Source organism: Phyllostomus discolor, chromosome 4, assembly GCF_004126475.2.
Source record: "Phyllostomus discolor isolate MPI-MPIP mPhyDis1 chromosome 4, mPhyDis1.pri.v3, whole genome shotgun sequence".
In the NCBI taxonomy this organism is placed as follows: domain Eukaryota; kingdom Metazoa; phylum Chordata; class Mammalia; order Chiroptera; family Phyllostomidae; genus Phyllostomus; species Phyllostomus discolor.
This window is the reverse complement of record NC_040906.2, coordinates 172,611,659-172,745,950: the sequence shown is the minus strand read 5'-3', so window position 1 is coordinate 172,745,950 and position 134,292 is coordinate 172,611,659. Positions and strand designations below refer to the sequence as shown.

General features: G+C 39.2%; 5 protein-coding genes and 1 long non-coding RNA gene across 6 annotated transcripts in view; 3 read left to right on the top strand and 3 right to left on the bottom strand.

Moving 5' to 3' along the window:
• Nucleotides 1-18,618: 18,618 nt before the first annotated feature.
• Nucleotides 18,619-36,358, bottom strand: RWDD1 (RWD domain containing 1). The gene is made up of 7 exons (XM_028509153.2): nucleotides 36,091-36,358; nucleotides 28,312-28,377; nucleotides 26,048-26,178; nucleotides 23,456-23,599; nucleotides 21,743-21,875; nucleotides 21,185-21,247; nucleotides 18,619-18,915 (listed from the first exon to the last, which is right to left on the bottom strand). Exons 1-7 carry the CDS (start codon nucleotides 36,161-36,163, stop codon nucleotides 18,794-18,796), a joined length of 732 nt encoding a protein of 243 aa, XP_028364954.1. The 5' UTR covers nucleotides 36,164-36,358; the 3' UTR covers nucleotides 18,619-18,793.
• Nucleotides 36,359-44,384: 8,026 nt separating this feature from the next.
• On the bottom strand, nucleotides 44,385-48,987 carry CALHM4 (calcium homeostasis modulator family member 4). Its single transcript, XM_028509627.2, has 2 exons — nucleotides 48,331-48,987; nucleotides 44,385-45,177 (listed from the first exon to the last, which is right to left on the bottom strand). Exons 1-2 carry the CDS (start codon nucleotides 48,886-48,888, stop codon nucleotides 44,785-44,787), a joined length of 951 nt encoding a protein of 316 aa, XP_028365428.1. The 5' UTR covers nucleotides 48,889-48,987; the 3' UTR covers nucleotides 44,385-44,784.
• Nucleotides 48,988-58,077: 9,090 nt separating this feature from the next.
• On the top strand, nucleotides 58,078-102,129 carry TRAPPC3L (trafficking protein particle complex 3 like). The gene is made up of 5 exons (XM_028509629.2): nucleotides 58,078-58,420; nucleotides 61,239-61,336; nucleotides 65,308-65,407; nucleotides 91,559-91,744; nucleotides 97,192-102,129. Exons 1-5 carry the CDS (start codon nucleotides 58,379-58,381, stop codon nucleotides 97,309-97,311), a joined length of 546 nt encoding a protein of 181 aa, XP_028365430.1. The 5' UTR covers nucleotides 58,078-58,378; the 3' UTR covers nucleotides 97,312-102,129.
• On the bottom strand, nucleotides 85,138-89,381 carry CALHM5 (calcium homeostasis modulator family member 5). The gene is made up of 2 exons (XM_028509628.2): nucleotides 88,731-89,381; nucleotides 85,138-86,213 (listed from the first exon to the last, which is right to left on the bottom strand). The coding sequence occupies exons 1-2, from the start codon at nucleotides 89,268-89,270 to the stop codon at nucleotides 85,824-85,826; spliced, it is 930 nt and encodes a 309-aa protein (XP_028365429.1). The 5' UTR covers nucleotides 89,271-89,381; the 3' UTR covers nucleotides 85,138-85,823.
• Nucleotides 102,130-108,400: 6,271 nt separating the features above from the next.
• Nucleotides 108,401-124,384, top strand: LOC118500312. The gene is made up of 3 exons (XR_004902877.1): nucleotides 108,401-108,514; nucleotides 110,152-110,153; nucleotides 124,372-124,384. It is a non-coding gene; the product is annotated as an uncharacterized LOC118500312 (long non-coding RNA).
• A 2,715-nt stretch (nucleotides 124,385-127,099) lies between these two features.
• The window catches only part of LOC114495078 (amine sulfotransferase-like), a 12,308-nt gene continuing 5,115 nt past the window's right edge, over nucleotides 127,100-134,292 (top strand). The window contains exons 1-3 of the mRNA XM_028510236.2: nucleotides 127,100-127,263; nucleotides 129,086-129,294; nucleotides 133,659-133,785. Of these exons, the coding sequence (XP_028366037.1) occupies nucleotides 127,119-127,263; nucleotides 129,086-129,294; nucleotides 133,659-133,785 (481 nt within the window). The 5' untranslated portion in view covers nucleotides 127,100-127,118. The remainder of the gene's footprint in view (nucleotides 127,264-129,085; nucleotides 129,295-133,658; nucleotides 133,786-134,292) is intronic.

Sequence of the window (134,292 nt, the reverse complement as noted above, 5' to 3'; positions counted from 1 at the left end):
TCGCACTGCCAGGACCCCCCCTCCTCCCAGCCCCGAGCCAGCATCATCACCCCACTCCTTCCAGTACTGGCTTCTTGCAGTGGGACCCTGCTCCTGCCTCCTGTGACCCCAATCCACTGCTGTCCACACCTCCCCCCACAGTGAGCCAGGTAAGCTACATTTAGAGTATAAGACACACACCTTTTCCTCCCAAATTTGGAGGGAAGTGTGTCTTATAGTCCAACAAACATGGCACCCAGGAATAATATTAATTTTGGAAACAATAAAACAAAAAGAAAGGTGCATAATATTTGAAAGCTATAGCAACATCTTCCTTGGGCATGAAGGATGGTTAGTAAAATATATTAGACCAATCTCAGAAAGCCAGTGTTCTTTTTTCGGGATTTCATTTGAACCATCCTATGTAAAGCTGGCTATGGCTACGGGATGTTCAAAGAACCTTATGAATTCACAGACTATTTAAATTCATTCTCTAAAATATCCAGGGTTGGCCTTCCTAAGTCATGTCCTTCCACTCCTGTAAACATTCCAGAATACTCAGCCTATCTTCTTCTGCATTCAGTACCAATAATTGAAATATACCTCAGGCCTGTCCTAACAGCTCCACAGGAGGTTTCTCCCATTCATCAGTCATTTGTTACCTATATAAACTATTCTTTTTCTTTTATGACTTTCCACCACCTTTTATGCCCTCTACACCCTTTTCCACCTCCACCCTCCACCTTTTGCCCACATCACACCACTCTTTGATAATGATTCTCAAGTGTCCACAAACAACAGAATTTGATCCCAGAGGAGGTTTTTAATCCTTCCAATGCACAAGACTGTGGGGGAGCTTTGTCTGCAGAGCCCCCTGTCTACCATGGATGAGAATAAGTCTACCAAGACATGATCTGCTTGGGGAGGAAAGGTGGCTGATCTCTCAAAGGAGAAGAACCAAGAGCCTTTTCCTCAATGGCTTTTATTGGGTTCATTTACACAGGAATTCAGGTAAAGCTCATTACTCATTGCTAGGAAGTAAGGATCAAATAACAAGGAACTCTGAGGGCCTATTTTGAGTCAGGGTCAGATAGCTAAAGAGCTGTAAAAAACTTTACAAACTTACTTCTTCCTTGGACCCTTATCATTCAATTGAGAGCATTATAAACAAGGTGGGTTTCACAGGATTTTACATATTCTTTCTTAGGCCTGATCACCTGGGGAACCCGCCCTTTCTAGCACAGGGCTGCACCACCCTCTGTCATTGTTTCAGACTTAGGTGGAGCAAGGGAAATAAGGCAGCCAAGATATTAGGAGATTTTCTCATAGACAATGAGTATTCAGGCTATGTCAAAGCCAAGGGGCGAGGGTCCATGACCCCTTTTGCTGTAGCCCCCAAAGTCCTTCCTTGGGGGCCTCCCACGTGATCATGCCTGTCTTAGATTGTTCCCCTCTTGGAGAATCTTACACCTCATTGGCTAACCGACCAAACATTGGGGGCCAAGCAGGGTGAAGTAAAAGGAGCAGAAGCGGTGCTCCTGCCAGGGAGATAAGCTTGTCTCCTTGGTGTCTTACGGCCTAAGGTCGTTCCCTCAGCCTTAGCCTTGGCGGGGGGCGGAGGAGGTGGTTACAGCTTCTGATACCAGGCAGGGCGGTTCCCAACACAAGACTTCATTGGGAAGACACACAATTTAAGATGGAGGTAATTTAAGTTTATAAATGTTCAGCCTTCTTTTGTTTTACATCATGTTTATACATTAAGGAAATAGTCACATCTGTGTGAGTGGCATAGCCTAAAAGGAAATCAGTGGGAGTAAATTGCTTATGAAAATGAATAGCTTAGCCAAGAATTTCTAATTTTATAACATGAATTCTTATTGAACTAAACGTTTTAGGGGCCTTTTGAAATTCTCGAGGCATTTCCCCTTTATCCACCTCTAGGCCAGGCTGCCATTCACACCAGTGGAGGATTTATAGCGCTGCATCTGTGACCAAAGGGGTTGTTTCAGCTTCCTCATATCCATACCATATGATGATATGGTACATACAGCAATTAAAAATATCACTAACCTTTATGTTTGCATGGAACTTTCCACAGTTTGGTGAAATCTTAGTTTTCTAAGATTTTGGAAGATGTGCCTTATTCCAGTAATGGTCTGTCTAAACTACTAACTAAAGACAAGGTAGATGAAAGCCTGTCTAATTATAACACAATAACTTGTTCTTCTTCCTCAATTTACACAATTGATTCATCTTGCTTGTCCTTGTATATCTTTTAAGAACTTGAAGAATTAAGCTAATTAGGAGCATATGACAGTATATCACATCAAATTATAGCATATTATATTTCCTAGCTCTGTCTGCTGATGCATGTAAAAGCAAAGAGAAATCAGACAAATGAGCACACTTAAGGCAAAGTCTTGGTTACTAAAAACCTTTTCCTATTTAGAAGAATAAAGAGAGATGACAGATTGTGTAAGTGAGACGAGGTTGGTACATACGGGCCTCAGGCATCTTATTATCCCACAGAGTAAAGAAATACCAGGAGAGTACTGAACACATATCAGAAGGACACCAGAGCCAGCTTGGACTCTGAAGGAAATAAAAGAGTATGGTTAGGACCCTTTGACTAAACTAACAGCTCATAAGCTATACTTGGGGTAGCTGAACTTCGGTAAAGGGTCAGACAGCACATGCTTTAGTTTTGCAGGCTGAGTGGCAAGATCCAATAAATTAGGTGGTTGTTTATATAACAAAAAAGAAAAAATTCCACAATTTTATGGCAAAATGAAAACTATAATAACAATTTTAAACATTTTTTGCGATACACATGTCCTGAAGACAAGATAGACAGACTCATAGAGGACAGTTTACAGTCATAGGCAAGTTTCTTTTTTCTGTAAACACTTTTTAAAAATTTAATCTTTACTGTATTTTTTCTATTACCATTTCTTCCCATGTCACTGATCACGACTCTCTTATGCCCATAAATCATCAGTACAATGAACTGAGTTGCCTCTACTTTTTTATTTTTACTATAGCTTTCCATTACCATTTCATCCCCTTGTGCCTCCTTCCCTCCAGGAATCACCACACTGTGGTCCATGAGTCCTTTTTCCCGTTTGCTCAGTCCGTCTACCCCTAACTTCCCTGGCCAGCTGTCATCCTGCATTGCAAAGCTAATTTAATCAAACAATGTGATCAACTGAACATCAGTAACTAGCTTACTTTGTTTGGCTAACGAATAATTGTTAACAAATTCATTTTTATTGCTGCCTCATTTTGATGTTTTGTTTTTGTGAAGCAATTCTACTATGATGAAATATTTTATTTGAAATTTCTAGATTTTTCTAGCCACTCCTTTCCTGTTAGTTTGGATTGTTGTGATAACTGCTTAATCTGGTAATATCAGTGTATTCTGCATTCTTTTAACCCAGCTCTAGTGTCATTGTATTAAAATACAATGCTTCACTAACTTCTTCAACAACATTAATCCACACACCACTGTACCTTAAAAGAATGACATTCAAAGTTTGTTATTTTCTTGTCTTTTCCATATGAGTATGTGCTGGTAATAAAAACATAAAATTATAAAATCGTGACTACACCCATGGCACAGAAAACACAGAGAGTTATAATGACGTCATTATCACATGTCACAGGACAAGCAACAGGCCAAAGCCACGAGTGTGTGGGGTGCCGCCAGTGGTGTCTGTCACCGTTACTGGACTGGGCCATCGCAGGACAAAAGCAGCCATGGACACATGTACGTGAATGAGAATGTGTGCCAGTGAAACTTCATTCGTTTACACTGAAATCCGAGTTTTATATACTTTCTTTCATGTAATTTCTGTGTGTCTCAAATATTATTTTTCTTTTGATTATTTTCCAATCACTGAAAATTGTAAAACCATTAATGTACAGATCATACGAAACAGGTAAACAGGTGCTGAGCTGCATTTGGCCCACAGCTGTAGTACGACACTGCTGATCTAGGATGACACCAGTCTGTAGATTCATCAAATGATGTGGGGCCCGGCCCCTGGCGTCCGTGTGTTGTGGCTGCCACAAAAATATTCACACGGACTACAGGAGTCCTGTGGAGAAAATGGGATGGCATGGCCACTCTCTGAGTGAGAGAGGTCCCTGACCCCTTCCTGGACAAGCTTTTATTGCTTTTCTGGGCACATTACAGTGAGGATGGTCCTCATTTACTATGCACAGGTTATCTTTTACAGATAACAAAGGAGAGGAAGTTGCTAATTACCACAAAGAAGAAGGATATTTGCAAATGCAAAGGAAAAAGTGGTTGAACTGGTTGCACTCCATCCTTGGAAGGTTTAGCATAGATTTTATGAAGTTACTTTGAAGATATGCAGTAAACATTTGCTGCCTCAATTCAGGGTGAGGGAGTTTTAGTGAAAGCAAGCCTCAAAGCAGCCTAGGTATAACTTAGGCCTGGTTCCCCCCCGGGAAAACCGATCTGTGGACTCAAGTCCTGTGTGCTGCCTCACTCCCCAGTTTTCTGAGTCAGGGGCTGGGTTACATTCCCCACTGTTACGTGGGACAGTTCCCCATAGTCAAATATCCAGTATTCAAATTTTTCATTTGTGTATAGATGACATAAACACATGCTATTGTTCTTTTTCAGATTTCTTGTTTGAACTAGGTTGCAAGTGAGTGCATGCATTATAATCGGTTGATATGTCCCTTATGTTAGAAGAGATTTTTAGTAGCTACTGGGTCCGTTTTTATTAACTGCTTTTTCTCCTACATATGTGTCACATTTTCCTGTTTTATGGTGACAAAATTAAGGTCTACTCTCAGCAAATTTTGAGTATTACCATATTAAATATTGTAACCATGCTGTGTATTAGATCCTCTAAACTTACTCATTTTACCACTGAAAATTTGTGTCCTTTTACTGACATCTCCCCATTCTCCACCTCCCACAGTCCCCAGAAAACTATCATTTAAGTCTATGTTTCCATGATTGTGACTTAAAAGTTTTTTTCACTTACATGTGATACCATACAGCACAGGTGGCAAACACAAGGCCCATGGGCTGAATCTGGCCCTCTACCTTGTTTTATCTGGCCTGGCACCTTGTTTCTGCCCAGCAGCAGTGCCAAGTTCTCACTTAACTGTTAAGGAACAATTACATTTATATAAAAATGACATTTGGCCCTTTGAAGGCAACTGAGAGGCTGATGTGGCCCCTGGTGAAAATGAGTCTGACATCCCTGCCATACAGTATTTGTGTTTCTCTGACTAGCTTATTTCACCTAGCATAATGACCTCCAGGTTCATCTGTGTTGTTTAAAATGGCCAGATTTTCTTCTTTTTCATGGCTGAATGATATTCTATTACATATCACATTTTCTATACTCATTCACCTGTCAACAGACCCCTAGGTTGTGTCCAATGACATGTTCCTCATTTCCTTGTGAGCCCACACTCCAAATGGTGAAGTCCCATTAGCCTCCCTTCCTGTCCTGATCTTCTTCTCTTTCTATAGCATCTTAGGAGGGATGGGCAAATGAAGGTGAATGGTTACTTTCTTGAATGGCCAAGTCTTTAAGGGTCTGTGACTTCCAGGTGATGGATGTTAAGTCTGCTGTGATCTGGATAAAGGAAGAATGATAATAAGACATTGTCTATGAGGTAGGAAAGGTGTATTGACAGAGATACTGCTAGGTATTCAGAAAAAGGGGAGATAACATGTTATAACCCATAGATTTAACAAAGGAGACTATAAACAAATTCACAAGAGCCTTTTCACTCATCTTGTTCAGCCCATTGTTCCTCTGATTATAAACCCAAGGGAGCTGAGTGAAGTATTTACTGGCTGCTCATTCTGTGCTGGACCCTGAGGTTAAAAATGGAAGAAACATAAAGCTAGTTCCTGCCCTCAAGGAAATTAAAACCTATACTCCAACCAAATAATTTTGCAACTATTGAAAGAAATATAAATTAGACAAGGTAGAGAAAGTGAACAAGGGAAAAATATAAGCCAAGTGATAAATAAGCACCAAATTATAAAGTTGTTCCAATTTATTTTAGTAAACTTTGAACATATGGATTTAGGGTAGTACTAGAAACAGATTCTAGTTTCAGAAAAGAGTAACTATGTTTAGAATTGTGTGCCTGGTGCTAAAACATGTTTTAATTCCCAGTGTTTCACAGTTGTGGAAACTGAGATTTAGATAGGTTAAATAACCAGCCATATAGTTAGTAATTTATAGAACTCATTTTAGGTACCAGAATTGTTTCTTTTTCATTTGTTTGTAGTGTGTGTGTTTTGTGGCTTTAAACAACTATTATTTATTATTTCACAGCTTTGGAGGCTAAAAGTGCAAGATCAAAGTGTTAGCAGATTGGTTCTTTCTGAGTGCTGTAAGCAAGAACCTCTTCCAGGCCTCTTTCCCTTAGCTTCTGATGAAGTCTGGAAAGCCTTGGTGTTCTTTGGCTTGTAGACCCATCATCCCCATCTCCAGGTTCGCATGGACTTCTCCCTGTGTGTCACCAGAGCTGCTTTTTACATGAAGCTAAAGTGCTTCTTATCTACTAATAATTCCTAGTCCCGAACATACACATGGTAGTCAGGGAGAATGTTCTCCCCAGTGACCCCAAGTTCTCACCTCTTCCTTTGTCTCATACCCATTTCCTCCCCCTCAGGTAATGGATAGGAGTCCGGTAATTCCTCCAAACTCTCAAATAATATTCTTTGCATGTATTATGCTTTTATATAAAAACAAAGTAGCTATTAAAAGACATCCTATTACATGTCACTAGAAGATCTTCAACAACAAGTACTATCCAGGAAAAAAGACTCAGGGAATATAAAGCTGGTTCAATAGAGATTATCCAATATGAGAACGGAGAGACAAAAAAGTTTAAAAATTAACCAGATCTGTAAAGACCTGTGGAAAACAGCAAGCATACTAATAATAAGAGAGATGATAAAGAGATAGACAAATTTTTAAAAAAAATTACAGCCAAATACTTTCTAAATTTGATAAAATCCATGGATGTAACAGCATGAAGCTCAATAAATAAGCAGGATAAACATGAGTAGATCTACATCTACACATATTACCGTCTACTGGAACATGAATTTTAAGATTGTTTCTTCAATTTTGTGAATAAAGCCTTTGGCATTCTGATGGGGATTGTGTTGAATTGGTATGTGATGTTGGGTAATATGAGCATTTTAATGGTATTATGTCATCTGATCCACAAATATGGGATATCTTCTCATTTCCCGTTTGTATCTTTGATTTCTCATAAAGTCTGATAGTTTTCATTTTACTGATCTTTCATGTCCCAGGTTAAATTGATTCCTAAGTATTTTATTATTTTTGATGCTATTATGAATGGCATAGTTTTATTTCTTTTTCAGATATTTCATCATTCATGTAAAGCAATGCAACTCATTTCTGCATATTGATTTTGTATCATGCAACTTTACCAAGATCATTAATTAGTTCCAACAGTTTTATGCTTGATGCTGTGATAGTTTATACACAAAATCATACCATCTGCAAATAGCAACAATATTATTTCTTCCTTTCCTACTTAGATGCATTTTATGTTATGTAATCATTCTATTCTATTCTATTCTATTCTATTCTATTCTATCTATATTGCCTAAATGCTCTAAGACTTCCAGCACTATATTGGATAGAAGTGGTGAAAATGGGCATTTTTGTCTTTTCCTGATCTTAATGGAAAAGCTTCTGACCATTCACAACTGAGTATGATGTTAGCTGTGGGTTTTTCTAATATCACCTTTATTATTTGATGTGTGTTTCTTTGAAACCCAATCTATTAAGGGTTTTTATCATGAAAAGATATTATATTTTGTCCACTTTTTGCATCTACTGAGATGATCACATGTAAATTTTATCTTTCATTTTATTGGTGTGGTATGTTACATTTACTTACCTGTGTATGTTGAACCATCATTGCATCCCAGGGATAAATCCCACTCGGTCACAGAGTACAACCCTTTTTAATGTGTTCTTGAATTTGGTTTGCAAATCAGGGTAATGCTGGCATGTAGAATGAGTTTAGGAGTGTTTCCTCCTCCTTTTTTTTTTTTTTAAATTTGAAGAGCATTGTTGTTCATTTTTTTTTTTTAAATTTTGGTAGAATTCACCACTCGAAGCAATCTGGACTTGGGTTTTTCTGTGTTCGTAGGTTTTTGTTATTGATTCACTCTCTTTATTTAACACCAGTCTGTTCAGATTTTCTATTTCCTTCTGATCCATTCTTGATTGGTTGTGCATTTTGAGATGTACTGATTTCTTCTAGGTTATATAATTCACTGGCATATGATTATTCTTAGTGGTCTCTCATGCTTGTGTGTATTTCTGTAGTAGCATTTGTAATGTCTCCTCTTTCATTTCTCTTCGCTACTGCTGTTGTTGTTTGACCACTCTCTGTTTCTCAGTCTGATTAAACATTTGTCAGTTTTGTTAATCTTTCTGAAGGACCAACTCTTAGTTTTGTTAATCTGCTTTACTGTTTTTCTGGTTTCTATTTCATTTATTTCTGCTCTGATCTTTAGGATTTCCTTTCTTCTGTTAACTTTGTACTTTAGCTGTTCTTCTTTTACTAGTTCCTTGTGGTGTAAAGATTTTTTAACTTGAGATTTTTCTGATTTCTTAATATATGTGTTTATTGCTATAAAATTTCCTCTACAACTGCTTTTGCTGCATCACATATGATATGATATATTGTATTTCCATTTTAACTTGTTTTGAGATAAGTTTTTCTTCATTTGTCTCTGGATTTCTTTTCGTCCCATTGGATATTCAGAAGTATTGTTAGTTTCCACATATTTGTAGATCTCACTTTCCTCTTCTTGTTTATCTCTAGTTTCATGCCATTGCTACTAGAAAGTTGGTATGATTTCAACCTTAAATTTGCTATAATTTGTTTTGTGTCCCATCATAGGCTCTATCCTGGAGAATATTTTGTGTGCCCCCTGTCCCTGGGCACACAAAACAGCAGAATTCATTCTGCTGCTGTCAAATGAAATGTTGTATACTTGTCTGTTAAGTTTCTTTGTGTTCCGGTATGGTTGAATTCTGATGTTTCCTTGTGGATATTCGGTCTGGATGACCAATCCATTGTTGATAGTGAGGTGGTGAAGTACCCTGATGTTACTGTATAATTTTTATTTTTTCCATAAATTCCATTAGTATTTGCTTCATGTAATTTGGTGCTCAAGTGTTGGGAGTGTACAGAATTACAATTGTTATGTCTTCCTGATGTATTCATCCCTTTATCTTTATACAGTGGCCTTCATCTTTGCTACCCTCTTTGGTTTAAAGTGTATTTTGTCTGCAAGTTTTTTTTAAAAAGCTGTCTATGCTTGCCTTCTTTTGGTTTCTGCTTGCTTGAAATATCTTTTTTTATCCCTTTACTGTGAGCCGATGTGTGTGTTTAGAGTGGAAATGAGTCTCCTGTAGGCAGTATATAGTTAGGATCCTTTTTGAACCCATTCAGCCACTCTCTGCATTTGGATTGGTGCATTCAATTCAATACATTTAGAGTGATTATTGCTTTGTAACAACTTAGTACTGTCATCTTTTGCCTTCTTGTTATTTTGTATTTCCATTGTTTCTCTTTCTTCTGTCTACTTTTTAAATGAATGCTTTCCCCACGGTGACTTGCTCAGTCTCTCTTCCTTGTTTCATGTCTCTGCTCTAGACTTTTTGCTTTGTGGCTGTCCTTCTTCTGCTCTAACACCCAATGTTCACTCCCCTACAATGATTTCACCCTTTTACTCCTCCCACGTCATATTTTTGTTGTCACAATTTATATCTTATTACACTGTGAATTTGTTAACCAATTGCAGTGACTACTTATTTTTTAATACTCTCTTCCTTTAACCATCATACGATAATTGTTTAACACTCTAAAATAAGAGCTACATTTTCTAATTCTGAATGTTTATCACCCTTGTCAGAGTTCTGTGTGCGTGTGTGTGTGTGTGTGTGTGTGATTAATCAGTATCTTTCCATTTCAGCACGAAGAGCTCCTTTCAGCATTTCTTGCAAGGTAGGTCTAGTGGTAGTGAACTCCCTCAGCTTTTGTTTGTGTAGGAAAGCTTTTATTTTTCTTTTATATCTGAAGGATAACTTTGCTGGATAGAATATTTTTGGATGGCAATTTCTATCTTTCAATACTTTTGAATATGTCATTCCATTATTTCTGGGCTTCCAGAGTTTCTGCTGAAAATTCCACTGATAGCCTAATGGGGATTCCTTTATAAGTCACTTAATTTTTTTCCTTGGCCACCTTTAAAATTCTTTATTATTGATTTTAACCACTTCATTACAGTGGGTCTTGGAAAAGAAGTCCTTGCATTGAGGTAATAAGGTGTTCTATTAGTTCTGTGAACTTACATGTCCAGTTCCTCGCCTAAGTTTGGTAATTTCTCAGCCATTCACTTTAAATAAACTCTCTACCCCCTCTTCCCTCTTTTCTTATTCTGGTATACCCAGTATTCTCATATTGGCATTCTTTTTTTTTTCATGTAATTTTTTCTTTTTTTTTTTTTAATTTATTCTTAGGGAGAGGGGAAGAGAGGGAGAAAGAGAGGGAGAGAAACATCAATGTTTGGTTTCCTCTCATGTGGCCCACACTGGGGACCTGGCCTGCAACCCAGGCATGTGCCCTGACTGGGTATCAGACCAGCGACCCTTCGGTAGGCAGCCCACACTCAATCCACTGAGCTACACCGGCCATGGCATTCATATTGGCATTCTTAATAGTCTGAATAGTCTGATAACTCTTGTAGGGTTTCCTCACTTTTTAAAACTCTTAGTTCTCCTTCCCCTTCCACTGGAATCATTTCTAAATTCCTACTTCCAGATCATTTATTCTCTTTCACTTTGTCTCCTCTCTTTCCAATGTTTTCTAATGTACCCTTCATCTCACTTAGTTTCTTAGCTCCAGGATTTGTTTGGTTCTTCATTATCGTTTCAATCTCTTTGGTAAAGTACTTTTATTCATTAATTTAATCACTAAATTCACTGAATTGTCTTTCTGAGTTTATTTGTAACTTGTTGGATTTCTTCCTAAGTTATTTTGTATTCTTTACCATGTATATCAGCAATATTCATCGTCTTTGAGCTCTGTTGCGAGAGGACTGTCCCTTTCCTTTTGGGCTACTGTGTTGCCATGATTTTCCACACTGAGAAAATGTGCCTCTGCCATCTTATCTGAAGTGAACACCTTTCTATTTAGGGAAGGCTGTTTGCTTTTATTCTAACAGTTCACAGGTTCACCAGTTTGTAATTTATTTTGTTTTTCACTAGGTGGCACAAGGTTTTGGTTACTCTTACTGGACCTGACCTGCTGCTAAGGATGGAAGCACACCTGAAAAGCCCAGCATGAGAGAAAAACTGGCGGGAGGTGTGGGCTCCCATCTGGGGCTTCGGTGTGCCCACAGGCCACTAGGGGGAATTCTTACGTGAGGTCAGTGGATGGGCTTCTTGCTGAAATTCCAAGGCAGACAGCAGGGAACATGTTCCTTCACTTCTCTGCTTTCTTTCCTTTCCTTTCCCTGCCCCCAGCTGTGGAGTTGCTGCCCCATAAATCCAGGTGTTGCTGAAGAGCGACAGGTCTCTCCAGGTGCAGCCGCAGCAACTCCACAGACTTTCATTTACCTCTTTTACTTCCCAACTCCTCTACTAGAGAAGCTGCTTCCGCTGCCTCCACTGCCACCAGGACTCCCTTGGCTCTGTCGTAGCCTCCTCCAACATCCTGCCGACTCACTTTCAGATGCACAGATTGATCTCTCAGGTGTCCTGGTGGTGTGCTGTGCAGAGACACTTGTTTGTTGATGGCTGCCCAATTAGTTATAAATCAATGAAGGGCAGAGGAACAACTTACACCACCAAGACGCTGAGGTCACTCTCAAGTTCTCTCATCTCAGTGGGGGTAATTGAGAAACTGAAAAATAAGGAATCCCTTTTCTCTGGCATTCTGTCTCCAAGGGGACTGAGATACAGTTTAAACTCAGTACAGTTGTTTCCTGGAAAAACCAGGGATGCAAGAAAAGTTAGGCAGGGAACTTAAGGTTCTCCTAGGTTCTAAGGAACAACAAGAAGTGCCTGTTTTTCTGTACAAAAATACTACTTATACTAGAAGACAGAGAGAATCCTACCTGGGAGGTCAGGAATTTTGTCTGGATCCATTCGGTCTAGAAGAGCTTATCGAGCCTCGTGTTGTCCAAAGCTCCCATAAAACCCCACAATGAAAACTCGGTCTCTGAGATTCTGGGCCCAGCAAGCAGTGTAAGCCCCCTTCAGCCCCTTTTTTGAAATATAGAGTGTGGATAAACACCAAAAAACTAAATAAACCCACAGAAACAAACCCCACAACTGATACCAAGAGTAGAACAAGGCAGGTATTTTGTGAAGGGGAGACAAAAGTTGAGGAAGTGGCCAAAATGGGGCACAGGGTAAGTTTTTCTGTTTTTTGTTTTTGTTTTGTTGTTGTTGTTGTTGTTGTTGTCGTCGTTGTTTTGCCCCTTTGTCCCTGGAACCAGGCTCCACTGCAGAATAGTACTGGCCGCTAAAAAATGCAATAAATTCTTTAACCACTAGATGGCACTTGTGAACACAGCATTTTCAAGATGGTACTGGCGTCCTTTTGGTGATTAAAGAGGTATGGACCGTTTAATACTGTTTACATATTCATTAGAAAAAGCAGTCTGAGAAACACACCCTGTCCTGGGCAAAAGGGACTCACTCTATATAAACCAAAAAGAAATCTTATTAAATGGGAAAAATGTATTTGTATCATGTGATATTTCAGAATAAAATTCACATAAATCTCATTTCTCCTATTCACAACCACAACACAAACTTGGACGTGTGGTTATTTTTGCTTATTTTCCATCCAAAAGGATGGAACAATAAAAAAAAACACATCCTACTTGCTCCAACACAACGCTATCTTTTTTGACATAACTGTCACTCAGCATTCTTGAAGCCCAGCTGCAGGACCTACAGGATTTCTTTCTTTCTTTTTTAAATATATTTTATTGATTATGCTATTACAGTTGTCCCATTACCCCCCTCTATTCCCCTCCACCCTGCTCACCCTCTCCCACCCACATTTCCCACCTTTAATTCATGTCCATGTGCCATAAGTTCTTTAGCTTCTACATTTCCCATACTATTCTTACCCTCCCTCTGTCTATTTTCTACCTACCATCTATGCTACTTATTCTCTGTACCTTTTCCCCTTTTCTCCTCCTCCCACTCCCCTGTTGCTAACCCTCCATGTGATCTCCGTTTCTCTGGTTCTGTTCCTGTTCTAGCTGTTTGCTTAGTTTCTTTTTGTTTTTGTTTTAGGTGTGGTTGTTAATGATTGAGTTTGCTGTCATTTTACTATACAGGTTTTTTTTAATCTTTTTTTTCTTAGATAAGTCCCTTTAACATTTCATAAAATAAGGGCTTGGTGATGATGATGAACTCCTTTAACTTGACCTTATCTGAGAAGCACTTTATCTGCCCTTCCATTCTAAATGAAAGCTTTGCTGGATAGTGCAATCTGGGATGTAGGTCCTTGCCTTTCATGACTTGGAATGCTTCTTTCCAGCCCCTCTCTTTTGAGAAATCAGCTGCCAGTCTGATGGGAACTCCTTTGTACATTAATGTGAACAAATGAAAGTACCAGAACAAGTACTTTTAAGCAGCCGAGAGATAGCCAACCTATCACATGCACAGTTCAAAGCACTGGTGATCAGGATGCTCACAGAATTAGTTGATTTTGGTCACAAGTTAGATGAAAAAATGAAGGCTACAATAAATGAAATGAAGAAAAATGCACAGGGAACCAATAGTGATGGAATGAAAGTTGGGTCTCACATCAATGAAGTGAACCAGAAGAAAGAAAAAAATATACAATCAGAAAAGAATGAAGAAATAAGAATTCGAAAAAATGAGGAGAGACTTAGGAACCTCCAGGACATCTTTAAATGTTCTAACATCCGAATTATAGGGGTACTAGAAGGAGAAAAGGAAGAGTGACAAGCGGAAAGCTTATTTGAACAAATAATAAAGGAGAACTTCCTCATTCTGGTAAAGGAAATAGACTTTCGGGAAGTCCAGGAAGCTCAGAGAGTCCCAAAGAAGTTGGACCCAAGGAGGAACACACCAAAGCACATCATAATTACATTAGCCAAGGAAAAATGAAAGAGAGAATCCAAAAAAAGGACCTACAGGATTTCATCACAGGTGCTTTCATCAAGTATCCTGTATGCTTCCCCATTAGATAAAAGTTTGTTCCCTAGATGCCTCCTCCTAGCACTGATTCCAATTCAAACTAAGGTTTTAATTATATTGCCTTAATTCTCCTACAACCCAGGAAAAGTGTTACATTCTTTGGCTCAGCAGTTTGGGGGGGGGGATTATTTTCTATTTTCTATAACCAATCTCATCTTATTCTCAAATCCTCCTTCCCACTATAACAAAAAAATCTACAGATTAGAGATCATGTATCTCTTTCAGTGTTATACAGTGACTTGAGTAAATTTAATGATTTAAGCAGATCTCCCCTCCTATTCCTCCTTCGCGGAAGGGCATATGACAGGGAAGAAGCTTCGTGTGCACATACCGGTGGAGGTAGGCTCTTGTGGACTGCCTGATGCTCTCTATTCTCGAGCTTTGCAGACTTCCACTGAGATGTCTCACATTCCACCTGGACACCCAGCCCAGGGGTCTGTGGCATGAAACTGGCAACTACTGCCGGTGACATGGGCCTTGCTTCCCTAATGTCTCAAGCTCTTCCTGCTCAGGGCCCTCCTTGCCCCTACCCCAGGTCTCTTCTCAACAGATCTGAACACTTCACCTGTTACTTAAAGGGATCGCTTCAGAGTCTAGAAAAGCAGTCCTAAAACTTGTCATACCCCTCTTTTTTTCCATTTGCTGAAGGAGTTACATGGGTTTTTCATAGCCACAAATGTCCAGAGGAACATTAGAAATGTATGCAGAATTCAGAAGTTTTTCATGTTGTGGAACTGTCCTCACACCAGAAAAGGCCTAGCGTCTCTGGCTTCTACCCACCCTGACATATTGTGACAACCAAAAATGGCCCCACACATTTGCAACCAGCACCCAGAACCACTTCCCTAGCACCACTTGGACTCTGGGGGAGCCAGGGGCACCAGTAAAGACCTGTCCCACCAAACTCTGCCCTCAGCTGGTTCTGTACCATTGCTGTTCTGCCATTCGGTCGTCATACTGCTTCAATTTAAATCATTTTGTGAGACATTTTAGGTTAGGTTCTCCCAGGAAACAGACTGAAGTTTGTATGCAGGCATGGGCAGTGCTCTCAGGAGCAATACCTGTGATGGAGTGAAGCATGACTGGGCAGAGGAAAGTTAGACTGTGCAACCAAAACCACAGCTGAGGAGCCGAGCTGAAGCAGGTTTGCTGCTACAGACCCAAGTGCAGGGCAACACTGGTTCAACTGTAGCTGAAGGATGTGCTTTCTTCACTGCTAAGTCATCTTTTGTTTTTTCAATTAGACTTAATGGAATAATGGCAGGAGGAAGATGGAGTATTTGTCCTGATCTATTCAGGCTGCTGTAACAAAATACCACGGATTGGGTAGCTTATGAACATTCATTTCTCACCATTCTGAAGGCTGGGACATCTAAGATTATGACACCAGCGGACCCATGTCAGATGAGAACCTGCTGCCTTTGCTGTCTTCTCACCATAACCTTACATGGCAGAGGGGCAGGTGAGCTTTCAAGGCCTCTTTGATAAGGACTGATCTTATTCATCACCTCCCGAAGGCCCCACTGCCTAATAGCACCACCTTGGAGGTAAGGCTTTCAACATATGAATTATGGAAGGACACAAATATTAGTCCATAACAATATAAAACTTCACCATAATTTGATTGTGTAGGGCAGGTGCAAAACGGTGAACCACGGAAGGTGTGAGATTCGTGGACGAAGCCCTGTGAAGAACTTGGCTGGTGTAAGTGACCAATTTTGAATGTTTATTAATTTTCCCTTTTAAATATTTTGCATAATTAAGGATTATAATCATCACCTTACAGGGGAAATTGAGGACCAGAGATTAAGCATTTTGCAAGCTCCCACAGTTAATAGAACACCCTATTATTCCAATTGTCACTATTTTTTTTAACCAGAACCATCTATATTTTCATACTAAGCAACGTGTTAAATTCAGTAGTGAACTCAAATATTATTAAATATTAATCTTCACTTTTTCTCCTTGTGCTCAAGCTCCCTGGGTGGGGCAGGACCAACCAATGTGTACTAACTAGTTCATCATCAGCTGAGCACCAATATTAGAAACAGAAATCCCAACCTTCCCAGGTAACAATGCATATTCAGAGACATCTCCTATCCCAAATGTATGGAATCCTGTAAGATTAGTTGGTAACAGCAAGGAAAAAGACATTCAAATGCTACTTTTGAGAATGTCCCTCTCTTTCAATGTCATTTTCAAGGGCCTTAGCACGAATGTTTACCTTTTAAAACAAACATTTTTAGCAACAGATCCTAATGTCTTAAGGATCTTTAGATATCTAGCGATCAATGTGCTATTTAAAAAAAAATTAAATGTCTTAAGATACATCCAAATTAATAAAGGAATTTCTTAAAAAAAACTAAAAGTATAGGTGAAAAATGTTCTGATTCATATTTTCAAAAGTTTTAAGTTTCTCAAGAATCAATCTATTTTTAACAGCAAATCTAGAGTATAATTTAACTTAATTATATATCCCATTTAGATGTTTGAACTGATATGGTCAAAACCTACTTTTACATCTCAACTTCTGTAGCAGTAGCCCACACCCCAGTATTTTCAGGTCCTTGATTGCTTTAGCTTAAGTGTCTGCTTGGGGTTGACAATAATAAGGCTTCACTTTGCTCGTCCACTGAGCACTTTTGTGCAAAGAAGAACCTCTTACCTTCAAGTTCCACGTGGTTCTACCTCCAGATCTTTCTACCTAATGGTCTTGGGGATGGAGGCCAGGGAACCCAGATGCCTTTCTCGACTGCCAGGGACTAGGCTAAGGAGAGTGAGGCACTTACTTTGGGAAAGATGTATGCTCCAGTCTGAGAACCAGAGTCTTTGGTTAATTCGCAGAATATAAACCCAACAGTCAAGTTATTATTTAGTCTGGATGAAAATACCTGGAACTACCATTAGAACTAACCAGACTGTCTTCATTTCCATATTAGGTTCTGCCTAATTCTGAAAATAACATTCTGTAATGACAAATGTGGTAATCCACTTCAATACCTATGGAAAATGTATAAAACTTAGACTTAAAAAAATTATGGGTGAGGTGGACGGGTGGAATCATTCTTGACACTTGAAAGTCTTCATTGACCTCATTGCTTTTCTTAAATTAAATTGTTCTTTTCGATTCTTAAGTATGTGCTTATCAGCTTCAAAAAAGATCTTCCCTTAGGAAAAGCAAAATCTTGCGTAACACAAACTTTTGGACTTTCCCCTGCACAGAAATGCTGAACATGACTACCATTCCCTGTATTGGTCAGGATTTGGGCTGGGGAAAAGTTTTCCTTAACGATAGCTGTCTTATTTGATTCTAATCATGACGTCTAACTCCCAATACAAACGTGGGGTTGACCCTGTTGTGCTCATGGGCATGTGGTGTCTGCACTTTTGAATGGAGGCAGCTATTCGCAACAGCTGAGTGATTTCTCTCAGTGGCTTAGATTCAATACTTTAAATCAGCAGTGGCCGGACAACCTGCAGGAAGCCTGACTCTCCTACCCCAAGTCAACCATTCCAAGTTGTTCCGAAGCTCTCACACGTCCACGATGTGGAGTGTGGTTCTCTTGCTGTGTGCCACCCCAAGAACTCAGACCCTTCAGACGGATTAATTAGGAACGTAGGGAATGGGACAGCACGAAGACTTCACAACTGCAGGACATGGTTCTGATCAGTGTGCACCACACTCACCTGAGTCACTGGCATGAGGCTTTGCTGTTTGTTTTTTTTTTAAAGATTTATTTATTTTTTAGAGAGGGAAGGGAGGGAGAGAGAGAAACATCAATGTGTGGTTGCTGGGTGCAACCCAGGCATGTACCTTGACTAGGAATTGAACCTGTGATGCTTTGGTTCGCAGCCCACGCTAAATCCACTGAGCTATGCCAGCCAGGGCGAGGCTTTTCTGTTTTAATATCCAGACTGAGGCTTGGTGTTTATTAACCCAAACTGAGAAGAGCCAAGCACATACTTTAATAACTCCCACGGACTGTTCTGATTCAAATACTACTATAGGAGTCAAGTCCATTTTATTTCTATTACATGAACTTCTGGTTTTATTAAGACTTAGATTTATAAGAGGCTAGAATTCGGAAGGTTTAATGTTCTATTCACCCCCATCTTGTAATATTTTATATGAATGACAACACTTAGAATCCAAAAGCCACCACTGTCTCCAGCAGAGAAATTCCGAGTCGTTCCAATTCCTCGCACACACCGCACCGGGGCACAGCAGCCGTCTGCCTCCCAGTCTGAAGTTACAGGCAGCTCTCTCTCCAACACTAAATCATTTTAAATATGTGACCTTCTTCCCACCAATAAGAGGAATGGAACATTTTGTATTTGAAATTTTAAGGTCAGTTTTATTAAGTTCATTGACGAAAGCTTTCAGAAGAATATTCTCCTGAAAATTATTTTTTCTTAGAAAAAAAGAAAGGAAAATCAAAACCCTCTCAGCATAGCCACAGATGCTGTGGCAGCCAAGCCTCTCTGCAGACGGGGACGGTCCGTCAGTCGGTCAGGTCGCTCTCCGGGTCAGCGGGATTGTAGTCTGGATCATCCTCATCATCCTCCAGCTCCAAGTCATCCATTTCCTGGAACAGAGACTCATCTACCTCCACGTTGTTTCCAGCTGAAAAAGACCAAAGATTTCACCTTCAGTCTTATGCTCAGGAATAAAAAATACAGTTCACTGGCAGTAGCAAACAGAAATTTCTCCACGTGCATGGGAGGTGATGAAATCCTAAACTGATTCTGCAAATCAAACCAACAATGGTCTGTAGCGGTCAGCAGAGATGGACACGTTTTAAGAAAAATGTCATGCTTCCAGTCGTATAAAAGGCTTTCTCAAATGAATTACTGATGATGTGGCACATGACAAGCTGAAGACGACAGTCGGTCCTGGTTCTAGAAAGTTGACGATCTCTGACTGTGGGCCTTGAACTAGGAGTTTATATCTTCCAACAGTGGAAGACATGCATATCATTATGGTTCGACTAGCTATTTAATTGATAGCTTTAACCTGATCTTCACTGTTACCCAGTTCCCCTTGAAACCAATGGCATGCCTTTCCAAGATTCCAAATATCTAAGCCCTCTTGAATGGAAGGTTTGCATTAAATATCTACACTCTTCAGTTTGTCTGAAGTACATAAGGATCGGATATTATAGTACTCTTAAATCACCCCAAATTGTTCATCTTCCTCCCCCCTCAGATTCTACAGCCCACTGAATTCAACTCCATAAAAGTAAGTCTTGCTTCAAGCAGATGAGCAGGTCAGTAGTCAAATACAATTTGCTAAGTCCAGGACAAAAAATGACTGACTGACTGACTGAGGGGAGCAATAAAGGCTTCACAGAGCAGATGACCCCTTAAAATATCTTCATGATAAATTTGAATCCTCCAAGAAGAAAAGGGGCCAAAATGAAGCAATTCTAGGCAGTAGTATATGTAAAGGCAGAGAAAAAAGCTAAGACCCTGAATGCTTCTAACTAGAGCATAAGATTCTTGAGGAAAAACATCTGGCGGTAACAGATAAAGAAAGACTAGACTGAAGAATTGTACAGGTACCTTCTCCTCTAAGCAGCAGAGAGCCATCAGATGATTTTAAGGAGAGAAATATCATGTGGTCTTAGAAATACCACCTCAGAGGCGGTGACAGCAGGATAGGTAAGGTCACTAGGAGGGAGGAGGAAGGGACTAGTGCGGGGAGATAATTTAAGAAGCTACCACAAAAGTCCTGGTAAAAAAAATGATAAACCTCCAATGTCAAAACAAAAGAGAGAAGACATCTTAGTGGTAGAATCAACAGACAATCTTTACTAAGTTACTGGATATGAGGAGATACTTGATCCACTGGACAGGGAAAAAAGTCAAGAATGAGTGAAGATAGTAATACTTCTAACGTGCAAGGGAGAATGCGACGAAGCTTTTTGGATCTAGAATTTCTCAACAAAATAGAAAGTACAATGAGCCCTTCAAGTAAAAAAGAGGATGAGGACATCCTTGCACTTTAGTTTTGAGACTATAAACATCTTGAAGAATATATAAAATATAGCTTTAAAGTGTGAAATGTTAGTAAGGGCGCAGAGCTCAGGTTAAGAAGCACGACTTAACAGTGAACCACATCAATACCGCTTCTCAACCTTCTGCAGCAGATAGTCCAGGAACAAGGCCGGAAGGCCAGATGACAGAGGACTCCCAACTGGCAAGGTGGGCGCGACAGAAGGCCAATGAAGTGCAGAACGGTCCAGGGTGCCATCGCAGGTAAGGCCGCATGCAGCACAGCTTAAGAAACACAGGTAGGCCACAAGCTCCATGAGGACAGGGAGGACAATTTTTCTATGCTGTCTCCTTAGCACCGGGACAGTGCTCAGCTTATAGGTGGGGAAAAATAAATACTTGTGGATGGATGGATAATGGATAGACAGAAGACTGAAAGAGGGTAGGAATTAGGATAAAAAGAAGGAAAGAATAAGGGGCCAGATGCTCCAAAGACAGTAAGAGTGGTATGAAATGTGAGATTTTTGGTTAGAGGAGTTCCAGATTTGAGGTTTTTATAAAGCTCCAGGACAGACCATGGAATACAGTTTCCATACATTTATGATGCTAGAAATCTGAGGAAAACAGGTTGCCTAAGTCACAGTGGCCGGGTTTACACGCTATTAGAGGCACAATGGTGAAAATTGTTCACCTACTGCTATCTTTGATTTTGCTTAAGTTATCAGAAAACTTTAAAGAATACACTGTTTTTAATATATAAACTTATCAAACATTACTATTTGTTCTTCAAAGTGTATTTCTTTATACCCTTAGAATTATATTGTTGTCACTGTGATTTTATTAATAATTAATATAAAAACAATACAACATGTACATGTGGGATTCTATTATCATCTTACCATCCTCCAAGAACTGGATATCAGATGTGTCGAGATTATGATCTGTTTCAAATAGCTGTTTCCCTAAAAGAAATAATGTGTTTAATCTGAACAGCAAAGTTTCCCTTCATCTTCTCTACAACCCTTTAAAGAATGTAATAACCCAAGAAAACAAGTCTAAGAACCTGTTGTTCTGTGAACTTCAATAAATTTATGAACTTAGTTAGGAGACATAGGAACTGTATTTGCATTAAAATGAACAAGTGATAGCCCTCGTCTGCAGCGGAGTCCTGGAAAAACCAAGGGGCCTGCCTCCACCACCGCTGAGGCTTGTGCTCCTGAGAGTCATGGCAGCTGTTTTTCAAAATCCACCCACTGCAGTGTTCCTACCAAAGACAGGCCATAAATATTAAATATAATTACATGTGAAGATACATCACCATGCAGAGAAAATGCTCTTTTTGTCCCAGATGCCTAAGTATAATAATTTCTTACAGAAATCTGGCCAAATGATCCTCTTGCTAAATCAGAAGCAATGCAGGACGGTTGGTGGGGAATAGAAATAGGGATGAGTCATACCACTTAATTTATTTTTTCCTGCTTGTTCTTCTTCTTTCATTCGTTTCTTTTTAAGTTCCAAGAGTTCTGCATCAAACTTGGCTTTCCAATTTAAGAAATTCTCAATTGTAACAGGAGTGCCATGAAACAATTGCTTGGGGGAAAAAAAAGACAAACATTCATTAGATTAGTGAAACAACAGTTTTAAAAATAAAGCCTAATGATCTTCTAGGCAAATGAATATAGTCACTTACAGGAAAAACAGAAAAACTGTTTCAAGTTTTGAAGTACTTAATCTGATTTCTGCCTACAATGGCTACTTTCATTGGTTTTGGTGATTTATTCTGGAAAAGTCTATGTATAGTTTTTATTACAAAAAAACAAAGATAATATGCAATGTATCTCCACGCTGATATTCACTGTTCAGAAAAAGGTTGTTGTTGTCAGTACTAATGTTTTGAATACACATCAATTTACAAATTAGCATCACAGCTTATCTTTTTACTTCATTCCATTTACTTCATGTGAAGTTATCTTCTGTAAACATAGTCATGCCATGAAACAATTTTTAGTCAATGACAGACCACCTATATGACAATGGTCCTACTAAGATAACAGAGGAGAAAAATTCCTCTCGCCTAGTGACATCAAAGCTGCTCAAATATCATAGGGCAATGCATTATTTGTTTGTGGCGACGCTGATGTACACAAACCTACTGTGCTACTAGTTGTATAACAATAAAGCACGTACAATTATATACATTTATTACTTGATAACGATAATAGGCAAATGTTATACTGGTTTATATATTTACTGTATTATATTTTCTATTGTTAGTGCACTCTTTCTGCTTACATAAGAAGTTTGCTGTAAAATGGTATGCCTTGTTATGCCAGCAGCAGCCTCCTACATCTTGTGTTTACCAAGTGTCTGGATTGCATTATTTCCCCTTGTGTTTGATTCAACTCATGATGTTTTATAAATTTAGTGTAGCCTATGTGTACAGTGTTTATGAATTCTACAGGAGTGCACGGTATTGTCCTAGATCTTCATAGCACTTGCCATGCACTCGATGACACACAGCGCAACTTCCAGTCCTGCAAGCTCCATTAATGGTGTACTATGTTTTATCTTTCACACCACATTTTTATTGTACCTTTTCTATGTTTAGATACACAAATACCTATTGTATACACAAACTGTGTTACAGCTGCCTACAATATTCAGTACAGTGACATGCTGTACAGGTTTGTAGCCTAGGAGCTGTAGATTGTACCTATAGCTTAGATGTGTAACAGGCTACACCATCTAGGTTTGTGTAGGTGCACTCTATGATGTTCACACAATGAAGAAACTGCCGAACAATGCATTTCTCAAAACATATATCTGTGTTAAGCAGTGCATGACTAGATTTAAAACACTCTGGTGGTGGCTTTATCAATTCTCAACTCAATACTGTAAGTGAAATTAATTTCTATTTTTTAATCTTATCTGCAAGAGCTTTACTGAACTTTACTGATTATTAATCGTGTTACACCACCAACTAAATGAGTGACTTCTATGATTTTATTTTACTTAGTCAAGTTTTACTACACTTTACTTTCATTTATTTTTGTGATTTCCAAAAACAATTATTCAAATTTCCAAAAACAAAAATAAAACAAAAATCCCAAACAACTCAAAAGAGAAAAAAAAGACAGACTTAGAGAAAGAAAACATGGCTTTTAATATACCTTTTCAGCTTCTTCTGCTTCTTTTTCTTTTTGTTTCTTTTCTTCTTCTCTTCTAGTTTTTATTTGATCCACAATTTCATTTAATTTTTCTTGCACAGCTGTCACTAAAGTAAAGATCATCACCATACCAAGGTTTTCTTCTGCCTACATAACCAAAAAAACCAAACCAAAACAAAACAAACAACAAAAAAATCCAACAACAAAAAAACTGAGATTGTAGTGAAAGGCATACTTCGCAGACAAATAAGAACAATTCATCAATAAAAAAGAGTTTCGGCATAGTAACTAAATTTCATACATTCATAATAGGATTACTAATTCAGTTACACATCAGTTCAGACACCTGAATAAATGATTATTTAAAAATCGAACATATATGTCAATAACAATATCTTAAATTTTAGGAAATCATGTAATTTGCTATATCCAACCTAAAGCAGGTACGTCAGTAAATTCTGTTTAATAGTCATAAATGTAGGTAGAATTCAGAAAATCTTTCCTACAGTAGCTAGTAACATCAATTCTCAAGCATGTTTTCATTATTTTAGTTCCTTTCAGGAATTTTAAGAGCTATGACAATGACCTGAACTTTGAGGCCAGAGCAATTTTCTAACATAATACAATAATAATGAACACAGGGACTTCTGTGATTTACCTTTTGCTACCTTTTTTTTTTTCTTTTGATTTGAAATGATTCAAAGCCAGACAGAAAAGCATCTCTGACTCATGGAACAGTTATAACTCAAGAGCTATTTGGAAGTTGGTCATCTGAAGGCAGAATAAAATAAAACATCTTATCTATCCATAGATATAAGATGGGTTCAAACCTATCTTATTTCTGTGAAGAAACAAGACAAAAAAATAAAAATAAAAATCCAAAATTTACAAGCCAGAATCTCCGTCCTAGAAGCTGAAGAGATTTCGAAGCATTCCTCGGACCGGACTGGCCTCAGACACATTTGAATAGGTGTTTCATCTCCTGTGCCCTCGGTGAGGACTAGCACCTATAACCCTCCACAGCGGAGCTTCTCTGTGTTTCCACGCTAACCATCCCAAATCTGATGCTCAAAAACCTCTCCCCTGCATGCCACACCTGTAGAGAAACTGACCACTGTCAGCGACTTGGATGTCCCACAGGCATCTCAACATGGAAACTATCATCTCCACAAAACCCATTTCTAAGTTCTCCATCTCAGAGAATCATACAACCATCTACCCAGCCTGAACACTCCCATCCCATCCTAAGCTCTATCACTGTCTCTTACCTATTCGTATATACTACTTAAATTCACCTGCTGTTCTCTATCAACTTTTTTTTAAAGGAAGGAGTATGAATACTGTATAAAATGAAAGAAAATAAATCACTCAGATCAAATAATTTATATTAATACATGACTGCCTGAATACAGCATATTGTCTTGGGTTCTCTACAATGTTTTAAAATGAAGTGTGCTATACCGAATAGTATTAGAATTAGTATAATTTCATACTGGGTAACAGGGCTCAGGATCAGTATAAATTCCTGTTTAATATATGTTCTTTCACTCTTCATTCGCTAGTAGCCCAATATATAAGTATTTTTTAAAATATCAGCATTAAACCCTGGCCAGTGTGGCTCAGTTGGTTGGAGCTTCATCCCATGACCGAAAGTTGGAGGTTCAATTTTTGGTCAGGGCACATGCCTCAGGTTGAGGGTTCAATCCCCTGTCCAGGTGCATATGATCCCAGTCTAGGCATGCAGGAGGCAACCAATCGACGTTTCTCTTTCACATCAAGTTTTCTTTCCAACCCTCCTTTCTTTATAAAAGCAATAAAAAAAATCCTCAGGTGAAGATAAAGTATAAAATATTAGCATTAAGAAGACCAACAGACCTTGAAATATGCAAGTCACATTTAAGATGGAGACATGTTTTCTGCTAATTCTTCTTAGAAAAAACAAATAACTAGAACTTCTGATTTTAAGATGGTAAAGATTTTGCTTGCCTTCTCTATTCCCTACTCTGAAGAGCACATGAAAACTCTCTATCCAAGCAACAGACAGCTTTAAATACATGCCACGATCAGTATCCCATCCCACCACAGACTAGCCAAATAAAAGCTTTCCAATAGCCATTTTTTTCTTCCCCTCTTAGAGGAGCCATAAACCCCTGTTGCTGTTTATAAGTTTTTATAAAGGAGAGCTTTTTTAAAGAGAGAAGGAGATGTAAGAAAAAAACCAATCACCAGTCGTCTTCCCATAATATAGGGAACTAGCCTGCAACAAATCAGAAGGGTTGGACGTTTTAACTCTTTGCAGCTGGATTTTTAACTGCACAAGGGACTGTGTATACTGAGAATGAAACTGAATCTGTGTTTATACCTATCAGACTTTTCATTATCTAAAAGTCACAGGTGATGACAGAGTTTTAAATAGGGGCAGAAGGACAACTACTCTTACCCAAAGTTTAAAGGTATTTGTTTGTATACACACACACACTGAATTCTGCATGTTCAATGTACTAATTATACATATTTAGCATTTTTCACTTGCAATTGATATATAATACCTAAGGTCAAAAATCCCCACCTTTATAAAACCCATTATTTCCTTACCTGTAATGCTAACAATTTTAAAATACTTGAAACATCATTATCTTCTAGATTTTCCTGGGAGAATATTTCATAAAGAGGGGCTTCATCTGGGTATTTCTCACTGTATGTAAACTTGAGGGTAGTCTGGACAGCTAGAGACATAAAAGTTTGATAAGAATATCTTAAAATGTAGAGAAGTCAACATCTTTGTTAAATCAGTAATTACCATATTTTGCCATGTATAACGTGCACTTTTTTGGCCCAAATTTTTGAGGGAAAAATTAGGATATGCATTATACATGGGTATGATTACATACCCTGGATATAATAATATTGTGCATACTGTACACAAAACATAGATGAGCATTATACATATGAGCACATCATACATGGCAAAATACGGAAATTTACGATGTGTAAATTAAAAAAAAAAAAGGAGCACAACAGATTTTCCTGCAAAGAAAAACAAGGTTATAAAAAAAAAAAACAAGTTAGACTCTTTAAAATCCTCCATTAGAAGAATAAAAGGCACTAAATATAACACATAAGAAAGTACTATCTTAGGCTCATTTTCAGATCTCTACTAAAGTCAGTTTCCAGTGCAGAATATCTGGTTTTGGGGTGGGGCAGGAGGTGTGGACAACGACTATATTTCTATCTGCACAGTGCCAGCAAAGGATTGCTGAGGGGTTACTAGATGACGTGTTCCGAAGTAGACAGTCTGAGAAGTTGCGTGAGAAACTTTTAACCTGAGTCATCTATACATTCCCACTCACTCTTTTGGCTTGTGCCAGTTCACAGATCTCCCACTTGTATGGGAATAAGACTCTTACATGTATCATTGCAAAGTATCTATCTCTTGGCAGCCCAGCCTGGTGAATTCTCAAGCAATTTGCAATAAAGCAGATGTACTAAACATTTTCTGTCAAAACTTATTAGCCATAATAATCCTTTGTCTAGAGTTTGCCTTTCTTGTAACTCACATTTTAATTATTAAAACCTCCTGATTTTAATGATTTTAATTCAAATCTAAATATCTCTCTGGGAGGACACCTTAAAATATGTTGGTTTGATATTTTGTTTCAATGTCTGTGTATGGATGTCAACAAAGAATTTTATGAGTCAATGGATATAAAAAATTACGGTGTTTTTTTGCATTTTTCATTGCTTTTTATTAGCCTTTCTAATCTGATTGCTAAAAAAATTTCTTTAAAAAATGATTGATTCTACTATGTGATGTAACAGACATTCATTATAAAAAATTTATGAATACACTAGGATAAAAATAAAGTCAATAATCATCCCATCATCAGTAAGAGATCATTACTACCATTTTGGTATATTTAATGATCATAAGAGTATTTTAAAAATGATACTTTAAAGTATATTTCTATGAATATATTTAAATTTTAAACAAAATATAAAAATTGCTCATGTTGTATGTGAGACTTCATACATGTAAGTATGTGAATAATAAATACCCAACATCATTTACAATTGCACAAAACAGATTTGGAGTTATCAAGTATTACCAGTAAGATCAGTATTGCACGGCTGAATTTTAGTTGAATAGTTTAACAGAAAAAAAATAATCCCTGCAGTTAACATCAATTTACGTCATATTTTTATCAAACTGAACTTGACTAAAGTTAGAAATGAACTTCAGATACCTCCTGTGCCCCCCAATATCTGCCCAAATTTAAATTACTTTATTTAATTTTAATGTATTAGTTTTATAACTGCTTTATTTCAATTTGTGCATCTGTCTTATTTCTATAGTCATATAACAGTGGTTTTACCTGGTTTTATAAATATATATTTAACTAACAGAATATCCACCCTAAACAGAGGGAGAAAAACATGCAGATAGGTGTTTATACAGACTAATTTATAACAGCAAAATCCAGTAATCTGAATTTCTGAAGATGAAAAACAGTCATAGAAAAATAATAATCACTCAATGAAATATACAACCACTGTAATATGTATGTGTAGAAAGTCTTGCTTTGGCTAAAAAAAATCTCTTCTCCTTCTGCCGTAACATCTCTGTTTGGCTTTTAAAAGCTAAGCTTATTGTGTCAGAATATATCTCATTGACTTTCTATTTTTCTAGAAGTCGTATTTATATAGTATACCAACTAGAAACATACAACGCTCACATCAGATTCTTAACAGCACCTTAGCACCTCTGTACCTGCAATGCCCAGCACAGAATTACTGTAGGATAAGTAAAAATCCTGAGGGAGAGGCTTAGAAAAACCACAAGTATTTTTTACTAGACTTACTTTCATCATTTTCTCCAGCCTCAGATGTCACAGTAATGGTGAAGCTGGGAGGATTTTCTGATAATACTGCAAGAAAATATACACATAAGTTAAGTTGTTAAGATGTTTTCTAAGGCAGATGTTTTCCTCATCACCCAACTATTACTATCCAGTCCAGGAAACTGATCCCTAGGCCTGAATTTCCATGGCCACAAATATAGACTAAATATGGCATTCAAATAATAAAACACATCCATGAATTATTTATTTATTTATTTATTTATTTAATTTATTTGTTTTTAGAGAGAGAAGGGAGGGAGAAAGAGAGAGAGAGAGATAAACATCAATGTGCAGTTGCTGGGGGCCTTGGCCTGCAACCCAGGCAAGCACCCTGGCTGGGAATCGAACCTGCGACACTTTGGTTGACAGCCTGCGCTCAATCCACTGAGCTATGCCAGCCAGGGCGAATTTTCTATTTAAATCTCAAATTGTCTTAAATATGTCAAGAATTAGCCGTAGTAGATATCCTCCAGGATTTTTACCAAATCAGTTAAAATAAGTACATAAGTTAATTTTAATTCAAAATGTCCACCCATATATGGAAAATTACAGTCTAAAAAATGCCCAAATGGAACAAGTTTGATGTTTCTTATTAAAAACTATCCACTGATAAATATTCAGTATTAGCACTAATGTTTATACTCAAGTATTCTGAAATACAATTCAGAATCTCCATGGCAAACAGTTAATATTAACTTGTTAGCATTTGTGTCTTCTAGCTATCTCTTTCTCACACAGCACCTCTGGAACCAAACTTTATTCTTTTTACAAATTATTGAGCCTCTGCCATCTTTCATGGAATTATAAAATTGGCCATAACTCTTAACATCAAATTGCTTACAATCTGTTAATAAGCAAGACATGTCACCTGAAACCTATATAATTTTATTAACCAATGTCACCTCAATAAATACAATAAAATTTTTAAAAGACATGTAAATCCGTATTTACATAAATAAGGAAGCTTTACATACCATTTTACACCCTGATGTCTGATATTTTATATTTTATATGTCTGATATGTCTGTTTATATCAATTTCCCCATAACCACACTGTAAAGACTGTGAGAGCTCCCAGATCAGTGCCTAGCAGTATCTAGAAACTCAATAAATTGTGGCTCAACAAAGAGTCAAACTAATGGGATGAAAGAAGACAAAAACAAAGAAAACTTGCATTGAGAACCCTTAGAAGAATAAACAAGGAAAATTCAAGCCACCCACAAGAGCTGCTGAGCCCAGGAGGCAAGCCTGAGGCTCGCTGCAGGCCTGGCAGGCAACACCCACCCCCCACCCCAAGGGTGGCAGCAGCCTGTTCCCAAAATGAAAGAGCATGGGGATCCCTGAAGAAGCTGCTACGGAAACTACTCAGCTTTTCCTACTTCGGAACTTCTGAGGCCTTCATAAATACTCATCATCAATAAGAGTTTCCAGACATATGACTTCATTTTAATTGAGGTGTAAAAGTACTTGAAACAACGATGAACACCTGTGAGCACTTGAAAGGCGTTTGTCTGAAAGATAAAAGACTCACTGGACTCCTATTTTAATAGGCCCCAGGCAGGCCAGCCTCTGCTGAAAAAGTCCCTGAAAGAAAATTGTAATAAAGCTTTTATGATTGGCCCTACTTTTTAAAAAATAAATGTGTGTAAAATATATTTGATGTATTTCATTCCTATTTCTTTTCATGATCAATAGCATTTACATGCCATTAAATATAAACATTGCAACTGTAGAAGTAAGGGTTCAACCCAATGACATTCCAACTTATTACCATTTTCTATTACTAGGACTTCCTGAGGCTATAAGTTAGCGATCACTTGACAGCCAATAAGGACAGCTAACATTCACTGAGCACTGCTTTGTGCCTGTGCAGTGCTACGTACTTACAAAAGATCTGTTAGTTCTCACACCAAGACCATGATTTTATACTGCTACCATATTTAATCAGACTTAAAAGGCCATCAAGTATGAGATGCACCCTCCTTAATGGCCACTGAGAAAAAAAAAAGCTTCAACTAAACTGTGAAATGTAGTTGGTTTTAAGACAAATTCACATTGCACAGATGTTAAAATGTAAAAATGTCTTAGAAGCAATATAATATTGTACCATGCCAATTATATAGATGTGAAAACTGAGAAAAAAGAGCTTTTAAATAATTTTCTCAAGGCTACGCAAGCAGTAACTAGCAGAACTGACTAATCTGTAAAGAGTTTCATTAAAAAATAAAATTTTCCCAGCTGAGAAATTGCAGGGAAAGCATTTGAGCTCGAGCTAGTCTGTAAATTAAGGCATACTGGTAAGTACAGATGGAGAAAAGAAATGTAGGAGAGTAACACAGCAGCCAGGGTATGATAGTTTTGCTTTGTTTTTTAAAGCAGCAGTAACACAGTTAGAACTATATTCTAAACATAGGAAGATAAATCTAGCAAGAGTGCACAGAATGGGACAGAAACGAGACTAGAGACAGACTGAACTAGATAGCTACTGAAATTGCCCAGCCAAGATAATGAGGTTCTGAACTAGGTTGGCAGCAATGGGAATAACAGGGTATACACGGTGATGAATGACATTTTAAAGGTGCAGGGAGAGAGGATGGTGGAGCCAGTAACAAAAACAAGAAATAAAAAAGAAAAATCAAATATGATATATTTATATGACACAGGGCAGTTTCAGTCGTATGCATGGAGTATGCAATCAGAAAGTAGGAAATGGAGCTAAGGAGAGATGGGCTTGACTTTAGTTTTGGGGTCATCCAAAGAGAGGCGATGGCTAGAGCTGTTAGAGTAGATGAGATCCCTTAGAGAAAACGGAGAGAGAAATAAAGATCGACACTAGCTTTGTAAGGAATCCTAAATTTAGGGGGAAAAGTACAAGAGGAGGAAAAAATGCCAGAGATTAAAAGAAAAGAAGAGGCCATGAGATATGAAAACATACGCAAGGAAAGGCTACCTTATTTGTGAACAGCCCCAACCACCGAGATCCAAGTCCAACATGGCAGTGTTTACAAGCAAGGGTGTCCAACCCTCGGACCACACGCCACATGTGGCCAAGATGGCTATGAATGCAGCCCAACACAACATCATAAATTCACTTAAAAGCTTTTTTGTGCTCATCAGTTTTTGTTAGTGTTTGTGTACTTAATGTGTGGCCCAAGACAACTCTTCTTCTTTCAGTGTGGCCCAGAGACACCAAAAGGTTGGGCACCCCTGGTACAGTGTATGTGTCTGCAGCTATGCAGGGGGCAGAGAACCCTTGGCCTATAAGATCAGTCTAAAGTCATAACAAGGCCCGTTGTGATCTGGACCCTGCTTACTTGTCAGCTCTCATTTTCCACAACTCACTTCTCACTTTATACTCCAGCAATACTAAGCCACTTGCCCACTGGTCACATTTTGCTCCCTCACAGTCATGCATTTTGCACATGCTGTGCTCCACTCCCCCAACGCACCCCCCCCCATTCATTTGTTAACCGCTCAGCACCTTTTGGTTCTCAAAAACAACTCAGACCCTCACCTTTCCCTATACTCCAGCTTCACCCAATACATACTTCCACGGAAGAGTCACGACACTGCTGTAAATGACTCATCCCATGTCTTTTCCCAATAGACTGGAAAACAATCACATTTGGTAAATAAGAACATGGGGACGGTAGCAAGAACACCTTTAACTGCCTGACCAGAAAGAATAAGGAGGCAAGATGAACAAGAAAGAAGCTGACAAGCCATTAATCCACAAGAAATCATGATGAAAGGCATGTTCTGAAAAAGCATGAGAATGAAAGAACTGTAGGGCTACAAAGTTTATGGACACAAAGAGGAATTTCAGAGACCAAAATTTTGAAGATGGCATCTCCAAGGTATGGCTATGCAACCATCAGTTGAAGAAAATGAAATCAAAACTGCTCGTTGATAAAGACAAGGAATTATTAAGCCATGTTAGAAGAATCAGAAACTAATATAGTAAATTTCTGTGAAAGAGTATGCTACATATAACAGCTATCAAGTATTTATATTATTCTTCATTAAACAGACATGGAAACTGAGGGTTGGAGAAGTTTTATGATTTGTGTAAGGGTGCAGGGCTAATAATACCCTTCACCAAGCAGCCATTACAGAGGAAAAATTGTGAACTGGGAACAACAGAAAAAGGATGCTGGAGAACACTGCTAATACCTCCCCAAAACCACTCTTCTTTTATTCCAGTAACACCATTTTTAACTGCGCACACTGACCACCAGAGTAAAACTACATTTCCCAGCCCCGCTTCCAGTTATGTCTCACCAAATAATAGGTTGGAAGCAAGTAAGTCCTTTGACAGCTTCCAGGAAATTTCCTTAATAAACTGCTGTCTTTTACTTTTTTCCCCTTTAACTATTCCAGTCTGAAAAAGGAGCACCACCATCTTGACCATGAGGGTGAGACTAAAGCTTGGGGGTGATTGAGACGTCTGGGTCCCTGAGGAATTCTTGGACAAGAGTTACACAACTATCCTTTACGTACAAGAGCAATAAACTTTTACTTTTTCAAAACCACTATTATTTGAGGTTTTCTGTCACAGCTGAACTTAATTTTAAAACAGGTATTTAAGAAACCATGGAAAAGGATAATATTCCCAAGCTTGGAGGTGACTAAACTAGGGATGGGAATGCTACCTAACTAGACACGCAAAGATGAATGATGACCGAGTAACCCCAGTTCCAATGCATTACTGTTGGGGTAAGTAGAGGAAAGATTAGCCTTCCTAACAATACCAGACTCCCACCATTGTAAGTGGATCAAATGCTTCTGAGAAAAAGCAAAAGGTTGCTGGGCACAGTGGAATGAGCCAGCGGAGGGGGAGAAGTGTTAGGTGAAGAGGGCAGACGGGCAGAATTAAGGATTTTGTCAAGAATGGAGATTATGGAGGCAGTAGATGAAAGGTACACTAAAGGGACACACAAATGACACTAAGACATTCATAAAGAACCAGACAGCCCATAAAATAGTCCACTTGCTTCTTAGGAAGTGTCTGTCTTAGGAAAACTGCTTTCACAAGATGACTTCTGCCCATGTGTAAGATGCAATTATAAATGTTTAAAGCTCATGGTTGCTACTTAGAGGTACTGACACAGCAAAAACAATATTATGTACCCCTGTTTACCAAACAGAATTAAGGGAACTTGACTTTTGGTTAGCGCAAAGCCAACCAATTTGTTCCAACAAAATTCCCCATAGCTAGAGACTTGGACACAGAAATGGCTACTACCTTAGGAGCACTACTGAAGGAGCATGCGCTATCAGGAGAGTCTGTTTGTACTTTGGAAAACTAGTTCTTAGAAGGATTAGATCAATATGCAGTCAAGCTATAGAATAAGCAAAAAGATGAAAATGTATTATGATTTGCTGTAATTCATATCAAATGCAACACTGGACCAAAAGTTGTTAGCAGTTAAGCAAACAATTCTGAAGTTAAGCCAGGTCTGTGTGGCTAGGGCTGTGGGCTGGCCGAACTGTGCCTCTTCAGCATCCACAAGGGGCTCGTGATGTGCTCAACACAGCTTTACTGTCAAGCACTCAGCCATCTATTAAAAAAAAAAAAGTATATCTACTTCCTTCATCAACAGCACTGAGCATTTACCAAATCTAATATTAAAAAACTACTATTAAGTGTCATTCAAAATGCAGTTAGAAAACTATAAATTCATGTTCCTTGGAAAACTGACACAGGCAATCTCGTTCTTAAATGTGGCAGAAAACATAGAAGTAGAAAATCATCAATACAAAAGAAGGCTATAAAATAGTAAACCTTGCAAATCCTGAAAATTTCAGAAGACTAAACACAGAAACACTTTATTTCAAAGTCCTCTGCCTTTCCCCTGAGAGATTTCATAAAGAACGTGATTAACGAGGCGGCCGAGTTCTTGATGAAGTATAAATCAAGACATCTCAATTGAATTTATTTATTGCAAAGCCTGTAGGAATGCTGACAGGAATCAGAGACTAAGCAGCTCAGCTGATACCACAGAATACTTGCATGCATCAAAACTTCATAAATTCTCTTTTATTATCCCGACTCAAGAATCCTCAAGCACTTTTGCTTCTGATGAGAATTGCATACACTGAATTATATCAGGACCTAGTACAAAAGAACCACCAGACTGTTGCAGGGTTAAAAAGGTACAGCTTTTACATATGTTTATTACATGGGCAGTGTTTAATGAGGGATACTTTATGTGCAAAGAAATGAAAAGAATAGCACATCTTATGCTTTCTTAACTCTGCCTACAGTGTTCATACCTGTGACATTTCCAATAAACTAGGAATGACCGTATCTTACAATTAAGAATATATCCAACAACTAACCCTATATTCTATTTTATTTAGACATTGACATATAAGCAAGAATAGAGGAGGGAGCCAGACTCCATACACACTCACCCAGTTAACGACACTCTCAAACCCCTCTTCACTCATTCCCTTAACAGCCTCACAGCACAGCTGTACTGCTGGTGAGAGAGAACATGAACAGGACTGCAGCTATACAGGGGTAGCTGAGAGACATCTGCCTGTTGGCAAAGCAGAACAAAATTTGCTACCATTGCAAACAGTGGTCAAAGGTGGAGCTAAGAAAACTACGCTAAACAACGAAAGGGACAGGGACTGGAGTTTATGAGTTAAAATAACATACCTTACACTCTGAATTCTCACAGTGACAGACAGTACTCAAAGAAAGGTATGGGGTACAGAAACCCCACAAACCTAGGCTCTACTCGCTCTTACTGGTTGGTTGTATTCGATCACTTCTCAAACACAAAGTGTCATGTGGGAGTGGCCACATTGACACAGCTATCTTGCTACATTTTAAGAATCATCTGAAGTAGTCTTCCTTTACGTATTGAACTTCTCAATACTTTACATTAGCCGAACCTGCCAAGCAATCTCCACCTCATCCCAGCTGGAGCTATATCCCACGTCCCAAGTGTCTGGAGATGAAGGAACAGGAAAGGAGTTTCAGACCTATCTAACTCTTAGTACCAGTCCTGCCGCTAACTTGCTGGCTGACCCCAAGCAAGCCACCTCTTTCCTGAGCCTTCATTACCTTGCCTGCAGCAAGAGGAGTCCAGGCCGGATGACAACTAATATACGTTCCTACCTGACAACCTGTGAATTTACCGTGGAACTGAACTCTGGGCCACATCATTCACTGGGCATTATGCAGAATGCCAGAGAATAAAAAATAAATTAAAAAAAAAGAAAAACGACAAACTTCAGGGACGATGCTATCCTCTGATTCTGGGTAAACACTATTCTGAATCCCATAACTTTAAAACACCATCATAGGAAAAACAGCTTCTACTCGAATAAAGTGGGAATAAAGTGGGAACTTATTCTACTTGAATAAGGTTCTGGAATGGTTACCCCCCCGTGGAATATGTTTTCGTGTTATCTCACTCAACCTCCGGTTGCTGTAAATTACACAGAAACCAAAGTGCCCCCGACTCAATTCCAGGCCTGACACTCTCCAGGGACCTCGCCAGCTTCGCTCGGATTTTTAGATTTCAAGAGGCGGAACAACAGCCTTGGAGTGGTTCACAAATGTCTGAACACTTGGGGAGAGAACTTGAGGAGAGTGGCGGGCCGGGTGGCCACGCGACCTCACTGTCCCCTTCTCCATCGAGGCTCGGGAGGCCGAGGGCAACGGCAGCTCCGGCCCATCCCACTCCATCCCGGGACGGCTGCAGGGCTGCCTGCGGAAGTCACCTGTGAAGGAGTCGGGGTAGATAGACTCCAGAGCCTCCAGCTCGTTGCGCTGCTCCTCGCTGTAATCTGTCATCGTGGCCCTCGCTGCTGCCCATGGATCGCCCAGACACCCAGGCAGCGCGTGGCAGCCGGGACCACAGCCGCGCCGGAGGAGCGAGCAGCTGCCCGGCGGGCGCAGGCGCAGAGGCCCCGGCTGGGAGGCCAGGGACCCAGAGCCAGGACGGGCCAGTCGAGCAACAGCCGGCCTCCGCCAGCTCCTTGGTTCCGCGTTCGACTGGTTGGGCCTGGCCAGCGAGGCTCTGAGAAGCCGCCTGTCCCACGCCCGCACAAGATTTGCAGGGATGGTGAACGGTCGCGGTCTGGCATTCGTCACAGACACCTAGGACCGGTCGCTGGGCTTTGCAGGGCTGAGCGTGAGAAGCCCCTCAGCGCGGCATCCGCGCTCGACGCGTCAGGGCTGAAAGTCGGCTTTGCGTTCCCGGAGCCGGGGCTGGGAGTTGCGGGTGGTGGCCAGAGGGGGCGAGGCGAGCGTGTGAGAAATCAGTCCTTTCGGGTTTCTGAGTTGAGACCCGCTGGCCCGGTCGGGGGTACCGATGCTCGTTGTGGTGTGGGTTAATGGTGCGGGCCAGGTGATTTCTACGGTTCTCCAACCTGTAAGGTCCTTGGCGTCCCGCGGGAGTTGGGCGAGAGGCCGAGAGCTGTGTAAAGCCCGGCGAACAGAGTGGCAGAAGCTCTGTTGGTGGGTCCCGTGGGTACGGAAGGTTGGGCCCAACTCCTGAATGGTCACTCCCTAAGGGAATCGGGGGAGAAAGCGACTGCAAGTCTGGGGATCTGGGTTCTACATTCGGATCCCTAGGCTTCCCTTTTAAATTTGTAAAATGAATGCAGCTGGATATAGATTTAAAGATGTCTGTGATTGCGTATTTCTATGAATTAATGAAGGGGTTGTGTAGATTTCCATAACAGTTTTGATAAGCAAGGTAAAAGTATCTGTACTCTGAAAAATGTTCAGAACCTTTGACTTGGGAGAATAAAACTGAGGATTGTATTTAAAATATATACTTCTGTTATCTTCATGTTCATCTCATCAGTTACAAAGAAAATTTTTGAACTGTAATGGCAAAATCTAAGCAAATGGCTAAATAAACATACTCTTATGAGGAAATTCTTAAAGAATTATTTATGTGTATAATGTGTTTGACTTAATATGGTTAAGTAAAAATAAACGGGAAATGTAGGAAAATACTCCATTAGGAGATTTTTTTACACTTACAATATTTTTCTTTGTTTTGTTTTCTGTATTAAAGCTGGTTTCACCTGTGTAGTGGGGGAAACAGTTTTTAATAAGAAGGTCCCTAATGGTGCTCTCAAGTGTTTCTGTCATCATTCTAAAATGGTGATGTCCCATGGACCAGAAAGCATCTTGACCCTGTATTAGGAAGTATTACTCACTTATAACAGGAATATGTTAAAACATAATCAGGTGCCTTTCTACACCCTAATGTGTGGTGGATACTGGCCAGCAGTATCCATTTCGGCTGTGGATGTTCATGGAAACATGCTAAAAACATACACAGAGACAACCAGGTCCTCTGGGGAAGTAGGAACAAAATGGCCAGCCCCCCCCCCCCCCCCACCATGGGGAGAGTGCCCCGTTTCCCCCTCCAGAGAGGCGTTTTATTGGTTTCGTTTGCATAGGAATTCAGGTAAAAGCTCATTACTCATTGTTAGGAAGTAAGGATCAAACAATAGGTAGCAAGGAAGTCTGAGGGCCTATTTTGAGTCAGGGTCAAAGAGCTGTAAAACTGGGGAACAAACTCACTTCTTGCTTGGACCCTTATCATTTAATTGGGAGCATTTTAAACAAAGCAGGTTTCACAGGATTTTACATATTCTTTCTCAGGTTTGATCACCCTAGGGAACCCGCCCTTTCCAGCACAGGGCTGCACCACCCTCTGTCATTGTTTCAGGCTTAGGTGGAGCAAGGGAACTAAAGCAACCAAGAGATTAAGAGATTTTCTTGCAGAGCAGGAGGACTCGGGCTTTGTCGAGCCAAAGGTCAAGAGTCCGTCACCCCCTTTTGCCATAGCCCCCAAAATCCTTCCTTGGGGGCCTCCCACGTGATCGTGCCTGTCTTAGATCGTTCCCCCCTTGGGGAATCTTAGCCATCATTGGCTAACCGACCAAGCATTGGGGTTCAGTTATGAGTGAAGCAGCACAAGCAGCATTCCTGCCAGGAAGATAAGCTTTTGTCTCCTTGCTGGCTTAGGGTCCCAGGCCACTCCCTCAGCCTTAGCCTTGGTGGGGGGGGGGGGGGGCAGGGGTATAGCTTCTGGTATCAGGCAGGGCAGTTCCCAACACTAATGTATTAAGGGTTGATTGGGGCATTCTTTTAAACTTTGAGGAAAGAAGCAGAGATTCTGAAGATAGAATCAAATAAAATACATGAAGTAACTTACTTGCAAATACAAGGGGTTTATTTTCCTGGATATCCTTAGATCAGAGTTGTTACTGGGTAAAGGGCTTTTGGGCAGAGGGAACAACGTGAAGTTCCAAAACTGAGAGGCCACTCGATATTTTGGAAGCCGGTATGGCTGGTGCACAGTGAACTGGTTGCAGGTCATTGGAGGGTTTAGCTGGAAGAATGACAGTCTGCCTACATTACTTTAGCTACTAAGTGTAAAGTATATGTAATGGGGACAAAGCCTGAAAGTAAGAAGACCAATTAGGAGTCTATGGTAATAATCCAAGCAAAAGATGATGGCTTGGACCAGAGCTTTATGAGTCAAGGTGGTGAGATACTGACCAAGTACTGGATATACTTGGAAAATAGAGGTGTGTCAGGGTTCGATGTGGGTTGTAAGAAAGAGAGGAGTCAAAGATGGTTTGAGGCCAAAATGACAGGTGAGGATAATAGAATGAGCAAGAAAGTTGGTAACATCTTTAAATAAAATTTTTTAAAGATTTTATTTATTTTTAGAGAGGGAAGGGAGGGAGAAAGAGAGAGAGAAACATCAATGTGCAGTTGCTGGGGGCCATGGCCTGCAACCCAGGCATGTGTCCTGACTGGGAATTGAACCTGGGATGCTTTGGTTCGCAGCCCACGCTCAATCCACTGAGCTACACTGGTCAGGGCTCTTTAAATAAATTTTTAAAAATAAAAATTTAAAAAATTTTCCTAACCGATAAAAATGACCTATCAAAATGGATGCACTGTAAGTCAGGTCACATCACTCCTTTGCTCCTAACTGCTCCACCTATCTCAGATTAAAATCACATCTTTACAATATAGGTTCCATAGCATCTGGCTCCCTGACACTCACCCAGCTCTTGTTCCCTCTCTGACCTTACCTCCTATTGCCCTGCCACCTATTCTTTGCTCTACCGCACTAGCTTCCTTGCTGTTGCTCCAACATACAAAACAGGTTCTCCTAAGGCCTTTGCACTTTCTGTTCCCTCTGCAGTGCTCTTCCTCTCATACCCAAATTGCTTCCCCTCCCCTCCTTCAGGTCTTTCCTCAAATGTAACTGTTGATGAGGCTACCCCGATATTCTACTTAACCACCTTTTCTCACTAGTATGCACCCCTTTACTTTCCTTTGGAACCTACAATTGCACTATAATTATTTATGTTTATTCCCATTCATATTCTCTCTCTCTCCTCTCTCCTCTCTCCCTCTCTCCCTCCCTTCTTCTTGCCCTCCACCCCTTTCTTACTGGGTGTTTCTTGTGGAGGTTGCAGGGGAGAATCCATTTCCTTGGTTTGGCCTGTGACCTGCTCCATCTTCACAGCCATTACTAATTTTCCAGGCATCACTCTCACAGTCCTTGACACTCCTCTTCTGTTGCCACTTTGCCTTCTCTCTGACACTGATTTCTCCCTCGACCCACCTATAAGGATTCTTGTGATTATATCGGGCCGACCAGGATAGTCCAGGGTAATGTTCCCATCTCAAGAACCTTAACTTCATGTCTGCAATGCCTCTGCCATATAAAATAAAAGGTAATGTTCACAAGTTCCAGGGACTGGAACATGAACATCTTCAGGAAAGCCAGTATTTAGTCCACCACAGCATGCAAATTCTGAGGTGCATGGGCCTATGTCTGTGTGTGCGCAGTTTTTCTGGGTATTTCCTCAGAAGAGCTTTCTCCAGATTGGCTCTTCAAAGGAGTTCATGACTCGGTACACCCAGTCCCACAACTTAATCGCCCTCCCCTGTCTCTTCTAAGGGGTAATTAAAGTCCCAGAGGTATTGACTTGTATAAGACCATATGGCTGATGACAGAGTGTAATTTCCTGATCTTCTTTTGACCCTTCATAACTATGCGCTACTGGAAACAAGTGGATGGATTATTGTGGTGTTCTGCCATGCCCTGAATAAGAAAGAGAAGACCAAGCTTCCTGGTCACACCTGTCTGTGGCCGATAGAATCAGTGCCACTGGCTGTTGTGTAGCCCTGATCCAAGGCTGTACCTCAGTGAGCATGGAAAAGTCACTTTGCTAGGAATCACAGTACCTCAAAGGGAAGCCCTTATATGTGCAGTAATAGTGGAAGTGGAAAAAGAGGGATTCAGATGCGATATGGCATCTTATTGTTGGAACTCAAGACGTTTTAGCTATTCATTGACAGGAGTAGGAGGAGAATTTTCCCAATACCTACAAGGCCCTGGAACTTTTATAATCTGCCTCCTGTCACTGTATTGCAGTGGAGTACCGGGTCAGACATCACACTACAGGGATTGGATTCTGGCTCCATCACCTATAGGTATGTGACCTTTGGCGAACTGATGGACTTCTCTATACCTCAGTGACCTCCTCAGTGAAATGGGGGAACTTATTTTATTGGGGTCAGGTAGGCCTGGATTCCATGATTTACTAGTTATGTAATGAAACATCTCAATAGGAAAGCATTTCATTTGTCTAAGACTTTACACAAAGTTCCTTCACATTTTCTGTTATTATCTAATGTTATTTCAGGAAATTCATTTTACAATATGTGAATCTGCATACTAGTTTCTTATAAGTAGTAAGTGGAATAATTTGGTTCAAGTAACTGGCATATGATAATAAACACCATATTATTTTTACTGCTACTTCCATCACTGCTACAGGTGGGTGCGGCCACCTGTTTGGACCTTTCGGGAACAGCAGAGGACACAATACATGAAACCCATTTCTTACTGGTGTTCTGGTGTACTGAGATTAGAGAACTGTACTTGGTGTTTAGTACAGAAAAGTAATTCGAGTCAAGACTAATGTGGTTTGTCTCTCTGGAAATATAACATCCACTGTTCTTTGGTCCATGGATCACAGTTATAGATTTATGTCCCATAGAGCAAGGAGCCAGTTGTGTAGCTATTCTGAAGACAGTCTGCTCTTTTGGGACCAGTGCTAAATTCTGATAGGCTTACTTAGAAGCTAAAATTATATATCCATACTTTATATTTTGAGGTAACTAGTAGCTATTTAGTCTTGCAGTTGGAAGGCTTTTGGTTGGCCACGACATTTCAAAGTTTTAAGGTAAATGGGATATCCCTCTGTGCTAAAAACAGAATGCAAGAAAACATTTGTAAAGTCATATTGCTGTTCCTTACTATAATAGTGCTTTAGAAATTTTTAAAAATGGAATTGGCAATCGAGCACAGAGAAAGGAGAAAAAGAAGATGATGAGTATAAATATAATTCTACAATACAAAAAACAAAACAAAACAAAAACAAAGAAAGCCAAGTAAAACACATCTAAACAGTGGAGTTGTATTTGTCTCCTGGAAAGGAGGTAACTTAAAAATTAAATTGTGGGGGGTCAGGGAATGGAAAAAGTTGTAGTAAAAAATGAGCAAGTCTGTGTGATACCAGGCCACAGCATTTGATGTAGTAATCAAAGTTTGGTAACAACGTATAAGGGAGCATTAGTGCTTAATTGATTCAATTATGTTTTAAAGTTACATAAATCCATTAAACATAAAGAGGAAAAAGTACAGTATTACTAATGGAAAAAATTTTGTCTAGATGATTATCAAACAAAAGAATACTCTGGACAAAAAACATTTGTGAATTTATTATTTTTTTCAATTACAATTTACATTCAATATTATTTTATGTTAGTTCTGGGTGTACAGCATTGTGGGTAGACAACCATATACTTCACAAAGTGGTCCCCCTGATATTTCCAGTACCCACCTGCCACTACACATAGTTATTAAAATATTATTGACTATATTCCCTATGCTGAACTATATATCCCTGTGACTATTTTGTGACCATAAATCTGTACTACTTAGTCCCTTCACCTTTTTCACCCAGCTCTTCAACACCCCCACCCAGCCAGCCCCCACTCCTTTTGGTAACCAGACTCTGATTTCATGTCTATGAGTCTGTTAGGGAACTTAACTTATTTAATTTAAAATGGATACATACAATTAAATCTCAAGAATGTGTACCATTTAATATTCACTGATGGTATAAAAACCTATGAAGCCACGTGGAGAGGTCAAAGAATACTTAGCAATTCTGTGCTACAAAGCTATGGCAGAAGATCGTGATTAAGTGGCTCAAAATATAAGTTGTGTATTTCATACTCTGAAAGAGTTTCTTATAGAAAGGGCTCCCAGAAGCTAGTGGAAGGAAAGTTTCCTGGTGTTAGTATATAAACAACTGCTACCTTCTTTTTGATAATATAACACTTGAATTTCAAACACTTTCATTTTGCTGTAACCTGAAAATCTTACTGAAGAGTATTTACTTTGGTACAGTCCTTGAAAACTATTAAAATGATTCTGAGCATGATGTAAAGTGTTGCTTTAAGTAGTGTGTCTCAATATAGAGGAATTTCAAAATTTTTCAGAGAAATGGAGCCATAGAATTTCAGAGTTGGAGGACAGCGTAGTGAACAAAGTGGATGTGATCATTTACATGGCTCATTTATACCAGAGCCAAACAAGGACCTACTTACCTTCCACACTTACTTCTACTTTTTAAAGATCCCTCTTGTAATGTCACATAAGTACTGTACATAGAGTTAGGTGACAAAGTGGAGTGACTTTCCTTGGCCACTTGTAAAAAGTGGAATGCCAGCAAATGTCTTTAGAGAAAACTAAGAATCAAATCAAGGATGTTTTTCTTCCAGTAGAAACAACCTGGCCTACTACTATTCCAGAAATTGTATACATATTGACCTGTATACATATAAACATAAACATAAAAATCTTATTAGATATAGAAAGGACCTCAAGAATTCATCTGCTCATTTCTTTGCCTTCCAGCAGGTAAGGTCTCATTATCCCTATTTTATAGACGAAGAAACTGAGCCTCAGAAAGACTGAGCTGCCCATTAAGAGATGGGGAGGAGGGACCAGTCTCCTGTCCTAGCAGTTCACTATACTGTGCATCTCTTGTTGGTTAAAACAAAAATTGGTTCCCTCAAAATTTATTTTCTATTTGCTTCTATTAAGTTTGAGGGACCTATAATTTCACACAAAATATACTCTTATTTTCATGATTATGTAAAATTAGATTACCAAGTAATTGATTTTCAGATAGTTAAGTTGCCAGGTGTTCCTGAAAGTGAATCTTGAAAGTCAGCTTGACTTTTGGCAATTGGTCCATTGCCCAGTAAGCAGTCATTGTTTTGGTTTAAAAAAAAAATAAAAGCTCTCATTTTGTTTATTTTGTCCAATGAACCAGTTGCTTACTTTAATGTGGCAAAAATCAGGCACAAAACACTACATATATCAGAAATAATCAATATAAACTAGAAAGCTGTCAAACCTTAGAAGTGCAAAGTCATGCAGAGAAAAGTCAGGCAGGTCTCCCCTTCTGGAGTTCTAGACAGTGAATATACAAATATAGTTTGCAGCCTTGTCTCCCCAAATAGACCTTTAGTGCAAAGGTGCAATTTGATCATGAAAAAACACAGATGGTGTCTCTGTAGTGGAGCACAGAGGGGAAGCTTTATGTGTCATTGCTATAAAAGTGCTCCCACTATGGAGGTGCTACAAAGAACACTTATGACACTAATGATGATACAATAATGCATCATCTTTCCCTGGTTATAGCAGCATGACTCAAGACCTTCAATGGGCTTCTCCCATACATGTCGCCAGCCTTGAAAGGGCTTTTTATCCTGGTATCCAGAAGGTCAGAGAGGTAAGCTTGGAGAGAGAAGTAGTGAAGTTTCTGAATATAGAGGTAGGAAAAAAAAAAAAGAAAACCAGAAATTACAGGCAGGGAAAATAGCGATACAAGACACAGAGTGCAACAAGGAAGGAAAGGGTAACTGTTAGCACTTATTTCATGGAAGGCCCTCTGGAGAGCACTTTGTTTCTATTGCCATGTTTGATCCTCACAGCAGCGCCATGAAGTAGCTACTATGTGCAGACAACAAAATGGCACTCAAAAATATTAATCTTTGCACAACTAGTAAGTAACAGAACCAAGATTTAAATGTTGATAGGACTCCAAATTCCATATTGTTTTAGTAAGACCAATATAGGCATTACCAGAACATCAATGAAATTTCAAAGAGGGAGCTTGGCGCAATTATCGGACAAACTGATTTTGGAAGTAGCATTTTGAATGGACTTATGCAAACAAATATTAGAAGAGAGAGAAAAAGATGAAGAAATTACATTGAAACTCAATTATCGGAAGAACAGAGTATGTGTCAAGCAACCTGAATTGTGGAAGCTGCTATAATCAAGGTTTTAATTCAATACCTCTTGATTTGCTTTCTTCATTAACCTCATCTTCATGTTCCTGGTCCCCAAGGAAGCTATAGTGACCTTGCAAGTCTTTACCCAAACAGAGAAGACTGGGTGCTGAAATATCTTTCCAGTCCTGACACGAAGGAATACGTACGTGCTTCACATCTTCACTCCCAGGAACAAAGCCAAATAGTTTCTTGATGCGCTGCAGGATGAGGAGGCGCGAGTGCTGCTCAGCAGCTTGTTCGAAGAGCTCCCTCTCGTGGTGCAGGTGGTTGGTCCAGTAGCAGTGCTGCAGAGAGGTGAGGGGCGAGCAGCACCTGACCACACAGCAGGAGACCAGGGCAGTGATGCTTGCCAAGGTGATCAAAATCCAGCCCAGCATCTTAATATAATTATTTCAAAGGAAAACAGAAAACATCCATGCATCGATTATTCAAAAAACAGCCATGGTCAGAAGGATTCCTTCAAAATTGAGAACTAAATTGTGGACAAGATATATGTTTTTGTAGTTTTTAACACATTAACAAGGTGCTGACCATTTGATACGGATATGAGTGTGATGCAGGTATAGGCCCAATCATTTAAACTTCATTTTTGGATTACAAGGGACTTTGCTCAGTTAACGTTGAATGGATTCTAAGTATTGTCCTTGAAGTAGCAGACGCTATAGCCCACAAATTACCCACGCATAAAGGGACACAAAGTATGTGCTTTGCTTTTAGGCCATTCTTAGTTTTCAACCATCATGTACAGGCCCATGCATTGTCTGAGGACTTACTAAGTATTTGATAATGATGGTGATGAAAATGATGATATGATAGATAATAATGGTAGCCTCCTAAGGCACCTTCAATGATATGCCAACAAGTACTCATTAATATTTCTTCCTGAGTTGCTCTTTCCTTTTATTTTTTATGACCAAAGAAGGAAGTCAGTGGGCAGACTCTTATTTCTCTAAATATATAACACCTTATTGTTTTCCTTTTCATTTCCTTCCCCTTCAAATAGTCATTTGCTGACTGTTTTATGGCTTTTTTGAAATGTACTTTGAAAGGAAAATGAACTAGATTTTATTTGCAAGTGTTTAGTTTCCACCATTAAAGACTGATGTGAATGGATGTTTTCTACTCTTACAATCCTTTGATTTCCTTTTAATTTTCCTTCTTTTTTCCCAATATTCAGCAGTCATTATATAAAGTGAGAGACACAAGTTTCACACATTTAGGGAAGCCAGCAGTAGGCAGCCACAGTCCGGGAGGTGGACATCTCTTCCACAGTTTGTGGTTCACTGACAGGCCTGGAATTGCCAGTGTGTGCACTGGGGCATAGCAGCACTCTGTAGAGGCTAAATCCTACAAGGTGATACACATCACAATTAAACTAAATGGAGGCTGGCAAGGTGGAGGAAGGCCATCTTAGATGCCCATAAATTCATCAACTATCATTTATGGAGCCCCAGGTTGATGGCTACCATGTGCTGTGCATGGTGCTTGGTTGTGGAGACTCAGATGTGCATAATTTAAGATACATGCATTCTTTCCACAGTCTTTAAACCTTAAGAGGAAAACAAAAGAGCAAGCCAGGAAATATGGTAAAATATGGTAATTTTTGATACATGTAAATTCAGGCCTGAGGGAGCACAGTGGAAGAGAAATGAACTTGTTTAAAGGAGAAGAGTATCAGGGAATACTTCTCAGAGCAAATAACACTCACACTAAAATTACTAAAGAGGAATTCAACAGAATGCAAAAAGTTGAGGAGAGTTCCAAAGAGACAGAAAACTAAGAACATAAAGAGTTTGGAAAACCTCAAGAAATTTGGATTCACAGGGTCCTAGGAGTCATGTGGAAAAGTAGTCAGGGGCCAGATATTGAAGGTCTAGTATGTCATGCCAAGAATTTGGATTTGTACTTGGGCTGGTAGGAAATCATTGAAGGACATTGTGTGGAGTGTGTGAGGGAAGGCTCATCACAATTTGCATTTAGAAAAATAATTTTAGCCTCGGGGTAGAAAGCAGATAAAAATGAAGTGAAACAAAGATCAGGAAGATATTTGAGAATGAGGTGTGGGTAGAGAAGGAATTTGAATTTGATCTTGTGGTCAACCCAGAGGAGTTCTACTGAAAGACAGTGTGTGTTTCTCAAGTGAGACTGATGTTTAAGGTAACTACAGAAGGCCCTGATGAAATGGAAACAGCATGATGTTTTCAAGGGGCCCTTTATTAGCTCTGTGAACTTAAGAAAGTTACATAAACTCTTTGAGCTTTTTGTTTCCTCATCTCTAAAATAGGACTGCTTATATCTGTCCCATAAGATTATGAGGACTGGAGTTAAGATATGAAATATATGCTATATGATGAGCAACTAAATAAATATTAGTTTTGTTGTCACCAAAACAAAATTCCACTTGCAGAGAGCAATCAAAACTGCAAAAACATCCTTTCATGGAAGTCTGTGTATCATCAAATAAGGCATTTTATTTTAACCTTAAGAAAATGTTACCATTGCATATTACCTCTTAGTTTTTCTTAAGCAAGGATATTTTTAAAGTTAAAATCTCTCCATTGACTACTTAACTTTTCCCCTACATTCACAGAGCTCCTCTGCCTGAATTTTAGGGCTAGTATAAAAAGGTTGAGACAAAGCCTACCTTAATGGGATTTCTCATTTTGCTTAAACTGGGCCATAGGCAACGCTGCAGTATTCTGTGAGCTGACAGTATTTTTTCAGCTAAATATTATTAGCACTTCTAAATTTTAATAACTGAAAAGTAATGGGTCAAAAATGTTTTTATAATAAGTGGCTTAAAAATAACATTTTTACTCTATGGCAGTGGTTTGAAAATTTGTTTTTTTTTCCCTACATCTTTTGGAGAAACTGAGGAAAGCCAATGACCCCCTATTGAACTCGTAAGTGTATTGGGTTCAGGCCTCCCCCAGCCTCCCTCAGTCAGCCCACTCCTCACACAAACCTGTCTAAGGACACAATTTAAAACCACCATTGGAGTTTATTTCTAATTATATTTAAGCTTACTGTAATTTTGTATATTTTAATTTATAAAAATTCATTTTAAGAATATGTATGTGGCAAGGTGAAATTTAGTAATATGGTAATATTAAGTTTAATAACATAATCCAAAATTCATTATTTTTATATACATAACTTCTGGACACAGTGCTGAGTACTCTCGATATATTAGCTCATTTACTCCTCACAGCAGCCCTATGTGGTAGAGCCCATTAATATTCCCATTTTACAGCTGAGAAAACTGAAACATGGGTTAGTTACATAAGTTGCTGAAGGTTTTGCAGGTTAATAAAGAGCAAAGAAAGACTTAAACCTCGGTCTGTGATTCCAAAGCCCAATGTCCTAACTATATTGATATAGCTGCTCAGTAGAAATCATTTTGATGAACGGCATCTAGTTTGTGTTCTATAATCAGACAATATGACAAGCAGCAGGAATGTGAAATGATTCCAGGGAGTGCAGACTGTAGTTAATATGGGGAAGGACAGAAAAAGAAATCAAGAACTTACTTGTGACTGGTATCTGTGCAGAAGAGATACCTCATCTCTTACCAGGTTCATGTCAGGTGGAGCTGATGTGCAACATGGAAACCCAGCTAAGATCTCTTCCCGTTTGCTGGCATTGATGTTGTCAAACACTGGGTAATGGTCCACAGATACAAATTCACTTGCTGCACATTCATAGTACGTGCCTGTCATCAGGGTCGTCACCAGCCACGTCAATGGAGCAATGAGTGCCCTCCCGGTGATGTTGCAGAACCTAAGGCATGCCAGCTTGCGCTCCAGGAGGCTGATTCTTCGGTGTGGAGGGGCACATTTGCAGCAGTATTCGTTGGAAATTGTCCACATTTGGCTTCTCAGAGCATAGCCAGCAACCAGAAGGATCAGGGCAGGGATGACTAGGAAAGCAGAACCATAATAGAAGTTTTTCCCAACCTGACAGGGACATCTGAATGTGAAAGAGGAGAACAGCTGTTGCCCACCAATAGTCAAAGCAGCAATTAAAGAGTTGATCAATGTTCCACTTTTCTGCAGAGAAGATACAATACGGTTGAGAGCTGCACCCATCGTTGGGAAGCTCTTCCACAGATCAGCTGGTATCCCTTTCTGATCATTAGACTCCTCCAGCTATAACCATTTTATGGGATCTTACTGGTTCAACTGGTTGTGTCAGTCAACCCAACACCCTTACATGTTGAAAGGGTTCTAGCATGTTTCCTTGTGCACCTTGGGAGTCCTGACCTAATAAATGCACTTCAGATTACATTAATAGCTGGAAGAAATTGAGAGAAGGGTTTGTCTGGTGTGAGTGATGGGGAAAACTTCTTCAGTGTGTCTTTCCACTAAAGAGGGCATGGCTTGTGTTCAGAGCAGACTACTGACAGAGTTCCAGGTGCCGCTCCGTGTGACACAGAATGCTCAGCACCAGCAAACAGAGCACTGGGAGCAAAGCAGAGAACGTTCTCACATTTGGACTAGTCCAGGATTTTCTCACCATAAAATTACAACATAAAGAATAATGAAAGATATAAAAAAATAAACTGATCCAATATTTAGAGCTCTCTGAAATGTCCATAACCCAAGAGTTCTGCCAGAAGATCCCAAATGCTTTCCCAAAAAGAGGAAAACAAGACTTGGGTACCCTTAAAACTGAATCACCAGAAAAGAGCATTCTAACATTATATAAAAGTCTTTTTGCATTGACAGGATATAATATAATAATGTGCTACTTTATGCAAATTTTTAATGTGACATATTTTTGTTCTATGGAAATGTGATATTTATATATTAATAAAGTTATATATCTATACAGAAGAAATAATATGTAAGATGTTTTCTATATTTGCTTAATCAGCAAATACTTTTTTGTATACTTTCTATATAAAAGCCACTGGACTAGGCCTGTTTGGGCTTATAAAAACTGAATAAGATATAACTTTCTGTTTTCAAAAACTCACTCAACTGGACATGGTTAAATACATAATTAGTGAATGCTAATGTTGAAGAATTTACCCAAAGTGCAATACAAAAAGACAAATAATTAAAATATGTTAAAAACAAATTAAAGGACTCTACTCCAGGAAGACAAACAACCCAATTACAAATTGGGCAAAGGACCTGAACAGACACTTCTCCAAGGAGGACATACAGAGGGCCCAGAGACATACGAAAGGATACTAAGCATCACTAGCCATCAGAGAGTTGCCAATTAAAACCACAATGAGATAGAACTTCACACTGGTTAGAATGGCCATCATAAATAAACCAACAAACACGTGTTGGAGAAGTTGTGGAGAAAAGGGAACCCTACTGCACTGTTGGTGGGAATGCAGACTGGTGCAGCCACTGTGGAAAACAGTATGTTTCCTCAGAAAACTAAAAATGGAACTGCCTTTTGACCCAGCAATTCCACTGCTGGGATTATGCCCTAAGAATTCTGAATCACCAATTCAAAAGAACCTATATACCTCAATGTTCATAGCACAATTTATAATAGCCAAGTGCTGGAAGTAACCTAAGTGCCTGTCAGTAAATGAGTGGATAAAAAAACTGTGGTACATTTACACAATGAAATACTGTGCCGCAGAAAGAAAGAAGGAACTCCTACCCTTCAAGACAGCATGGATGGAACTGGAAAAACCATTTCATTATGGTAAATGAAATAAGCCAGGTGGTGAAAGACAAATACCACAGGATCTCACCTATAAGTGGAACCTAATCAACAAAACAAGCAAACAAAGTAGAACCAGAAACATTGAAACAAAGAACAAACTGACAGTAACTAGAGAGGAGGGGGAGAGAGATAATGGGGGAAAATAGGGGAAGGGTCATCAAGGAACCCATATAAAAGAAAAGATACATGGACAAAGCCAAAGGGGGTAGGTTTGAGAGTGGGAGGTGGGGGTGGGCGGGGCAGGGGGTGTGGTGGGGTGAAAATGGAGACAACTGTACCTAAATAACAATAAAAAAAAAGAAAAAAGAAAGAAATAGAAGACAAATTAAGCAACTCCATAATCTGTTTAATAGGAGTTCCAGAAGAAAAAAATATTGAAGGAATAGTTAGAGAAGCAATATCTGAAGAAAAATAAGTGAGGATTTTGCAGAATCAAAGAGAATTCTCATATCAGAAAAGCGTTAGATGTCAGGAGCAGTGTAAAGATACATGAACATACAGACACATCACAGTGAAGCTGCAGAGTGTGAGAAATAGAAAGATAATCTTAAAAGCTACCAGAAAGAAGAGACACATTCTCCTGTAAAAGAATGACCGTAGACCAACAGGAGACTTCTTATCAGTAACAATAGAGGCCAGAAGGCAGTATCTTCAGAGTAACTTAGTACCAGCTACACTATCATTCTAGACAGAATAAGATAAAGATACATAAGACTAAGGGAATTTACCACTCATTTCCTGGATTTTCCTCCAGGAAAAACGTGGAGGAAAAAATAATGAGTACAAATATGATATTCTCAAGGTGTTCCTTTAATTATAAGCTGTAGAAATAACTACTTTTTAATTTAATAGCTATAACTAAGGCAATACATAGTTATAGTAAGACATCAATACGGAAATGGCTAAAATTAAAAACACTGACCAGACCAGGTATTGGTGAGGATTGCAGAGTAACCGGAACCCTCGTACATTGAAGGTGGTAAGGTAAAATGGAACAATCCCTTTGGAAAATTGTCGTTTCTTTGAAAGTTAACTCTACATCCACTATGTAACACATTTATTTATCTCCTAGGTATTTGCTCAAGAAAATGAAGGTATATTTCCATGTGAAAACTTGTACATGAATGTCCATAGCAGTTTTATTTATAATAGCTGCAAACTGGAAATGACACAATGACAAGAATAAATTCAAAACCATTTCCTGAATCAAAGAATTCAAGTGAAGGAATACTACACAAAATTCTAAAAAATTAAGTTAATTTATATTGGCAGAAAATAGATCAGTGCTTGCCTAGGGAATGGGGGAGGAGAAATGAAAAGAGAGAGATTACCAGGAAACATGAGAACATTTTTAGGCATTTTATCAATTCATACCAGCAGGATTTTAATTTATGGAATGACTGCGTGATAACACAGACAGGCCAATGCCACTGAAAGAAGAATTTATTACATTTATCAAGAGAAAAGGGCATGCCAGGCCACACAGGGCCATGTGGAGAATCACCAGGTTTGGTCAGGAGGCAGGAGGAGGAGCAGAAAGCCTAGGCCAGACCTTTTACTGGTGTTTTCATGGAAAAGGCAAGACAGGGCAGAGAAACCAACTGAGGACCGACTAGTTTAAATAATTCTGACGGGGTTGGGGGTATAGGGGGTATAGACAGACAGACTGTCGCTGTCTGTCTGGGACCTGGGCTGACCTAGAGTAGGGGAACATTGGCTCGGTGTATGAGAGATAAGAAGGTGGTTCAGAGTATGGGCTCTGCACTGCACGGGAGGTGTAAATCACTTTGGCTGCTAGTGAAGCCCTGTAATTAACGGATGCCAAAGAGACCAAGAATCTGAAATACTGCACTTAAAACAAGGTGATGGGAATGTCAAACATATTGACTAATTTGATGGCTTCAGGGGTGTATACATAGGTCAAAACTCATCAAATTATACATCAATATATCTCAAGAAGGCAGTAAAATTTTAAGAATAATTATTAACTATTAGAAATACAGTATATAGGTCACTCAAATACAGAGAAAATAAAAAACGAATATTGATAGGAAAAGAGATAATAAAGGGAAAAAGATAGTACAAAGAACACACAAAATAATGGTAGAAATGAGACCAAACACACCAATTTCACACACACACAAAATTAAATAGCTAACAATTCCTGGGTACTCACTACATGTCAGGCCTTATTCTAAAAACTTCATTCTATTCAATCCCCACAATCACCCTATGATGAGGTGCTAATATTATTTTCAGCTTTCTGACAGATGAGAAAAAGGAAGTATACAGAGATTAGGGAAATTGCACAGGGCCAGAGATGAATGGGAAAAGCAGGATTAGGACCCAGGTGGTCTGGAACATGCGCCTAAACAGCACACCAGAGATGGACTGAACTTACCCGTAGAGTGATTCAAAAACAGTCACCCTACTTACAAGTGACATACCTAAAACCAGGCCACACACAAAGCTTGAAAAATAAAGGTATTGAAATACATATTACTGAGAATATGAGGCAAAAGTGAACTAAAGGCAACAAGTGTCCAGCTAATTTTAAATGCTCTATCATAATAAAAGGAACAATCCATCATGAGATATGATGCTTTTCAATTTGTATGTTTGTGACTGCATAACCTTGAAATACATAAAGCAAACACTGATATAATTATAGACTGAAATCCTTAAAATCATAGAATTTTAATACATATTCTTATCAGAAATGATCAAGCAAACATCAGAAATGATATAAAAGATATGGTGAACAATACTAACAAACTCTAACATAAATATAGTATCCCATACGCTAAAACTAGAGAATAAACATTTTTATAAGTTCCCAATAAATTATTTGCCAAAACATATTGATCATGTACAAAATCACATGAGAAATTTCAGCATTAATATCTAATAACAAGGAAACCAATTTAAAAACCATGGTAACAGAACGATATAGATTAGGGGGTGGCAATCTATGGTTCAGGGACCAAACTGATTTGCTGCCTATTTTACTTGACTTTTGAGCTAAGCTTGGGTTTTACATTTTAAAATGACATGTGAAAATTACATGAAATTCAAATCTCAGAGTTGATAAACACCATTCTATTGGCACATAGCCATGCTGGCTCCTGAATATCTACAGCTGCTTTCCTGCCACAGCCGCAGAGGTGAGCAGCTGTGATGGAGTGTATGGCCATAAAGCCTAAAATATTGACTGTCCAGCCCTTCACAAAGTTTTCTGATGTTTGCTATAGAGCTGTGAAAATAAATAAGTTGACTAGACTGACAGCTATAGATATGTATAAATCTTAACAAATAACTTTATAAAATTATATTTTGTTGATTATGCTATTACAGTTGTCCAGATTGCCCCCCTTTTGCTCCCTTCACCCAGCACCCCCCACTTCTTCGGGCAATCCCTCCCACCCCGTTGTTCAGGTTCATGGTCATGCATGTAAGTTCTTAGGCTACTCCATTTCTTATACTATACTTTACATCCCCGTGGCCACTCTGCAACGACCTATTTGTACTTCTTAATCCCCTCACTTGTTCACCTTTTCTCCCCCTCTGGCAACCATTGAAATACTCTCTGTATCCATGATTCTGTTTTTATTCTTCTTGTTTGCTTAGTTTGTTTTTTATATTCAATTGTTGGTAGATTTGTATTTTTTGCCATTTTATTGTTCATAGTTTTGTTCTTCTGTTTCTTAAATAAGTCCCTTGAACATTTCATATAATAATGGTTTGGTGATGATGAACTCCTTTAGTTTTTTCTCAACGGGGAAGCACTTTATCTGCCCTTCCATTATAAATGATAGCTTTGCCGATTAGAGAAATCTTGACCATAGTTCCCTGCTTTTCATGACTTTGAATATTTATGGCCAATCCCTTGCAGCCTGCAAAGTTTCTTTTGAGAAATCAGTTGACAGTCTTATGGGAACTAACTTCTGTAGGTAACTAACTTCTTTTCTCTTGCTGCTTTTAAGATTCTCTCTTTGTCTTTAACCTTTGGCATTTTAATTACGATGTGTCTTGGAGTGGGCCTCTTTACATCCATCTTGTTTGTGACTCTCTGTGCTTCCTGGACTTGCATGTCTATTTCCTTCACCAAATTAGAGATGTATTCTTTCATTATTTCTTTCAAATAGATTTCCAATTTCTTGCTTTTTCTCTTCTCCTCTGACACACCTATGATATGAATGTTGGACCTCTTGAAGTTGTCCCAGTGGCTGTTTATACTATCCTCATTTGGGGGAGTAATTTTTCCTTCTTATTGTTCTGATTGGCTGTTTTTTATTCCTTTATGTTCCAAATCATTGATTTGACTCTTGGCTTCATCCACTCTACTGTTTCCCTGTGAACTGTTCTTTATTTCAGTTAATATACCTTTTGTTTCTGACTGGATCTTTTAATTCTGTTAAAGTCTTTACTAAGTTCCTTGAGCATCCTTATAACCAGTATTTTGAACTCTGCATCTGATAGATTGCTCATCTCCATTTCATTCAGCTCTTTTTCTGGAGTTTTGATCTGTTCTTTCATTTGGACCATGTTTCTTTGTCTCCTCATTTTGGCAGCTTCCCTGTGTTTGTTTCTATGTACTAGGTAGAACTGTTATGACTCTTTGTCTTGGTGGTGTGGCCTGATGTAGTAAGTGTCCTGTTGGGCCCTATCACCCAAGCTGGGTACTTGAGGTGTGCCCTTTGTTTGGGCTGAGTACTTAGCAAATAACTTTGAAGGAAAAATTCAAGCTGTAAGGTTTGTGCAGTATGATACATTACATAAAGTTTTAAAACAAAATAATTTATGCTAATAATTTCATATTTAAAAATCAATTTAATAGAGTCTATAGGGAATGAGTAGAGAAGGAAATTGTAGACCATTCTTTCAAGGAACTATGTAGAAATGATGGGAGCATTGATTGATTAGAAGTCACTGTTAAGGTTTCAAAGTCTTGCTGTAAAGGAGTTTTTTGATGACAAATTCTTAATTTCTTATTGTTGTTTACTGTTGGAAGAAATAATAACTTCATTTGCAGTACCTTTGTGTAACTTGTAAAGGATTGTGAATGATTATATCTATGAGTAAACAATGTTCTATTGGGCTTTATAGCCTAATGGTCTCCATGTTGAAGAGAGCTTGCTGTGGCCTATCCAACATATAACATGTCTGTTTCTCAGTAGGTACCTGGATGTGGCTTTACCTTGTCTGAAGGTTTGTGGATGATCTCAGATGCTGATTATCTGGCTGACGGGTTAGTAGGTGTTCTACTTTCTTAGCATCTCCTCAAGTCACTACTCAGCTGCCCAGGTACCTCCCAAAGTATGAGTATGGAGGGCAGCCCAGCTCACTATTTACTTGGGTTGATAAACATTGCAGTGCAGTTATGACAAGACTGAAGAACATATCATACTTCCAACCCCAGCTCTGAACTCAGTGCTAGGATGCTGAAAGAACTCTATATAAGAGAAGAAAAACTTTTCCTCTGCATTACTTTAAAATGACTCCTCTTTCTAGTTTGCTGCCAGAGCAGACACTATTGATTTTCAATCAGTGTGCCACAAGAATTTTAAAACACGTGATACCTGACTATTTTCAGGGGCACTGACCTCTTTTCCTTTCAATTGTCAAACAAAAAAAATGGCAACAGCCTACATAACAATAGCCATCTATTGTAAATGAATAAAAAATATACATTTTTTTCAGATCAGCAAAAAATATGATTTTTGGCGTGCCTCAGAAATTTAGTAATTAGTTTATGTGTGCCATGAGATATAAAAGGTTGAAAATCTCTGATCTACATGCTTGAGGCAATCTCCATGCCTTCTTCCATTTAAGTGAAGGGTGGTTTTACATGAATAGAAGGAGGCTGGGGAACACAGGTCTAAATGTGATCATAAGAGCTGCTGAAGGCAACTGGGTTTCTCAGCCCGAAAACCAGCAAACCACTGCCCCAGAGTCAGCACCTACTGCTGTGCTTGTGCAGACTGTGCTTTTGCACAGTAGTCCTGGCGACGACTCCTTCCTGAAGCCCGGTAGTCCTGGCTGCAGGGCTGGGGGTCGGGGGAGGGGGACCCGACATCAGTCTGGAGGAAGAGCTGGCTTTGTCTGATGTGCCCGTGATGCCCTGAGTTCTCAGGGTGGCCCTGTTGTCACCATACCACAGTCTTTTGAGTTTGGTAAAATTGATTCCTATATCATCTCTTCCTCCCAGGACTTTTCTATGCCTTTTTTTTTTTTCAGGGATTTCCCATGCAGAACTCAGAGTTGCCCCAAACTAGGCCTTGGTAGCTTTTGTGAATCTACCCCCCAAATATTTTTTGTGACATATAGTGTATGTGGTAAAAACATTTTTTTTCTTTACTTGGAGTTAGCCTAAATCTCTCTCTGTTGCCTATTGTCTAGTTAACATTGAAAAAATTTCTTAACCTCTCGGACTTTTAGATTCCTATCCTATGACATGGTAATGATTACAGTACTGAGTACTTCACAAACTGTAGATGAATTAAAATGAGATAAAGAAAATGAAATCATGTTGTAACGTGTAAAATTTATATAAATATGAGGTGCTGTTAGACTACTACTGAAAAGCCCCCCCAAACCTACAACTCAGCAAACTGCTTTTCCTGAGAATGGGGTCATAGAACATAGGTACTAATAGAAATCCCATATATGCTGTAGAATCCCATCCAATATATTCAACTTCAAGAATAATCTATGGTAATTATTATTTATGTAGTATATTATAATGTGCTTTATAGCACACACAATCTCTTTGATATTCACAATTATTCTGTGAGGTGGGTATTATTATTGCCATTTCGCAGATGTGGAAACTGAGCCAGAGAGCAATAAAATGGCTTGCCCAAGTCACACAGCCAGTAAATGGTAGAGCTGCAGCTTAGCCCGAGCCTCCCATATCCTCCCAGGCTCTTTCAACTACGTCATGCTCTTCTTCAAAGTCGTCAGTAGTCTGTCACTTTATAGCAACAGATTTTCAGAGCACACAGAGCTAATTGACTCTAGCCGTACGTAAGAAGCAGGAAACTACTTTCTTAAACAGTTCAAGCTTCTATTTCTAGAAATGTTTTGATCCTCCACACCCTGCAGTTGTCAAGATGAGAGGGATTCTTGTTTCAACTTTAAATATCTGTACTTCTGCATAAATAAAGGGAGCTTTCAATAGCCAGCATCTCAAGGGCTCTCAAAAGAAAGCTAAGGGCTTGCTTTCTCTCCCAGAATCATCATACATTATTAAACTAGAGAACACCCATTCTGAGCAACAGTTTTATAAGAAAAATATCAGCACCAAATGCTATCACTCCTTCAAATTGCTAGTTATGGGTAAAAACTTACCAGAATATTTGAATTTTTTAATCACACAAGAAGGGCTCTGTGATGCCCATTATAGTCAATTAGGTCTGCACCCAGGATTTAGTGCCGACAGATTGCTGATCCGGTCTTGCGTTCCCACAACAATCAATATGAAGGCTGAATAATGGTAACATTTAGATCTGTCTTGGAATGTGAAGGTTTCTGTTTGTGATTTTAAAACAATGCTTTGGCATGAGAGCAAAACACCACTCTCATACTCCCTTGGGCTAAAGAATTTTCAGTAGATGGTGCTTCTGATCTGATTTCCCACTCTTAGTTTTTATGCCTCTAGATTACAACGCAGCCTCACAAGTGAAGCAGTACTTACTTGATCAATAGCAAGGTACGTGGCCACCTCACAGTTCTGTTTGTGATTGTCCTCTTCCGTTCAGCAAAGAGCAAAAGCAAGAGAGCACAGAAGTAGCGCTGGTATCTCAGAGTGAGGAGGAACTGGCGAACAGAAAACAAAGCCGAAGGAAAGAAATCGAAGGTCCCATTCCTCATCTGTCAAGTGCGATGTCTCGCCCTGCACACAGAAGACCAGAATACCATAAAATAGTAAGATCTTTTTATGATTGTGTTCTCCAAGATATCTTATTCTACTTCAGAAAAAATGTTATAAATGATTTCTGATTCATTTTGAGAGGCAAGGAGAATGTTTCAGTGGAACAAGGGAGTGCAGAGTGGAGTGAATCATAAATGACACCTCTGGGAATTGTTGCAACAATCTCCTACATACTGTAACAGAATAATTGATTCTTTATCTATATTCCAGGGTCTTATTTTCTGACTGGTTTATATCTACAAAAGTGTCAAAGTTTTCATAGTTTGTGAGGTAGAAAGTGAAATGCACAGAAAATAGTTGATTATATATTAAATTAACTAGAAATAGATCTTAAAAAACTTGGTATGAAAAGATTGCCTTTAAAAATATATCCCCTAGCCTGAAATGTTAGGCGTTATTATTGTAATTTGATATGTGCTATTGTTTTTTCTATATATTCCCAGTTCAGAGTTCTTTTTAAAACTTAATGAGTGCAGATCAGATTTGGATATCCTTTCTTGTTATAGGGTTGGACATCCAGAAGTTATGTAAGTTAAAGGTCATCATCAAGTTTAAAGCTCTGCTAATTATTTCAGGAGACCCGTGGACATTGCATAAAATTAAATAATTTCAGCCATGAGTACTCAAAATTGTATGATGAACTCATGTGCACCCCAGTTGGAAATGCCTACAGATGCCCCTTCTGCCATTCCAGGATCTTGATTTATTTTATGTGGAGCTCTCATATGCTAAAAAATACTGAATGTAGTTCACACTATACCTAAATCACTTGATACTTATCCTGATATATCCAAAATCTCAAGAAAGAGTTAGTGTCTGTTTTTCATATATGAAAATGATTATTTTAAATTTGATAGAGTTATATTGACATTCTTGTGATAAGTTGTATGGATTTGAGACCCTACTGGACATGCAGTTCAAGGCACAACCTTTGGCCATGAAGCAGAATGGAGAAAACTGACTTTGATGGGTATTAAACTTGAAACTCAGCTGGAAGTAAAACACACTTGATACCCACCCATGAGAGAGAGAGAGAGAGAGAGAGAGAGAAACACTATTTTTTTCAGCTTGGCCTTAATTGTAAGTGGGCACAATGCTGAGGCTATAGCATGTAGGTAGGTATCATTTTATCTCCTCTTCAAATCCTTTTGTTTTATTGCAAGTGACAACAACCATGTTATCTCTCTCCCTTTTCCCCCTTCACTTTTGCTTATTTCGGTAATTTATTTTCTGCTGTGGCTCCTTATATACTCAGAAGATATTTCATGTATAGGTATTTCTTGTGGCTTATAATTAGGTTCTTGGAAAATTTAAATAAAAACAAAATTAAAATTAAATATATGATGACTCTTCAATAATTTGTTCAACAAATATTTTTGTTCAAATTTCTTGCTTTGCTTTACAGCCTTTGTTTCCTGGTAGAAATATTAATGTATTTATTACTTTCTTATGCCTTAATTATATATATTCATATTCTTAATGTAATGCCAATTAATATATAATATATATTCTACATACATTTATGACATTTTGACTTATATTTTCAACATAAATTATGTCTATTTGTGCTGTGTAATACTTAGATGCTATCCATTTAAAACTTATTTAGTGATAATAAAAATTTTATCTTATTTTTAGAAACTTGTCATAATATAAGCCCATAGGTAAGAGAATGGACACAGGTGGTATTGGGCCCAGTTTGGAGTATGTGGATCAAAATTTTATAACACTTTGTGTAATGAAGGCCCTTTGTTGAATAAAAAATTTTATTGATTTGTTGAACCATTTCTGCCCATGATAAACAGAAGTTAAATACATAATACCAGGCCTTATTTACCCCTGCACATTTGGCTATCCAAGAGACCTGGGCCTAGAGGTAAGCCATCCCTTCTAACCTGGAATCCACATTAGACCTCTCATGAAAATATAGACTATGCACAGAAACAAGATTATTTTCAACAGCAGTGATTCTTCCTACCCCCTCTCCCTCCCACCTCTGTTCAACCATGCCTTCTTTTGTGCACCTCGCAGATGTCTGCCACCAGAGCAATCTCAGGCTCCATCCTGCCTCTGCCGACTGCTGGCTGGTTGGGCAAGTCACCCACTCCTCCTGAAGCCTCACTCTCCCTCCTGTAGGACTGAGAGCATTGGAACAAATTGTCTTCAATAGCCCCTTTCCTTTCCTATATAGTATCCAGTTGTAGATGCGAAACAGAGACTTATATAAATGGATTGGTTGTGCTTTGTTTTCTGTTCCCCGTATTTTCAGCCTATTATTCCTCAGTTTTAGTTTTAATTTTTAATTCACGCTGAAATTAAGACATATTTTGGAGATCTATAAGGAATGTGAAAGTTTTCCTGTTTTTTTTTTTTGAGGTATAAAGGAAAAATCATAAATTTGCTGCTACAGTTGGAGTCATCTTCATGTTCTCCCTGGCAGATCTGGAACCCGTTAGGGAGTTCCAGATCTCACGAGAAGTCTCACCCAGTTATTCCTTCCCACTACAAACATGGGCAGCAGGTACCAAAGGCTATTCTGGAACAACAGCAGTTTATATTAGCAATAGTATTTCTGTAGAAACTTCCTCCATGGAAATATGTTGCAAGTTATATAATACAAGCAAATACATAGAAAGATGTTCTCCTGTTAAGAAATTAATTTTATTTCACAGCTCTTTCTCCTTCCAAGCAATGTATCCAAATAAGGGTACAACAGAGGGTGGAAGATCTGGAATGCTGTGTCCGACCAGAAGATAGAACAGAATATTGTTTGTAACTTCCTATAACGCGAAACCATCCATTTCTCTCTAGAACAAGGATCTCTTTGTCCTCACCTATGGAGCTCTGGTTGCCCAACTGTGCAAGGATTATGAAAAAGATGAAGATGTGAATAAATATTTAGATAAAATGTAAGTAGAAGTCTTTAATTCAGGTGGCATGTGCATTGTTTCTCAACATCCTCTGTATCTTGTCCACCTCTGATGACACCTCTCGCTCCATTCCACCAGCTCTCCTTCTACTTCCACAAATGACATCTTAAAGCTAGACATAACTCCTGCCAGCTGCCATTTAGGTTGTTATAAAGTATGAAGTACTACGAAGAGACTTTTTTCCATGAATATTCGGCATGGAATGTTTTCTTTTTAATTGGAAATTATTTATTTGTTAGTTGCTTATAAGCAAAGCAGTGATAAAACTGAATTTTTTTCTTTTAACGTGACAGATCACCTAATATGATTATTTTCAGAAGTCTTTTGTTCTAACATAACTCCTTCCAGTATGCTTCCATAACTCCTTACATAAACACAGACCACCTATGGAAGGATACGTGAAAGGCTACGAATGGCAGTTGCCTGAGAGAACTGGGAGATGGGGGATTAGAGAGGTAAAAGGCAGATTAATATTTTCCTGTTTATTGTTTGAATACTTTTACCATTACTATGCTTTACTTAAAAAATGTGTGAGAGAAACACACTTCTTCCTTTTAAGAGAAAGCCCATTCTACTTATCTTTATTAATGGGGATTCCTTCTGCACATATTCAGCCTTTAAATTTCTCAGCATAATTATATGAACATCAGATTATTGCCCAATAATAAAATATCTGTCAATATTTTTTAACCTCTTAACCATGGATCCTGAAAAGGACTCTAACAGGGTGATGGCTGACAAATCTGTACTAGTTAGAATATTTAGGTTGAATGGAAAATTTAGCCTAATTGAGTTGAGCATTTTAGCTTTTTAAAAGGCTTCACTGTATTTTTTGTTGGAATACAGAAATAAAAACATAAAAGAAGTATTAAAGATTTTTTTCTTGAGCACTTGGTCTTCCTTTTTACATGTTTATTCTTTTTCCATTGATAAGTTGTTTTTTCACTGTCCTGCATTTATTCTGATTCACGTACCTTTATTTTTTCATTTCTTCTGAATTAGTCAGAAGCACTTCCTCAGGTAAACTCACTGTAAAAGTGGGAGCTGCATAAGAACTTTTACACTTAGGCCATACTTAAACCTGTCATACAGCATTTCCAGAAGGTACAGCAAGTCAATAAGATGTAGCAATTCACTTATTTGACTAAAAAATATCGCTGGTTAGGTACTACTTGAGTGCACATTTTAATGAATCTGAATAAAATATTAGTTAAAGAATAAATTTTGAGAGGCTGCTGAAAGGACTTGCCTTCAGAAAAATAATTCACATTTGAATATCCTTAACTTCTGCTGAGAGCATCTTACATTTTTTTTAAAAGATTTTATTTATTTATTTTTAGAGATGGAAGGGAGGGAGAAAGAGAGAGAGAGAAACATCAATGTGCAGTTGCTGGGGGTCATGGCCTGCAACCCAGGCATGTACCCTGACTGGGAATTGAACCTGCGACACTTGGTTCGCAGCCCGCGCTCAATCCACTGAGCTACCCCAGCCAGGGGTGCATCTTACATTTTTATTTAAAAATTTTTTAAATATATTTTATTGATTATGCTATTGTCCCATTTCCCTCCTTTATTCCCCTCTGCCCTGCACCCCTCACCTCCATTACCCCCCTTATTTTATGTGCACCAGTCATACATATAAGTTCTTTGGCTTCTCCATTTCCCATACTACTCTTAACCTCCCCCTGTCTATTTTGGACCTACCATTTATGCTTCTTATTACCTGTACCTTTTCCCTCATTCTCTCCCCTTCTGCTACCCACTGATAACCCTCCATGTGATCTCCATTTCTGTGATTCTGTTCCTGTTCTAGTTGTTTGCTTAGTTTGTTTGTTGTATTTTTTTTTAGGTTCAGTTGCTGACAGTTGTTCGTTTTCATTGTACTATTCATATTTTTGATCATCTTGTTTTTTTAGATAAGTCCCTTTAACATTTCATATAATAAGGGCTGGGTGATGATGAACTCCTTTAACTTTACCTTGTCTGGGAAGCACTTTATCTGCCCTTCCATTCTAAATGATAGCTTTGCTGGATAGAGTAATCTTGGATGTAGGTCCTTGCCTTTCATGACTTGGAATACTCCTTTCCAGCCCCTTCTTGCCTGCAAGGTTTCTTTTGAGAAATCAGCTGACAGTCTTACGGAAACTCCTCTGTAGGTTAGGTAATTTCTTTTCTCTTGCTGCTTTTATGATTCTCTCCTTTATCTGTAATCTTGGGTAATGTAATTATGATGTGCCTTGCTGTGTTCCTCCTTGGGTCCAAATTCTTTAGGACTCTCTGAGCTTCCAGGTCTTCCTGGAAGTCTATTTCCTTTACCAGAATGGGGAAGTTCTCCTTCATTATTTTTCCAAATAAGTTTTCAGTGTCTTGCTCTTCCTCTTCTCCTTCTGGCATTCCTATGCCAGATTTGAATGCTGGAACGTTGAAGAGAGGCTTAGGAACCTCTAGGACAACTTTAAATGTTCCAATATCTGAATCTGAGAGCATCTTATATTTTTAATTCAATACATAAATATACAAAATATATACTTTGCAGAAGCATACCCTTTGACCAAAACTCACTCTCTCTCTCTCTCTCTCTCTCTCTCTCTCTCTCTCTCTATATATATATATATATATATATATATATATATATATATGCATATATGTGGCACTGACTATAATATTCTGGCCTCTAATCACTGTTCCCAGGGGCCAACCCCGTGTATATGCATAAATATTAGAAAACACTGGAAACATGTTTTAAATCCTAATACAACTATTTCTGTAAAGTATACGTTCTGTTTTTTAAAAGTCTATTTATTCTGTGTGATCCTCCTGACAAGAATCAGAAAACATTTTTCTTGAAAGGCAAGTAAACTAATCTGAATGTTGCTATCCACTCAGAAATATAAATATCTCATAGAGTTAGTGAATGGGTGAGCACTCTGACATTAAATCGATCCATCCCCAACTGCCCAGTCACCAAATATCTCCCCTCTTTTTAGACCCTATGGAGTCAATGTTGCCTCTACAAACCTCGGTGTCTTTATCTTGCTGAGTCTTCTGTTGCTCTATTCAAATCATTTCACTTGTATATGTACATGTTGGCGTGAAATTCAATTAATTTTGTGTCAGTTGTTTGGAAACGGCAGACTTATTCTTTTTATTTCTACCATTGAGGTTATATTTCCTCAACTAGGCTGACAGTTCTCAGGTCGATCTTATTGAGGGTGAGTGCTCAGTCACCTTAGCCACATACTCAGGTCGCACCTCAAAAAATGTTTTTACAATTGTATTTCAAGTTCTCCACCTCTTTGTTGTGACGTGGAGCTAATAGAAATACTTTCTCCCAAGTCTCACAGATTCAGTTTCCCTGAAATGAAAAATGAAGTCTCTGGACTTAGCTCTTTTTTCTTTTCACTGAAATTCAGAGTCTAACTGTTGACATCTACACTGGCAACAAAAATTGATTTCTCTATTCCCCTCATCCCCTCCTTTCAGGGCCATGGCGGGCATGCCTGCCCTCCTGCCATGATAAAGCTGCCAGGAAAAGAATGAGCACCCAGGGACCACACCTGTAGCAGACAACAAGTTAACTAGACCCTCATTCTGTTTCCAGCAACAGCTGATGATGAGAAAGTCAGCTGCTAATGAGAAACACTGGGTCACAAACACCAACCAACCTTCTTTACCTTTCGTGTACATGGTCAAGTTTTGGCTGGCCTTGAATCCTCCAAGTCCCCTGCTTGTAGATGAGTTACTATTCCCTGGGTGTGTTGCTCACTGTTTCTGTGGCCTGTGGGACAAATAGGGAGCCCACTGCCAAATAGTCATTTGAATGGTCACATTGGTTTAGTTTGTTATCCAGTTGGGCATGTGCTAACAAGATGAATCCATTCTTAAACATTGATACATTTCACTAAGGCTCAAACATTATTTCCAGACCACACTCTTCCCTTCATTCACAGGGGACATGGCATTGGCACACGGCTGGTGGAAGACTTTTTGGCTCGATCTTGTGTGAGACGATGCCACAGTTATTCAGAAATTATAGACATAATCGCCCAGGTAAGGACATTTTTAGTTCTGTCAATATGTTTTGAAAATCTTTGTTCCATCCTGAGTTTGGTGGGTCTCTGCTCTGATTGAACACGTTCCATCTGTATCCATTATTAGGTACTAAGAGAGAGGATTCTGATCAAAAAGCATTTAATTTCAGTACAGAGATAAAGCTATTGTGAGCAGAGACAAATGCTTCTAGGCATCTAAACATCTATTGATTTTCCTGATCAAATGGTATGTGTGGAGTATATATCCCACTCCGGGGAGAGTGCTCTGTGAAGGTAAACAGCAGGGAGGTCCAATAAGGCAGACTTATAACATACATGCCCCAAACCAACCTCTTCATGTAATCATTTTCAGCCGTCTCTGAGAATATTGTTGTAGCCATTTCATTCCAGACACAGTGTTTTCCCAAGAGAAATAATAAGACTTCCTAGGAGTGTGTATGCACTGAGAACTTTCACAGCCCGAATATATGAAGGGCAACTTGGAGGTATCTGGAATGAGCACACATTTCTGATATGAGATTGGGAAATGCGCTCTTAGCCAGAATTCCTTTAATCTACAGGCCTATTCACATTAGTGGCAATAATAGTTCCATATAGCAGTTTCTGACTCATTTTGATTTTGTATCCTGCAACTCATCTGAAATCATGCGTTAATTTAACCGTTTTGTGTGTGTGTGTGGTGTGTTTGTGTGTGTGTGTAGTCTTTAGGGTTTTCTGCATATAAGATCATATCATCTGCAAAAAGATATAATTTTACATCTTTTTTTCTAGTATGGGTACCTTTTATTTATTTTTCTTGCCTAATTGATGTGGCTAGGACTCCCAGTACTATGTTGAGTAGAAGTGAAACTCAACATTTTTCACCATTGAATGTGGCAGAGGGGAAAGGATGATCTTGCTCACAAATGGTTCTGGGAAACGACACCCACACACATGTAATGGAGCTGGACCCTTGTCTTACAGCACACACGCAAATCAACTCGAAATGGGTCCGAAACACCCACCCCTATGCAAGATGCCTTCTACCAATGAGGAGAATCTCTTGTCGCCCTCACCCTTCTTTTGTGAAGGGGTTGTCCCTGGTCTTTCCACTTTCCTTCAAGGGGCCGATTTCCTCACTTGTAATAATTTTCACTTCTCCATCAAAATGTTCTCTGACATGTGGGAATGATGCCACCCAATTCAGGAGCTTTTTAACTCAGAGGAAGAGTCAGATTTTAGTTGTGTATTCACCCACGGATGCTTGGCTTATAATTAGCGGCTATCATCTAAAGTTCTGGCCTTTGGCAGCATTATCTCATTAATCCCTGGAGACTCTCAGAGGAGGCAGGTGTTAAATGTTAGTGTCAGTATTATGGAGAAGTGGGCAAGGTCAGAGGAAGTTTACTGTGGTCACATGCTGCGTGTGGAGCATAGCAGGGTCAGGAACAGAACCCACTGGCTGTGATTTGTTTGGCTGCCCTCTGAGACCCTGCACTTAGACCGAATACTGTCATCATCCCTCTCGGGGGTTTTGCACCTGCGTACCGTGGCTCCCACAGAACCCACGATCTCTGTCCTGGTTCCAGGGAAGTAGAGAAAGAAAGGAAGAAGAGCGAAGTGAGTCATCTAAGAGCTAGTTGGTGAAAGACAACACACAGGAATGGGTCTCCTGACCTCATTCTCTGTTCTGTACTTCTTTGCCTCCGGGAGGACAATTAGGTGACCTCAGATAATAACAACATTCCCGCCTCTCTTGTTTTCCTCACTGTGCCTTTTCCACAGGGAAGCTATCTCTGTCACTAAGCTTCTGATAATTTACTCCACAGGCTTTAGACCTCAAATTGCACCACCTAGTGGTACAAGAAGAAATCCCGTGACAGAGGCCAAACATTGATCAAAACCATCTTTCGTCAGCCTTATGTTTTATGTAGAGATAGATGGCAGGCTATTTCGAAGTCATCTTCCTGCAACATTAAAATGTATCGATTTTTATTTCTTTAATTTTTCAATTACAGCTTACATTCAATATTATTTTCTTTTAGTTGCGCATGTACAGCATAGCGGTTAGACTGTCATATACTTTACAAAGCCAGCTCCCCCGACATTGCTAGTACTAACCTGGAAAAAATGTATTCACTTTTAAATTCTTTTCTACCACCTACAAGTTTACCTTTTGTGGTGGTTGCCTCAAGGCACAACAACAAATTTTAATTGTTAACAAATTGCTTAACAATTTTAATTGTTAGTATTACAACATGATCTTTAACAACTTTAGTAATACAGAGATTTTCTGAAGAAAAGCTCCAAGTAACTTTGCCTGTCATCTGTTCTTCCCTGACAAGAGCTTTGTGAAGTCGAGACTCTATTTTCAGCCCCATTTTAGTGATGATGTAATGAGACTTAGATGACATCACCAAGGATGCTTAGAAAAGCCAGCTTACAATTTATTTCTTGTGACCTGATTCCAGTATTTTTTAAAATAATTGTTACTTTACAATATACCTTTGAAGATATTCCCATATTATGGTCCATTGTTTTGAGAAAAAAGGAAAATGTGGAATTTGCAGTAGAGTTACTTTGGCTGATTTTAGTTGTAATAATGAAATATTAGAGAATTTAACTGTGATTTAATGGGAATAAATCTCTTTAAGTTTGTTATAAGGGCAAATAGAATATGCAATTGTACCTCTCTCTAGTGAAGGTCTAAAAATACCTCCTTAGTTAGGCAAAAATATATTTCATGGTTTTCAAACATATTGATGATAAAGTTTCAATATTAGGGGAAGTTAATTAGAGATGAATTGGTCGTTCAAATCAAAAAATTAAGATCGACAAGAACTATTATAATGTTGTCTTTAATATGTTTTTAGAGAGGGAAGGGATAGAGGGAGAGAAATATTAATCAGTTGCCTCTCACACATACCCTCACTGGGGATTAAGCCGGCAACCTTGTGGTTTGTGGGACAAAGCCTGACCAACCAAGCCACACCAGTCAGGGCTGTTTGTTGACTTTTAAAAGTAATTTATACACAAGGAACTCTGGTCTTCATGAGATGCAGAGCAATGGTCTAACCAAATCCAGGAGTCCTCACCCTGCTCAGCCACCTCCCCACTGTGTGACCCTGACAAAGTCTCTGAGCCTGACTGCACCTCAGTTTCCGTATCTGTCAGGTGAGGCCTCTTTCAGCTGAAGTTCTCCTGAGTTTCGAGTATTGCTTTCTCTAGCTAAAATCTGGGCATTGAACTATAGTTGTAAATAGCCAGGTGTCCTGGTGGGAGCTCCCAAAGTCTCCTTCAAAGCATTCGCACTTTCTAGCTACTGACCATGTGAACAACTGATTGGCCTAGCACGGGGCTGTTCATCAAAGCTGGGAAACTTCTTACTGTCAGGCCAATGTCACGATGATGGCTGTTCTGAGGGTATAGGGGAACTTTATAATTTGTCAGTATAAACATCCCATCATTGTTATTGTCACAGTAGGATGAAATGTTAAAATAGTGAAAAAGATGGTCTAAAATATGTTTAAAATATAAAAATACTTTAAAAAATTGAAATATTTACCTTTAGGTTAAAAAATTGGAACCCAATATTGTCCATATAGGAAATTCTGCAAAGCAAAAATGAGGTATTTTCCTTTTGATAGTGAAGATTGAAATTTACCTTAAATACTATAAGCAATGATTTTTTTCCGGTGAGTGATGTAAAATCAATGAAATAATTGAAAGGCAATGTTCACAGGAGGCAAAGAAGAGAAAGTGCCTAAAGCAGGGAAGGAAATCTAAACGGTGGCTGTCGTGAGCATGAACTCACGTCTCAGTCCTAGAGCAAACACTTAGGAATACAATGCAGAGAGGAATCTGAACGCAGAGGGATTTTTTTGAACTGGGGGAATAATTTTTATTTATAAAATGCCTCAGTTAAGATCAGAGTTGAGTCTACACAGAAGAATCCCAGCAAATCATACTGATCAAATTTATGTTGTTCTCATTCTCATCTGCACACACAAAACTTCCCTGGACTGAATTGATACAAATTACTCAAACATTTTGAAGCCTGAAACCCCCAAGTCACTTTAGAGTGTTGGCAGCTCCATGGCCATAGAATTGCAATCTCCATACAGGTTTGCACTCAGAAGCACTGATTTCATACTTCAACAGGGACATTCAAGTCTGACTTTGGTAGACATTTTCAGAGGGGTGCCTGCATTGGAAGGAGAATCAGCAGGCCTGGTCAGGAAACAGACACCATGCAATCATTGCAATGAGCAAGGTTTACTATAAACATTATGAACTATTTATAGGGCATTACCTACTAAGAAAGAAAAAGATGCTAAGGAATACCCTATTGCTGAGAGAATTCCCAAAGAAGAAATATTTTGAAGGGGCCCCTCATCCAAGGCTGCAGTTCAAATATCTTTGGGAAAGCTATGATCATAGCCCATGGGAGGTGCAAAGGCCTCTGGGTTCCCAGGTTGAGACTGATGGACAGGGAATTATGGATCAAAGCTAATAAGCAGAGACCCTTACTGGAGTGTAAGGGCTGAGGTTAGTGGTGAGGGAAGCATGGGCTGAAACACGCAAGCCGGGCAGTGAGTGCTACAGGGTAACCTATGTGCTGCCAGTCATTGCCAGCAGGAGTAAATCAAAAAAAGGCACACCAGAGCCAGGAAAAGAAGTACTTTCCTTCTGCTCTATCTTTGCAGAAACTTCTACTGGCAAAGGACAAATATTTGCAAGATCTAATTCTAACATTAAAAGCAAGGTGATGTTTGGAGATGAGAGGCAGCAATCCAACGACCAACACAGAGGCCTGAGCCTTTGTGACTTTTATTTACATCCTATGGGCATTTTTTATGTCGGTGCACCTCTAAGTGCAACTGTAGCAGGCTGGTAGAAAGATGTGGCGAAGGAAGCTGGATTATTTTCTTACCAGTGTGGTGTCAGCAGCCTACAATTTAAGATGCAAAGTATTATAGACCAAAGAGCACAGTTTTCAATGTGCACACTTTTCGTCTGAAATAGGCTTTCTGTTAAACACTGAAGTTTATTAAACGTAGCCACTGCCTTTTTTTTTTTTACTAATGTCTCTATAACCAAATCTATGTGTGCTCGCTCTCTCTCTCTCTGTCAGGATTATAAAATCTACTCTATTTTATTACTTTTAGAAGTGCTATTTAATTATATTATTGCCAAGAACTCCAGAATATAGCTGACTGGCTAATACCATGCACTTTCTCCCTTGGAATTCACAGGAAGCAAGATGCAAGGCAAATGGCAGATTGACACTTACCCACCACCCTGTGCAAGTTGTGTTGAGAGCTTGATGCTTGGTCTCACGAACTGTGTAATGGTCTTATAGGTTTTACACTGATGAGGTCTACTTCCTGAAATGTTCATAGGTCTTAATGTAAAACTTAGTTTGCATTGTGGGAGACAGGAATTACAGTATCAAGATACCTAAGTGAGCATAACAGAACTACCTTGGAAAGGTAAGAGGACTCATGATCAACCTTTCTTAGAACATTTTTATTATGAAAACAGAGCAACATAAATCTGCATTTCAGTTTAATGCTTTAATCAGTGTTAAAATTCAATTTTGTATTGTGTTTTGTGCTTGTAGATCTTCCAAAAATTTGCTGGTGACCAACTTCTTTTGTATATATTTCTGTTCCCCATCTAACTAGAGCAAAAGTGTTTTACAAAAAATGGGAATAACACAGAGTTTTCTTGAGTCATGGTAATATACATGCACTTTGTTTGGTTGATACTTTATTGTATTATCTGTTATAGTTATCCTTCTGGGAAATTTTATTTCCCCATCACATCCATAAGCTTAAAGGGAGGATAATTCCAGGCATTCTTAGGGTTTTGCCCATTGTGCTATGGCAAACCAGACCATTGTAGACATAACATTACATACGATTGAAGTGAATTCAGCAAGTGCTTGAAAATCTGCCCACACATATGCACCCTGTTGCTCCTCCTATTCTTTCCAGAAGAGGGCAGTAGTCCACATTCATCTTTGAATTGAAGACTCCTACTCCTCCCCCTCCCACTTTAATTCCCACCACCCGCTGTCCCGTATTTCAAGTAGTATTTACTGCACTGCAAATCCAAATGTGTCTGGCTGCTCACAATAACAATTCTGTAATAATAAGATTTGAACTGCAACAGAATTTTGGACAGGAAAATATCTGATTTTTATTAAATAATAGTGAATTCGTCTTGACAATTTTATTGAAACCCTTTATTTTTTCCACTATTCATACAATTGTAGAAAGTTTCAGGAGAGCAGGGAGATTCATTCTTGCTACACTGAAGTCAATGGTGATTATAACATGAAAGTATTAAATAGGTAATCAAATGATCGGATATTACATTTTTGTTAAGTAGAATATACAGTTATAACACTCTTTGATCTAAAATCTACAAAAATCTTCTTAATTACACAAAAATATACTTCCTGGCTTTCAAACACATTTATAGTAATAGTTTTATTAAGAGAAGTTGATTTAGATAAAAATCGGTCATTTCCATTTATTGTGGAAAATATTTGAAATGTATCCTAAAATTTATCAAGGAGCCAAATTGTTTTAGCTGGACTCCTTTAGGCTGACGGCCTTTGGGTTATGTCAGGTCATTGGGGTTAATTGTAAAGATACCCCGGGACACGATGGCTAGGCTTCATGGAAGAACAGAAACTAGAAAATCCTTCAGTCTGTTTTGCTATCTCAGGAGCAGGAATTTGTGGTTTCTTACCTACTTCTGGCCTCTGCTATTTTGGTTACTCAGTTATCCTCTACTTATTTTGCTCTTACGAATACTTACTAATTTCTTTTTTTTAATATATATATTTTTAAATTTCTCAGTCACTGCTGATATACAATATATTAGTTTCAGGTCTAGCACATTGAGTATGTTACTGAACAAAAAGGGGGGTTTGTCTGCCTGCTGCCACAAAAGCCAAACTTATGAGGCAGTTGGTGGTAAAAAGGGAAAGAGGTTTTATTCAGATGCTGCACCATCTGGGAGAATGGTGGACTCCCAATCTCAAAGCTCATCTCTTCCACAAAACCCAAAGTCCAACCATCCTCAGCAAGACCAAAACAAAAGCCAGTGCCCAGAGTTCCTGCTCCATTTTAATATCCTGTATCTTGGAGTCAGCAGTTGGCTGCTAAGCAGCCATCCACGCAGCTGAGCTAGTTCCCTGATGCTGCAGTTTCAGACTGTCTCCTGGAGGCCGTGGGCCATGTGGCTGATAAGGCTTCTTTCTTCCTTTCCCCAGGCTAGACTGATGGGCCTCTTTGGTCCAGCACCACTCTTGCACCATTTTGACTTTTATTGCACTGTGACTGACTTCCCCCAGTCCCACCTCCAATCTGGTATCAAAGGGTAGGAGGGCTTGTTTCTCTAATCCAATTATGTTGCTAGACTTATGCACGCTCAGTGTAAGAACTCCTTCTGCCTCCTCTTGGTTTGTGTTGGCGTCCCCCTTCTTACTCTGTCAACTCCACCCAGGGTCAAGGGGAGAGAATCCACAAAGCATATGCTTGGTTACCCAGGCAGTGTGGCTTCACGTCCTGTGGAAGTGCAATGCAGACCGGGAGCTGTACTGCAAATGCAATGTCCTCAACATGGCCCTGGGTGGTTTGTGAAGGCATCCCTGGACTGGCTGCCTGGCCTCTGTACTGGAACCTCCAAACTTCACCTACTGGTAACAAGTAGACACTTGTATGCCTTACAAAGTATCACCCCGGGAAGCCTAGTGCCATCTGACACTATACTGAATGCCATACATACTTATTACAATATTATTGACTGTACTCCCTGTGCTATACTTACATCTCCACGACTGTTTTTATCACTGGCAATTTGTACATTTACTCCCTTCATCTTTTCTTTTTTCTCTTTGCCTCAGTGCTCAGCTGCCTCACAGTTTCTGTTGCCTCATGGCTTCTGCTTATTTTCTTTTCTCTTCGTCTTATTTGTCTTCTGCCCAATCACATACACTGTCTCTCTTTGTGTCTCATGTTCAGTCCCAAAACGACAGTCTTAGTCTAACCTGTCCAGTCGATCAGTGGCCCTGTGCTGGGCAGAGTTTTCATGCTGGGCCACTTTAAGTCCTGTAGCCCAACTATGGACTGATTGCCAGGGCTCTCAAATGCCTATTCTAGTCCACCAACTGTAGCCAGAACAGCAGGATAATGAGACACAAAACATGATCAGTATAGGAAACCCCTCAGGAAGGAGGATTGGGTATGGCGAACATTCTGAGATTTTCTAAACAGGGCAAATTAACTGTCATAGACCTGGCTCTTTCTGCCTGGGCAACAGTAACAGTCATTTACGGGTCTTACTTGACCCATACGCCCTCACTCACATTCTTCATCCTACTGATGCTTCTGGTTGTCTTCCTCGGCCCCAGAGGTAGAAGTCCCACATGCACTATGTGGCAGGCTCCATGTCACATGCTATCTGTAATGTATTGAAGTAGAAAGAATGGTCTTTGCTATGCATTTTGAAGATAACAATCAAGTAGGCAAATCTTTCCAAAAAATGTTTCCACTAGGAAGCATTCCAAGGGAAACCACATTGTTTGACCATTAGCAATGGTGTGGCAGGCATTTCTCAAAATAGTAAACTCCAAGAAATGCTTTAGTAGAAGGAAAACAATGAAATTCTCCTGGGAAAAATGATGTTGTCCTACAATATATAGCATTAGGTCCTCTTTTGAATTTCTCATAAAGGAACTAATTAGAAAAATTTGCTCTGCTCCTGTAATCCTATGGAGCTTTTGCTTTTTTCTCATTTTGAATCTTTTTCAGTCCGTTCTCTTGGCATTCTGTATTTTTCAAAGATTGTTACCAGAAATGACATGATTTTTTTGTGTAAATAAGACACCTGCTCAGAGAAAATGGATTCAAACCAGGCCATTCAAGTCAGAGATGTCAGCATATCTTAGGTCTTTTTCTCTCTCTTAAAATCAGAACAGTTTTATTCCTTAGGATTCTGTAGCTTATTTTCCCTTTTTTCTTATTATGTTTGGCTTCTTTAATTTTCCAAACAATGTACATTTTAAAAAGAAATACTTCCTCTAAAATCACTGTCTATACTGGCTGGTGAGGCTTAGATGAGTGGAGCATCGTCCTGTAACCTAAGGTTGTAGGTTCAATTCCCAGTCAGGGCATGTTCCTAGGTTGTGGGTTTGATCCCCAGTTCAGGCACATACAGGAGGCAACCAATTGATGTTTCTCTTAAAATAAATAAAAAATTTTCTCAGGTGAGGATAAAAAAATCACTACATTTCACAATTCTGAATATAAGCCTAACTGTGATGCACCCAGTACAATGCACAACACTCGAATTGAGTTATGTTGACAACATAATTCAAAGCCCAAAAGGTAAGGGTTTCTTTCCTGTCTTTTGAATGAGCTTTCATTTACCAGATGCAAATTTAAACCTCAACTTTAAAGTTTCCTTTCACCTGCTTCCCCCATCCCATGCCTGCACAGGTACGCACAAACCTCTCCCTCCTAAACACAACTTACTTTAAGGGTTACACTAAGAAATGTGCCCTGAATGTCACAACACAGAGACACCTGGAACATTTTTATTACTAGACAATTTCTGCCCTGTGTTAAAATCTCCCACTAATGTGGAGAGCTGGTTTTCCTGATGATCCTCTCAACATGTGACTTGTGCATGCTGCTTTGACCTCCTCAGGCCTGGGAGCACATCACTGCTACACCAGGCTGTCAGCTTCTGCAGATGATCCTGTGCCCTGGCTCCACCTTTCTCTCCTGGGACATGGAGAGGGGGCTCTGTGCTCTCCACACAGATTCCAAAGGCTGGCAACTTCCACTCAGCTCAAATCTCCTTCACCTCAGGCAACTCAGTGCTGTATCCAAGATGCCTGCCAGGAAATCCCTACAGCAGAGTGGGAAGTGGGGAAGGGGTCAAGGTGATTACCATTCCTTTTGCTTATTTCAGATGACCAGCAGTTGTGACTCTTTTAGTTTCAAAGATTGCCTAATCCTAAAATATTTAGTATCTTGCCATGTGTTGTAGGAGAATAATTTGTCAATAGGTGTTTGAGAATTTAGCCATTATTGCATGTGCCTCCCATCTCCATCCAAAAGATGGAAGTGGGAAACTGAGGTACTAAAGTGGTAGAGTCTTCAGAGTCCAGGCTGGACTTGGGAGTCAAGCATTCCTCAACATGTCACTCCTGCAGGGAGCTGAAAGGGAAGGAGGGAACCAAGGGGAAGGCTCAGCATTGGCAGACCTGAAAATGCAGGTTCTCAACAACAGAGGAGCAACGATGACCAGGTTCACAGAGAGCATTTGGCTTCTTTATGCTGAGCAGTTCTCAGCATGAAGACACAGGTGTGGGTACCAGGGTTCAAGTACCATCTGTGCCTCATTCTCAACACCTTCTGGATATGACTATTTTTTTTTAATCCCTCAACTGAACAATATAAGCCAATCTGATTAAGCCCAAGATACATTTCTCTTTGCTGTTAATTACTATTTTTCAAAAGTTAACTCACAATGCAGCAGTAGGAGTCTATTGAACTTTTTTCACATTTTCCAACATATGTTATTGTAATAAGTGGGAGCTCTTGATGAGCAAGGATTGAATTCCATGGAAGTCACAGCACAGTACCACACAGCATTCCAGAGAAGCTGGCATCACAGCTAGCTGAATGTCGGGCCAGTTTCCTACTTAGTGGCATTTTTAAGCAGGGAAAGAGAGTGGAAAGATTAGAAGGAAAGAAAAATCCTTTGTAGTTATAAAATTCTTAATATGTAAAACATGAATATTAACAACAAAAGCAATTTATAAAATATTTTCAGAATTATACCATTTGAACCAAAACACTGCCAGATAGATGATTAAAAATAAGAATTTTTAATACAAATGTGACCATTTAAGCTCAATTCTCTTCTCCAAGTAGGCAATAATTGCCCCAGAGAAACACCCACACACTTGAACTGTTTCCCTTTGCACCTCTGTGAGGGGCGAAAGAAAAAACACATGGGAAGCTTTCTCCTGTGGAACAGAGTGTATGTACAGCCGCAGGGTCTGTAGATCTTGCAGACCGGTTGGGTTGAACTCAGTGGACTACTTATGGCAGAGTTCCACTAAGAAAGCAAGGCACCAGCAGGAAAATTCCCCTTAAACTTTTATTATGACTACATTTGTGTGTTTCCTCTAGTCACAGGGTAGTATTTCTGAAGGTTCAATTCTCAGTAAATTCTACCAGTCATCTTCCCTTTCTTGTAAATGTTCATCTTCCACTTCTGATTATGATCAGGACTTATGGGAAATTGGACTTGCAATAGGCATCTTGTCTTCTTGGCACTATTATGTTCCAGGAGAAAGTTTTCAGTCTTCCAGGTATCTGAACCCATGACAAGCTAGTCTAAAATTCATATAATGTTATTAACCAGTGTTATCCCAAGAAATCTATTTTTTAAATGGCCAAAAATGATTAAAAGCTAGTCTATCCTAACTTTCTATTGCAGATTCTTGGTGTTGTTTCCATTGTTTAACTTATCTGGAGGAAACTCATGAGACACTGGTTTATAAAACAAATCTAATTGTGTGGACTTGTTGACCAAAGAATATTCAACCTATAGCAAAGTCTTGTAAGAGTTTATTTGAACCAAATTTTGTGGCTATGTCTGAAAGCAAAATCTGAATGGATGGAGAAAATGCTCCAGAGAATGGCAGTTTTGCAGCTTATTTTATACACTAGAATCAAAAGAAGAGATATAAGGAAAGGTACATGAAATTCATTGGTGGTAGATTAAGGATGCAGGAGAAAAGCAAAGTGGGGAAGGCTTTGAGACTGGATAAAAAAACAAATGAAGAAACACATACTCCTTTAACATCAGCAGGTACAGAGTAGTTAGTAATGATCATTACAGCACATAGAGGTGGCATTTGGGGAACATGATGATAATGAGAGTTCTGTGGTCTCTGCTCTGGTGCCTTCAAAAAGAAAATTACTCCATCTTTTCAAGGGTGTATTACCTAAGATGCATAAGGACAATGAAGAGAACTCATTGAAGGTCAAAAATGACCTTTGCTAAGGATGCTATATGTCTGGGACATGACTACCCACTATGACTTGCCCAGTTAGGAGTTTGTGATCAGACCATCCTATGTGGTTGCTTTTTGTCACTGAGCTTGTCAGACCTGCCATGTGGCCCCTCTGAACTGGTAAGGTTTGTTATATAGCCCCCCTTTTATTCACAAACTAAAAATAGCAATAGCTTTGGAAACATTACATAATGTAACTTTTTGCAATAAAAATCCTTACCAGAGATGAAAATTATTGAGGAAATACTATGGGAAACAAAATCCTAAAAAAAAAAGCAAGATCTACCTGGGTCTAAGGGTTCAGAGACACCTTGGAAAGGCCAGCCAAACTCTGGGTCATCCCTGCTTGGTGTCCTTCTTAGTTGGTGTCAGAAGTAAGATTTGGTCCAGACTTGGCCTGACCTCTTATTCTCCAGGGAAATGGTTATCAGTTCTGCTCTGTATAATAACCTGGAGGTTTCCCCCACAAAGTCTGATCCCCAGAGCCCACCTTCTTTTTTAAAATTCTTACTGGAGATGTACCTGTTGACTTTAGAAAGAGAGGACAGGAAGGAGAGAGACAACGAGAAACACTGATGTGAGAAAACACATTGGTTGGTTGCCTCTTGTACACACCCCTATTGGGGATTGAACCTACAAACTTTCTGTGCACAAGATGATGCTCAACCAACTGAACCACCCTGTCAGGGCTCAGATCCTACCTTTAAGCAATTAAAAGGACTTCTTAAATGTTCCCCAAGTGATCATAATGGGCATCCACAATTCTAGACCAAGGTTTTTTTTAAACTGTGTTCCTGGGCACTCTAGGGTGAATGGTTGGAGGTCAGGTGTCCTGTGAGGGCTGCCACTCCTCCAGACTCTCAGTCCAGAGTTTTCCAGAGTTACCTCTCATTTTAACTCTTTCAAGTATTTCAAATAAAATAAAATGTCATTGGAAAAAAAGGTGGAAAACACTAAAGAGATATAACAAAGGATAGTCTTGACTGAAACAAAGCCCACCCCAATAGCAGTTTATCTCTGGGGCAGGAGGTGGGGGGAGAAGCTGTGTCTTCCAGGACATTGAGTCTGAAGAAGATGCACATTGACCCAACACTAGTTTGTCACTGTGTGTTTCTTTAACTGCTTGACTTCATACACAGGGTTAGTGAGATATACTCACAGTTACCAACTGTTTAAGGAAGCAAGCCTTTTAAAGACTGATTACGATCCCTCATGTTTCCTCTCATGACACAAATGCCAACAAACCACCTGGCAGTAATAATCTTGTAGTGTTGATTCCATCAGCAACCGTTATTATTATTATAGAAGTACATCCTTTTAATTTTTTTTTAAAGATTTTATTTATTTATTTTTAGGGAGGGAAGGGAGGGAGATAGAGAGATAGAGAGAGAGAGAGAGAGAGAGAGAGAGACAAACATCAATGTGCGGTTGCTGGGGGTTATGGCCTGCAACCCAGGAATGTACCCTGGCTGGGAATCGAACCTGGGACACTTTGGTTCCCAGCCCGCGCTCAATCCACTGAGCTATGCCAGCCAGGGCGCCATCCTTTTAAATTGAATTTAGGAATAAAATACTGTCACAATGCAATTAGCAATTATTTTGTAGGTTATGTACTCTTCCAAAGGATTGTTCTTAAGCAAACTTACTCAACATCACCTGAGTTTAGACTTTCTTTACTTTATCCTCCTTGAAATGATCCAGAGAATGTGACCAGGTGAATTAATTAATACATTTCTCCACTTTTATTTCTCTTTTCACTACAATTTAAACTTTTGAAAGATATTTTTCTGCCATTGGTGTGGCTAGATGATCAGAACATCTCAAACTAGTAAAAGATTATGAGTCATATGGAACTTAAGAAATATGGGAGCTGAAAGATATAAAAATTAAAGTTTGGAGACTTGTCTAAATATTTGATGAAATCTCTATTGCTGAAAATTCCTTTTTTTAAAATAAATTATCATTTTTACATAAGGAAATAAAGTAGAAAGTTAACCTTATTGATATAGTGAGTTAAAAGCATAGTTTGAACATATTTGCCCCAAGTGTCCAGAAACCCAATGTGAAAAAGCTGTGCAGGATGGGAAAGAGCTCAGGGCCCCAGACAGTGGCCACGAAACTTGGAAATAGACATTGATTCCCTTGGGTACTTCTGTGTAAGAAGCCAGGTGATTGGTAATCCATGCACTACTGGCTGTGAGACAGCAGAGTTGAAGGAAACTCTGAGATGTGCTATCTAACACTCTGATTTTAAAAATGAAGAAACCTGCTTCTTATGGTTAAATGAGTATTTGAGAATACACCATCATCATGCAACATTTTATATGGTGGAAGTTGAGTCAGATAAATTTGGGTGCAAATTCAGTCTCTATTTCTTATCTGTTGCTTAACCTTAACCTTTTTGAACTTTAGTGTTATTTATAAAAATAGAAACAATAACACCTCCTCCCTAGTGTACTTGTGGATTTTAAGTAGAAATCATATGGAAAGAATGCAGCACATAATAGGCTCTCATGAACATTAATTCTGCCTTTCCTCTGTAGTGGAAGAGCAAAATTTAGAAGACGGTCTCTCCTACAGCTACCCAGGTATTGTTTCTGTGTAACTCAATTTTAACAAACAATTGAACATTGAAAATATCTAAAACTGCCTAAAAGCAGATTTTCAGATTCAAATATAACATTTTACATTTGCAATACGTATGTTCCAACCTACAAAATGGACCAAACTAACCTAATGCTCTTGATTAAAACCCAAAAGGAGTGACTCCAAAGCCACTGGCACTTGCCTTGCTTACCAGTAACGTAGGCCTCCCTCTGAGGTCACTCCCTTTGCTCAGACTCCAGCCTCAGCAGCTCAGCTTGCCCTTGCGCCTCTCCTAAAATCTCATTAAGGCTCAGTACACATTTTGGGCTCCATTGAGGCTTAGTCAGAAGTCGCTGCTAGACAACTAGAACCAGAGCCAGGCCTTGTGTAAGCTCCTCAAGGCAGCATAGGCTCCCGTGGGAACACTGGGCAGTGGTGGGATTGGGTTGAATATCTAATAATCAAGGCAGCAGCCACAGAAAGGGGAACAATCTTTATTCCTGCAGTTTCCACAGAAGGGATGCATATGCAGATCCACTGGTCCTTGCTATTTACTTTGTAGGTGAGAGGCTGCAAATGTCAAAAAATCAGGTATTGACTCTGTTCTGGTTGCATGGAAGGACAAAATGAAAGGAGCGGGTAGGAATAGGTGAAACAAGAATTACCACAAACTTCACTGAGTTTTTTTTTTTAATCTTTACCTGAGGACATGCTTATCACTTTTAGAGAGGGGGGAAGGGAGGGAGCGAGAAGGGGAAAGAAACACCAATGTGAGAGAGAAACACCTATTGGCTACGTCTGGTGCAAGACTGGACTGAGGATTGAACCCTCAACCCAGGCTTCTGTGCTGACTGGGAATCCAACCCATGGCCTTTAGTTTTGCAGGATGATATTCTAACCAACTGAGCTGCACCAGCAAATTAATTGAGTTTTTAGAAATTATTACTGAATTAAGGAAATTGCAATAGGAACATAGCAGTGGCTTAGTGTTTGTTTAAAACAGGATACAAATAAGGCACACAGGTTGCTTCTGATTGTTGTGTCTTTTATGTCTCTTTTATTCACCTGTTTTTATGCCATTGGTCTGTGGAAAATAGAGTCATATGGCAAGTAGAATGTTCTATATTCAAGATTTACTTGGTTGCTTCCTCATGGTGCTAATTAATTTGTTTTATTTTGCCAATATTTTCTATAAACTAGTAGTTAGGTCTAAATGGTTGATTACATTCAGACTTAATTTTTTTTAAGGAAACTATTGCACAGGTTGTACTGTGTACTTACTCTTGCATTGCATCACATTGGGAGGCACATAATTTCCAGTTGTGTCATTTTTAGGGATGACAAGATAGATGAGCAGTTTCAACTTGCACAGTTCTCACCCATCATGCTTTCTCCTAGCAGTTTAAAATTCATTATTTATTACCTAGATCAATTTTGTTAGGAGTTGAAAAACAGTTATTTTCTAATTCTGAAAAGCTCTCTCTCTTAATACAACAATTCTCATTTTTATGTATTAGTGTTTAGTCTATCTGTTGTGTCACAGTGCCCCCAAATTTGGTGGTTTAAAATAGCAGACACTGATTTAAGCTCATGGTTTCCTGGGTCAGGGATTTAGACAGGACTGAGTGGGAACTGCTGTATATGGTCTGTAGCCTCAGATAAGGTGGCTTAAAAGTCTAGATGCCTAGAACAGCTTCACTAGGACCATAGTTTGGGGGTTTGTGTGTGTCTGTTGTTTGAGTTTCCTGGTTCTTGTCCATGTCATATCCACTGAAACTGGAATTTCCAAAAAGGTTCTTCACTCACATGTCTGACACTTAACCTAAAATGACTGGAACAGTTGGGGCCGGTGAAGAGTCAGTTTCTCTCTTTCTTTTTTTCTCTCTCCCACTCCCCCTTCTTCAGAGATTGGGGGTCCCAAGGTAATGGGAATTTTTACATGGTGTCTTGCTCTCACCAGGTTGAACATTGCATGAGACCAAGGCATAAGCTGTAACACTTTTATAATCTGGCTTCACTTCTGCTACATTCTATTGGTTGGTTGAGGCCAGATTCAGGGGCAGAAGAATAAGACTCCATCTCTCTGTTGAAGCCATTGGACCATATTTAGTTCACTATGGTTAGGTTTTATTAAACTAAACCCTGCATGTACCAAAGATACTCTGAAGTTGATTTGGCTAGAGTCAATGTAAATGCACACAAAAAAAATGCTCACTGTAGAACTTTCTTTGAAAGTTCATGCTGACTCAAGAGAGCTCCTGGGAGGACTTCTAGCCAAGATGGAGGTGTCAGTAGACACACTGTTCCTCCATTCACAACAAAAAGAAGGACAACAACAAATTTAAAAACAAAAACCAACCAGAACTGACAGAAAATCGAACTGTATGGAAGTCTGACAACCAAGGAGTTAAAGAAGAAACACTCCCCCAGACCGGCAGGAGGGGTGGAGATGGGCAGCCAGGTGGAGAAGACTCATGGCAAGGTGGAAGCTGGTAGACTGGGCGATCCCACATTTGTGTCCAGATAAATCATGAGGAACAACTGCAGAATGAGTCAGGCCACGCAACCCAGGGCCCCAGCGTAGGGAAATAAAGCCTCAAACCTCTGACTGAAAACACCTGTGGGAACTGAGGCACCAGCAGGAGAAACCCCAGCCTCATAGGAGAGTTCGTTGGAGAGATCCACAGGGTCCTAGAATGTACACAAACTCTCCCACCCAGGAATCAGCACCAGGAGGGCCCAATTTGATTGTGGGTGGTGGGGTAAGTGACTGAAAACCAGCAGAGAGCACAACGCAGTGACATAGGTTGCCACACCCTGGTTCTAACACCTAAGGCTCTGCCCCTTACTACATAACAGGTGTGCCAAGACAAAAAAAAAATGGCCCAAATGAAAGAACAGTTCAAAGCTCCAGAAAAAATACAACTAAGCAATGAAGAGATAGCTAACCTATTCGGATGTACAGTTCAAACCACTGGTAATCAGGATACTCCAGGAACTCACTGGGTACTTCAATGGCATAAAAAAGACCCAGGCAGCAATGAAGGTTGCATTATGTGAAATAAAGAAAAATCTACAGGGATCCAGCAGTGACAGGAAGGAAACCAGGACTCAAATCAATGGTTTGGAATAGAAGAAGGAAAGAAACATTCAACCAGAACAGAATGAAGAAACAAGAATTCAGAAAAATGAGGAGAGGCTTAGGAACCTCCAGGACAACTTAAATATTCCAACATCTGAATCATAGAAGTGCCAAAGGAGAAGAGGTAGAGAAAGAAATTTAAAACTTATTTGAAAAAATAATGGAGAACTTTCCCAGTCTGGCAAAGGAAATAAACTTCCAGGAAGTTCAGGAAGCTCAGAGAGTCCCAAAGAAGTTGGACCCAAAGAGGAACACACCAAGGCACATCATAATTACATTACCCAATATTACAGATAAGGAGAGAATCATAAAAGCAGCAAGAGAAAAGGAGACAGTTACCTACAAAGGATTTCCCATTAGACTATCAGCTGATTTCTCAAAAGAGACCTTGCAGGCAACAAGGGGCTGGAAAGGAGTATTCCAAGTCATGAAAGGCAAGCACCTACATCCAAGATTGCTCTATCCAGCAAAGCTTTCATTTAGAGTGGAAGGGCAGATAAAGCACTTCTCAGATAAGGTCATATTAAAGGAGTTCATCATCACCAAGCCCTTATTATATGAAATGTTAAAGGGATTTATCTAAGAAAAAGAAGATCAAAATGTGAACACAGTAAAAACAGAGGGAGAAAAGGTACAGAGAATAAGTAGCATAAATGGTAGGTAGAAAACAGACAGGGGGAGGTTAAGAATAGTATAGGAAATGTAGAAGCCAAAGAACTTATATTTATGACCCATGAGCATGAACTAAAGGGGGGGGAATGCGGGTGGGAGGGGTGTGCAGGGCGGAGAGGAATAAAGAGGGGGGAATGGGACAACTTTAATAGTATAGTCAATAAAATATATTTAAAAAAAACACAGAGAGCTCATGGGAGCATCTCTTCCTAACTCTGAATTCGGTGACATCACTTTGGTAACTTGAAATTGCACTGTAGAAATTGGTAAGCACTTCAAATCAAGTTTTTTGGGGGAGCCTTTGTTAAACATTTATCACACTACTGTTTGACACTCAAACATTGTTTGAACTCTTGGGATCTCACAGTCCACACTGTCTACTCTCCCACTTGCGTGTGCACGTGTGCACGGGTGCACGCACGTGCACACACACACACACACCCCTACCTGTCCCCATGCCTCCAAGTTCCCAAGTATGTGTTCTAGGGCCTTATACCTATAGGGAACTTTCCCATTTTGGGAGACTGTCCCATAGTAATACCTGGTTTATCCCCAGGATTCTCCATATAAGATACAAGAACTCTCAATGATACTAGGTGTGAGCCGCAGCATAAAGAATTCAGAATTTGCATTATTTCTGATAAATAAAACTGCAAAACAATTTTATACCAACACTGCTTTGATCTGTTTCCCAGACCTCCAGTGCAGACTGACTGACCCACTCAGTACAGTAAGCAGTGTGCCTGTGACACAGGTAGGGGCCCACAAAAGTGTCTTTAATATATTTTTAAATCTGAAGAAAATAAATTCAAAAATATAAAAAGAAACTATATAGAAAAATAAAATCTGATGAAAATAAATGTACCTTTTTTGTTGAAAAAAATATTTTAGTATAAGGTGGGCATGGCTCAGCAGATTGAGTGCTGGTGTGCAAAAAGAAAGGCCACTGTTTTGATTGCCTGTCAGGGCACACACCTGGGTTGCAAGAGGGTCCCCAGATGGGGACATGCGAAACACAACAGGTTGATGTTTCTCTCCCACATCAATGTTTCTCTCTCTCCCTTCCCTGTCTCTGAGAATAAATTTTAAGAAATTTTAAAAAATAGTTTTAAAAAATTAGGAAAACCTAAGGGAAATGAATGAACTTTTTTTTGTTGAAAACAATGGTTTAACATATAATGTTTGTCCATTATACAAATGTATTTGTCTTTATAGTAATAGAGTCATGAATATATACTGGTGTGTGTATGTGTATTTTAATGGAGCAAGGTATCCACGAGGCAAAAGTACCCAGAGCCCACAAAAATCATAATACAACCCTGCCTGCAGGTGCAAACCTTCATTGTACTTTGGAAAGTTGTGAAAAGGTCTGAATTTTAGGCATTATATCCTTTCAATGTATCATCTTTGAGAACTGGTGTCTTCAGATTCTGAGGAAACGCATTTTGAGTGGTAGAACTTCATACAGCTTTGAAGAGCAGTAGGCTGGATTTATAGGACAAGGTCTGCTGCTGACCACACTGTCGACCCTACTGTGCAGAGCAGTGTGCTGAGAGTAACTGGCTCGCTCAAAAGTTGCCACTGCTGCCCCCAGATGCCATGACCAATATTTACACAGAGTGGCAGACCTTGCTGCATGAGTCTTCTAGCCAATTGTAAAATCTTAGAACTTGAAGAGACTGAGCCCAACCCCCAGCCAGTGCAAAAGCACCTTTGTCAATGTCCTTGACCAGTCACTCAGCATCAGTCTGAGCACATCCTGACACTGTCAGCACTTGGGAGCTGCAAAGCTGCTTCCCTTTGTGTTAACATCTTGTAAACACAAAATGCAAGAAAACATAGATAGAGTTTGCTGTTGATGCAGTAAGAAGATGTCAGAAGATATGAACCCTTGGACGCCATAAGTCAGTGACGGCCGATGAGCTACACATCGTGAGTGCTACCCACAAGGACCATTGTGGTCTCATCTTCCTCGGGGCTAAGTGCCAGGCCATCCTCCACCACCTTATGGAGGGTGCTGTAGTATTGCTGGCTTTGGTCGAAAGAATGCAGCCCTGAAGCAGCCTCCCAGGAAGCAAAGGTAGGCATGGGGAAGACTTCTGGCCTCTTGTTTTCAAAGAAGCATTTCAGATTTCTCTCACTCAGCTTGCTGGCATAGTCCAGGAATGCATTATCCAACTGCTCCTTCTCCCTTTGTGCATACGTCTTCCAAAAATTCAGCTGCAGGTAGCTAACTTTAGATCGGCAGCGAGCATAACAAGTGGTGAGCAGAGAGAAGAAAGATGCTGAACAAATCAGGCACCATCCTAGAATCTTGGAAAGAAAGAAATATTCAGGACAGGTAAAAGCAAAGCCACTTCTCAGGGAGCTGGGGTGATATGACTGGGAAGCATATGGTTAAATTAAAACCACAGTCATGTCCATATCTCAGTTGAAATGCTTCATCTTTTATTTTAACAACACTTTTTTTTTAACAGTCAAAGGCAGTTAGAGTTTCCCTAATTATCTCCATTCTACTTACTCATCATTGCTGGCATGCAAAGAAATAAACAGATGGCAGGCAAATAGAAAAAAGCAAAAAGTATAGATTATCCCTCAATCAGATAAACCAAACATTCAAATACCATTAGCTATCAGAGGAAAAAATCTGTGTGTGGGTATATGTGGTCATTCAAGCAAAAGACCGGTTCCTCAGCCACATGTTTTCAAGCACTGAAAAATGTGTACACATGCCTAGTGACTGGTATTTTTCAAGTTCTATTGTTTGCAGGGAGCAGTAATGCTTTCCGAGGGAAATATCATTACTCTTCATCCATGACACAATGAAACAGACATAATACAATAAGGAAACTGAAACTGTAAGAATTAAAACCCTGGCAAAAGCTGAGGAAACAGTTGCAGTCATTTCCACCTTCCGGGCTATTGGTTCTGCATTTTGATATTTAGAAAAAAGAAACTTCCCTCTGAGGACATGCTGGTTCATCTGGGTTTTTTCCCCTCTGAATATTAAAAACAGAAGTCTGAACAGTTGACGTTATCTCCAAAACTTCTTTGTTGTTCTAATTACATTTTTAACTATTGGAATGGATTTCATATTTGGACAACCAACAGAGCTCTTTTCAACTTCCTCTTGACATTTCAGTAAAATGACCTTTAGTGTTCTCAACAGGAAGGCCTATTTGAAAATAGGAAAAAATATCTGCAAGGGTTCGACCTGCTACTACACTCTACTCTCCTTAGAAAAGGAGCACCACCAGCTGGATTGCTTGTGTCTTCATCCCACCCAGGGATGGAACACTTGTTTTAGCCCCACCCACATGCCAACCAGTAGTCTAGACTGTTTGTTTCTCCTGCTTATCTGGACCACTGCGAGCACTTGCTGTTGATACAGCTCTCCTTGTCCACATCTCTCGTGCGCCCACCCCTAGGTGTCAGCTCCAGGTCCATTTCATTCTGCCGAAAAGTAAACAGGCCAGTGTGCCCGGCTAAGCTATGATGGCAGGTGCAGGGTTTCCTTGTGTTTGTGTTTAGAGAAGAAAAGCTCACATGCATGGATGAGTGTTTGGACCTGGCACTAACTGAATGGAGCCTGGTGCCCGGGGACATAAGTTATAAATCATTCAATGTGTCATAACCCTCATAATTAATGCCTCCCTTCAACAAAAGAAGGAAGATGTCTGGGAGCCTGGCATGTTCTTATCTAAGATGTGCTTTATGCACCACACAAAAGACTTTGGGCATGTTTGTGTTTATCAGTTTATGGAAAGTACATGACGGCACTGCCAACTAGCTTTGGAATGCATGATTTTAAAAAACAGACGTAGCCTTGATGTGTTGTTGTAAAGGTAAGTTCTTATTGAGAAAATGAAATGGTACTATTTTCTATGCATTTATTCTGAAACAAGTAGCATTGCTGAGCAATTGTGGATCTGCTTATCTACTCTTATTGCTTGGCTTTGGTTTGGGGAATGTGCTTCCTTCTACTCACAAGTAGGAACTCAGCCTTTTTGGAGGCCAGGGTAAGGTTTCACATCTGGATTTGTGCTCATGCCCCTGCAAGGGTGACAAGCCACTTTCCTATGTCAGTTGGGTAACTCTATCATTTCCTTCTGTTAAATGAAATAATGCCCCAAATCTTCAGCTTCTTAAGTCATGTAAGACTTCTTCAGCTGGGTAGCACAAAAAGCATAGGACATGCCCTCCCCAGAGAATATGATTGCTTTTCACTGAACGCTATTTAAAGACTGGGAATTTTTACATTATATGGGAAAATTTTCTCAATCCTGGCAATATTTACATATAGAGATAGAAGCTGCCAGAAATCAGTCAAGGGAATCTTGGTATTAACTATATTACACACAACTTTGTGCAAAGTATTAGCTCATTTGGTTCAGCTATATTTTAATAGACGAATGCTATGTTTGTGGGGTTTTTTTCTCAGAAACTGGTTTAAAAATAAATAATTGATAAAAAGCAGTAATTTCTAATCACAGTGCTGTCTTTAACTCTCAATTCTAACTTATATCATACATTATTTATAAAGTCAACTCCAAAAGATAGTTTTAATGTACTTAAGTATTTACAAACACACAAAACCCAGAGGCTATTTTCTTTTTGGAAATGCAAAAGACAATTCAATCAGCAATTTTACTGAGCCATCCAGCCCCTAAAAGCTTCCCCTGAGATTGCCTTCATTCACACTGCATCACGCTCCAGTTTCATTTGTATCAAAGTGTTCTAGCAGGATTCAGACTCAGCCTGGGCTGGAAGGAGAACTGGGAGAATACTTCAAGCTGGCAGGAGAAGGCAAGAGGGTTCTTTTTTTTTTACCTGAGACTGGGCTTGCAGGGACAGTTTCAGCTCTTCATTGTCTGTGGCTGTCATGCTGGTTTGGCCACAGGTCACTTTGTGAAGCTCTTCCCAGCATTCTTTGGGCCTGTGGTTGCAAATCAGCGCCAGGAGTCTTGAACTTTTTGTCCCGCTCATGGCACATTCGTAGAAAGTCCCATTGAGCAAAGCCACAGACAGCCACATCATTGGAGCCACCAAGGAACTCAGAGTGATCTGCCCCAGGACATAGAAGAAGCGGCAGCTGTGGCCTCTGGGGAAGATTTTCCTGGGATTCACGCAGCAGCCTGTGAAGAGTCTCCAGGACCTATTGTTCAGAAAGAATCCCAGGATCAGTAAAACCCAGGCAGGAGCAAAAAGGAAAACCAGCCCATAGACCACATTCTCGCTGCTGCAGGGGCACTTAAATGCCACAAGGGAAAAGAGCCGCTCACTTCCCAGAGTCAGCAGAGCCATGAAGCTGTAGCCAATCACCGTTTTCTGGTTCAGGAGGAATTTTAAAATCCCATTGAAAGCATCCATTTTGGAGATGAACAAAGAGGGGAAGTGCTTTGCCCTTATTTATTGGCAGAGCCGTGGTGGCCGGCACCGAGGGTGGAGCTCTCCCTTCATCTGGAACAACAGTCCTCCTTCTCAGACTGAATTCAGACAGATAAGGAAACAGGGTCATTCCCGAGGAATGAATATTTCCCAATCCTGCTCAAACAATGCCTCCTACTGCTGAGTGCTGGGCTGTGAAACTAGGGCCAAGACACTGAGAATTAACTTCCCAGGGCAGAGCCTCCATTTTTATGTTATTTCCATGCATAGAAAATCTGAAAGAAATTCTCACTCAAACAAAAAAAGGCCTAGGAATTTTCCAGCCAGAGAAATCAACACTGCCAGAAATGTGTTTCTGCCAGTTGGTCAGGAGCCAAATCAATCTCCAAGCCTGGAGTTTTGTGCTGGTTTTTCCCCCCCTACCTCTTGGTATTTGACTTAAGGGGTGGAAGATTTGCTTTATATCCTTTAAAGCTGGCCAGGGTCAGAGATTTGAAACGAATTTCAGGGGTGGGCTATTAGAAATTTATATGAAAAAGTTTAGGTAGCCTTTGAGTTTTGAATAAAAGAGAAAATTCGGAGAGTCCTCCTCAGTTCTTTCCTAGGCTCTGATAGTGATCTCTTCATGGGTATCTCTGCCTTTGGCCTCATGCCCAGCCCACCCCCGATCCTGAATCCACCCTCCAAGCTGACACGTGAGGAGCTTCCTCTAACACAGAAATTTAATTCTGCCTTAGCTTACTCACAGCTTTGGGCCTCCTCTCAGCCTACAGGCTGATAAGTGCCAGCCTCCCATGAGCCTTATCATGGTATTCCACGCCCATGACATGCTCCCTCTACCTAGAAATCCCCACTCACCCCCACTTCGTTCACCTGACAAAGTCTCACTCAGTATTCGCGAACAGGGTAGACGTTTCTTCCTCTGTGATTATTTCCAGGATTGCTTCACAATAAAGCAATCCTGGAAATAATCACAGTGGGGCAAAAGGAGGTTTGCAGTTATTCACATGGAAAACAATGCACTAATTAATAAATAATAATATAAGAATAAAGTCTGAGTTTCACATACTCACAATTGTAAACCTACTTCTACCCCACCCCGTATAAAACAATATACTGCAGGGCTTACTACACCATTGCAGTTCTTTGCCTAATGTCTGTAGCCCCCTTTTAACTATAAGTTCTTATGAAGCAGGAACTACATTTTATGAACTTGTATCCTGGGTCCAAACGTGCTGTCAAAGTCAAACAGTTACTGAAGTCATACTGCGTGCCAGGTACTATGCTAGACAGGCAGTGTTCACTGAGTATTGAATGAGTGAGTGAATGAATGAAGAGCCTTAATTAGAGGTACTTCTAATTAGAAATAATGAAGGAAATTATTTCTATTTCTCTCCTACACTGGTATTACTTTTAAAATTAAGTTAATTAAGGCACCTGAAGACAGTAACCCATCAAGCTGCCACATGCCCACGAACAAACCTGTCATCCCAGGCCTGTGCGTATTGTGAAAAGAAAGGGCCTTGGACTGGGAGCCATGGAACCAGGGTTTAGGGCAACCTTGACCGTGTGCTTTTACCTCTCCGAACCCCAGTTTACTCATTTGTGAAAATGGGAATGAAACAGAAATAATCTTCAAGGTTCCCTCCACGTCTACATTGTAAACATTTTTGAGCCCTGTAAAGCAGGAGACTGAGAAGCTACTTTATGACTCATTTTGTGCTTCTCACCACCAAACCCTTGCTCCTTATCCTCGACTTGCCATCCTTAGTCATGTGGCAACCCCACTTCCCCAAACACACTTCTCAGTCTAAGCTTCCTGTAGCATCCTTCGCTTTATCATTGATGATATGGAAGATGTGTCCCTTCTAAATCTTGTTGTTTACTAATGTGACAAATATATTGTCCTAATTCATACTAACATGTTGATAAATAGTCATATTTCAATCTCCTGCCTTCCTAAAGGACATTTATTTTTGAAAAAGATTTTAGGAAATAATGCTTAACTCTTTTGTAAAGTTATGTTGTGTCCTCAGAAACTAGTCCCTTAAGATAGCCCAGTGTAGTTCCATAAAAATAAGAGGTTTTAAGACTTACACTAGTCACAGCATCAGTACATTTCAAAGCTAGGTGTGAGCCCGGACTTCCTGATGTGCACTCCAGGAGTTTCACCGTTACTCAGCACTGCCCGGAACAGGGCATTTGGCTGCTGTATTCATAGACATTTGTTCTAGAGCAAGCTTTTGTAATTTTTCTCTCTCTTTTGTTAGGTTGCTTTCAAGATGTACTTGGGAATCACACCAAGTGTGGCCTGTAACAATTCAAGCAGAAATGAATTTTCCCTGATTCTAGACAAGAATCCTCTGGTGGAGTTTGTGGAAGAGCTCCCTGCTGGGCGGACCTCTCTGTGCTACTGCAATTTACTCTGTGGCATTATCAGAGGTGCCCTGGAAATGGTAAAGCGCCTACTTCATTTTGCCGGTTACATTTGTTATCTAGCACTGGGTAACAAATCACCCCAGAATAGAGCAGCTTAAACAACCAGTGTTTATTATCTTACATAGCGTCTAAGGATCAGAAATGTGGGCACAGCTTAGCAGGGAGGTTGTGGCTGAGAGATTTTCACAGCTTGACACTCATGCAGTCAAGCTGTTGGTCAGGGCTATGGTCTCTGAACTTGACAGACTAGAGAATCTGTTAATACTTTTCATGCTCACTCACACAGCCTCAGTGCCTTGCTGGCAGTGGGCTAGAGGCTTCATGAAGTTCCTTCTTGCTAAAGAGGCTTCTCTGTCCATCCAAACACAGTAGGTGCTGCCAACCCTGGTACACAGTGGGAGGGGACACCATAGGGCGTGAACAACAGGAGGCGGGGATCATTGCAGGGCACTTTGGAGCCTGGCTTCCACACCTACATTACCCTTGGTTAACGATTTAATTAAGGCAATTATTAGTACCTGCTAAGAGTCAGGCGCTGAACTTGCAAAGATGAGCAAGGCACAGCTGGTGCCTTTCACAAAAGTTCTGTACTATAGAGAAATCAAATGTATAAAGCAGTGTGACTAAAGACTACAGGAGGACCTGGGTTGGGGTGGATGGAAGGTCAGGAAAGACTTCCTAGAAAAACTCTGATCTGGTATCTGAAGGATAGAAAGAAATTAGGTGAGATGAAGGCCTTGGGTAAGAGAAGCAGGGGGAATAATATTCCAGGTAGAAGGAGCCGCATGTCCAGAGGCACAAAAAATATTTTCTTCAAGAAACAAGGAACTTGAATTAGTTTAGTATGACTGGCATGTAGATTGAAAGAGGGTTCATCGTGGGAAAGGAGATATAAATTTTTTACAAAGGTCTGATATATAAAGGGATTCACATGACAAGTTGGGAATTAGATTTTTGTATTGAAAACAGCAGAGATCCATTATAGTTTTATAAGCAGGTGAATGATATTTTGAAATTTATGTTTTATTTTACTTCAAGTATATTGTATTGATTATGCTATTACAGTTGTCCCATTTTTTCTCCCCTTTATCCCCTCTGCCCTGCAACCCTCTTCCCTCCAATCCTCTTCCCTCCATCATTTCTCTCTCCTTAGTTTATTGCAATGGGTCATACATATAAGTTCTTTGGCTTCTCCATTTCCTATACTATTCTCAACCTCCCACTGTCTATTTTACCTACTAATTATACTTCTTATTCCCTGTGCCTTTTCCTCTATTTTCTCCCTCTCTGCTGATAACCCTCCTTGTGATCTCTATTTCTTTGATTCAGTTCCTGTTCTGTTTTCTTAGTTCTTTTTGTTTTTGATTTTTAGGTTTAGCTGTTGATAGTTGTGTTTGTTGTCACTTTATTCTTCATATTCTTGATTTACTTCTTTTTCTTAGATAAGTCCCTTCAACATTTCATATACTATGGGTTTGGTGATGATGAACAACTTTAACTTGACCTTATCTGGAAAGCACTTTATCTGCCCTTCCATTCTAAATGATAGCTTTGCTGGATAGAGTAATCTTGGATGTAGACCCTTGCCTTTCAAGACTTTGAATACTCGTTTCTAGCCCCTTCTCGCCTGCAAAGTTTCTTTTGAGAAATCAGCTGATGTTCTTTTGGGAACTCCTTAGTAGGTAACTGTCTCCTTTTCTCTTGCTACTTTTATGATTCTCTCCCTATCTTTAATCTTGGGTAATTTAATTATGTTGTGTCTTGGTGTGTGCTTCCTTGGCTCCAACTTCTTTGGGAGTTTCTGAGCTTCCTGGATTTCCATGTTTATTTTCTTCACCAGGTTGAAGAAGTTTTCCTTCATCATTTGTTCAAATAAGTTTTTGATTTCTTGCTCTTCCTCTTCTCCTTCCAGTACTACTATTCAGATGTTTGAACGTTTTAAGTTGTACCAGAGGTGCCTAAGCCTCTTCCTATTTTTTTGAATTTTGTTTCTTCATTTTGTTCCAGTTGAATGTTTATTTCCTCCTTCTGTTCAGTCCTGGTTTCCTTTGCTTCACTGTTGGTTCCCTGTATACTTTTCTTTATTTCGCTTTACATATTCTTCACTTGTTCCTTTATTTTGTGGCTGTACTTAATCTTTTCTGTGAGCATGCTAATTACCAGTGTTTTGAACTCTGCATCTGATAGGTTGGCTATCTCCTCGTCACTTAGTTCTTTTTTTCTGGAGTTTTGATCGGTTCTTTCATTTGGGCCATGTTTCTTTGTCTCAGTGCACCTGTTACATTGTAAGGGGTGGAGCCTTAGGTACTTGCCAGGGTGGGGTAACCCACATGACTGCACTGTGGCACTGTCTGTGGGGGAGGAATCAGAGAGGGAACAGTGCTGCTTGCTTGGCTCTTGCCACACTTTCAGACACTTCCCCTGCTACCCACAAGCGAATTGTGCCTTTTTGGTGCTGATTCCTGGGTAGATGGGTTTGTGTACACTTTAGGACCCTGTAGAGCCCTCCAAAACAGACACTCCTATGAGACTGGGAGTTTCACTCACTGCCACAACACCCACAGGTTTTTACAGCCAGAGGATTTGAGTCTTTATTCTTCTGCACTGGAACCCTATTTTGTACAGTCTGTCTCCCTTCCCAGTTGTTCCTTCCTAGTTATCTACATGCGAATGTGGGACTTCTGGGTCCACTAGTCACTACCTCACCATCTTCTCTGCCAGCTGCCACCTTGCCAATCATCCTCTCTGCACTGGCTGCCTATCTCTGCCCCTCCTACCAATCTGGATGAACGTTTCTTCTCTAACTTCTTGGTTCTGGACTACAATATGGTTCAATTTTCTGGCAGTTCTGGAGGTTTTTTCTTTTTAAATTGGTTGTTGTCCTTCTTTGGTTGTGCAAGGAAGCAAAGTGTATCTACCTACACCTCCATCTTAGCTGGAAGTTGAAATTTGTGTTTTAAAAATCTCATTCTTTGTCAACAAGTGAACATGGACAGAAGAAGAAATTAAGGAGGGAAGGGGGAGCAGCTGGGAAGCTGATCATGGTAACCTCAAGATAAACCAGATAAAGCCCTGGTGGTAGGAGTGGAGACAAGACCAATTTCAACAACATTAAGAAGGTAGAGCAGACTTAAGATTGGGTAATCAATTTACTAAAGGGGAAGGTTGAGAAAAAGACTCAGGAATGATTTTTAGGTTTCTGAGCAATCTATAGGGATGGTTGTATGTTCAACCAAGAAAGCAGAACCAGGAGATGTACCTCTGGGGACAGGAGAGACAAAGTGAGAAGTTCATTTAGGCAGTTGCTGGGACCAAAGTGTCTCCACACACCAGTGATGACACACTAAGCAGTTGTTACCCATATCTGGAGGTCACAGAGAGATGTGGGCTGAAAGGCATGGGAACTCTCAAAAAGCATCTATAGAGAGGTTTGAGTAAAAAAAAGTCACAGATGGAACTCTAGGAAGCAACGAAACAAACTAAGTTAAAGAGAGAAAATCAAGGCAGTAAAGGATACCAAGAAGGGGCAACCAGAGCTAAGGAAAATACCAGGAAAGAGAGTCTTTCAACAAAGGGAATGAGTAGCAAGACCAAGGACAGTAGAGGTTGAATAAAACAAGTCTGAAAAATATTCACAACATTTAGGGACCAAAAGGTCAGGAATGTCCTTGGTCCCGCAAACAGCTTTTGCTGTTTTGGGGAAATGAAGGGAGAAGACATTCTGTCAAAGATTGACAGCCCAAGAGCAGCTTAGCATAGGTAATAATCAAGGGAGTCTCATTTTTCCAGAAGCATAGCTGTTTGGAATAGTGAGACCAGATTGTAGCCCAAGGCCAGGCATGTACTGGCTTACCAGTAATGGGGCATGCATATAATTTCAATTATTTGTGATGATTGGGGAAGGACATAATTACAGGTAATCCAAAAGAGTAAAGCAGTAGAAATAATGTATCAGCCACCAATAAATTCCACATTTCTTTTTTAAATTTAAATTATTTTATTGTTGTTCAATTACAGTTGTCCATATCCCCCCCCATTCCCTCCGCCCCACCAAATTCAACATTTATACCTTACCATTTTCTAAAGCTTGCCCTAAAATCAATGGCCATGAATTGAAGTAAGGTAGAGTTCTGGCAGTTTATGGGAGGAGAAGAAAGAGAGAGAGAGAGAGAGAGAGAGAGAGAGAGAGAGAGAGAGAGAGAGAGGGAGAGAAGGAGAGATAGCGAAAGGAAGAAAGAAAAAGAAAGAAAGGAGAGAAAGAAAACCAAGTTAAAGATAAAGAAGTCTTCCTCTCTCATGGATAATTGTTGGCTATATATGCAGAACAACACATAGGCATCAGATCATATGTGGACCCAAATATCCAAAAAGATTCAATGTAGTCTTCTTGTTATTTTAATTAATTTCCTGTTAAATTTTGACAAAGATAAAAAAAGATCTTATAAGGAAAAAGTGTGAATTTATCTTCCACATTTTAATGTGCCATCTATACTCTCCTATGGGGTGGTGGGCTCACAAAGGTATGGTTTGTGTACCCTGTTTGATCCAAGTAACTTGGCCTACCAAGGTCTGTGGTTTCACAAATACAGGCTGGTTGGCCAAGGAATTCTTAGTGAGAGAGGGGAATGAGTCAGGTAAGATTATAATTAATTAATTATATTAATTAATTGCTTAGTAGGCCTAAGCTTTTCCACTTATTAGTATTTGCTTATATTGGATACTTTCTCTTATTCATTTCCTTTACTCCCAATCACTTAAAATAGCTGAGTGGTATCTAATGAGAGTAGGTCAGCAATACCGTGCTGCTCTTACATGAATATATTTTGATGAACAGAGAAGTTAGCCCTTTGGGCTTACTTAAATGTCTGGGAAATGGGCTATGCTTTACAGAGGAAAAGAGGGCCTCAGTATCAAATATTCATGTCTGTATTTTCAATCTTTAGTTTTATATTCATAATTTATTTAGTCTGTATTTCTTCAAATCTGTCAAAGCCATAAGTGATTGCTAAATATTGTTAGGGCAAGTAATATGCTATTTAGCTAGGGCTTAAATATTGATGGCAAGATGGTTGGAGAGAATTCTTTTATTCTTGGAAATTCTGCTTGCAAGGCACATTGGGTCAAAGCTATCATTGAGTTGGGAATCCATGTTCTTATTGAGATGGATTCATAATGCAACTCGGTGAGCAAAACTTGGCATGGGCCCACATCCCTGGGTTTGCCCCAGAGGCCTCCACTTTGGGCCTGGCCTGGACTGCCCATCTCTTTGCAGACGCACAGCATGGAGCTCACACACACACAGCCAGACCATCTGGGGAAGACACACAGTCAAGGGCTCTTCATCTACAAAGCAAGCTCTTTTTTATCATTCCATAAGGAAAGTCAGCTTCTAAAAAGAGACATAAAAATGTAGTGAGTTTTTTTCCTTTAACCTAAATGACATAAATTTTTTTTTCTTTCCTAGGTTCATTTGGATGCTGATGTTGCATTCTTGCAAGACAGACTAAAAGGCGACAGTGTAACAGAAATAGGAATAACATTCCTGAAAAAGCCAGATGAGAAAAAATACAGACGGAAAAAATGAAAAATAGCATGCAAAATGCCTCAGGCTGACTAGCTGAGGAGTTAGTGGTAGCTAAACAAGTATAGCCACTGGAATTTTGAGTTGCTTAATAGCATGGGCTTTAAAAGGATTATAAATCAGCCAGAAATTTGAAATGCTGTGCACCAGGATATGAGGCTGTTTTTCCCCTTTTGCTTTTAAATCACCCAGTTTCAATCTCATGTCAAGATTTCATATACAAATAACTCCTTATAAGATAGAAAGCATGAGTAGCACATACTACATAGTCCAGCACGAGAGGGTCTATTCATTTCATTTATTTGTGGTAACAAAAAAAATATTGTCACCTATACAATTGGTATAGTTATCTCTTCTCATATGAAGAAATGGGTGAAATGATACAATAGAGAGTCCACTACTCACAGTTTCTAGGTCCTGTACATTGCATTCTCTGTGGAAATAGCTCCATTTGTACCAATCTTTCATATTTATGAAAAAAATGGGATTTTTCTCCAATATTGGCTTGGCTTATAACTTCAGCTTTCTGGAGCTACACTTGATTTGTAATCGACAGGGCAATACTATTTATTTGGATGCTAATTCTGTAACATTTAAAAGTAACAATTTTAATTCATTTAATTTATTTAATTTTTAGATGGCTGGCATTAAGCTAATTCTTTACTTTTCTCATGAAATATTACTGATGGTGAGGCCAGAAAATCACTACAATGAGAAGTCAATGATGTTCTTTGAGAATGTTTTCTTATCTCAAGTTTTATTCAGTTATAATTTTTACTATCATTTTTATCACCTAAAAACCTGATAGAGTATATTTTGTTTGTGACCAGAACATACTTCAAATTCAAAATTATGGGATTAAATAAATAATAATCTTCACCAGACCATCAGCATACAACGTCAACCTATATGGCAGTCCCGACTTTACTGGATTCTGCAGAGAAATTAAATTAAAAGTAAAAGTTACAATTAGTGTGGCACCATCAGTTAAAACTGCTATAAGTGCTATGGTAGTGAGGGCCTCACCTCGGACTCAGGAGCCTAAAGATGAGGCCCCGTTCTGTTTGTAGTGGCCTCAGTTGATGCTGACCAGTAGCTGGTCTTGGGTAAGGTGTATAATCTCTCTCTTTCTCCCTTTGTAAAATGAGAGGATAGTACATGATAAGGATCTAAAATTATGACAATAAACAAATGACACCAGTAACCACTGAAAATCCACCTCTTCAGGTTTTAGAAGACTATGGGGAAATTGTTCCCCACTTACCCAACTTTCTCTTCAGAAGGACGTTGAGGTTGGTATTAAGGAGCGAATAGGGTCACAGGGGCAGCTGTAGCATCAGTGGAAGGACCTTCAAACCCGTTCCACAGAAGACCAGGAGTAAAATCTGGAACATTGATCAATGCAGAGATTTTGGTTATCTTGGAAAAGCCAAAGGGAAAGAAAGGTTTGGGGCAGAGAGATAGTTTAGTGATTTCAAGTGATATCACCAGATTGTGGTGCACACACAGTTTCCTGAGGAGGCCTGCCTGTTACCTATTTAAAGTTGCCAAGAATCAGAAATACCTCCCTCAGCAGCCTGTACACTTATTTATTGCCTTCTCAAATCTCTCCAGTCCACCTGTTAGTTATCAGAAGCCTGGGTCTCTTCATCAGTTGGAACAGACTATTATGAGTAACTGCAAAGCTCCCTCTTCTCCCTGTGTATGAAGTGCCTAGAATCTTCCTGCAATCCCTTTACATTCTTCTTTGTTCCCTCGTCCATTTCATTTATTTCAATTATGCTTCATGTAATGGAAATTTGTTGGCTGCCTGTATCTTTCTGCTTTCTGAGAGAATGACAGTGTTCTGTTCAGGTGCTCATCGCTTTATTAAGCAACACAGCTACGACCTCAGAGGAAGTCATCACCTGGCCACAGTGGTTCATTCCTGGTTTAAAACCACCACATTGACAGCCACATATAAAACAGTCAGGACATGACATGCCCCAGACCAGAGGGCAGGGAGGACTGGACTGAAGTGAAGAAAGTCTTGCCTGTTACGTGAGCCCATAAATTTACTGTAGTCTTTCAGAGAGTAGTTTGGGTTTCTGTTACAGTAATGCAACAAAGTTCATTGCATTATAAATATGTGAAAAACAATTTGCAACATACTGGAGAATATCAAAGAGAATTGTTCATTATTACATTTGCACATAGTTGAATGCTCAATAAAATGACATTAGGGTTCACAATAGCTCCCCTCCTCACAGAGATGAAAAGGTTACAGAAGGGAGAAAAGAGGAAGTTAAGTTTGCAAGTACCTAGCACATAAGTCCCAAAAAAGGAAGATTCTATAGAGAGAAAGCATTTGATATTAGTGCACTGCAAGCTCTTTAAAAACAAACAAAACAAAAAGAATGTCATACATGTCAGGGCCTTGCTTCAACTATTTCCAACAGAACTTAAATTACATTAGGAGTCACTCAAGAATTCCAAAGTCAGAACAATCCTCTGACTTCTGGAGCCTCCTAGTGGCCTACATCTTTCAAGCCAGCAGACTGTCCATAGTGACTTGCTGTTTCAGTGTAGTGTGTGAATCACTACACTTTAATGACGTAAGAGAGAAAATTCTAATTCCCAATGTTCTATACATGCCAAATTATATAAGCCCCTAGAAATGCTACTTTCTTGGTTTTGAATTCAATTCAGATTTTTATCAGGTACTAGACATTGTAACTGTGTGCTATGGCACTTAATATTCCTAACAACCTGTGAGGCACTGGATAACAGACAAGGAGGAGATGGATGGGAAACTAAAAGGAGCTAAATTTGCCAGTGCTTTAAGTGCATCATGATGAGGGGTGGTGAGTAAAGGGAGCTGGCCATGGCTCCAGCCTGCAAGGCTGAGTAAGAGCCCACAGGAGGCAGAGCCAGTGCAGGAGAGAAGCTAATAAGTTTGGAATATTTTGAGTTTGAGGTGCCTTTGAAACATCTCAACAGCTGCAGGGATTCCGAAGAGAGGAGATCACTGTGTGGATACCAGTAAAGGTGGTGGGTATAGACAACAGCCTCTGGGGATAGTGTGGACTTGAGAATATATCAGAGCAAAAACAGAATCCGGAGGAAAAACACCATTCAAAAGGCAGCAAAGAAAGAAGAGCACAAATAAGACCAAACTTTCAGTCAGAGATGTATGTAGGAGAAAGTGGTGATGCTGAAGCCAAAAGAGTTTCAAATACAGTAGAGTGATTAGAGGTATTAGATGACACAGAAAAGCTGAGGAAGGGATGTTCAATTTTGTAAGGAGAAGGCCTTTGCCCCAGAGCGATTTCAGGGCCCGAGGTAGGAAGTGGCCTCACTGTAGTAGATTGAAGAGACAGCAGGAGGTGAGATCCTGTGTACCCAACAGGCCACCAATGCACCCCTCATCCTTCCAATGGCAAACTTTAAGAAAACAAGATGTAGCAGATAGAATGTCCTTTGGACTGACTGAATGTCTCCCCCAGTTTTCATATTTTGAAACCCTGATGCCTAATGCGGTATTATTTGAAGGTGAAACCTTTGGGACTAAATTAAAGTTAGATTTAGTCATAAGGATAGAGTCCTTATGATGGGATTAATGTTCCAGAAGAAAAACGTAAGATCTCTCTCTCTCTGTCTCTCTGTCTCTCCCCTGTGAGGATACAACAGAGCAGCCATATGCAAACTAGACAAAAAATCTGCTAGCATCTTGATCTCGGATTTTTCAGGCTCCAGAGGTGTGAGAAATAAATTGTTTAAGCCAACAAACCTATGGGATTTCATTACAGCTGCTCAAATTGATGAAGAGTGCCAGTTTTCCAAATGCACAATCTTACATTAAAATGTTTACCTGAATGTTCTCTATCCTGATTCTTCTCCTATATTTCTGTTGGCTATTAATTCTAAATGTCCTTCATTCCCCTCCATGGCTGGCACATTCCTCAACATAGACACAGCATCTGGATAGTGTGACCCTTGCACAGAAAACCTCTCCTCTCCACCCACTTCCCCTGTCTGTTCCTTTCCCCACTAGTCACTCCACCTTGCTGTCCCAGAAGCAGAGATCTGGAATGCCCAAAATTCAACTCACTATATTCTCTCACCCCCTAAATCTCTTTTCCTTCAATATCTCATTTCCTAGTTAATTACCTGTTGTAAAAACTAAAAGCCTCATATCCATTTTCTACTCAATTTTTACTATTTAATCTGTCACTAAGTTCTTTTAATTCTGTATTCTAAACTCCTTTTGACTCCCCGCCCCCTTCATTTAGGGGCTGATCTGCTTTCTAACTGGTTTGTTATCTCTAGTTTCCAATTCCAGTTTACTTTCCACACTGGAATGCAGGGATCTGTAGAAAACACCAATGAGATGATGGTACAGCCACACTACAAACATCTCAGAAGCTTTCCTACAGGATACAGCCTCTAGGACACACTATACTCTTTATCCATGAAGTGAAACCCAATTCTCAACCTCCTGCATATGACACTCATTAAAGTCTACCCTTACTGACCCATCTTCCCATTCCACCTCTGGACTGGGTGTGTTGCCCCCAGTCTCTGGTTTCTTTAGTATCGTTTGCATATCTCTCCCCCATAAACTGAGTATTTTCCTACAGGTCCTCCTTCCCTATTAGTGAGTTCCTCTTTGGCAAACAGTGTATCTTTTTTATCTTTGAATTCCCACAATGTGGCAGAGTCCCTGACACTCAATCAATGCTAGATAGTACTTTTGGTAGTGAAAAATATGCAGAATGAATGAATGAATGAAGAAGATGATAGTCTCTAGGTCTAATTGGCCCATCTTGAAAGATTGTTCATCACTTTATATAATTTATTTGGCCTTCTATTGTTTATGTCAATGTTCTCTAAAGTACCAATATAAAGGACATGGAGTGTGACCTTGAAATTGGAGACTTCTTTGTTGTGAGGATATCTAGGATGTTTTAGATATCCTAGATTTTATCCAGAATCAGGTAATTTGCTTTGCTGAAGAAGGTGAGGAATAGGCTGGAGTAGCAAATGCATAACTTTACTGCATTTTTGGTCTGCCCCTTAATTTTCTGGAGTGGCCAGAGTTTCCATGACAAATAACATAAATGATCTTTCTTCTGCCTATCCTTTGGTTTTCTCAAGGGCTCATTTCCCTCAAGGTATACGCTTTAAAACTAAAAACCATATGGACTATAATACAATGAAAGTGGGTAATCTGACCATAAGAGATTTTATTCTCCCTCATAGGTAAATTGAATGTCTTAAAAGAACCCCAATAGAAGTGCTCATTATGCCCTGAAGTCTTGCTGAATAACAACCTCCTTTCCCTAAATGTCCCTTGAATCAATTTCCCTACACAGTGCCACAGCTTTCATCCTTACCACGACCAGCAATGGCTTTCTCTTCTTGCTGTTCCTGAAAATCAACTACTGTTTTAATTATGTAATGTGTGATTTTGATATTGCAGTTATTTAGGATGTTATCATTTTTAAAGGTAGATATTAAACAATTTTGGAAAAATATTATATCTACATTTTGTTTAAACTAATTGAAAAAAGAATACTATAGTGTGCAAAATACTAAGTTTAGGCATATGTACAAGACTATTCATTGGTATTAATTAATGAACAAAAACAACCAAATATCTATCAATTAATCACTGATTGAATAAACTACAGCACTTCTACAAAATGGAGTATTATACTGCTATAAAAAAGAAATAAACACGATCTTATTTATTTTTTAAAATATATTTTATTGATTATACTATTACAGTTGTCCCATTTCCCCCCTTCACTCCCCTCCACCCTGCACACCCTCTCCCACCCACATTCCCCCCCTTTAGTTCTTTCCATGTGTCATAAGTTCTTTAGCTTCTATATTTCCCATACTATTCTTGCTCTCCCCCAGTCTATTTTCTACCTACCATCTATGGTAGAAAAGGTATAGAGAATAAAGGTACAGAGGGGGCCCTTTTCCCCCTCTCCCCTGTTGCTAACCCTCCATGTGATCTCCATTTCTCTGGTTCTGTTGCTGTTCTAGCTGTTTGCTTAGTTTCTTTTGGTTTTGTTTTAGGTGTGGTTGTTAATAATTGTAAGTTTGCTGTCCTTTTATTATACATGTTTTTTTAATCTTCTTTTCTTAGATAAGTCCCTTTAACATTTCATAAAATAAGGGCTTGGTGAGGATGAACTCCTTTAACTTGACCTTAACTGAGAAGCACTTTATCTGCCCTTCCATTCTAAATGAAAGCTTTGCTGGATAGAGCAATCTGGGATGTAGGTCCTTGCCTTTCATGACTTGGAATACTTCTTTCCAGCCCCTTGTTGCCTGTAAGGTCTCTTTTGAGAAATCAGCTGACAGTCTGATGGGAACTCTTTTGTAGGTTACTGTCTCCTTATCTCTTGCTGCTTCTAGGATTCTCTCCTTCATTTTTACCTTGGCTAATGTAATTATGGTGTGCCTTGGTGTGTTCCTTCTTGGGTCCAACTTGTTTGGGACTCTCTGAGCTTCCTGGTCTTCCTGGAAGTCCATTTCCTTTGCTAGAATGAGGAAGTTCTCCTTTATTATTTGTTCAAATAACTTTCCACTTGTTGCTCTTCCTCTTCTCCTTCTGGTACCCCCATAATTCAGATGTTGGTGCTTTTAAAGATGTCCTGGAGGTTCCTAAGCCTCTCCTCATTTTTTAAAAATTCTTATTTGTTAATTCTTTTCTGTGTGGTTGTTTCTTTCTTCCTTCTGGTTCACTCCATTGATGTGAGACCCAGCTTTCTTTCCATCACTGTTGGTTCCCTGTGTATTTTTCTTCATTTCACTTATTATAGCCTTCATTTTTTCATCTAATTTGTGACCAAAATCAACCAATTCTGTGAGAATCCTGATCACCAGTGTTTTGAACTGTGCATCTGATAGGTTGGCTATCTCTCGGTCGCTTAAAAGAATGGGTTCTGGGGCTTTCATTTGGTCTTCTGTTTGAGCCATCTCTCTCTCTCCCTTTTTTTTTTTTGGTCTGGTGGAGATTGTTATGGATGAGGGGTGGAGCCTTAGGTGTTCACCAGGGCTGGGCACCCCAGTCGCTGGGTTGTGACATTGTATATGGGTGCAGGGTCAAGATGGAACAATGGCACTTGCTGCGTTCTCCATGGGACCTCAGTCTCTTCTGCTGCTTCCCCCAAGCAAACTGGGCCCCATCTGGTGCCAGTCCCGTGTGGGTGGACTTGTGCATGCCATGGGACTTTCCAAGGACCTCTCCTGTGAGGCTGGGTGTCTCTCCGTGTGCCTCAACTCCCACAGGTGTTTTTGATCAGTGTTCCGAGTGTCCCAGCTCTATTTCCCAGTGCTGGGATCCTGGGTTGCTCACAGTGCCTTGCTTCACAATTGCCACCTCATTGGGTCCCCTTGGCTGGGGTCTGCCAGCTGCTGCTTGCTCACCCAGGGTCTACCCGCTGAGGTCTTACTCATCCCTGATGCCTTCCATGCCCAGTCCCAACGCTTTCTGTTCTCCGTGCCTTGACCTGAGCCTGGCTGCCTGACTCTGCCCCTCCTACTGGTCTGGATGAACAGGTCTATTTCAACTTCTTGGTTGTCCGACTTCCACTCAGGTCAATTTTCTGTCAGTTTTGGTTGTTTTTCTGCTTCTAAATCATTGTTGTCCCTATCTTGGTTGTGCAAGGAGGCACGATGCATCCACCTGTGCCTCCATCTTGGTTGAAAGTCTGAAAGATCTTATTTATTATACAGGATGATGTCTTGGTGTCTTGATGATACAGGATAGAATATATTAAGTGAAAAAATAAGTTAGAGAAAACTATACACAGTAACTAACATTTATCCAAGAAAGATGACCTGCAAATAAATATACATATGTGTTTTTTTTACATGGAAAGCTTAACCAAAAACATTTTTTTAAAGGTTACCAATTTGAGGGAGGGATGAGTGTGGAAGCACCAAGGAAAAAAGCTAGACTTCTCAAAGTATGTCTTGTTTGTGTAATTTAACTTTGTAGCCATACAATCACTTTATAAAATAATTCAAGATTTTAAATAAAAGCAATCTTCACAGATGAAAGAAAAATAAATAAACCTAACTGTATATTGAGTTGGTAGCATAAAACATAGAGAAGAACTAATTCAACTGATTTTAAACACAGTAATTTGATTCTACAATTTGAGGAGGCTATACCTTAAGGACAAAAAGGAACAGCCAAGAATACAAAATAAACAAATCTGAAACTCCTCTCAGTAATCAAATTGTTTGTGGTTGTGTTGGTATCTCTATTTTGGATGTGTTTTGTGGTATAAAAAATGTAGTAATCGAGTTAGTATTGTTACAATCTGGGATTTTGAACATGAGAATAAGGAGATAAAAAGGCTTGTTCAATAATATTAAATTAAATTTTATAAAACCTTGTAGTGTAGATTTAAATTGAAACCTATCAGTGTGAATTTATGATGTTTACATATCTTCTTAAAAATCCAGAAAGAACACAAAAAGCATAGGGAACAAAAGAAAAAATAGATAAATAGCACTATATCAAAATGAAAAACTCTGTTCACCAAAGGACAAAATTAACAGAGTGAAACAGTAACCCATGGAATAGGAGAAAATATTTTCAAATCATATATCTGATAAGGGGCTAATATCCAGAATATATGAAGAATATACAAATGGCCAGTAAGTGTTGCAGACTCTGGCCAGCAGAGTCTGCATGTTGTGGCTGAAGATGAGAACAAATGCACACAGACTACAGCAGTCCTGTGGAGAAAAGGGGACCGGACAGGGACTCTCTTAAGATGAGAGCCCTACCGCTGCTTAAGAGGAGAGTGCCCTGACCCTTGCCTGGGCAGGCTTTTATTGTTTCTCTTGGGTCTTATTATCTATTACATAGAATGTTGTTGTCTACGTTTTAGGTACAATCAAGGCAACAAAAATAACAAATGCAGAAGGGAAAGGTGGCGAGCTAATTACACTCCATCCTTGGGAAAGTTTGTACAGGCTTTGGAAATTACCTTGAAGATAGGCAAGAAACATCTGTGGTTTCAGACCAAGGAGAGGGAGTTTTAGCAAGAGCAAGACAAAATGGTCTGGATTCTTTTTCTAGTCCTAGTTCTCACAGGAAAACTGGTTTGAGGGTCTAGCTCTTGCCCACCACTTTGGTCCTGTCGGCTTTTGATACAGGGCTGAGTCACATTAGCCATGTTCAAACAAACCAGCTCCCTGCAAGTAAGCACATGAAAAAATGTTCGCTATCACAAATTGTTAGGGAAATGCAAGTAAATACCACAATGAGATGTCACTCATATGCATTAGGATGGCTAATACTTTTTTTAAATTTTATTTTAATCATTGTTCAAGTACAGTTTTCTCCCTTTTACTCCCAATCCAGTCCACCCTCTCAACCCTCCCCACTTCCCTCCCATTGCCACCCTCCCCCTAGTTTTTGTCCATGTGTCCTTTAAAGATGGCTAATACTTTTTGTAAAATAACAGAACATAACAAGTATTGGCAAGGCTGTGGAGAAATTAAACCCTTGTGCATTGTTGGTGGGAATGTAAAATGTCAGGGTGGTGCAAACAATATAATGTAATGATTATAGAGGTTCCTCAAAAAAGCAAAAATAGAACTATCACATGATCCAGCAACTCTTCTTCTGTGTATATATCCAAAAGAATACAGAGCAGGATCTCAAAGACAGATTTGTATACCCATGTTTATAGAAGCATTATTCACAATAGGAGTAATGCAAGTGTCCATCAGAGGATGAATGAATAAACAAAATGTCGTATGTACTTACAAAGGAATGCTATTCAGCTTTACAAAGGAAGGAAATTCTGCTATATACTACAAGGCACATGAACCTTGCAGACATTATGCTGAGCTTAATAAGTCAGTCAGAATGAGACTAATATTATATGATTCCACTTATAAGACGTACCCTGAATAGTTAAGGGCATACTAACAGACAGTAGAATGGTGGTTGCCAGGGACTGAGGGGAGGGGGCAGTGGGAGTGATTGAGTAATGGGTGCAGAGTTCCAATTCTGCAAGATAAAGAGATTTCTGGAGATGGATGGAGGTGATGGTTGCACAGCAATGTGAAGTTCTTAATGCTACTGAATTGTATTTCTATAAATGGCTGTGGTAAATTTTATGTCTGTGTACTTTACCACAGCTTAGAAATTTTAAATAATAAATCAAATGACTACAATAAATAATTAGTTTTAAAAGGCATTTAATAGACATTGATTTTGCAGTATGTAGACCCTATTTGAATCAAATTCAAATAAGTAATACCTTTATGAGTCATGTAGGGACTTAAGTGATAATTTTATATTTGTCATTAAGATTGTTATTTCTTAGCTTTGATGATTCAATTGTGTGTTCTTTATTAGTTAGTTTTGTTTTTGTTATTTTAATTAAGACCTTCTTGGAAGGTACAGAACTTTCTCACATACCTCTGCCTCCACACATGCATAGCCTCACACATTATTAACACTCCTACTAGAGTGGTGCAAATGTTACAACTGATAAACCTACACTGACACCTCATAATCATCCAGAGTCCGTAGTTTACATTGTGGTTTACTACTGGTGATGTACATTCTATGTTTTTGTAAAGTATCCCTTTCTCTTGAGAGATACCATATTTTGCCAAGTATAATGCACCCCCCCCTATATTATGTGCCCCCACATCATTGGCCCAAACTTCCAGGAAAAATGTCTTTCATTGAAATTTTTTAAATCAATTTTTATTCATTTATATTTAGAAACAAAACCAATTACCATATTCCAGGGTATTATTTTCCATACAAATATCATTACTGCTTTCTAGAGTTACACTGTTAATGCAGAAGCATATACAAAAGAATTAAAATCGTTTATATAGATACAGAATTAGTACTACCCATGTATAATGCACATCCTTATTTATCCCTTAAAAACTGGGACAAAAAGTGAGCATTATACATGGCAAAATATAGTATTCTTATATGTTTACAGGTGTTTAAAAGTGCCTCAAAATAATCTTGGATAATGGAAGTGTGTTGGAGCATAAAGAAGATTGGCAATGAGTTGACAATTGTTGAAACTGACCTATGAGCAGCACTTCCTGCCAAGATGGAGGTTTAGGTAGATATATTTGCCTCCTTGTACAGCCAAAAGAAAGGCAACAAATTTAAAAACAAAAACAACCAGAACTGCCAGAAAATTGAACTGTATGGAAGTCTGACAACCAAGGAGTTAAAAAAGAAACATTCATCCAGACTGGTAGGAGGGGCAGAGACAGGTAGCTGGGCAGAGAGGATGCAGGACAAAGTGGTGGCTGGAGGTCTGGGAGGGTGAGGCAGTATAGGTGGAAGACTGGGTGGTCCCACATTTGCATGTGGATAAACCAGGAGGAACAACTGGGGAGTGAGACAGACTGTGCAACTCAGGATTCAAACACAGGGAAATAAAGCCTCAAAACCTCTGACTAAAAAAACTTGTGGGGGGTTGAGGTGGTAGTTGAAACTCCCAGTCTCATAGGAGAGATCATTGGACAGACCCACAGTGTCCTAGAATGTACCCATCTACCCCAGAATCAGCACCAGAAGGGCCCAGTTTGTTTGTGGGAAACAGGGGAAGTGAGTGAAGCCAGCTGAAAGGTAAGCAAGTGGCATTCTTCCTTTTTGGACCCCTCCCCCACATAGAGCACCACAATGCAGTGACGTGGGTTGCCCTGCCCTGGCAAATACCTAAGGCTGCATCCCCTAGAACAGAACATGCAGACTGAGAAAAAAATTATGGCCCAAATGAAAGAACAGATCAAAGCTCCAAACACAGAACTAAGCCATGAAGAGATAGCCAACCTATCAAATGTAGTGTTCAAAACACTTGTAATGAAGATGCTCACAGAAATGGCTGAGTATGGTCACAAAATAGAGGGAGAAGTGAAGGCTATGCAAAGTGAAATAAAGAAAAATATACAGGGAACTAATTGTGAAGGGAAGGAAACAGGGACTTGAATCAACGATTTGTAACAGAAGGAAGAAGCAAAAGTTCAACTAAAACAGAATGAAGAAACAAGAATTCAAAAAAAAAAATGAGGAAAGGCTTAGGAACCTCCAGGATACCTTTAAACATTCCAACATCCAAATCATAGGAGTGCCAGAAGGAGGAAGAGAGAAACAAGAAATAGAAAATTTATTTGAAAAAATAATGAAGGAGAACTTCCCCAATCTGGCAAAGGAAATGGACTTCCAGGAAGTCCAGGAACTTCAGAGAGTCCCCAAGAAGTTGTACTCAAGGAAGCACACATTAAGGCACAGCATAATTACATTACCCAAGATTAAAGATAAGGGAAGAATCTTAAAAGCAGTAAGAGAAAAGAGACAGTTACCTACTAAGGAGTTCCCATTAGACTGTCAGCTGATTTCTCAAAAGAGATCTTGAAGGCAAGAAGGGACTGGAAAGGAGTATTCCAAGTCATGAAAGGCAAGGACCTACATCCAAGATAACTCTCCAGCAAAGCTTTCATTTAGAATGGAAGGGCAGATAAAGTGCTTCCCACATAAGGTCAGGTTAAAGGAGTTCATCATCACCCAGCCCTTATTATATGAAATGTTAAAGGGACTTATCTAAGAATTAGAAAATGATAAGAAATATGAACAGTAAAATGACAACAAACTCACAACTATCAACAACTGAACCTAAAAAAAACTAAGCAAACAACTAGAACAGGGATAGAATCACAGAAATAGAGATCACATGACGGGTTTTCAGCAAGGAGGGGGAAGGGGAAGAATGAGGAAAAGGGTACAGGGAATAGGAAGCATAAATGGTAGGTACAATACAGAGAGGGGGAGGTTAAGAGTAGTACAAGAAATGGAGAAGCCAAGCAACTTATATGTATGATCCATGGACATGAACTGAGGGGGTGGGGAATACTGGTAGGAGGTGTTTGAGGAGCAGAGAGAAATAAAGGGGAGAAAAATGGGACAACTGTAATAGCATAATCAATAAAATATACTTAAAAAACGCCTATGAAAACACAAAACTTGGTTACATTATCACATTTTTTTGGATTATAAGACCCCCCCAATTTGGGAGGAATAATGTTTGTTAATACTGCTGTTGGGTTGTTTACATTTACATTGGTGAAATATTATATTATTTTTTTTATTTTAACCATCGTTCAAGTACAGTTTTCTCTCCCCTACTCCCATTCCAGCCCACCCACCCAACCCTCCCCTCTTCCCCCCATTACCCCCCACCCCTAGTTTTTGTCCATGTGTCCTCCAAATTTGTTCCTGTAAACCCTACCCATTCCCCCCTGAAATTCCCTCTTCTCTCCCCTCTGGTCACTGTCAGACTATCCCCTATTTCAGTGTCTTTGGTTATATTTTGCTAGTTTTTTTTTTGTTTTGTTGTTTAGATTCCTGTTAAAGGTGATATCATGTGGTATTTGTCTTTCACTGCCTGGCTTGTTTCGCTTAGCATAATGCTTTCCAGCTCCATCCATGCTGTTGCAAAGGGTAGGAGCTCCTTCTTTCTTTCTGCTGCATAGAATTCCATTGTGTAAATGTACCATAGTTTTTTGATCCATTCATTTACTGATGGGCATCTAGGTTGCTTCCAGCACCTAGCTATTGTGAATTGTGCTGCTATGAGCATTGGGATGCATAGGTTCTTTTGAATTGGTGTTTTAGTATTCTTAGGATAGAGTCCCAGCAGCGGAATTGCCGGATCAAAAGGCATATCCATTTTTAGTTTTCTGAGGAAGTTCCAAACTGCTTTCCATAGCGGTTGTACCAGTCTGCAGTCCCACCAACAGTGCACTAGGGACCCCCTTTCTCCACAGCCTCTCCAACACTTGTTGTTTGTTGCTTTGTTTATGATGGCCATTCTGACTGGTGTGAAGTGGTATCTCATTGTGGTTTTAATCTGCATCTCTCTGATGGCTAGCAATATTGAGCATCGTTTCATGTGTCTTTGGATTTTCTGTATGCCCTCCTTGGAGAAGTGTCTGTTCAAGTCCTTTGCCCATTTTTTAATTGGGTTACTTGTCTTCTTAGAGTGGAGTCCTGTAAGTTCTTTATATATTTTGGAGATTAAACCCTTGCCTGAGGTATCATTGGCAAATATGTTTTCCCATACAGTTGGTTCTCTTTTAATTTTGATACTGTTTTCTTTAGCTGTGCAAAAGCTTTTAATTTTGATGAGGTCCCATTTGTTTATTCTTTCTTTCATGTCCCTTGCTCTAGGAGACAAGTCAGTAAAAAAGTTTCTGCGTGAAATATCTGAGATTTTCCTACCTACGTTCTCTTCTAGGACTTTAATGGTGTCACGTTTTATATTTAAGTCTTTTATCCACCCTGAATCTATTTTTGTATAAGGTATAAGTTGGTGCTTGAGTTTCATTTTTTTGCACGTAGCTGTCCAGTTCTCCCAACACTATTTGTTGAAGAGGCTATTTTTATTCCATTTTATGTTGCTGCCTCGTTTGTCAAATATTAATTGACCATAGAGACTTGGGTTTATTTCTGGGCTCTCTGTTCTGTTCCATTGGTCCATGTGCCTGTTTTTATGCCAGTACCAGGAGGTTTTGATTACAGTGGCCTTGTAGTATAGTTTAGTGTTGGGCATTGTGATCCCTCCTACTTTACTCTTCTTTCTCAAAATTGCAGCAGCTATTCGGGGTCGTTTATGATTCCATATAAATTGCTGAAGTGTTTGTTCTATGTCTGTGAAATATGCCATTGGTACTTTAATAGGAATTGCATTGAATGTGTAAATTGCTTTGGGTAGTATGGACATTTTGATGATATTAATTCTTCCAATCCATGAACACGGTATATGTTTCCATTTGTTTGTGTCTTCCTTGATTTCTTTCCTGAGTATTATGTAGTTTTCTGAATACAGGTCTTTTACCTCTTTGGTTAGGTTTATTCCTAGATATTTTATTTTTCTTTTTGCTATTTCAAATGGAATTTTTTCCTTGATCTCTGCTTCTGCTGTTTCATTGTTGGTGTACAGAAATGCCTTTGATTTCTGGATATTGACTTTGTATCCCGCTGTTTTGCCAAATTCATTTATTAGGTCAAGCAGTTTTTTTGGTGGAGTCTATAGGATTTTCTATGTATACTATCATGTCATCTGCAAACAGTGACAGTTTTGTTTCCTCCTTTCTGATTTGGATGCCTTTTATTTCTTTTTCTTGTCTGATTGCTGTGGCTAAAACTTCCAGTACTATATTGAATAGAAGTGGTGAAAGTGGACATCCTTGTCTTGTTCCTGAACTTAGTGGAAAAGATTTTAATTTTTGCCCATTGAGTATGATGTTGGCTGTAGGTCTCTCATATATGGCCTTTATTATGTTGAGGAATGCTCCCTCTATTCCCACTTTGTCTAGTGTTTTTATCATGAATGGGTGCTGTACCTTATCAAATGCTTTTTCTGCATCTATTGATATGATCATGTGGTTTTTGTCTTTGCTTTTGTTTATGTGATCTATTACACTTACTGACTTGCGAATATTGAACCATCCTTGCCTCCCTGGAATGAATCCCACTTGGTCATGGTGTATGATCTTTTTAATGTATTGTTGGATACGGTTTGCTGGTATTTTGTTGAGGATTTTAGCGTCAATGTTCATCAGTGATATTGACCTAAAGTTTTCTTTCTTTGTTGTGTCTTTATCTGGTTTTGGAATTAGGATGATGTTGGCCTCATAAAAAGAGTTTGGGAGTCTCCCATCTTTTTGGATTTTTTGAAATCGTCTGTGAAGGATAGGGGTTAGCTCTTCTTTAAATGCTTTGTAGAATTCTCCTGTGAAACCATCTGGTCCAGGGCTTTTGTGTGTTGGGAGTTTTTTGATTACTGCTTCAATTTCTTTTGTTGTTATTGGTCTGTTCAGGCTTTCTGCTTCTTTTTCATTGAGTTTTGGAAGATTATATTTTTCTAGAAAGTTGTCCATTTCACCTAGGTTTTCAAATTTCTTGGCATACAGTTCTTTGTAGTAATTTCTTACAACCCTTTGTATTTCTGTGGTATCTGTTGTAATCTCTCCTCTTTCATTTCTGATTGTGTTTATTTGGGTCTTCTCTCTTTTTTTCTTGATGAGTCTGCTTAAAGACTTGTCGATTTTGTTTATCTTTTCAAAGAACCAGCTCTTGGATTCATTGATCCTTAGAATTGTGCTTTTAGTTTCTATGTCATTTAATTCTGCTCTGATCTTGGTTATTTCCTTCCTTCTGCTTGCTCTGGGCTGTCTTTGTTGTTGTTCCTCGAGTTCTTGTAGACGTAGGGTTAGGTTGTTTGTTTGGAATGTTTCTAACTTTTTTAGGTGGGCCTGTATTGCTATAAACTTCCCTCTCAGGGCTGCCTTGGCTGTGTCCCATAAGTTTTGGGTTGTTGTGAGTTCGTTTTCATTTGTTTCCAGAAACCTTTTGATTTCTTCCCTAATATCATTCTTGACCCATTCATTATTTAATAGCATGCTATTTAATCTCCATGACTTTTAGTGTTTTCATTTTTTTTTTCCTTCGGGTTGGTTTCTAGCTTCAGTCCCTTGTGGTCTGAAAAAAATGCTTGGTATGATTTAAATTTTCTTGAAATTCTTGAGGCTTGTTTTGTGTTCTATCATGTGGTCAATCTTTGAAAATGTTCTGTATACATTTCAGAAGAATATGTATTTAGCTTCTTTTGAATGGAGGGCTCTATATATCTCAATAAAGCCCATTTCATCAAGGGTATTGTTCAATGCCACAATATCTTTGTTGATATTTTGTTTGGAAGATCTGTCCATTTTTGATAGTGGGGTGTTAAAATCCCCCACTGTAATTGTGTTGCTGTCCATATCTTTCTTGAAGTCTTCTAAGATTTTATTTATGTATTTGGGTGCTCCTATGTTGGGTGCATATAGGTTTATAATGTGTATGTCTTCTTGGTGGATTCTTCCCTTGAGTATTATGAAATGACCTTCTGGGTCTCTCTTTATGGACCTTCTTTGGAAGTGTATTTTGTCTGATATGAGTATTGCTACCCCGGCTTTTTTTTTCCTGTCCATTTGCTTGGAAGATTTGTTTTTAGCCCTTCACTTTCAGCCTGTGCAGGTCTTCTATCCTGAGGTGGGTCTCTTGTAGACAGCATATATGTGGGTCATTTTTTCTTATGCATTCAGCTATTCTATGTCTTTTGATTGGAGCATTTAATCCATTTACATTTAAGGTTATTATTGATAGGTACTTATTCATTGTCTTTTATGTACATGTGTTCTTCTCTCTCTCTCTCTTTTCCTTCCCTTCCTTAAAGCAGTCCCTTTAGAATCTCTTGCAGAGCTGGTTTGGTGGAGGTGTATTCTTTTAGACTTCTTTTGTCTGAGAAGCTTCTTATTTGGCCTTCTATCTTGATTGAGAGCCTTGCTGGATAAAGTAGCCTTGGTTGCAGACCTCTGGTTCTCATTACTTGGAGTATTTCTTGCCATTCTCTTCTGGCTTGAAGTGTTTCCATTGAGAAGTCAGCTGTTAGCCTTATTGGGGCTCCCTTGTATGTTACTTCCGGTTTCTCCCTTGCTGCCTTTAAGATTCTCTCTTTGTCTTGAAATTTTGCCATTTTAATTATGATGTGTCTTGAGGTGGGCCTCTTTGAGTTCCTCTTGATTGGGACTCTCTGTGTTTCCAGGATTTGTGTGACTTTTTCTCTCATCAAATTAGGGAAGTTCTCCTTCATTACTTTTTCCACTAGGTTTTCAATCCCTTGCTCTTCTTCTTCTCCTTCTGGTATCCCTATTATACGGATATTATTACGTTTCATATTGTCTTGCATTTCTCTTAATCCCTCTTCATTCTTTCTGAGCCTCTTTTCCTTTTCTTGGTCTTTCTGGATGTTGTTTTCTACTTTGTCCTCTAGCTTGCTAATCCGATCTTCTGCTTCATCGATCCTGCTTTTCATTCCCTCTACTGTGTTCTCCAGTTCAGAAATTGTATTCTTCATTTCCTCTTGGCCTTGTTGAGAGTTGCTATTTCCTTTTTCATGTTTATATAGTTTGCAGTGAGATTGTTGTAGTTTCCCTCTAATTTCTGATAGTTCATTGTGAGTTCATTGAACTTCCTGATCATCATTGTTTTGAACTCACTATCTGATAGTTGCGTTGCCTTTATTTCATTTAGCATTTTTCCTGAGGCTTCCTCATTTCCCTTCAATTGGGGGTTGTTTCTTTGTTTTCTCATTGTTGGTGGGTTTCTTCTTGTTAGCCTCTGTTTCTTAAATTGATCTGTTCTGGTTCCCTGTAATTAAGGTGTGAACTTCTGTGGTAGAATACTTGTGAGATTCAGTGGTGCAGTCTCCTTCGTGTATCCTGGTGTTCACAGCTTCCCCCTATTCTTTTTTGTGATCAGTTGGAGGAGTAAGGCAAAATGGTTTAAAACAGTAAGACAGTATACTATGATATTTACATTAGCAGCCAGGAGAGAAGAGATGGGTTATCCTTTGGCTGCTTATAGTGTTAACTGTGATCCTCCACTCCACTATCCACGTTTTAGAAAGGATAGAAAGAAGGTAAGACTCTTATTGGGGACAAGCGGATTGTTAGTTGGATCTAGAAAGCTGTGAGGCTGTGGAAGGTCAAATTCTAAGGTAGGGTTGGATTAAAGATTAGTATATAGGGGTAGTGTGTAAAAGAACAGAGACAACCCCCACAATAGAATAGTTCAGGAAATTTCAAAGTGGGCTGAGATCAGGTAGGGGTATTGAGTAGTATTTACAATTGTATGGACTAGGTCTTATTAACAGTAATAGTAAAGTGACAGTCTTGTGGCAGAATTGATGAGATCTAGATAACAAGAATAAAGAGTATAGAACCTTGAGAGGTGTATTAATGGAACACAGATGAAGGATAGTAAATTATCAACACACTGTGACTGAGATACCAGGGGGAACCTATCAAATGACAGTATAACCAGCCAAGCAAAGAAGAGTATACAGAAAGAAAAAGAATAACAAAATACTATTAAAATAAAAAATGTCAGAAAAGTGAGAAAAAGATAATACAAATTTACAGTAACTTGCAAGATTAAAAAAAAGGAAAGAAAAGCAGAAGATGGAGTGCAGGATAGATAAATTTGGAGTGGAAAGAATAATATTAGAATGAATGGAAGAGAAACATAAGGGATTGCAAGATATAAAAATAATAAGAATTGAAAAATAAAATGTCACTTAAAACACAAGATAAAATCAATCAACCAACAACAGCCATGAAAACCAAACCAAACAAAAACCTCTTGTTGGTTTCTAACTGGCCAGACCAGTTTTTCTGATCTTGCTGGTTTCAGCTGGCTTCAGCTGGCTGAGGGACCTTTGAAATGCTTCTCTCTCTTCCCAGCCAAATCTCAGCAAGCCTCTCAGGTACTCTGGGTGCTCCCGAGCACACTCGCTCTCCAGAGCTCACTGCCGTGTTCTTCCGGACTCCGGGGTCCCTGCAGGGTTCCAGCTCTATGATCTCAGGAGGCACCTGCGATGTTTTGGGAATCACTGCTCCCTCCCTGGGAATTGTAAAAGGGCACGCACCTCCACGAAACTTTTGAGATTCAGGCTCTAGGATCGCCCTAAGTGCCGCGACCCTTCCGGGTTCACAGCACGAAAGTCAGGATTCCCGATGGGGTGCGCGCTTCCACAGTTCAGCACCACAGGCTCCTGAAACCTGAGAATGCCCGCGCCCTTTTCTGGATCGGGGTTGCGACGTCTAGGTTTTCAACCAATCCACACTCCCACCGGGCTAGGGGTGCGGACGCTCTTCCAGGCTGCCCCTGGTCGTGCCAGCTGGAGGTCCTCACTTCTCCCAGGACTCTGGGTGGGTGTTCACAGTCCCTGGGTGATTTTTTCCCAGTCCAACTGGCCAATCTGTGCCTTCAAGCAACAAGCTCTACCCTGGAGTTGCTCAACCCCCGTATGTGGGGGAGGGAGCAGCAACTCCCCTCTCCCGGGAGCCCTGAGGCAGACCTGGGAGCACCGGGCCTGGGGACTGCACACCCCTGGTCCGAAGGCTGATCCCTGGGGCCCTTTTGTCCTGAAGCATCTCCTTATCATCTGGTTTTTCAGTGATCGCAATAATTTTTGATGTCCTGCTTTCAAAAGTGATTCGGTAACCTAGTCCACTTGCTCTGTTTCTCCACCGATCCGCGAGTTTCCCACCTCTTCACAGAAGCCGAGAATCACGCTGCCTAGAGTAAAGCTGCCATGTTGAATCTCTCATCTCTTTATCTTAATACTTTACTTCCAGGGAGATTTCACCAACTTTATGTTCTAATTTTTCTATTGCTTTTTGACTTTCTCATATAATGTTATTAATATGCAAGAATATAGGAAACCTATCCTCGTGGAATGGCAAATGAAGCCCAGTCCTATTGGAAAACCAATAGGCACATGTCAGCACACAGGAAGCCAAACCCACAGATTGGCTTTCCCGTGGGAAACCAGGCCTAAGTTATACCTAGGCTACTTTGAGGCTTGCTTTCGCTAAAACTCCCTCACGCTGAATTGAGGCAGCAAATGTTTACTGCATATCTTTAATGTAACTTCATAAAATCTATGCTAAACCCCCCAAGGATGGAGTGCAACCAGTTCAACCACTTTTTCCTTTGCATTTTCAAATATCCTTTCTCTTTGTAGTAATTAGCAACTTCCTCTCCTTTGTTATCTGTAAAAGGTAACCTGTGCATAGTAAATGAGGACCATCCTCACTGTAATGTGCCCAGAAAAGCAATAAAAGCTTGTCCAGGCAGGGGTCAGGGACCTCTCTCACTCAGAGAGTGGCCATGCCATCCCTTTTTCTCCACAGGACTTCTGTAGTCCGTGTGAATATCTTTGTTGCAGCCACAACACACGGACACCAGGGGCCGGGCCCCACATCATTTGATGAATCTACAGACTGGTGTCATCCTAGATCAGCAGTGTCGTACTACAGCTGTGGGCCAAATGCAGCTCAGCACCTGTTTACCTGTTTCGTATGATCTGTAAATTAATGGTTTTACAATTTTCAGTGATTGGAAAATAATCAAAAGAAAAGTAATATTTGAGACACACAGAAATTACATGAAAGAAAGTATATAAAACTCGGATTTCAGTGTAAACGAATGAAGTTTCACTGGCACACATTCTCATTCACGTACATGTGTCCATGGCTGCTTTTGTCCTGGGATGGCCCAGTCCAGTAACGGTGACAGACACCATTGGCGGCACTCCACACACTCGTGGCTTTGGCCTGTTGCTTGTCCTGTGACATGTGATAATGACGTCATTATAACTCTCTGTGTTTTCTGTGCCATGGGTGTAGTCACGATTTTATAATTTTATGTTTTTATTACCAGCACATACTCATATGGAAAAGACAAGAAAATAACAAACTTTGAATGTCATTCTTTTAAGGTACAGTGGTGTGTGGATTAATGTTGTTGAAGAAGTTAGTGAAGCATTGTATTTTAATACAATGACACTAGAGCTGGGTTAAAAGAATGCAGAATACACCGATATTACCAGATTAAGCAGTTATCACAACAATCCAAACTAACAGGAAAGGAGTGGCTAGAAAAATCTAGAAATTTCAAATAAAATATTTCATCATAGTAGAATTGCTTCACAAAAACAAAACATCAAAATGAGGCAGCAGTAAAAATGAATTTGTTAACAATTATTCGTTAGCCAAACAAAGTAAGCTAGTTACTGATGTTCAGTTGATCACATTGTTTGATTAAATTAGCTTTGCAATGCAGGATGACAGCTGGCCGGGGAAGTTAGGGGTAGACGGACTGAGCAAACGGGAAAAAGGACTCATGGACCACAGTGTGGTGATTCCTGGAGGGAAGGAGGCACAAGGGGATGAAATGGTAATGGAAAGCTATAATAAAAATAAAAAAGTAGAGGCAACTCAGTTCATTGTACTGATGATTTATGGGCATAAGAGAGTCGTGAGCAGTGACATGGGAAGAAATGGTAATAGAAAAAAATACAGTAAAGATTAAATTTTAAAAAAGTGTTTACAGAAAAAAGAAACTTGCCTATGACTATAAACTGTCCTCTATGAGTCTGTCTATCTTGTCTTCAGGACATGTGTATCACAAAAAATGTTTAAAATTATTATTATAGTTTTAATTTTGCCATAAAATTGTAGATTTTTTTTCTTTTTTGTTATATAAACAACCACCTAATTTATTGGATCTTGCCACTCGGCCTGCAAAACTAAAGCATGTGCTGGCTGGCCTTTTACTGAAGTTCAGCTACCCCAAGCATAGCTCATGAGCTGTTAGTTCAGTCAAAGGGTCCTAACCATATTCTTTTATTTCCTTCAGAGTCCAAGCTGGCTCTGGTGTCCTTCTAATATGTCTTCAGTACTCTCCTGGTATTTCTTTACTCTGTGGGATAATAAGATGCTTGAGGCCCATATGTACCAACCTCATCTTACTTATGCAATCTGTCATCTCTCTTTATTCTTCCAAATGGGAAAAGGTTTTTAGTAGCCAAGACTTTGCCTTAAGTGTGCTCATTTGTCTGATTTCTCTTTGCTTTTACATGAGTCAGCAGACAGAACTAGGAAATACAATATGCTATAATTTGATGTGATATACTGTCATATTGTTGTGGAAAATTTACTCTCACGTGGGGAGATAACGAAACACAAACTTTATTACCTGGGGGCCCAGAGGGGGTGGTTAACATTTAAATTCTCTGAGCACCAATCCTTGTTCTCCTGGGGTTTAAATAGTCCCGGGCTTCCTACCTACGTGGCGAAGCAAGGTTACAGAAGCTGAATGTAGAAGTTAGGTCCAGCTACCTTATATGGGAGACAAAGGGAAAACGCAGGAGGAATTTGCAGAAGCTACAGAGCACAGGAGCTTATCATGGGAGTCTGTGTACGACCTTGAGTAACTGGCCGTTGTTTTGGTTATGACTTGTCAGCTTCTACAGTCCTGTGTGAAATTTTGCAAGTGTTACAGTTACAGAGCATAAGAAGCTTTTGGAGTTTTCTTTTCCTGCCACAATATGCTCCTAATTCGCTCAATTCTTCAAGTTCTTAAAAGATATACAAGGACAAGCAAGATGAATTGATTGTATAAATTGAGGAAGAAGAGCAAGTTATTGTGTTATAATTAGACAGGCTTTCATCTACCTTGTCTTTAGTTAGTAGTTTAGACAGACCATTACTGGAATAAGGCACATCTTCCAAAATCTTAGAAGACTACGATTTCACCAAACCGTGGAAGGTCCATGCAAACAGAAAGGTTAGTGATATTTTTAATTGCTATATGTACCATATCATCGTTTGGTTTGGAAATGGGGAAGCTGAAACAACCCCTTTGGTCACAGATGCAGCGCTATAAATCCTCCACTGGTGTGAATGGCAGCCTGGCCTAGAGGTGAATAAAGGCGAAACGCCTCGAGAATTTCAAAAGGCCCCTAAAACGTTTAGTTCAATAAGAATTCTTGTTATAAAATTAGAAATTCTTGGCTAAGCTATTCATTTTCATAAGTAATTTACTCCCACTGATTTCCTTTTAGGCTATGCCACTCACACAAAAATGACTATTTCCTTAATGTATAAACATGATGTAAAACAAAAGAAGGCTGAACATAAGCTTAAATTACCTCTGTCTTAAATTGTGTGTCTTCCCAATGAAGTCTTGTGCATTGGAAGGATTAAAAACCTCCTCTAGGATCAAATTCTGTTGTTCGTGGACACTTGAGAATCATTATTAAAGAGTGGTGTGATGTAGGGGGTGAATAGAGAGTGGAGGTGGAAAAGAGTGTAGAGGGCGTAAAAGGTGGTGGAAAGTCATAAAAGAAAAAGAGTAGCTTATGTAGGTAACAAATGACTGATGTATGGGAGAAACCTCCAGTGGAGCTGTTAGGACAGGCCTGAGGTATATTTCGATTATTGTACTGAATGCAAAAGAAGATAGACTGAGTATTCTGGAATGTTTACAGGAGTGGAAGGGCATGACTTAGGAAGGAGAACCCTGGGTATCTTAGAGAATGAATTTAAATAGTCTGTGAATTCATAAGGTTCTTTGAACGTCCCGTAGCCATAGCCAGCTTTACATAGGGTGGTTCAAATGAAATCCCGAAAAAAGAACACTAGCTTTCTGAGATTGGTCTAAAATATTTTACTAACCATCCTTCATGCCCAAGGAAGATGTTGCTATAGCTTTCAAATATTATGCACCTTTCTTTTTTTTTATTGTTTCCAAAATTAATATTATTCCTGGGTGCCATATTTTTTGGACTATAAGACACACTTCCCCCCAAATTTGGGAGGAAAAGGGGTGTGTCTTATACTCTAAATGTAGCTTACCTGGCTCACTGTGGGGGGGGGGGGCAGCAGTGGAGTGGGGTCACAGGAGGCAGGAGCAGGGTCCCACTGCAGGAAGCCAGTACTGGAAGGAGTGGGATGATGCTGCTGGCTCGGGGCTGGGAGGAGGGGGTGTCCTGGCACTGCGAAGCAAGGGAGGCAGGAGGGAGTTCCCGCTGCAGCATACTATAGTGCTAGGGAGGAGGGTACAGGTACAGGAGAAGAAAGCCTCCAGCGTCCCCAGGTGCCTCCATCACGTGACTGGTGTGTCCCCCATTAACATTAACATAGGCAAATTCCACTGCAGGGTCACCTGTCAATGTGGCCCTACTGCTGTTGCAAAACTACAACTCCCATCATGGGTGGGCAGGCTGGGATGATTGGAGCTGTGATTTGGCAACAGCTGCAGAGCCACACAGGTTGTGCAAAACTGCTGTCCCCATACAAGAGTGTCCCACAACCTGTGGCCCTCCAGCAGCAGATCCCCCCATAACAGTGTCAGCAGCAGATCCCCCCCATAGCAGTGTCAGCAGCAGATCCCCCCATAGCAGTGCATCATCCACTGATGTTCTCAGCTACGGTGCCCCCATAACTATGAAGGACACGGTGCTGCTAGCTCTATCATTACTGTATTTCTTGTAGAAAGATACGATAGTGTACTGTAATCTCCTGCTAAATCTACCGTAATCCTAGAAAGATGTCAAAGCAGAAAAGGATTTCATATAAAAGCCCTTTTAAACTGGAAGTACGCCAAAGAATGTGGGAACACTGCAGCAGAGAGACACTTTGGGCCACCTCCAACTGAAACAATGATACAGGAATGGAGGAAACAGGAGGATCAACTGCAAAAAATAGACAAAATAAAACAATGTTTTCGTGGGCATGCTGCAAAATGGCCACAGTTACAAGTGGATATGAAAGAGAGGATCACACGTCACAGGAACAATGGCTTTTCAGTATCTACAGAAATGATCATAAATACAGCCAAATGTCTTGCTGCAGAGAAAGGCATTGAGGACTTCACTTGATCACCATCATGGTGCCACAGATTTATGGAGAGATGTGGCCTTGCTCTATGCACCAAAACCAGGGTTGCACAAAAAACGCCTATAGAATGTGAATCCAAGGTTGTGTCTTTTTACCAATCTGTAGTGGGTGCAATAAAGAAAAGTGGATTTGAAATAATCCAGATTGGGAACATGTATGAAGTCCTGTTAACCTTTGATGTTCCATCAAACAAGACTGTTGATGTGAAAGGTGCCAAAACCATAACCGTGAAAACCTCAGGGCATGATAAAACCCAATTACACGGTCATGTTGTCCTGCTGTGCAGATGGCACCAAACTGCCACCAATGCTGATTTTCAAGAGAAAAAACATGCCAAAAGAGGCAATCCCAAGAGGAGTTATTGTTCATGTTCATGACAAAGGATGGATGGACAAAAATGGCATGAAGATATGGACAGAAAAAGTGTGGTCCAAACATCCTGGAGGGCTTCTGTAAAAACCTGCTCTACTACTGCTTGACCAGTTTAGGGCACATATCATGGAAGCCACAAAAAAGACATTTAAAGAAGAGAAAACTCATCTAACCATAATTCCTGGGGGGCTTACCAGCCAGTTGCAGTCTTTGGGTGTTTCCCTCAACAAGCCATTTAAAGTTCTCATGAGAGAAGAGCAGAGCAAATGGATGGCTGCTGGAAATCATGATCTGACACCACCTGGACGAATGAAGAGGCCCACCATTACCCAAGTTTGTGAGTGGGTGAAAAGCTCATGCAGTCAGTTAAGGATGAAACTGTTGTGAGGTCCTTCAAAAAATGTGGCATCAGCAATGCCTTAGATGGCTCTGAAGATGACATCCTCTATGAACAGAGTGAAGACAGGGATACTAGTGATTCTGAGGAACGGAGCTTCATAAATGTGGACAGTAGTGACCAGGAGTGCTTGGGGTTCCCCGATGACTAGAGGAGTTTCCGTACTTAAAGCTTAAAGTCATTAATAATGGTTGTTAATGCTGCTGTTGAGTTCTGTTTACATTTACATTGGGGAAATACTATGTCATTTATGTTATTCAATATTTTACTACATTTTTGCTTCACAATTTTTTTCCTATTTTCCTCCTCTAAAACCTAGGTGCTTTTTATGGTCCAAAAAATACAGTATATGCAGTTCTCTTTAGTGTTTCCACGAGCTTTGACTACTTTGCTTCTTCTGGACTAATCACATAACTATTTGCTAATGTTAACAAAATCTTACCTAATTTATTTATCCAAGCTGAGTTCTCTGCTGGCTCTAGAACACTGCTCACTGGCCAAGACAAACTTCTGGGGACAATTTACTTCTCAGCAGCAGGTCATTCCCTGTTGTCCATATAATTGCACCAGAGTGGATTTTGCTTCAGCAGCTGATGGAGAACAGTGAGTAGTAATGTGGTAGACTTAAGCCCCTTCCAAATCTTATCCTGTCTTCAGATACAATGCGTTTATTTCTTCCTCCTCAATTTTATGTTTTCCCTCCTGTTCTTTTGGACTTCAGTGCAGGAATAAGGGAAACACACGACATTGTTTCCCTTTATACAATACTTTCTCCTATATTCATTAAGGATATGCCAACAATGTATGACTCGCCAATGCCGAGATCCTCCATGAAAATGCACCCTCACCTCACTGTTCCCCCTTGTTTATGTGACAAGATTGCTCTTACAATTTTCTCTCCTTGAGATTGTGCGAGACAGACTAAACATAATACATAGCAAACAAAGGAGTGATTTCAGAATGTTTTTGTGGGCTGCCTGGCACTGTTTCCTCTTTTCTCAGAATCAAGAGTTTGTGGAGTTGGTGCTTTATGGTGTGTGTGTGTGTGTGTGTGTGTGTGTACATATATATATATATATATGTGGTGTCAGAAGGGTGTGATAGTGGCTCACACTATCTTTGCCTTTGCTTTAACTACCTTTCGCACGTATGGGCTTTTCCATTTGTCTGTGTTACACAGTATAAATTCTTCCTCACCATGCTCTAAAGCCTGTTGTACAGGGGTTTTCCGGGAAAATTTCTGATGCCAGCGTCACAACAGTACCCCATCCTCCTCTTCTTCTTTTTTAAAGATTTTATTTATTTATTTTTAGAAAGGGAAGGGAGGGAGAAATAGGGAGAGAGAGAGAAACATCAATGTGTGGTTGCTGGGGGCCATGGCCTGCAACCCAGGCATGTGCCCTGACTAGGAATTGAACCTGTGATGCTTTGGTTCGCAGCCCACACTCAATCCACTGAGCTATGCCAGCCAGGGTCCATCCTCCTCTTGAAACTACTCCCGGTGATCCATCTGCCAGTCTCTTCTATCCTCAGTTCTCAGTGATTGAGGTTGTCTGGAATACACCTTGAGTCAGGAAAGCTCTAGCAAGTTATAGGGCCTTAACTGGATTTTTAAGCGGAGGTCAAATAACCCACAAAAGCTTCTCGGAAGGTAGAGATGAAACATCTACTGAAACCTGGATAGTGCTTTATCAGAATTTTGGTTCCTATTTCTTTGGAGATATTGGCAAGTTTATTAAAATACAGATTTCCAGGGCACACTACCCAGAAATTCTCTTAGTCTGTTATAAGACCTAGAGCATGAACATTTATAGAAAAACCCAGAGCCCTGGCTGGCATAGCTCAGTGGATTGAGCATGGGCTGCGAACCAAAGTGTCGCAGGTTCGATTCCCAACCAGGGTACATGCCTGGGTTGCAGGCCATAACCCCCAGCAACCGCACATTGATGTTTCTCTCTCTCTCTCTCCCTCCCTTCCCTCTCTAAAAATAAATAAATAAAATCTTAAAAAAAAAAAAGAAAAACCCAGGTAATTCTAATACAAGAGATTTTTCTACTCTTACTCAGAAAAATTCTAACCTGACATTCCTCTATTGGTCATGTGAGTTAGATTGTTTGTAAAAGAATTAAATATTGTTTCTTTCCTTTTTTTAAGATTTATTTATTCTTAGAGAGAGGAGAAGGGAGGAAAAAAGAAAGGGAGAGAAACACTGATGTGTGAGAGACACCTTGTTGGTTGTCTCTTGCACACACCCCAACCAGGGACAGGGACTGCAGCCCAGGCATGCAGGCATGCATCGTGACCAGGAATCAGACCTGCAACCTTTCACTTTGTGAGCTAAGGCCCAACCAACTGAGCTACCCAGTCAGGACTAAATGTGGTTTCTTAACATGCAACTTAGACAAAGCCATATTTGCAACTTTTTTTAAAGTTTATTTTTATTATTTACACTATTACAAATGTCTGCATCCCCCCCACACCTCTGCCCACTTTTACCAAGCCCCTGCCCTCCCTCCCCTCTGCCCATCACCACACTGTTGACTCTGTCTATGTGTCATGCACATATGTTCTTTGGTTAATTCCTTTGCCTTCTTTCATCCTGTCCCTCCTCCCCCACCCCTCTGACAGCTGTCAATCTGTTCCATGTATCCATGCCTCTGTTTCTACTTTGTTCATCAGTTTATTGACATTTTGTTCATTAGATTCCACATATGAGTGAGATCGTGGTATATGTCTTTTTTTTAAACAAATTTGTTTTCTTGATACGCACAGGAATTATTTTAAAGTGCATTACTGAAATATGTGTTGGTTCTAAGCCTAGTGTTACTAGAACTTCTGGGATCTCATCTTCTTAACATTCAAGAATAGATTTCTCAGGTGGAGCTGGTCCAACTTTTGAACAGATATGTCTTTACACTATTTGTTTCCTATTTTTATTTTGACTTTCTTATTTAGAGTTATTGAAGATTTCTGATAAAAATTAAATTGCAAAAATACAATAATAACCATACGATAGCTTGCAACTACATGAGGGCCACATCTCCAAAGCAGACGCAATTGGTACGGCTCAGGCAGAGCCTAGTCCACAATCCATTTGAAATGGACACAGACCCCAAAGCCTCAGAAGCTTCTTTCAGGGCAGCAGATGATTTCTGTTCCAGAAAAAGTAAAAGTAGAAACAGAAATAAAAGGGCATTTATTGAAGAATTTACTATTTCTATAATAACAAAAATGTCTAATGAGTAAAAATATAAAATACTAAGCAACTGTGTCAGGTGAAGTCACTGAAAGCACGGACTCAGTGGCCAAATAGTCTGACATCAAACCCTGCCACGCTGCGAGCTGGGCAACCTGGAACCTCCTGCGCCTTGTTTCCCTCAGGTTTATGCTTGGCACCAGGATAACGCCTCCCTCGTGGGGTTTTAGGAAAAGCTATTTAACCTTTTAGTATCTTAGTTTCCTCATCTTCAAAGTAGTGATAAAACTTCTAGGAGTATTTGGTTCTTGGGAAGATTAAGTGATTTATGCATGTACACGTATGCTCTTTAGTATGGTGTCAGCTGTCACACAGGATATTTACAAGATTGTTGGCATATATTGAACACTCAGCAAGTGTTAGTAATTACTATAAAATACTAAGAAATTGAAAATAATGTGATATTTTTGTACTTGTAGGTAAATAATTATGGACAACACAGGCAAATATTTACTGAACTATAAAGGCCATAATTTTATATCTGCTATTGTTAATGATATTGACTTTCTAGAAAATATAGAGGATTTTGAAATCAGAGATGATGATGTCTTCATAATTACATATCCAAAATCCGGTAAGTTGGAGGATTGGGCTGCCTGTTATCAGTCTTCACTCTGTTTGCTAATACACATGTACAAATATGCACTTTTCCAGACATTAAGAGTAGCCCAGTCTACATTTAGACCACCATTGAAAATGTTTTAAAAGTTAAATAAGTGTCAAATCTTTAATACCTAGGGACATTTGAAATGCACATATTGTCATTTTTGAAGGCACACATGCAGAAACCACATATTGAGCCAAGAGCAGATACTTAGTGAATGCTGGTCTGTCACCTTGCATGAGAATGGAAGAAAATATATTTAAAAAACCCAGCAGGATTTTTGTCAGAAGCATATCTAAGTCAGAAATAATTCCTAATATGCTTTTCAATGGCTCTAACTGCTTTGTATTTCTCTATAATAATGAGATACTTTTGAATTAAAATAAATTGCCTTCAAATCTGACATTTCCCCCAAAGTTTATTTATTATATTGTGCTTTTTAGAACACAGGATGATTGGTATTCTTGAATCAATGTTGCAAAAGTGGCTAATATTGCTCAAAGATACACTGGAGTCTGTCAACACAAAAAAGTTATTTTAGATTTTTATGAAAATGCTCCAGTCCCTCCCTTTTACCATCTACTTTGAAATTCATGACCTGTTACGAACTTCATTGTAATATTGATACAATGCCTTTTCTCTGGATTTTCCCACTCTACAAATTTACCAGCACATCTGATATTCAGTATTTTTTCCTTCCCTTAGATGTGGGTGGCACCTCAGTTTGCTTAGTTTCAGGTTGTGCAGCCCATAAGAGTCTTTCCACTACCCTTAATCCTGCCCAAGTATTTGGGACACCACACACCAGCTCTCAGTCCAACCTGCTGGGCTCTTACTCCTCTTAGAGGGCAGATTAGTGACTCTCCAGGATTCGCCATAAATTTGATCAAATCTATGATGTCTGTAAATCTACTCAATTGAGTAGTGATGACGGCAAGATTATTAAAACCTCACATTCTTCCAGAACATTGATTGTATATTCATGAACATAGATGCAAAACTCCTAAACCACATAACTCTAATCCAAACAAGTCTAGCCATGTTAAAATATACACTGTGACCAAGATGCCTTTGTTTCAAGAGTCATAAGTGGTTTAAATATATATTAATGTAGTTCACCCACATTACTAGAGTATAGAAGAAAGCCTGAACAATCACCTCACAGGGACAGAACAAGCATTTAATACAATTCAGCATATATTTGTGAGGCAAACTGTTAGCAAACCAGGGAGAAAGTGAACTTCTTTAACTTGATAAATAGAATCTACCCCAAACCACCACAGATGTCAAATGCAATAGTGAAACATATAAAATCAAGAACAAGACAAGAATGCCTGTCAGTACTTTCACTCAATATTGTGTAAGAAGACCTATGTGAAAAAAAAAAGGTGAAAGGGATCTTGAGCTCTTAATGTGTCTATATGTCTAAAGTATAAAGCTTTAAGAAAGACTAAGGAAGGAAAAACAGAGGTAGACCCAGAAAATTGTAGCAACAGACCTTACATGAAGTCTGGGAAACAAAAAAGAGCTGAATGATTAATTTGAATCACTAGTGTCACTGCTCTTTTCTAATAAAAAGGTAAGAACACTTGAGTTTTTCTTTATTAATTTTAATGTAAACTACACACAAATGAAAAAAGTTAGACACATTTTCTTGGCATTTTTAGAGTAGTTGAAAGAAAGAGAAAGCTCCAAATGATTTTGAGATAGATGGCATTAGATGGCATTTATAACTGACATTTTTTAGAAAGAAATAATTCAGGGTGGAAAATGAGATTATTTATTTTTGCAGGTACCATCTGGACTCAGCAGATATTGAGTTTGATTTATTCTGAGGGACATCGTAATGGGACTGAAAATTTGAAAACGATTGACAGAGTCCCCTTCTTTGAATACAATGTACACAAAGTTGACTTTGTCAAGAAACCATCCCCTCGCCTCTTCGCATCTCACCTCTCCTACAATTTAGTACCCAAGGGTCTTACAAACAAAAAAGCTAAAGTAAGTCATATAAATAGCTTATGGACCTTTGGTACAAACAAAAATACTTTCTTCAAATATTTTTTCCCAGGCCTACTCACCCACCTTCTGTATTGTTTTATACATTAAAATATATATTGAAGTATAAATATATATGTAAATTGAGTCATCATATACATTGCTTGCACTGTGATTATAAAGCATTCAGCAAAAATACTTTGTGACAACACATTAAATTCTATTCTTTTTAATGATTTAGTTAGCCAATTGACCCAATATGACTTGTTAAGCACGTACTCTTCCTTTACTATCTTTAAGCCTGCATTTTGATATTCGAAAGTGCTATAGTCCTTTCCTCTGACTCTGTATTCTTTTTTCCAAAAATTAATATGTGGCGGTTTTTCACTCTTTTAAATATTGTAACTGATAAGGTAAATTCCCATCAACTTTATTTTTTGATATCTTAATTTGTCCAGTGACTTTTAGATGTTGATTGTAATTGATTAAATACATCTAAATTAATTCTGGCACAATCATTAGAAAAGCACTATTCAAAATTCCTTCAGCACCCTTGTATTACTCTCTCTTCACCAGGCCTACTTACATGTTTACCAAATGGACTGTGTTGTTCGTTTGTATGTTTCTTACAATACATCCCTGAATTTCCAGCTTTTTGTTTACTTTTTTATGGGTATGATGAAGTGGAAATTTTTTCACTATTGTCTTTTCTATTTAGTTATTACTGTTATAAAGATAAAACATTGGTGTTGTTGCTTTAGTATATATGTCTCCCTTAATCAATTTTGTTAGTTTTATCAACTTTCTCCTTATGTTCTGGAATATATTAGATTTTTTTTTTAGTTTCATTTTTTTAAGATTTTATTTATTTATTACTTATTTTTAGAGAGGGAAGGGAGGGAGGGGAAGGGAGAGAGAGAGAGAGAGAGAGAGAGAGAGAGAGAGAGAGAGAGAGAGAGAGAGGGAGAGAGAGAGAGAGAGAGAGAGAGAAAGATTCAATGTGCGGTTGCTGGGGGTTCTGGCCTGCAACCCAGGAATGTACCCTGGCTGGGAATCGAACCTGGGACACTTTGGTTCCCAGCCCACGCTCAATCCACTGAGCTACGCCAGCCAGGGCAATATATTAGATTTGAAAATAATACATTTTATTTTTCCTTACTTTCCAATATTTACAGTTTTTTTCTATTTTCATAGTTAGAACCTGAAGAAAAATAGAACAGAGGTGATGATGAACATTCTTCTTGGTCCTTGATTCTCTAACGATTTTTAGTATCTTTTCTAGGTTTTGATTTGCAAGGCACATAATGAAAAATATTTTTTTTCTATTCTTTGTTTGCTTGGAGTTTTACTTTTCTTTTTCATTTTTTCTTTATTCAGAAATGTTCTAATCACATATAGTGACTTGTCTGACAACTCTGAAGATGCCATGTCCTCCCCTCCCCCTTTAATCTACAGTGAAATGAAATCCACTAATATTTTAATAATGTTCTATTTTGGAGATAAGTCCTGCTTGCTTGAAGTATGATACCTAATTTAACATACAGCTGGAAGGGTTAATGAGCTCCCGTGTATAACGCACACCTATGTTTTTGTGTGTGTTATACGCAGGATTATTATACCCATAGTATGTAGTCATCATACCCATGTATACGGCACATTCTTATTTTTCCCTAAAAAATTCGGACAAAAAGGTGTGCATTGTAAACGGCAAAATATGGTAATTTTTACTCAGGAATTTTTGTCCATAAATATTTTAAAATAGACTCTAATTTTCTAGGATTATTTTATCTTTATTTGATATTAGTATCACTGTATTTCTAGGGTTACAAAATAAATTTTGAAGCTTTTTGCTGTTATGTAGTTTAAAAATATAAATGAACTGAAGTTTTGAAAGATTTGGTTAAAGTCCATTATTACTATATCCGATCCTGTCAGCTTTACGGTTCCACATTTTCATTCTCTCAATCAGTTTATTTAAATCATCTGCCTTTCCCTGAACCAGTATTTTAATTTGATTAGCTATCCTCATTTCATCTATATTTCAAAGCAATGAAAAAATCCACCTGATCCGGTGTGGCTCAGTTGGTTGGGTGTCGTCTTGCAATCAGAAGAGCTCACCAGTTTGATTCCCGTTCGGAGCATGAACTTGAACTGCGGCTTTGGGCCCTGGTTCGGTCAGGGAGCATGAGACAGGCAACTAATCGGTGTTTCCCTCTCACATCCATGCTTCTCCCCCTCTCTTTCTCCCTCCCTCTCCCTCTCTCTGAAAAAAAAAGAAAACAAATTTACAACATATTCCTTCATAATATAATGAATTTTCTCCAGTTTTCCAATTACGTCTTTAATAATTACGTCATCATCATTTGTAACGAGGAAATTTTTTATATTCTGTATTTTTCAAGATATCAGCAGTTTTCTATTATATTGGCTACTTTTCTCCAAAGAACTAGCTTCTTTTTAAAACATAATTAGTGTTTTCTATTTCATTGATTTCTGCTTTCATTTTATTTCCTGACATTTTGTTTGCCTTTGTTTTTCTTTCTTCTTTAATTAAAAGCTTAGCATTATTTACTTGCAGTATTTTTTAATAAATATTAACATTTTAAAATGATGGATATCCCTTTTAGTGTAGTTATACATATAATATGGCTAGTATCTAAATACTCTATCATTTTAGTTTGAATTTTCTAATTGGTCCAAGTTATTCTGAAGATTTTAAATTTCCAACTGGTTATATAAATTTTCTTCTTAAACTTTTTATTATTGATTACTTATATATATTTATATGTACTTATACATATATATATATACTTATATATTACTTATGTGTATTATCAAGTAATGGTACTATGAGAATTCTATTCTAAGTTTTGAAATTCAGTAAGCAGTTTTATGGCCAATCATATGATCAGTTTTTTTCAGTATGTTCCATGACCACATGAGAAAAAGGTATGTATTCTCTGTGTGGAGCAGTGACAAGCACAGAGGGTCTGGCAGAAGTAATGCCTGCGTGAGGCATTACTTCTCATTACTGAGGCATTACTGTGGTTGGTAGTGGAATAATATGCGTGTAATAATTTATAGTTTTAATTTGGACATTTCACTTAAAATATGTTATATGCTGAATTTGATATTGTTATGTTACAGAATTACATGTTTATGATTTTGTAATAAAAGATTTTGTAATAAAAAAGGGGTGTAATTTGCACCAGACCCTGTATATAAAATAAATTTTGTTAAATAATTGTACAAGTGTATTTAATTAATCCTTCTATATTTGTGCTAAAGATAAGTGAGTATAAATCTTCCATTATGATAAATCTCCCATTATGATAGCTGCTAAATCAAAATCTTCAGACTTAATAGAATTTGTGTTATTTAAGATTTTCTAATATGTTATTTAGCATACAAAGATTTCTGCACTGTTAGTCATGCAAACAGGTTATATGTTGTCCTGTTCAATAATTTGGCCTTAAATTTTACTTTATATTGTCATTTATTTCCTTTTTTTCTAGGATTTTGCCATTAGCACTTCTTAATATGTTTATTAGTCATGATAATACTTATTACTTTTTGGCCATAATTTTTTCTTACTCTGTGAAATGATTATGACATTTGTCCAATTTTTAAATTTTGTCATCTATTTCTTATTGATTTGTTTTATATATATTCTGAATAGTAATAAATTATTGGTTAGACGCTTTGCTTCTCCCATACTTCATTGCTTTTTGCTTTTATGGTATATATTGATTAATAACATTTTTAAAAATCTAATGTAATTAATTTTTATTTTAAATAATTTTTTTGTTTAGAAAATATTTTCTCTTCTTCAAGACCAGAAATAAATTCTTTATTTTTTAAGATATCCAAGCTTTGCTTTCATGTTTAAATCTTTAATCTATTTGTAAATGAATTTTTGGCCTGGTATGAGGTACAATTCCACTTTTATTCTATACAGATAATTATTTGTTTCAATATCACCTATTAAGTATAATATTTTTCCTTTTTAAAATAATCTCCAATGCTACCTTGGCTTCTTATCAAATGTCACTTAATGCTCACAGAGCATGAATTGAAATAGCTCCTATGCAATATAATTTGCAATATTAATAAACACCATGAATGATTAACATTTTTAGAAATTAGTCTTATATGCTTGCACATGTGAAAGGCCATGTGAATAAAGTTATTTATTTCAACAGTTTTTGTAACAGCAAAAAAACAGGCATCACCTAAATTACCATGAGTAGTTGACTGGATGAAATAAAGTATTTAGCATCCATATAATGAAATATTATGTAGATGTCAAAAACACCTCTAAAGGATAACCAATAATTGTTAAAAAGTGTTTTACTATCCCCCTGCAGATTATTTACGTCTACAGAAACCCCAAGGATGTTTTGATTTCATACTTTCATTTTTCAAATATGGTGGCTATATTTGAAACTATGAATAGCATAGAGGAACTCTTGGAAAAGTTTCTGGATGGAAAAGGTAACTGTGAACATATTTATACAAGTAACATGTTTATGAAACAATGTTGCCATGTAGTCAAAATCTCAAACTTAGGGAACATATTTTAGGGAGATACAGAAGGGTAATGATAGAAGCTGGAAAGCAGGTAAGTGGTTGTTATTCTGTCCATTTAATTGGCCACCCAGTGGCTTTTCTATTCTCACCAGGGTCACTTTGGGGGTTGTTATAGTTGCAAAGGCATATTGTTTAAGGAATATTTTGACTAGATCACAAAAGAAGCACAAAGGTCTAACAATTCAAACTAGTTAGATCCATGTGCTCCAAAATTGCCAGTGTTCAAAGGGGATGTAGTTTTGGGGGTTCTGTCAAGGACCCATGGCTGGCCTTATATGGCAGCAGTGCGAGTTTCATTTCAGCGGTGAGGAGAGATTGCTGCAAGAGGCTCGGGGACTGTGGAACTGGGGCTCTCATTTAGAAGACTGTGTTCAGGTTCTGTCTTGTAGAAAGCTAAAGTTGCTGCCAAGA

What these genes read in the sequence shown, in the direction of transcription:
- TRAPPC3L (XM_028509629.2), top strand. Translation starts at nt 58,379, where the DNA reads ATGTCTCGCCCTGCACACAGAAGACCAGAATACCATAAAATA. An exon ending in AATAAATATTTAGATAAAAT is followed by an intron (nt 61,337 to 65,307) that starts GTAAGTAGAAGT and finishes CTTCATTCACAG; the next exon opens with GGGACATGGCATTGGCACAC. An exon ending in TTATAGACATAATCGCCCAG is followed by an intron (nt 65,408 to 91,558) that starts GTAAGGACATTT and finishes CTCTTTTGTTAG; the next exon opens with GTTGCTTTCAAGATGTACTT.
- CALHM5 (XM_028509628.2), bottom strand. Translation starts at nt 89,270, where the DNA reads ATGGATGCTTTCAATGGGATTTTAAAATTCCTCCTGAACCAGAAAACG. An exon ending in CCCTGCAAGCCCAGTCTCAG is followed by an intron (nt 86,214 to 88,730) that starts GTAAAAAAAAAA and finishes TTTCTTTCCAAG; the next exon opens with ATTCTAGGATGGTGCCTGAT.
- RWDD1 (XM_028509153.2), bottom strand. Translation starts at nt 36,163, where the DNA reads ATGACAGATTACAGCGAGGAGCAGCGCAACGAGCTGGAGGCTCTGGAG. An exon ending in GGCTGGAGAAAATGATGAAA is followed by an intron (nt 26,179 to 28,311) that starts GTAAGTCTAGTA and finishes TTATGTCTCTAG; the next exon opens with CTGTCCAGACTACCCTCAAG. An exon ending in TATCCAGTTCTTGGAGGATG is followed by an intron (nt 18,916 to 21,184) that starts GTAAGATGATAA and finishes GGTCTTTTTCAG; the next exon opens with CTGGAAACAACGTGGAGGTA.
- CALHM4 (XM_028509627.2), bottom strand. Translation starts at nt 48,888, where the DNA reads ATGGGTGCAGCTCTCAACCGTATTGTATCTTCTCTGCAGAAAAGTGGA. An exon ending in TGCACAGATACCAGTCACAA is followed by an intron (nt 45,178 to 48,330) that starts GTAAGTTCTTGA and finishes AATTATATTAAG; the next exon opens with ATGCTGGGCTGGATTTTGAT.